This window comes from Schistocerca serialis, chromosome 2, assembly GCF_023864345.2.
Source record: "Schistocerca serialis cubense isolate TAMUIC-IGC-003099 chromosome 2, iqSchSeri2.2, whole genome shotgun sequence".
NCBI classification, from domain to species: Eukaryota; Metazoa; Arthropoda; class Insecta; order Orthoptera; family Acrididae; genus Schistocerca; species Schistocerca serialis.
Window position 1 is genome coordinate 853,615,460 of NC_064639.1, and position 144,179 is coordinate 853,759,638.

The window sequence follows — 144,179 nt, forward strand, 5'->3', positions numbered from 1 at the left end:
TTTTTGTACTTAAACATTTATTTTTAAAGATTTTTCAATTACAAAGATACAAAGATGGTTTTCTATGATACATTTCATTACATTGCTGTAATCTGTATCACCTGAGGGTATAATTACATTAATCTTCAGGGGGTACATGCCTACTTTGTGTACCAAGCACGTGGCAAGCGCTAGTAGTCCTAGCTAATATGGTACTTGCTTAAACAACTTTACAGATCAGTACCATATTTCTCTACCACAGAATTACGCAGCTATCTGATCATTTAACTGAGAGAGACAAACTTTTTTTTACTATGTCAGTGACAGATGTTTATGCAGTTACGCAGCTGGATAACTTCACACTTATGAAATTGTATTTTGTCTGTACTTTGTGAACCATTGTTATTATATGTTAGCTTTGAATGAATGATGTATTTGGTATGGGATCATGATTTTTGAAGTACGTTTGAGGTAGATTACTTTATTGAAACGAGAAGAGAGCTATTTTTTTAAGGTTTTGAAGTTATTGAAGAAAGCTATGACATTTTTGAGATTTGACTGAGGTGTTATGATGTTATTATTGTACATCTGTAACATAAATTTTCAACCTGTGAAATTTTTATATGAGACTGTCACTGTAGCAGAAACTGCTGTCGTAAATATTTCGGTAAGGAAGGTAAATGGCCTTGATGTAATGAATTGTGGGCACCCAACTGTGTGAGAGTCACCTGGAAAAAAGCCATTAAGTGGAGAAAAAACAGACCATTAACCTCGCTATTCACATTTCTTTGTAGAAAGCATTGCAAATACGACACGCTCATACTTCAAGGCATATAATTACACTTTGGAGCTCATAATTGCTGATGTTTACTGAAATGCCATACAGTTAGTGAATGATGCTTCATGCTTTGGATTATATATATATTTGCTCATTTTGTTTCTAGTTGCACTGCAGCATTGGTTAAAATAAAATTTAATAGATGCACTAATATCACTATTTTCCATTTACAGATGGATTAAAGAATAATTTTATGATCTACTTTCTTTTAAAAAAGGGAGCACAAATAGACATTTCCCTTCACAGGAATTGCATACATAAATTTTTCAACGATTTGGTAACTTGTTTGGTAGAGTAAGTTATCATGATGCATCACTCTAGTATTAAGATGTGAAATAGGTATTAGAAAAATTCCTGTCTTTACTGTAATATTTTTTCTGTTTGAGCTTTATCGTGTTTAGGTATGAGTTATTGCATTTGTCAGGCATTGTCCTACTGAGTTTTACATTGTATTAAGCCAGTTTTACTACTGATCTATTTTTCTTATTGCTGCACATTGGCACATATTATTTGTAACGTTGTATTTGCTTTGCTAATTTAGATATACTGCTGCTCGCTTTGCCAATTTGCATTTTTTTGTCATTGCTGTTTGTGTTAATTATTTTGTGCTGCTGCATTGCCTCATTCTCTAGTATATATATCTGAGCTCAGTAGATTTAAGTTAGCTTAAGAAGGGGTAGGTTATATAAGAGAATGATCTGTGATGAATTGGAAGAAATGCATTGAGAAGCTGCAAGAAAAAGGTTTGGCCAAACAAGTAGTGTACAATGAAGAATTATTATTTTGAAAGTGGATATGAACAAAAAAGTAGGGTTTAGGGACAACAGGTTTATGTAGGATTTTCTTGGAAACAAATGATGAACTAAGGGAGATCTCTGAGAAGTAAAGAAAATTTTGTTTGCAAATGAAATACTATAAATATTGCAGTACCAAATATTACACTGAAAACTAATCTTGTCCTTTCCTTTTGTGTTATTCCGTTATGAGTTTGTGTACCCTTGTGTATTTGTGTTCTTCCTGTCTTTATGTGTTTAGCTGATAAGAGTTATGTTGTAGAATTTTTCTGATACTAAGCTACATTCATTATGATGAGGAATACTGTTATCCTCAAATATAATTTGCATTAATAATATGTTATTTACTTTGTGAAGATGTTTAAACAGTATTTATTCTGTTCTGTTGTAATGCTCATGTGTGAAGTAAATGTTTCGAAGACTATTCTCATTATTTTATTTATTTACTTATGTCATAACTTCTTTAAACTGATGTGTATGTTTATTTCTATTCTTTTGTAAAGCCTGTATTACTAAAAATCTGTGTTATTATTTTCTTTAATGATGTATTTCATACCTTTGTAATTGTATTCTCATGTCATAAATTTGTAGTTGTATAGACACCACTTCTGCAAATTAAGTATTTTCATTTCACTGCACACATTTCTGTTTGTCATAGTATATGCACAATATGTGAGAAAAAAAGGACTCTTAGTGCTCGCACATGTGGTGATAATTCAGCAAGGGACTGGTTAACAGCATTGCTGGTGCTAAGGACGTTCCGAAAAGTTTTGTGATCGCACAAGTATTGTATCATGGACTTGTTATATTATCCGCAAGACTTTTCAATGGTGATTGTGCAGCCGCATTGCCCTAACAGATGGCTGCTGGCCATCTCTACAAGGACTACCATGGGCCTGCACCTTTGGTGGCCCACCAATACCATTATCTCTACAAGGACTGCATTGGTTCTGCACCTTAGATGGCCCACCAATACCATCACCTCTACAAGGACTACATTGGGTCTGCACTTTTGATGGCCCACCAATACTATTATCTCTACAAGGGCTACAGTAGGTCTTCACCTTTGGTGGCCCATCAGTACCATAATCTCTACCAGGACTACAGGGCTCTGCTCTGTGATGACCTACCTACCAATATTCTTCAAAATTTCGACTGATTCTGCTGTGGGATTGCTCTGTTGTGGCCCAGTACCTGTCTGCATATCAAGAGTTAGCACTGTCTTTCCGTTGGAAGGACAACACTATTCCTTCAAGACTGCATCGAAATCTACTAGTCCCATGTGCATTTTCTTTTACTGATCAGACTTTGTGCAATGTAATTACTACTGTGATGAATGATCAGGGCTGTATGTATGAGAACAATTTTTGCTTTTGACTAACATTGTATCGATAATTGTGTGCATTTGATATATTTACTAGCGTTAATATAAAAAATAGCAAATTTGTCTTGGCCATTGCCCAAAACAATTTGTAAAATTTTTTTGTGGGGAGCATGGGGGCTATGTAAGTAGGCTGTTTACGTTTTTATGTTGGTAACGCCACATAGAGCTCTGTATAAAAATCAGTGACTATGTTGTGTGCAGTCTGTGGCTGGTTGGACTCATTCTTGGAATATTCGCTTGTATACTGTTGGGCTGTTGGATGTGAACAGCACATAGCGTTGTGCAGCTGGAGGCGAGCCGCCAGCAGTGGTGGATGTGGAGAGAGAGATGCCAGAGTTTTGAGTGGACAATCTGGATGTGTGTCCATCAGAAAAATGAAATTTGTTTAATTGGATATCACTAAATTGTATATATATATATATGATGACTTTTGAATGCTATTGTGTAAATACATTGTTTGTTCTCTATCAAACTCTTTCATTTGCTAACTGTGCCTAGCAGTAGTTAGCGCCTCCAGTAGTTAGAATCTTTTATTTTGCTGGCAGTATTGGCGCTGGCTGTATTGCAGTAGTTCGAGTAACGAAGAATTTTGTGAGGTAAGTGATTCATAAAAGTTAAAGGTTATTGTTAGTCAGGGCCATTCTTTTGTAGGGATTATTGAAAATCAGATTGTGTTGCGCTGAAATATTGTGTGTCAGTTTAGTTATGATCAGAATAAGTAAAGATAAAACTGAGTTCGCTGAGGTCTGCTCAGCTGTTTGTAAATCAAATAACGTAAGAGGTTTATCAGCACAGTAATTCATTAGTTATTCTGAGGGGACGTTTCACCATTTATTGTCACATCCACTGTTACTGCAAAGTAGTGCAATGGTAGACTTAGTTTAATTGGTATTTCTGTGTGACTAAACCTTTCATAAGCCATTAGGTATTGATCCGTGACAGTAGCATTGGACTCAACAGCTTATGTGTTGCATTTTGTATGCATTCGTGTAACTCTGTCACCAGTAAGAATGTTGTGGGTTGGTTTCCAGCCCGCACAGCCCGTTGTCTCCTGCTACAGGTGAGGTTGATGGAAGGAGTCACCACGCATTCCCCCTCTCGAGAGGAAAACACCAGTGTCAACTGCAAAGAGCGATGTTTGAAGCTGACTGACAATGCTTGCTGGAGGATATGCTTGGGTTGTCGCTGCTGTGCTTGATCTTGTTCTGTGGCTTCCAGTGAGAGGAGGGACTTGGGCCACTCCTGCACATGCTGCTGGGAGCATGTGAAGTAGCATTGCTGCTCTAGTGGTGCAAGTGCTAGCGGCGGTGGTGACAATTTTGGGAGTGGCAGGTGCCTATGGGGCAGGGCACTGTCTGCCTTGGCTGGCAGCTGTGAACTCGGTAGTGGAACTGAGGCAGCATCAGCTGGTAGTGAGTCAGACATGGCGTTGGCCAGTGGCATGTCGGGGACAGCAGAGAGGACACTGTTGGCCTGTGTCGTATTGGCTGCAGTGCTGATAGCACTGTGGCTGGATCTGGTGGTAGATGGGGGCAACTCCACCTCTATGGTACTTGCTCTTTGGCTGGAGGAAGCTCTACGGTGTAGGCCAGATTGAGCCTGTCCATGGAGATGGTTGTCGCAATCCCGTTCAGACAATTGGAGAACATCTTGTCCCCATGTCACAACACCAGGTGCACACCTGAATACTGAGGGCAGAGTGGTGGTTAGTAGACATCCACCTGAAGCTTGCCGTGAGGTCATGGTGGATGATGTTGCGGAGGTGTTGGTCACAGTTGGAAGCTGTTTATCGAAACATAGGACAGTGCTGTGAGTGGCTGTCCATGTACCAGCTTGGCAGCAGAAGTTCCCAGTTCAGTTTTGTGTGCAATCTGCTGGCCTAGAAGTACCAGGGGTCAGGCAGCAGACCATTCAGAAGAATAACATGTAAGGACAGCTCGAAGTTTGTGGTTAGCACCTTCATCACGCTATTAACTGCAGTGTGGTACCTGATGGTATGGTGGAAACTGGATGCACAGTTGGTTGTTAGAGATTGGAAGAGGACCAAGGTGAACTGCCACCCACAATCGGTATTGATGTTGTGCAGGCAACCGAAGCAGGACACCCATGTCTGAACAAAGGCTGCAGCCTCACTTTTGATGATATTTCAAGGGTTGTGTGGCCTTTGGCCAGCGAGTAAATCTGCAATAATTGTCAGCAGCTATTGGAGGGTAGTGGACCAACAATGCCAAGGTGAAGGTCAATGAACTGGTGGTGCGAGAAGGGAAAGTCAACCTCAGGTGAGTGATATGCCATGCAACCTTGGTATCCTGGCACACCACGCAGGACTGGGCCCAATTGCAAACATCCTATATGCTGTCAGCTAGTGACTTTAAATTGAATTTAAATCATTGCATCTACTGGGTCCAATGAAACCAATCGATCCTGTATTGCCCCTAGGTTCTGGCCCAAGGTGTCAGCCATTGACTTCACAAATTCGTTTAGTTCTGTCGTCAACTTCTGCAATGCACATGTTGTTTAACACACCCTTCTCCAAGTTTGAGAAATGCATGTAATTCTGTCAGCAGTTTGTTATCATTCATAGACTCCCTTATTTGTACCTTAGTTATCTTAATATTACTTTCCGCTCTGCATCTCAGTGTAACTCTGAAAACACCTCTTCTGACTTCCACATCTCATGCCTCATTTCTCACATATTATATGGCAGCCTTAGCATCCATCAGTGAGCGGTGAGAATAACATCCTCTTGCCTGGTGAATAACACTCCAAATTTTAGTTGCTGGTCCCACATTGTTCCTACTCCATTCTCAGTAAAGCGGTTTAGCACTGCCTGGAATATGAAAACCCTGGCCCCCATTTATGATGAGCAACCTGAGAAAGGAAAGATGTAATTACTCTCTCTCCACATTTCGAAAAATCCAAGATCCCCAAAAGCACTTTCTTGGGTGAAAATACTAAACCCTCTGAAAGTGAAAATAATTACAGCAACAATTGTTATTCCCCCTGATTCTTATACCAATAAAATTACATTGTGATACACTTACCACTTTTCCTCCCTACCCATACAACAATAACACTTTAACTAATGTTACAACCCAAAATACTCAGATACACCTCCTATATTAAAACACAACAAAATAATACTCAGTGGTCTCCTTTATTACTTTCGCAACCCATACAGTATCTCACATGCAGATGGCACAAGATTCTTGTTCTCTCCACTCTTCCTTTTTTTCTCCCTTTTTTTAGTTGACAGCACCGATACTTGGGACAATGAATCCAGAGTACCTCGAAATGGTCGTAGACATTCAATGTGAACTGTAGTTGCTTGTATTGGCTATTCTAGCTTGAGATCTACTGGTGATATCATTTCAATCACCTGGTATGGCCCCTGATACTGTGTAATAAACTTTTTTGTCTTACCTTCAGAGTGAACATACTCAATAGAATCACCCCTTGACTTACTATATACTCTGACTACTTCCTGATAAGCTTCCCTACCTTTCCTGACTCTCAAAAACTTTTGTGCTTGCCCTTTGTACAAGTTTCCATACTTCTTCCAATGTCCTTGAGAAGTTCCACATGGGCTCTCCATTCCACCCAATTTTCAGTTTGGCTACATCAAATGGCAAAAGCATGTTCCTTCCATAACTACCTTATGTGGAGAAAACCCAGTACTGGTATGCATTTTGAAATTGTATTCTGTCACTATATGTGGCACATAAATATCCTAATCATTATGGTTACTGTTGACATAGTAACTCAACATCCTACAGACAGTACAATGAATTCATTCTGTTCTTCCATGTAGATGAAATAGGTTAGACCATAGCTTTTGAACCCATAATAAGTGATATAACTCCCTCATAAAATTTTAAATGTAGTACCTTGACCTGTGATTATCATCTGAGGGCCACCAAATTTCATCAGTCAATTATTCAGCATGTTTTAAGATTTAGATTAGATTAGATTAATTATTCATTGCATAGAACCACAAAATTGGGTATCCTCCTGTGTGTGTAACATGTCAGATAAACACATTACAAAAATGTAATTAGAAAAACTTGAGTTTCATTAATTTTAATGATCCTCAGTCAATAAACAATAAAATTATGTACATGAATTAAAATTAAACTTCTAATATTTACAGGTTTAATACTTACATCTGCTTTCATTAAATCCATCATTCATACAGTAGCTAGTTACTTGGCTATTACAACCAAGTATTGTCAAAAATTAAAGTAAATTATTCATTTCAATAATCCTCAGTTAAGAACAGTAAAATTATGTACAAGATTTAAAATTAAACTTCCACTATTTGTAGACTTCAGACTTACATCTGCTTTCGATACATCCATCATTCACACAGTAGATAGTTACTTCACTGTTACAACCAAGTATTGTCAAAAATTAAAGTATAATAAATTTTCATTAAAATTGTCTATTGCGCTTGTTGAGAAGTTCATGGATGGAATAGAAGGAGTTGGCCACCAAAAATTCTTTTAAATTATGTTTAAATTGTGCCTTGTCTGAAACTAAACTCTTAATGGTTGCTGGTAACTTACTGAAAATATGCATTGCTAAATACTGGACTCCTTTCTGGGTAAGATTAAGTGATTTTAAATCTTTATGTATATTGTTCCTATTCCTAGTATTGATACTGTGTACTAAACAGTTAGTTGGAAAAAGAGATGTATTATTTACAACAAACTTCATTAAGGAATAAATATACTGTGAATCTGTGATTAGTATGCCCACTTCTTTGAATAGGTTTCAACATAATGTTCTTGGATTTACACTGTACATTACTCATATTATACGCTTCTGTACTCTAAAAAATTTTCTTGGTTTGTGGAGTTACCCCAAAATATGATATCATATGACATAATGGAGTGAAAATAAGCAAAATATGCCAGTTTTTTATATCTCCTATGTCTGACATCATTCGCATTGCAAACACAGACTTTAGCAGTTCGTTAGTATGTTGCTCCCAACTGAATTTATTATCAAGTTGTAATCTCAAGAATTTTACATTCTCTGCTTCTCCTATTTTCATGTCATCATATTTTATACACACACTAGAAGGAAATCTCTTGAAAGTTCTGAACTGCATATAGTGGGTCTTTTCAAAGCTTAATGACAGTGAACTGGCTATGAATCACTTATTAATGTCAGTAAAAATTTGATTAACTCCCCTTTCTAAAGTTATGTTTGATTTACTATTTATTACAGTGTTTGTATCATATGGAAATAAGACAAACTTGGTATCTGGTAATGTAACAGATGACAGGTCATTAATATACCCAAGAAAAAATAATGGGCCTAGTATGGAACCTTAGGGAACACCACATGTAATTTCTTCCCAGGCAGATGATTGCCTACTGCTGAAGTTTTATGTAATGACACCCTTTGTTTTCTATTAGTAAGATATGACTGAATCCACTTTGCACCACTACAAGTGACGCCATAATGTTTTAAGTTACTTACAAGAATGCTGTGAATCACACAGTCGAAAGCCTTTGATAGGTCACAGAATATGCCAGTTGCCTCTAATTTATTGTCTAACGAATTAAGGACATATTCATTGTAAGTGTAAGTAGCCTTGACAATATCAGAATCCTTAAGAAACCCAAACTGTGACTTTTACAGTATGTTATTTTCACTAAGGTGCTTAAGTAGACGCTTGAACATAACTTTTTCAAAGATTTTTTAAAAAGCTGGCAAAAGTGAGATTGGTCGGTAATTTGATGGCATTTTTTTGTCCCCTATCTTGTGGAGAGTTATAACTTCAGCAAATTTAAGCCAGTCTGGGAATGTTCCTGTGATAAGTGATTGATTACACAAATAACTTGCAATATGACTAGACTCACATGAACACTCATTTATTAACTTTGTTGATATGTTATCATAGCCACTAGAATGCTTTGATTTCTAGGACTTCATGATGGATTCTATTTCTTTGGGTGAAGTAAGTGTCAGTTCCATTTTACTGAGATTGCTTGTGCGCACTTGTCTCAGATATTCCATTGCATTATTTACTGAACCTGACGACCTCATGCTATCAGTAACAGAGACAAAATACTTGTTTAAATGGTTTCCAAGACAACATGCGTTTCTTACCAGGGTTTCATTTATTTTTAGAGCTATTTTTTCCTCATCATTTCTGGTACTACCTGTCTCTGAGTTAACTATATCCTATATTGTTTTTATTTTATTGCTGGATGTATTTATCTTCTTCTCATAATGCAAGTGTTTAGATTTCTGGATAACCTTCATCAATATTGTGCAGTAATTTTTGTAATGAGCTATAATGCTAGTATCAAAGGTGTCCCTACATATCAGATAGAGTTTCCGTTTTGTCTCATGTGATATCTTTATTCCATGGTTTCTTATTAGACTTCTGCTAAAATTGAGTTAGGGGAAAACAATTTTCAAATAAGGTACTAACTTTTTTAATGAATGTTTTGTATTTTTCAATTAATTTCTTTGAGCAATCTCCTAAATTTATGAGTTTTTGACTGTTTTATTGGCCTTCTGTACTCAATTCTGATAGATGTTTTACCCTGACAATTTTCAAAATTTAATGTTAGATGCTGCATGTCATGGTCAGATAACCCATTTACTACTGGTTTTGTAATGCGTCTTAGTTGCCTAGAATTGTCTATAAACATATTATCAATGGCAGTCTTAGAACATTTGTATACCCTAGTTGGGAAATTTACAGTAGAAATTAAATTGAATGACAATGTAACTGATTTTAGTAACTGTTCGCTGACAGTGTTTTTCAGGACATCTATATTAAAATCACCAGCAGCCACTAGTTCTTTTGTTTTTTAATTTTAGATGAGATAATAAATCTTCAAGACCGTTTATAAACATGTTGAAATTTCCTGAAGGTGCTCTGCTCCTACATTCTCCATATTTAGTCTATAAAAGTAAGAGGCTAACTTAAATTCTGTAAGGTTTAACATATCTATACCAGCAGTCACATGATATTCAGAGAGGCAGATTATATCAACTGGATTCGATGACTCTTATTCTTCATTGCAGTTAAGTAGTTCATTAATTTTACTTCTGAGCCCTCGAATATTTTGTTGCACTAAAGATAGTTGGCATTCCACATTTACCAAGATGAAATCAGGTGGAAATAAAATTTCTGCTGATTGCTGTAAATTTTTAACCAACAGCTGTGTTCACTGATCCAATGTGCTAGGATTATGCTGTTTGATTTCTTTCTAAAACTGAAGGTTTGCTTCAATCTTTACTTCTTCCAGAACTTGACTTCCTTCTGTCCTACCTATCCTAAAAAAGTGCTGCTCCAACACCTATGACCACTGGTATATTACCACTCATGACAGTGCCTCCCCCCTTACATTTCCTTCTATTAGCCCAGTCAGTTTACCCTTCCCTTTCTTGTTGAGGTGTAGATCATGTCTAGTATAATCCCACCTACTGAGAGAATCAAAATGGCTCTGAGCACTATGGGACTTAACATCTATGATCATCAGTCCCCTAGAACTTAGAACTACTTAAACCTAACTAACCTAAGGACAGCACACAACACCCAGTCATCACGAGGCAGAGAAAATCCCTGACCCCACGGGAATCGAACCCGGGCGTAGGAAGCGAGAACGCTACCGCACGACCAAGAGCTGCGGACACTGAGAGAATCAACAGGAACCAAACCAATCTGTGACACGACCCAAGTAGCCATTCCAAATCCAAATTAACTCTCATGACAGAAGAGTTTAAATGAATTCGGTCATGGCGTCTCAGAACCGACATAATCTCAGCACTGGTATGTCTCGTTGCTGATGCAATCTTTGCCAGGTCACACTCTATATTGTACCCAGGATCTCTGTCAAACTACTGCCCACCCCACTGTAGTTTCTTACTGATTCGGAATGGCGATTATTGCAATGTATGGTGAGAAATGATCAATAATAGTCAGAACATAATGGTTTCCCACTGATGTCAGACTAAAAGGTCCTAAAACATACATTCCCATGATCTCAAAGGGTTTGGTGGCTCCAGTAACATCTGTAGCAGTACTTGCTGATGGCATAGATCTGCCTATCATCCACATGGTTCACAATTCCTTACATACTAGTCTACATCCCTTTTCCTTGTCCTCCACCCTTAATGCTGTGCTACCCGTTGACCTGTTGGCCTACAACTTCCATGCCCAGATACCACATGATTGAGTGTTTCCTTCAATACCTCTTCTTTCACCTCAGCAAATACTACTATGCACAGGCCCAGGTTAGTTGACCTACTTAACAAACTGTCATGCACAATGCACCATGGCAGCTTAGAGTCTGTGTCAGTAGCTTGCACTATCTGATGCTCTGAAAGCCTGCGACCTAGTGCTTGTACTACTGTAACCTTGTTGCTAAGATCATCTGTGTTCCCATACTTCTTGCCTGGTTTATGAATCACTGCAAAGTCAAACTCATTTAGTCTCAAAGCCCACCTCATAGGTCGACTTGAAGGATACTTCAACCCCAACAATCAGTTTAATGCTATGTGAGCAGTTATTACCCTGAACTTTTTGCCATATAGGTAGCGGCTAAAGTTTGTTACCCCATTCATAAAGTTCAATATCTCCCTCTCATTTGTTGCAAAGTGTAAGCCATTGGATATTTCTCACCAGGTATTACGTGACTCAGAATGAGTGTTCAACTTAGAAAATAAAATAATGTCACAGAAATACACAAATTAAAATTTACATTTGTGTAAAATATGAAAAGTTTGTGCAAAATTCTGCCAGTAGAAAATGTTATAAATTATGTGATTAATGAGGGTTTTAAAAATGAAATATCTGTTCATTGATTTGAAACTAACAGTAATCAGCTAAATGAAATTTTATTATTTTTTTAAATTAATTTTTCAGGTATAGATCCTCACATTCCATATAATATCTGCATTACAGTAAACTGTCAGTACTGATTTGCGTATTTTGCATTACATTGTACCACATCACATCAGAATATGTTGATTTTTATGCATATTGCACACACTAAATGCCTTTTCAAAATCAAACTCACTGCAAGATGCTTCTTCATTATTAATCATCACTTTACTAACTCTTTCCATAGAAAGACTGTTTCTGATTTCTGTTTTTATATTTTTCACGCAATTAAACCCTCATTTTCAGTAACATATGTGGAGGGGAATACTAGTGGCGCATTGTATAATTAACTCCATAAGAGGGAATTATTCACTCATCTTATTAACATAAGTGAACTCTATCAGCTCTTTGAAATTCATTTTATTGTACCTACTGTTCAACACCTTCTTAAACAATACCCATTCCACTTACAGATCATTTAAATTTATTGATGTGGCAGAATTAATTAGTGCATGTATAATCATCGTCCTTTCTTTAGTTTTTAGTATAGAATATATTAAATACGACTAAATTATCTAAATCCCCTAGTTTCTCATTTTGTATGCGCAGTTTTAGTTTCACTGGGACTAGAACTTCACTCCCTTTTTTTCCTTAAAACTAATTTATCCATCAGTTCTTAAAATGCACATATACATGCACGTGCATTTGACAAGAGTAAGTGAACCACACAGACCCAATCAGCAATGAGATGCACTAGCTGAGAGGAAAAGTTTCATATAACTTGTTTGAGTAACATATTGTTATGGCCTGTTGAAAAGTGAAAGGTTGTGTTTTTAGACTCTATTGTTTGCTTCTGTGGCAGATTATGTCGCATTTTGCGAGGGAGGCAGCACTTCATTTATTTCTGTGACAGATTGTTAAGGTTTGTTTGTGCTTATAGCCTAATTGGGATCCCCTGGCCCCAGTGCCAGCTTTCACAGGAGGATGCTAAGTTCACCGGACTTGGATACGATGTGACGTCATTATGACGTATACACGTTACATCGAAAACGATAGAAACCGTATATCGACTATTCGACTTTTGTGAACTTTCGAGAGGTTGTGACAGGGTAGCGCTGTGCTCTGCGCCATTCGCTTGTGAACAGTAGACTCCAAAGCTGAACTGAGTATATGTTGACCAAACACACTGGTTCTCCGAGTAAGAGACCTTTACTGGTGCCATCTTCTGCAAGCTGCATCCAGCAAAAGTAACGAGACTTCTGCATAGTTTAAGGTATCCGCTCATGTTGTGATGCAATTCGTATTTTGCATAATCTTGTCTTAGCAAATTATACTGCTGACATGAACCACATTGACATGGCCAGGTACATGCTAAAACTATTGTGGTTGTAGACATGACATAATATACAGTACGTCTGGTTTATCATACCACCATGGAATGCTTTGACAGTGCATTCAATCATTTCATACGTCAATCAGTACTAGACACTGACCTTTGGTTAAGATTACAATGAGAAATCCACTTCCCCTCCTATTTCATCTCCGGTCGACGATTTTCCTTCAACAATGCCTCATATTTTTCTTTTTAAGTTCGAAATTCAATCATTCTACACACCAGTCATTACTGGGCACTAAGGTACCCGTCTCTGCGGTCCGAGTGTAAAACTACTTGGAGTTATGGTTGATAAAAGACTATCTTGGGATGGACATATAAATTACTTAGCTAACGAACTTGCACGAGTTCTCTTTCAGCTATATAAATTAAGAAAAAAAAGTCAGCAAGAGTATGCTGCTACAATCTAATATGTACTGACAAGACCAATTGTATGAAACCATACTAAAATGTTGATGATAAATAAATATTATTTTCGGCGTAAGCATTCAATACAACAATCACACAATCTATTCTGGTCGGGACATAAGAAGACTTCACTTTTTTACGAAACGTGTTGTCCGTGGTGTTTTCAAGGCCACGGTCGGGAATATTTCTATTAATATCCAGCTCTTTTACTTTTATTTTGGAGAAATACGAAATACATATACGCTGCCACACTGAGCTGTTTTCAGAATCGCACGTGCCAAAACAAACAACTAGCTGACGACAGTTTAGAATCTCGAAAGTTCGTAAAAGTCGATATGTGTGTTAATCGACTAAAGCGTATATACGTCATAATGACGTCACATCATAACCAGGTTGGGTGAACTTAGCATCCTCCGCTTTCACAGGGCTCAAAACAACGAAGTTTTATGTGCGTCTGCTCTCTCCTCTTGGTGAGGCAATGAATAGTGAGATAACAGTCGTTTGTTTCTTTGGTAGAATGTTGCTGCATTTTGGGAATGCTATATTAAAGTTCATCATATTTTTTGACTTCGAGTAGGAAAAGGCGACAGAAGCGACTATGACTTACACCCCCGTGTCTGGTTGGGAGTGCACATGACAGCACAAACTAAATTTCATAATTCAGAAAGATCTACACTGAACTTGACGTCAAAGCCTCTTTCAGGTTCTCAAATGTGGGTTGGCAATCTGCTGCCACTGGGATTTTGTACTCTTCTTCAGTAACTGTGTAAGTGATCATGCAATATCCGCAAACCCCTTCACAAATAATTCGTCAACCCCAAGAATGATTGCAATGACTTAGTCATCTGCAGAGTCAGAAAACCTTGCACTGCCTGTATCGATCTGGGATCTGTCTTTACCCCCTCTTGACTAATTACATGTCCTAAATAATCAACTTCCTTTCTCCATACTTGATATAAGATGCATAGAACATGACCAATTAAAAACTTCCCTTAACTGCTATACATGTTCTTTCACATACATTGGAAGCATAACATCGAGATACACTACACATTGTCACAGTTACAGTCCCCTTAATACCCCATCCAACAATCGTTGAAACATGGTCGGTACATTCTTCTAACCAAGCTGCATTCCTCAATATTGTTAATGATGCCAGGGGACTAAAAATGCAATTTTAGACCGATTCTACAGAACTATCTCCAGTTGATGGTACCCACTCCTCAAAAATATTGTAGAGAAGTATCGGCACTGCTCCACATTATCAAGGGTTTCCATAATGTTGGTTTTGGGTATACTGCTATTATTGTTTTACTTTATTTAGATATCGATAGCCACAGCAAAATCTATGCTTTTCTGTTCCATGAGTCAATTTCTTCATTATGATAGCTGCTCCCCAAGCGCTAGTGCTCGCCTCTATTATGTCGTTCTTTAGTTCTTTGCCAACGAATTCTCCATAATTGACTGTAAATTCCGAGGTATATAGTACAGATTTTTGTATATATGTGCTGCGTTTCCTTTCGGAATTTTATGCTTTATTAAGGGCAGTGAGGGTCAAAGTGATCCTAGATTTCCAGTAACAATTCATCCATTTTTACCCTCTCCATTCCCTTCAAATGCTCTGCCTTCATAAGAAATACATCTTTAATGGCGATCTGTGTATGGCTTGGCCATATGTGACATGTACATATCACCTTCATCCAAAACTTCTACATTCGCAACTGGCAATCTTTCGGTTAGCTTCACCTCATCAGCTCCAAATTTATCTAAATTGATGAGTATCACTCTCCCATTGCCTCTTTCTTGTATGGGCACAACACTCCTCCATATAAAACATCACGATGCACCCAACACGTCATCCGCCTCTAGTGGCTCTCTCACACATAACATGCCTCTTAGTACGTCTTTGTAACATTGAAATTACTGGGGACATCACCCAGCAGTCTTTGAGCTCCCGTTTGTGTTAAACGACCGATTATGTCGCCCTTGTCCATTCCATCCCTCACTTTTACAACCCCTATGCTGGTCAACCACACTGCACTTCTCATGTTGAGGTTGACAACATTCTGTGGATGTGACCCAAACGTCCATACCTACAACACCTTCTGTCAGCAGAGAGAATGCTTCACGATTGTGAATCCATGTATCGCAATACGTGTTTCCTCCAGATCTGTTGCTATCCTGATCGACGGGATAGGATTTTCGTGGTACCTGCCCAAACCCTCATAGACATGTCAGGTGGTAGGCCCCTCAGGAAGGCATCTAGTGCTCTATGTTCAACTTCCTGGAGGATAAACTTGTTCACCTCTTTGTTCTCCATCAGTTCTTAAGTATGTACAATGGTTTTTATTATCCTATCGATGAAACTCGCCATTGACTCATTCTGTTTTTGTGATATCTCACTCAACTGCTCATGGAAAAATCTCGCACTATTCAGCTTCTTATAGTTGCTCAAATATCAGTGCATTCCTCAAATATTTATGATATCTAACAAACGCTTTCACTTTCCCTGTCAAGCATAGCTTAGCAGTTTCCATTATCTAGTCATCCATTCAAAACTCAACCCTTGCCATTGCTACCAGATGATTCAGGAAAGACAACTCATCCTCAACTGATTTGCCAAAAAAGGAAGTGATCAAACTAGCAGCAGCAGTTTCGTTCAGCAACAGAGCAGTCAAACTGGATAATGCAGTATCCTCCCTCATAGAAATCATTTTCCTATGCATCTTTGTGTTATCTGCCGACTGTTGCACTATTTGATTTGTTAATGACTGAACCACCTTCTTTCCAGTAACACCTTGCGTCTTGGGCTCTGCCATTCTGGTACCCTATCCACTAATCTACAGTACACAATCAAGTTTAACTCAGAACTAAAATACTGGGATAAAATAATGGCTCAAATACTTTATGGCATAGAAAACTAATGTAAACAATACACCTAATCATATGCCACACAGTAAATTCCTTATCAGTGAGGCTCTAATAATGATATGTGAAACACTTTGCCGACTGTCACCTAACAGGTTGCACTGCATACAGCTTATTGACTGCAAATAGTGTTCACCAGTATTGTTACAAAGCTGTACCAATCAGCCAGTTCCTCTGACTTCACGAATGTTACTTTCAAATTTCAGTGATAATCCCACCTTGTACCCATGCCCATTCACACGAAAGTTGAAGGACAGAAAAAAAAACAGTTCTTCATCTTGGTAGTGGTTGATGGTGCTGTGCACTCTCCTGTCACCAAATGTAGAGACCCAGGCGGATGACTGCTACAGAGGCAGGGTTGAACTGAGATAGGGGGTTGTTTTCAGAACGATGACTAATGGTTCCTCAGAGACACATCGTTACTGGTCAGACATTTCATTGAAGAACAGACTACAGTACTTAGTGATGCTGTGTGATGGTAACATCCCCAGTGCGTTTGATGAAGGCAGTGACTGGGTAAACGCCGACGCAACAGGCAGCCATGGCCTGTTGTTATATCATAGGCTCAGCGGGAACACTGATGTGTGGAGTATGGTGCAGCACTTGTGCCATCTGGACACAGCTTGCAGTCCAGGGCAGGACCTACCAGAAGTCGTGGTATCCCACTATTGTCCATATAAAGGAAGACAGCCCTTAGCAGTAGCACCCGCCAAAGCGAGAAGGAGCGTATTGCGATAGTGAGGTGGTTGAACTGTATCACGCTCTGGTCACGAAAGGCTGCCCACCAGGGCAGGAGGCTGGCTGCAGCTAAAGTGAGCCTGATGGTGACCCTCCAGTTGGAAATCACGCAGCCCACAGCATTCGACTTAGAGCCAGCAGTAGGTCTGCAGTCAGTGGAGGCTAACTCTTGCGATGGCTGCTTTTAGAACCATGTCACCTTGTAGTTCAGCACGGACCTCTACTCGTAGATCGTGGCTGCCAAATTGCGATTCCTTTGGCTAAAATGACGAGTATTTATTCCATACTTTTACCAAGGTATTGTTATCTGACAACCAAGAAGTAATTGCTGCTCTTCCAGTTCCTTGCTTGACGCAAGCAGAGCCTGAAGAAATGTTTACTTCTATTGCAGCAGTAGAAGTAGAGGTGGAAGCAGCAATTGTACCTACACACATAACAAATGCTGCAGCAGCAATACCTACCACACTTCATCAACAGGATTCAACAGCAGCAGAAGATGAAGCAACATCCAAATCTCCACTGTCACCAGTTGCCACAACAATGCCTACAGCAGCAGCAGCAGCAGCAGTACCTATCACACTTCACCAGCAAGATTCAACAGCAGGAGAAGAAGAAGCAACCACCTTATCTCCTCAGTCACCAGGTGCCACAACAGTGCCTCCAGACACCATAACAGCAGTTACATCAACTCCTCTAGTAGCAGCTTCATCTACAATATCATCACAAGGAGGGAAGAGTAGGTATACAACAATAGATGTGCTACCACTCCAAGTGAACAATTTTTTAGTAAAAGGCAACAAGAGGCAGAAATCCAAAAGATAAGCCCTGAAAAACGTTTGAAAACCAATCACCATAGTGTTCAGTGTGTTAGCAATAAGAGCATGGATCTTAAAATATGTTACCTTAACGTTCAAGGACTGAAAGATAAAGAACTTATCATAAATGAGTTTGGACTTGATAACCAGTTTGATATTTTTTGTCTGAGTGAACACTGGGCTAATGAGAATGAACTTGCAGTTGCCAAATTTGACAATTTTAGTATAGTAAATAGCTACTGTAGGAAAAAGCACATTAGAGGTGGTGTGGCAATTTATTCCAACCAGTCACTCAATTGTACAATAACCAAACTAGACCTAAATTCCTTGTGTGATGAACAGCACTTTGAAGTTACGGGTATAATCATTAATAGTCATAAGCTAATAGTAGTATCCATGTACAGATCACCAAAGGGAAGCATTAATATATTTTTAGAAAAAATGGACATGCTATTGAGTGAATTAAGTAATATTAAATGGCTACATTATGATATTGCAATAGGAGGTGATTTGAATGCTGATTTTGATGTTACTAAATGTAAGGGTAGTGTTGCAGATCTGGAAAACTTGCTAAGACAATACAATTTACATCATGTTAATAACAGGCCAACAAGAAACAAAGCATGTTTAGATAACATCTTTGTAAACTTCAAGACCACTGAAAACACATGCGAAGTTGTAGTGTTCCCATTCTCTGACCATGACTCTGTATCTCTAAATTATGCAAGTAAAATTCCCCTCAATAGGTGCAATGCAAACAGACCTGTCCCAACAGTTGTGATTACCAGACCCATAACTGAGGATAAAATTAAAACATTTCGTAATTCCCTTGCTGACAGAGACTGGTTTGGCCATTGTAGTGTCGATGGACATTACACATCAAGTAATGATCTGCCAGCCAAAATAATATTTGATAGATTTTTTAATGCATTCTTGACCCTATTTAATCATAGTATTCCCATAAAGAAAATAAAAATAATGGACAGCAGCCACAAATCCAGATCTCAAAACAGACAAAATATATGGTACACTAAACAGCTGACAGATCTAAAGAAACAAGTTTTGTTACTGTACAACATATACAATAGTATGAAGTCTGACTGTGCCAAATCAGCCTATGTGGAATGCAGGAATGAATACAAAAAAGCCAAAAAAACCTACAATGCCAACAGCATACATAATTCCACCAATAAATGCAAAACTGCGTGGAAAGTAATTAACAGTGCTGCCAGAGATACTAAAAAAGACAAAATTAATATCCCACCACAAACACTCAATGAGTTTTTTATTAATTCAGTGAAAGAAATAGGAGACGCAATTATCAAACCAGACATTAGTCCATCAGAGTTACTCTCCCAAAATTGGGGTAGACAGTCACTAAATACAAGCATGGTAACCTTCTCCGAAGTATCGCCTAGATATGTACAAGGGGTCATAAAACAACTGAAATCATCTGATAGCTTAGATATATATGGCATATCATCCAACCTGCTAAAAAAAGTGTGTGACTGCATTCTCTACCCCTTAACCCATTGTATAAACAAGTGCTTACTTGAGGGATATTTTCTTGATGAGTTAAAACTGTCTAGGATCGTCCCAGTATACAAAAAGGGAGATAAAGACTCTCCATCTAGCTACAGGCCTATTTCAATAGTACCCACATTCTCCAAGGTAATAGAATGCATCATGTACCAACAATTATCATCTCACTTTGAGAATCTAGGAATAATTAATGCTACACAATATGGGTTTAGGAAGAATCTGTCGACCATTGATGCAATCAACACGGTAGTCAGTTACATCCTCAAAGTTTTTGAGAACAAAGGCTTTGCTCAGGTCTCATTCTGTGACCTAAGCAAGGCCTTCGACTGTGTTGAGCACATGCCACTACTAGAGAAACTAGAATTCTACGGCATCAAAGAAAACAGTCTCAGACTATTAAAAGCTTATCTCAACAACTGTAAACAGGTAGTTTGTGTTGGTAAGGAAATGTCAAACATAGAAAATGTTAGAGTAGGTGTGCCTCAGGGATCTGTACTGGGGCCCTTCCTGTTTCTGATAATGATCAATGACCTCCCCTCGTTTATTAGATCCACCACTGTATTGTATGCAGATGATACGACTTTTTTCCATAGCAATAACAGTCTTAATGATCTTAAAACCTGTGCTGAAAATACACTCACTCATGCAGCATATTGGTTCAGAGCAAATAGTTTCCTGCTAAATGAAAATAAAACTCAGCAGATAATCTTCACTCTAAGAGACAAGCCACTATCTGATGACCCTAGTTCTGTTAAATTCCTGGGAGTTTATTTAGACGAAAAGTTATCCTGGGGCCAACATGTAAACTATATTAGTAGTAAACTATCTAGAGTAATTTATTTATTAAGACAACTCAGAAATTGTGTACCTGAAACATACATCAGATCATCTTATTTTGCATTTTTCCAGAGTATAATATCCTATGGCATTATCTTGTGGGGTAACTGTAGTCATATACATGACATCCTATTATTGCAGAAGAAAGCCATTAGGATAATTACAAATTCTTCACATAAGGCTCACTGCAAACCCTTATTTACTAAACAAAAAATTATGACTGTAATAAACCTCTGTATATACAATGTCTTAATCTTTACGAAGAAGAACCTACAAGATGTGAAACGTAGAGAAAATGTACATTGTTACAACACAAGAAGCATCAAACACATATACACGCCTTACCACAGACTATCAAAATCAATAAATAGCTTTGAAGTCACAGGGCACAAGCTATTTAATAAGCTGCCACATGCCATACAGGATCTTCCTGAACATACATTCAAAGAAAGACTGCATGAATGGTTTATTGCCCACCCATTCTATGATATCAATGAATTCTTCAACTGTAAAATGCAGTAATCTAACAGATGACCCACTGTACATTGATTGTAATATAAGCTAAAATATTTCAGTAGTCAATACCTTATCACACTGTATTATAAATTGTAACTTCATTTGACGTTGTCAATTGCTGTAATGGCCTAAAGACAATAAAATCTTTATTATTATTATTATTATTATTATTATTATTATTATTATTATCACGTAGGCTATAAGGAGCCCGTGGCTTGGATGTGTAGTAACCAGCCTACCGAAACCGCAGTAGTTCTGCCTTTCTTCTGTGTCGTAGTTGTTCAGATGGCGGCCCCTTGCCTAGCCTGCAGTGTGATAATCGGCTGATGGTGTTTAAGCACCTGACGCAACAAGGTTTGGTCGGTTCCGAGTTCATCTGCTCATATGGTCTTTTGCAATAGTAGTAGCAACGTCGCTATTTTACGCAGTACCGGTAACGCCGAATAATAGATTTGGCGCCACGTTTAGCTCGTATTTTAATGATAGCTGCTGAGGGTTATGTCTCACTGACTTTGCATGTACTTGTAATAGCCACTCTCTTGGCTGCAAAGACGAAATCGGGAAGGACACTTGAATCCAATCCAAACTAATGAGTGATACACAAGGAAGGTTATAATGTCCACGACAGCGCTGGCTGTGGTGTGTACTTTTCCCTGTGTCACCACATGTCGTGGACAGTTTTTATCACTTCTAAATAGTTTTGTAGCACCAGTATCTCTGAAACACTATTATGTCCGTGGAATAATAGATGTGCTTCTGCTCTCCGCTTTCACCAGTATATCGATAGACCTTTCTTATCTACTGTCAAGATTACTGATCATGTCTGTGTGGATATTCTTTGCGTGTTTACAAATGATGTCGCTACATGAGTATTAAGCGGTTTGTTGGTCGAAAGTGCAGTGAAAATACAGTAATGTTTTTTCGGTGTAATAATATTCCGTTACTTTTTTGTGTGTCAGAAACCGTATAACTTTCGTGTAGCTTCAGTCAGTATTTCAAGAAATGGCAGATGATTCAGGGAATGAAGATCAGTGGTTGTACGGGGATTCGAATCAAGATGCCCCAGAAAGGGATAATAAAACTGATCCTAAAGACGTACCGGACGCAGTTCATAATACTGATTCTCAGATCGACACTTTGGAAGATCTCGGCGATCAGGCACGTATTATGAGAAACGCATCTATTGACAGCCGGCATGTTTTACCAAATATCTGTTTATGCGTACTTCCCCTTTTTGGTTTTTAAGTAACAACAGTAATACGTTAACTCTAATCAATAAGTTACTTTCGAAACCACGAGTTACTTTTTTATTACAATACGACAAGTAGGCCTATTCTTGAATATGTAATGTTTTGTATTGCCCTGTCCCGGTGTATCAGACTTGAAAAATACTCCAAAAGTCAAATTATACATTAGTTTTGACATCAGAAAGTGACAGTCATGTAATATTAGACTATCGAGCCTGTATAAGGACTAACCACAACTAGAGTTGAGATTAGATACTCACATTCAAGAATGCAAGTTACATTGATCAAGTTTGTTTCTCTTCAGTCCAGAGCATCGTACTGGTCCCTCTAATTTGATATTTCCAGTTTTAAAAGAAATACATAGAAATGTTGTTGTTGCCTTCAGTCTGAAAACTGGTTTGATGCAGCTCTCCAAGCTGCTCTATCCTGTGCAAGCCTCATCATCTCTGAACAACTACCGCAGCCTCATCCTACTGAATCTGCTTCCTGCATTCATCTCTTCTTTTCCCTCTATGAATATATTACACATTAGAACTATGGCTCTTAAGAAAAGGCCATGAAAAGTATCAAATTTTGCTGAAGATTTTTTAGTGATCTAGTTAAGAGTGTAAAAAGCTCCTTGTAAATAGGGAAAGGAAGCATCACTAAATTCGAAGATTAACTGGAGAATCATATTAAGAAGAGACTACCACATTTTATTCAGTAGGGTCAGTGCTTCCATTGAGGCAAGAATTAGGACCAGTAGTTTTATATTAAGAACTTATTTACTGTCTTGCATACAGTGATTAAAGTTCCACGTATTGGGAGAAGGTATTCTGGCATGAAAGATGCTGTGATTTGGTGAAAATGTTACTTAATGGACATTGGCTGTGCACCTCTTCCTACCAAACAATTTATATATTGAGGCAGTCCCTTGATTTGGAGGTAAGACTCAGTTCACACAAGTCCAAAATTATTCACATGAGTTTGTTTTGTGACACGAGTCTCATAGAGTACCTCTAAGCAGAAAGTGGCATGTCATCAGAGTGATACTAACCTCATTCGTAGCAGACTACTACATGATCGGGCATCAGCAATGGACGCGTGCTGAAGTAGTACATAAGTTTTCAGTCATTTGGCAAAATGGCGTGTTGGTTCTCCACCTGCATGGGTTGGCTATCAGCTGGAGTTGGCACAGTTGTTAGACACTGGACTTGTATTTGTTGGATTTGGGGTAAAATCCTCGTTTGACAATCCAGGTAATCTTTTTGTTGTTTTACTAAATCATTTAAGGCGCAACCTGGGACATTTGAAAAGGACATTCCGGTTTCCGTACTTCTCCAGCTCAAGTTTTTGCTCAGAAATAGTGAAGAATTGATACAGTCCTTCAGCTTGGACCAGTGATGCTATCAGACACAACTACTCCTCATCACAATACGTAATCAGAGTGGTGATAAAGATGTGATAAAAGGTGTCTCATTTTAACAACTTAGGTATTGACAGATTGAGAAATAGGAGTTTTTAATGAGAATGTAAGTATAACATCAGATTGTGCACTGTATCTATTCAGGGTGTCTCAGAAACAATGCAGCAAACTTCTATGGGAGGTGGGGCACATCATAAGGATTAAGAATTGCATAGAAACCCAAGGCTGCCAATGGCATCGTATGTCACTAGGTGTTGGCGCTGTACATGGGAGTACTGGAGGGGAACGTGAGGATTTCCTCATCCGAGTGCTAGCCAGCATCCAAGAAGCACAGGAAGGTGTACAGACAGTGAGCTCGCAGGCATGCGCTTGATGTATGGTATAAGTGATTGCAGTGGACAAGCCGTTGTATGCATAATTCCAGAGAGACATTGACCAAATGACTGCATCAAAGTTTGTGCGAGTATGGGTCATTAAGAAGTAGCAGGGCTAGTGAGGGTAGGTCTCAATTGACATGTTCATTCATTAGGGAAAAAAGTGTGTTCGATGCCATGGAGACTAATCTAGAACCAGCGTAAGTGCTGTTGCCTTGGAGTTAAGCATGTGTTATACCAGTGTTCAGCGTGTTTTCAAGACCAGGTCCTTATTGCAGACATTTCATTTCCACAGGGTGCAGTTATTACACCCTAATGAGCATTCTGCACCTGTGTGTTTCACAATGTGGTTTCTGTAACGAAGTAACCCAGCTTTCGTTTCCCTGGTAAGGACATTTTCACCAGGCATGGCATATTCAATGACAGCAATGAGCATTTATGGGCACCAGAAAATGCTCCACAATGTGTGGCACCATGCGGCACAACGTCGCATCACAGTTAATGTGTGGGCGGGTTTTGTCAGCAACAGCTTTTAGTCAGGCCACTTCTTTTACCGTCCCACTTGACTGCAGCAGATTATCGTACCTTCTGGAACAGATTCTTCCCAGCTTGCTTGAAGATGATCTAGCAAATTTGAGGTGCAGTGTGGGGTTCCGGCACAGTAGGGCACCTGCTTATTTTTTACTAGGTGTTTTTAGGCATTTGAACAAGTTATTCCTGCATCAATGGATTGGGTGTGTTGGACTGATTATCTGGCCTCCATGCTCACCGGATTTATCGAGCCTTGATTATTTCTTTGGGGAGGCATGAAATCTCTTGCGTTTCCCGTTCCTGTGGAGCCTGAAATAAATCTCGTTGCAAGACTCATCTGCACAGCTGTTACAATCAAAGAAACTCCTAATGTCTTAGAATGTGTCCGGCAGTCAACGTTCAGGTGTCAGATGTGCTTGGCATCTGATGGTGTGAACTTCAAGCATCAGTTGTAACTTTAGAGCTGCATTAATATCATACCCCATGTGCACTCATTATGTCCAATAAATGTCTCAAATAAATCAGTCTTTTTTTTCCTTTCCTGTTTTCGACTTCTGCTATCACTCTCCCCTGACGTGCACAGCCATGGGTAGCTAAGCAATTCTCAACCCTTAGGTCATATTTGTTAGCATTGCCAACTCGCAATGGAACTACGACAATTGCCAATCATTTGTCAGAACAACCTTCATTTTTTTAAAATATTGTGTTTTTGTGTTCATAGGTTTGAAAAAATCACAATCAAACTCGTCGTCTTCCAACCCAACGTGGAACCCAGGCTATATTAGATATCAGTCTGTCGTGACAACCTTCATTTCAAAGAACAATGCCGACGTTGATGTCTGTGGCTCAAGCAGAATGGCTGTATTACAGATATTAGTACACCTATTTTGCTCACTCTCTAATGACTTAGGATGCATATTCTCACAGGATGGCAACATAGTGAAAGAACTGGAAGCGAGGTGTAGCAAAGCTAATGCAGTGAGCGCTCAGCTACGAGCTACTCTCTTCTGCAAGAAGGAAGTCAGTACCAAGACTAAGTTATCTGTGCACCGTTCAATCTTTCGACCAACTTTGTTGTATGGGAGTGAAAGCTGGGTGGATTCAGGTCACCTTATCAACAAGGTTGAGGTTACGGATATGAAAGTAGCTAGGATGATTGCAGGTACTAGTAGATGGGAACAATGGCAGGAGGGTGTCCACAATGAGGAAATTAAAGAAAAACTGGGAATGAACTCTGTAGATGTAGCAGTCAGGGCGAACAGGCTTAGATGATGGGGTCATGTTACACGCATGGGAGAAGCAAGGTTACCCAAGAGACTCATGGGTTCAGCAGTAGAGGGTAGGAGGAGTTGGAGCAGACCAAGGAGAAGGTACCTGGATTCGGTTAAGAATGATTTTGAAATAATAGGTTTAACATCAGAAGAGGCACCAATGTTAGCACTGAATAGGGGATCATGGAGGAATTTTGTAAGGGGGGCTATGCTCCAGACTGAACGCTGAAAGGCATAATCAGTCTTAAATGATGATGATGATCATCATCATCTAATGACCACATTATTGGCACAATGTGAGTAATCTTGTTATTGACAAAATATTAATAACTTGCCTTCCTTTATCAACTGGAAGACAATATCAATACATGTTTTGTTGAAATCACGCTACATTGACTGCACAAAGATAAATTAGTTTAAACAATATCAGATATACCCTTCTGTCCATCATGAAAGTGGCCTGCAACAAATATTGAATTGGCATGAATGGCTATATCACTCACAGTGCTTGGAGATGCCCCAATATGATTTTCAGTGCAGCCTGACATGCCACCATTCTGGAAATTGATCTCAACCTCTCTGATTGCCTCTTAAAAATTTCTAAACAATTTACAGAGGTTTCACAGACACACACACTACTGGTACCCTCCAGGCCAGTCCACTGAAAGATCTCTCCTGTCATATCCTTGTGTGCACCTGATTCTCAAAGTACATCCCTTATTACTGAATATCACCGAACCTGGAAAAATTTAACGCCTTCCAATAGAGCATTGACCACCTTCCATCGAGCGCTCAACTTCTGAACATCCTTCGCATCTTTTCTAGAATGATATTCCACTGCTCACCTGATCTACAAAATATCATCCTAATGACATCCTTATTCTCAAGTTTTTACCACATGGATCGCATCTGTGTGAATGACCCAGGTGCAGATCTATCCAATGCATTCATACAGCACATCCTACTCCAGTGTCATCACAGTCATGCCCTGTCAGAGGCAGGGAACCTGGAAAAGCTTTCATCCCATATATCAGTTAAGAGCAAAAATGTGCTTTCAGTGTACTATGGCATTTTCATTGTGTGCTGCTGTTGGTAACTATTTGTGTGATGAATAATGAGAAGTGAAGTGAACATTACAGATTGTGAATTGGTTCTTGGTAGCCAATCATCATGCTGCTTCATAATTTCCTGCCATCCATAAATGAAGTTAACTGGTATTTTGTTCTATTAGATTAGAATTTAACCACATTGTTGAAATTTTCAGTGAATTGGAAATAGGATCTACAAGTAGGTTGTTGCAGTGACAAATGTATATCACAGGCTGTGCTACACATTAATCTATAATGACATTCATATGGACATTTGTCAGCTTTGCCATCTCACAACCAATTGTTACCCTCCAGCCTAACCTAGGTCTCGGGCTTCACTACAGATCAGTCTTTCAAAATGTCAAGTTTTCTTCCATTCACATTAGTTGGCTTCTCCAACTCGCAACAAAATTGTCACATTCCAACCCAACATAGACCTTGGACTTCAATACAAGTTATTCTGTCAGCTTATTTAATTTTCCTCCAGGCCTCAATATTGAAAACAAATCTATTCTCATTGGCTACTGTACACTGTCACCTGATCGTCTATGACAACAGTAACAAGGACACACTGGAAGAGCTTTGTACACCATAAGTACATTTCGTCTAACTCTGCTGTGACGTCAGCGCAGCTTTTTACATGTGCTCGACTACCAGCCAGCTGTCTACCTGAACGAGTGGTCATTGCTAAGCTGTTGCTTATAGCAAAGTTGACCACCCAGTGGCAAAATGTGCTGCTCAGTATAACATGCCATGACTTCAGTGACTGCTTCACAAGTCATACCGTCTAGATCTTCTTTCTAGATCTCTGGATTGCATAGATTGGAATCGTTCTAAAACAATCTTTCTCTCATCAGTCACTGTGCTAATCTCAACCCCTCCCCCCAATCCAATTGGATCAACTTATCGTAAAAGCTACAATCGTGCTGCTTAATTCATGACATGCCATGACTTCAGTGACTGCTTCACAAGTCATACTGTCTAGATCTTCTTTCTAAATCTCTGGATTGCATAGATTGGAATCATTCTAACACAATCTGTCTCTCGTCAATCTCTGTGCTAACCTCAACCCCTCCCCCCCCCCAGTCCAATTGGATCAATTTATTGCAAAAGCTACACTCATGCTGCTTAATCCATGATATCCCTTCCCCTCTGTATATGTTAGAATTACTTTTTGCATTTCCTCGCCGATCTGTTTTTCCCCTTATGGTTTCTTCTGTAGTGGTCTTCTACAAATGTAAATAGTATGTGGTATACAGTACAGTATTTTCGCAGTTTCATGTCTCAGTGGAAGATAAGATATATATGTGTGCATTACACAGGGTGCACATTAATAAAATCGACAAACTGCAGGGACATATTCCTGACTAGAAATGGAGGGAAAAAGATCCTATGAACGCGTGTCTGGAAATGGATGGTGTGCATGCAGCTACAACAAATGGTCACGGAACACAGTACTGGGCTGCATTGCATCCATGTCACAATAGATGTTCAGAGTGGCCACCATGGGATTGCAGGTACTAGGGAGAGTGGCAGTTGGCATGCAGGATGCACATGATCATACTTTGGCTTACACAATGTTGACGGGCCACTTGCTGGAGCATGCACTAGAGGTCATCTCAATATCCTATAGAACCTGGTCCTCCAAAGCTGGAATAGGCACAATCCGCCACCTCCCTGCATGTTAGTCTGTTTGACAGAAACCATGATCACACAAATGCCCAAAAAGCTCTTGACACATTGTGTGATGTGGTTGGTGAGTTGAAAGTACTTTTTTTTGGTATAGCTGTGCTGCCTCTTGACCGTCTCCATCTGCTTGACTGTACACAAATACCATCTCAGCTTGTTTCTGACAATACCAGACCATTCTGCTGCATAACAGTACACTGTGTTAAACACTCAAGGCACGTGGTCAGAGGAACTTTCATTTGTCAGCGCCATGTACAGTGGCAACAATGCTTATCTGGATACGTGTTCAGAGGACATTTTCTCCCCAATTTCCAGTCAGGAATCCATCCCTGCAGTTCGTTGGTTTTATTAATATCCACCCTGTATACATTCCACAGAGGGAAAACAACATAGAAAAGTTTTTCACTGCCTGTCATAGCATGTTATTTGAGTGAACGCTTCAGGGAGCACTGTCTTCATTGACTGAGTGTGGGTTTGGGACCTCTGGTTCCTGAACAAGCGTCTGGTTAGTGCTGCCAGTCTTCTGTAACCATAAGCTCTGTGCAGGTTTCAGTGGGCACCATACACCAAGATTGTGAGTGACTGTGTATCACAGGGAATGGGAATCTTAGCTTTACCACCCAGATCATGGGGATGGTACAAACACTATTAAAAATTTCAACATCTAGGTGCATCACGTGCCAAAAGTGTGTGTAGCTATTGAGGTGAAACAGTTATCTAACTCCTGCCCAAGCAATTGAAAATCTGTCTGGGTGGACCCGTAGTTGCTCATGAAATGTCAGTGGATCCTATAACAAGCATAAACACACATGACAAGGTGTATGAAATCCCCCTCCCCAAAAGAAAAGGAAGATGGTGGAGGGAACATTTAAAAAACTTAAAGTTTTAGGTGGGTTATTAGTGTCCTAAAATCTGTGAACTAACTTTAAAATAGTAACTTGCTTGGAAACTAATAGAGAAGGGAAGGTGGAATTATTAAGAAAGTCATTAAAAGTCCGTGAATTCAATATAGCAGTTGGCATCTGTTACTTTCTCAACTGTAGAAAGAGTGTAGCTGTAGCCACATTAGATGGCGTGATCTAATGGAAATGGATATCCTGGAAATTAAGCAAGAATAGACGTGAGCTGGAATAGTCAACATAACACAAAATAATGGAGAACTAATGGAGACTTCCACTTTCATTGCAACTTTTAGTACTCTGTTGTGACCTGAATATATCATTGCAAACTTGCTCACCTGTAAGGTTAGTCAGTCTTTACCTTGCTAACCTAATGAGCTGTTTAAAGTGTCAACATTTTGAGCATACAGCAGTGAGTTCTAAAGGAGAAGCTACACATGGAAAAGCACCCTTTGAACATGGCACTGACTATCTGGTTCCACCTGTATGCATCAAATCTTTCTAGGAGACCGTCAGTATGTAGCCAAGGCTGCCGAGAGGAAAAAAATTAATTAAAGTAACAAAATGTATCTTCTAAGCTGAACCCAAAAAGCAGTTTTAAGATTAAACCTCCAACCTTTGTCATCCATACTTCTTAACCCAGAATCTAAAGTAGAAGTTTCGATGCAGACAACATCCATGAAAACAAGAAGCAACAGCAGCACATGTACCTGCAATTTTACCTGCTAAAGCTAGCAGTAACATAGGTAGCCATAAAACAGGACAGAAGAAGGCTATTTTAAACCTAAATGTGGATTAAGTAGTCCAAAAATAGGGTGCCTACCCTTCCTCCATCACACATGAAGGGTAAAGAAGCAAGGAAAGGGCCACAAAATGTTTTTAACAGAATGTGAGGGAAAAGAGACAAGGAAAGGACCACAAAATGTTGTCAACAGGATGTGCCAGGTGTTATCATGTGTGTACTGCTGGCACAACTGACTGATGAGACTAACATCATGGACCTAGAAGCTTCAAGACAAGGATGGGCAAGCCCCTGGTCAAATGGTGGCTCAGCACTGTGACATGAAGCCAGGAGGAAATTAAAATCATAGCTTTGAAACAGCTCTCTTACTTCAGTGGCATATTAATGGATTCAGAACACCATGCAGGAATTTAGACTCCTTTCATAGTGAAGGCCCCATGCTTTTGCCTGCAGCAGATATGTTTTAAACATACTGCCTTTCCTGTAATTGGTGGCTATATCCTCCACAGAAAAGGGTGACCTTACTGTGGTCACAGGCCAAAGGATGAGGTGGCATTGTTTATCGTGGGGACATACCACTCCTCATCTGTGGTCTTAACTACAACGCAACTGGCAGCGGTCACAGTTCATGTGCATAATAATAGGTACGAAAGAAGTGCAGGTTAACTTTAGAACTGGTGGATGCAGGGAGGCATGTATGCCAGGTGACATTTTTTAAAATAAGTTTTATGTAATCCTAAATTGACCACCACATTTTATTGATATCTACATTGATGGCCCGAAGTGGGGGTCTTAATTGACTGCTCAGTCATGTGTCTCCTCCCCGCCCCCCCTCCCCACCCTACGCACCACCCCCAAATATGTCCTCTGATAGGGCTCCCGCAGCAAAGTTCTCTCCGTTATATGGTATTTTTTGCTATCCTGTGGGCACTGGACCATATGACATTATGACAGTTATATTCTAGTTCTAAAAATTCCCCTCATGCCATTGAACAGATCACTGAGCAGACAGAATGGTTCAGGACATCAGCTCACACTACTACTCTTGCAGGAGGAGAAGAAAGAGATAATTTTCTCCTGTATGTCAGAGCATGCAGGGACCTGGGGAAATGATCATGCTTATAGGGCTAACATGGAGAGTTATTCTCTCCAACCAGCACCTTTTCTGTCTCCCTCTGAACAGCTACCACATATGTGACGAGGAGGGCAGTGTGTTGGTGGGAGTCTCAGTGGCAGGAAATTACGGGCTAAAAGCTACAGTTAGTGAAATTTGCAGTGTATTGGTTGCTTACCTTCTTCCAGTCATCATGAACAGACATAGTACTTAATGAGCTAAGGATGGGACATTGTTTCCAAATGCACGGTTTTCTCCTACAACAGGAGGACCCACCAATGTTTGAAACATGCAGAACACGGGTGTTGAGACACAATATTTTAACTGAGTGCATTTTATTTGCTGGCCTGAGAGGAAGTCAGTGTCGTCTGTAGGACCTGCCCATTGTTTGAAATGTGATATGGATCTAAGTTTTTGTTTGTTATCTAATTTCCTTTACAAAACATTGGGAAGGAAATTTTTGTATATTACAAGACCACATTTGTTGCTCTTGTAATGGGTTTAGAAGTTATTGTTGTTTTAATTGATTTTAATAACAGTCTTCTCTTTATGTTTTATGTATGGACAGTGAAGACCTTACTGTTTAGTGACCTAAAATAATAGTAATTATGTTAAAAATCACAGTCACCTTCATTTGAATAACACATTAATGAAGAAGGGAGGGCGTACATACCAAAGTAATGGGAATGTTCATTTATGTTCTGTTTAGAATTCTGTAAGAGAAGACATACCCACATCCCATCCTCTTAAAATGCCACCTTTTTGCAGTTTCTTGAGTTTTAATCTACAGTTCATAACCAATAAATTGTGATCAGAGTCCACTTCTGCCCCTAGATGTGTCTTAGAATTTAAAACCTGGTTCCTAAATCTCTGTGTAACCATTATATAATGTATCTGAAATCTTCCACTGTCTCCAGGCCTCTTCCACATATACAACCTTCTGTCATGATTCTTAAACTAGTGTTAGCTATGATTAAATTATGCTCTGTGCAAAATTCTGCCAGGCTGCTTCCTCTTTTATTCCTTACTCCCATTCCATATTCACCTACTAGTTTTTCTTCTCTTCCTTTTCCTACTATTGAATTCCAGTCCCCCATGACTACTAAATTTTCATCTCCCTTCACTATCTGGATAATTTCTTTTATCGCATCATAGATTTCTTCAATCTCTTCATCATCTGCGGAGCTAATTGGCATATAAACTTGTACTACTGTGGTAGGTGTGGGTGTAGTATCTATCTTGGCTACAATAATGTTTTCACTATGCTGTTCGTAGTAGCTTACCCGTGCTCCTATTTTTTTTATTCATTATTATACCTACTCCTGCATTACCCCTGTTCGATTTTATATTTACAACCCTGTATTCACCTGACCAAAAGTCTTGTTCCTCCTGAAACCGAACTTCACTAATTCCCACTATATCTACCTTTAACCTATCCATTTCCCTTTTTAAATTATTTAACCTACCTGCCCAATTAAGGGATCTGACATTCCACGCTCCAATCCATAGAACACCAGTTTTCTTTCTCCTGGTAATGACGTCCTCCTGAGAAGTCCCACTGGAGATCTGAATGGGGGACTATTTTACCTCCGGAATATTTTACCCAAGAGGATGGCATCATCATTTAACCATACAGTAAAATTGCATGTCCTCGGGAAAAATTACGGCTGTAGTTTCCCCTTGGTTTCAGCTGTTTGCAGTACCAGCACAGCAAGGTCGTTTTGGTTAATGTTACAAGACCAGATCAGTCAATAATCCAGACTGTTACCCCTGCAACTACTGAAAAGGCTGCTGCCCCTCTTAAGGAACCACACATTTGTCTGGCCTCATAACTGATACCCCACCATTGTGGTTACACCTACGGTATGGCTATCTGTATCGCTGAGACAAGCAAACCTCCCCACCAACGGCAAGGTCCATGGTTCATTGGGGGGGGGGGGGGGGTGAAAAGACGAGGGCTACCAGAAATCCTTGGGTAACAGAAGAGATATTGAATTTAATTGATGAAAGGAAAAATATAAAAATGTAGTAAATGAATCAGGTGCAAAGGAATACAAGCGTCTCAAAAATGAGATCAACAGGAAGTGGAAAATGGTTAAGCAGGGATGGCTACAGGTCAAACGTAAGGATGTAGAGGCACATATCACTAGGGGTAAGATAGATACAGCCCACAGGAAAATTAAAAGAGACCTTTGGAGAAAAGAGAACTACCTGTATGAATATCAAGAGCTCATGTGGAAAACCCGTTCTAAGCAAAGAAGGGAAAGCAGAAAGATGGACAGAGTGTATAGAGGGTCTATGCCAGGGTGATTTACTTGAGGGTAAATTATGGACATGGAAGAGGATATAGATAATGATGATGAAATGGGAGATATGATACTGTGTGAAGAATTTGACAGAGAACTGAAAGATCTAAGTCGAAACAAGGCCCCGGGAGTAGACAACATTCCAATAGAACTACTGATAGCCTTGGGAGAGCCAAGCACGACAAAACTCTTATCATCTGGTGAGCAACATTTATGAGACAGGTGAAATACCCTCAGACTTCAAGAATACTCTAATAATTGCAACCCCAAAGAATGCAGGTGTGAAAATTACCAAACCTTCAGTTTAATAAGTCACGGCTGCAAAAACTGTCACGAATTCTGTACAGACAAATGGAAAAACTGGTAGAAGCCGATCTTGGGGAAGATCAGTTTGGATTCCGTAGAAATTTTTGAATATGCGAGACAATACTGACCCTACTACTTATTTCAGAAGATAGATTAAGGAAAGACAAACCTACTTTTCTTGCATTTGTAGACTTAGAGAAAGCTTTTGACAAATTTCTGAAGGTGGCAGGGGTCAAATACAGGGAGTGAAAGGCTATTTACAATTTGTACAGAAACTAGGTGGTAGTTATAAGAGTCAAGGGGCATAAAAGGGAAGCAGTGGTTGGGAAGGGATTAAGACAGGGTTGTAGCCTCTCCCCAATGCTATTCAATCTGTATATTGAGAAAGCAGTGAAGGAAACAAAAGAAAAATTCGGAGTAGGAATTAAAATCTGTGGAGAAGAAATAAAGACTTTGTGGTTCGCCGATGACATTGTAATTCTGTCAGAGACAGCAAAGGACTTGGAAGAGCAGTTGAACGGAATGGACAGTGTCTTGAAAGGAGGATATAAGATGAACATCAACAAAAGCAAAACAAGGATCATGGAATGTAGTCGAATTAAGTCGGGTGATGCTGAGGGAATTAGATTAGGAAATGAGACACTTAAAGTAGTAAAGGAGTTTTGCTATTTGGGGAGCAAAATAACTGATGATGGTCGAAGTAGAGAGGATATAAAATGTAGACTGGCAATGACAAGGAAAACATTTCTGAAGAAGAGAAGTTTGTTAACATCGAGTATAGATAAATTTAAGTGTCAAGAAGTTGTCTCTGAAAGTATTTGTATGGAGTGTAGCCATGTATGGAAGTGAAACTTGGGCCTTAAATCGCTTAGACAAGAAGAGAATAGAAGCTTTCAAAATGCGGTACTACAGAAGAGTGCTGAAGATTAGATGGGTAGATCACGTAACTAATGAGGAGGTATTGAAGAGAATTGGGGAGAAGAGGAATTTGTGGCACAACTTGACTAGAAGAAGGGATCGGTTGGTAGGACATGTTCTGAGGCATCAAGAAATCACCAATTTAGTATTAGAGGGAAGCGTGGAGGGTAAAAATCGTAGGGGGAGACCAAGGGATGAATACACTAAGCAGTTTCAGAAGGATGTTGGTTGCAGTAGTTACTCAGAGATTAAGAAGCTTGCACAAGTTAGGGTAGCATGGAGAGCTGCATCAAACTAGTCTCTGGACTGAAGACCATAACAACAAGAATAAGAAAAGGCGGTAGTTGTAATTTTTTGCCTTCTTTGTTACATATTTGTAAGTACTGTATCTGTCTTTTTCTCGTGATTAGTTGTTCCATGAATGAAGAAACAATTTGTGTTGTGCATGTTGACAGGTTTTCTCTTTATACTGTGCTCATATTATGAGTTGTTACTGTCCTACCAATCAGTGTTCAGATTGCTTTTGTTGTATCTCAGGTCTTACATTTTCAATAAATCTGTATTCATTTGTTCAGCCTTTGCCGGCACCAGAACCTCCCACCATAGCACCACCAGAGATTAAAGATGGTGAAGAGGATTCGGAACTGAATATAGCTGAGGGTGAGGGTGCACAGATTTCAAGAGAACAAGGGGAGGTGGATGCTGAAGGAGGTTAGATTTGAAGTAATTTATAGAATATGCTAGATATAAATTTAATTTACATAAATTTATGTGTAAAGTAGGTTTAATTCGTTTAACATATATTTCTGTAGGAGATTATTGTTGCATTGGTTTGTAGCTTTTTCCTTGACAAGAATAATGTCTTATAAGCGGTTGCCTTTGGAGGTGTGCTACAATTTTCACAAGGTATTAAAACAAATGTTTTCTGTATCTCCTTCAATACATTGGTCAGTGGTACTGTTCTATGCTGAGCGTAGTAATTTCTACGCATTTTACTGTTGTGACATATCTCATATTATGTTGTGGGCATGGCTGGTGCTGTGAAACATACCAACCACATTTGAAGGGTTGTATCCTGCTGGCTGCTGTGTTTTCTTGATGACTGGTTTTGCCTAGTCTATTTTCACTGTTAATTTTATATGTGGTCTATTATTGAATAACATGTTATCAAACATTTCATTTCTGCACATCGTATTTTATGGAAGATGCCAAGGATGCACTACAGTAAGGCAGTAGACCAGGTTGATCTGGTATGAGGTGTATGGATTTGGCATGCAGTTTCACATCTCTCATGGCCAGGCCGAAGAGCAGGATGATCGCGCTGGCATCCAATGTCGGCAGTGTAGAGGAACTGAGGCATCTGAAACATCCAGTGGCCGTGTCCGTAGACTGGGATCCAGGCCCCACCGTGAGGCTAGCTTGGTCAGACGAGAAACGGTTGGCAAGACTGGCAGCAGCTGAGGAGCGAACTGTCTGATCAAGTCTGTAAAGAGAGCAAACATAGGAATTGACACATGGAACAGGATAGCTGAAAGTGGTGCAAAAGCGCTCTGAAAAGCATATGAACGAATTGCACCTATAGGCAGGAAGTGAGGGTGAGCTTAGAAGGCAGAAATGAGTACAAGAGTACATGAAATGTTAACCTGGTGGGCCCAGAAGGCATAAATGAGTGTGGAAGCACTGGAAATGGAAATGATGGTACTGGGAGGGTAGAGTTGGGTGCAGTAGCACATGGGATGTAAAATCTGTAAAAAATTTTATCTGGATGGCAGAAGATTGTGCTGGCAGGAAGAGGTGTGTGTGGAAGCATAGTTGACTGCAGAAACACTGTAAAAATAACAAATCAAGTGCAGTTATGGTGCCTGGAACAAAGTCAAGAAACGTGCTCAGATTAGAAACAGAAGACTGGATCAGACATTTCGGGCATGGATGAGGCATGGAATGTGCCAGACATGAGGGAAGAGTCTCAGCTACAGAGGTGTGCTGGTAAGAGACATTGGAAGGACTACATGTGATGGTGGATGTGGACACAGGCTTAGGTGCCAGGAAAGAAGGAAACTGCTGCAGTGCTGTCTGACAGCGGATAACCATGGAGGAGTGTCAGGATGGGCCGGCCAGGGTGGCCGAGCGGTTCTAGGTGCTACAGTCTGGAACCACGCGACCGCTACGGTCGCAGGTTCGAATCCTGCTTCGGGCATGGATGTGTGTGAAGTCCTTAGGTTCATTAGGTTTAAGTAGTTCTAAGTTCTAGGGGACTGGTGACCTCAGAAGTTGAGTCCCATAGTGCTCAGAGCCATTTGAACCATTTTTTGTCGGGATGGGGGTGAGATCATCCAGAGCTGGGATGACACTGGATGAGGGTTTGGGTGCTGCACCAGAAGCAAGAAGCTGTGGTGAATGTGTGTGAAGTTGGTAGAAGCTGAATAAGTGTCTGTGATGGTGGCTGGGTCCACCTGGTGTCTTGGAGGTGCTGGTGAGCTTGTTTATAAGGTGTCTCTGCTGCATCTTCTGTATGTTGGAGAACAAAGATATGACTTCAGGCATCTATTCCACATTGAAGATGAACAACTCAGAATGGGAGACATTGGTGCAGGAAGTCATTATCAAAGTCTATGCAACATAAAAGTCAGATGTGCACAGGCCTTGTCTACCACGGGCAGAGAATATGTGTGAAAGATTAAGTTCACCACTTGATATGGGACAAAACTCGGCAGCAGAAGTGATTGAGGCACAGGGCCTGAAAAATCCTCATTGCCAAATGAAGTGTCATCTCTGATGCAGAGACCAAGTCCTGGTGATGGGAAGGCAGACAATGGCTGCTCCCTTGGTTGACGGTGGCTGTTTCACCATGGCTTCATATATAGCAAAGGTTCTGAGCAATACTGTAACTGAACAACTGCAAATACAGTTGGTGGCTGGCCGAGAGCTTGATGGAAGACTGCCATGGAGTTGCATTGTGTGGCACTAAATATCCGACTGTTTAGAGATACTATAGGAGTCATTTGTTATCATGTGGCCTGCAAAAGCAAACAGGTCCACAGGGGCATTGACATCTAGTGGCACTTGTGCTGCCACCTGCTGGCCTAGTCAGTGTGCATGATTGGAAGTTCTGTTGTCTGCTGATGTAACCACTTTCAGGCTACGCCACCTGTGTACCACAATTGTGGAGGGGTTGTGGGTCTGTGGGCTAGCAACCCGTACACCACACGAAAGGTGCCACAATAGTACCAAATCAGACTTCTGCTACACTTAGATCTTTGTTACTGCGTCATCCAATTTGACATTCACAATAGCTGAAGGATGATATTGTTCCCAAATTATGTTCTCTCAGTAAATTTGTTTCAGACTCAGTTCTCACCCGAAAAAGTCATAACTATAATATTAAGGCATCCTCTGCAAAAAGTAAAATATTGAAACTACTACCTTTTAATATTTTATTTCATTTTTTGTGTGTGTCCCCCAATTTGGTAGAATGGCTTTAACATAGATACTAGGAAGGGTAAGTAGTGTAGGACATGCTTGTCATTTTTCCTTATTTTTAAAGTTTCTTCAGTCTTTGTATTACTTTTATTTATTATAATCTTTTATTTCCTGTACAAGGTTCCTGTGGTTTGTATAAATGTGCTGGAGTAGCCATTATTTGTTGTTAACACTTGGAGCTTTTTCAATGTCTACAAATGCTGTGTGTGTTTACAAGTAGAATTCTAATCTTTTCACTATCACTTGCAGAAAAAAAGTCCATTGTCTATAGTTGGTCTTCCTTTTCTAAATCCATTCTGCTCTCCATCTATGAGAATTTCAGAAATTATTGCAAGTCTTATATTTATTTTTCTTGCAGTTAACAAACACACCAAGTTAAAAAGAATTACATCTCAATTAATTTTTCTTCTCTAGTGATTTTCTATTCTCTGCAGGAACAGTAGATATGTAGTGCTCTGCACGCTGTGTGTTCATTTTTACTGTATCCTTCTCATTCTTTTTGATTTGTTTCAGAATTTTATAGTGGAGTTCTGTTTACCATGACTACCATTTTCTGATGAGATTCAGATTATTATTTATTATTATTATTATTATTATTATTATTAGTAGTAGTAGTAGTAGTAGTAGTAGTAGTATTTTATACATCATCGGCAAATGCAGGGTGTATAATCCCCGGGACAACTGGGAAATTATGGAAAAATTCGGGAATTTCGTAATCTGGGAGAAAACTGGGGATAAACTCAGAATTTTTTAGAATTCCGAGAATTTTTCATTGTTTCCATTTTCAGTTAAATTTTTGTGATTTTGACTGGAAGAACTGATACTCTAACAAAGAATTGTACTGTATACTGCAGGAATAAAATGTAAACAAGAGAAAAAAATAAATAGAACTTAAGTTGCAAAGAAAATGTGCAGTTTACAACAACAAAAAAACAGTGCATATATAAGTGTCTGCCAACAGCAAAATTTGTCAATGGCTTTAGGATGGAGACTATGCAATACTTAATAGCGACAAACTGCTTCAAGTGAGTGTGATGTCACAATTGTTTACATTAGGTTCATTTGAGCAGTTGCCAGTTCTCTCATACACATGCGCAGTTGAGTCACATATGAGCAGCACCTTCTCCCGCTTCTGGCTTTTACGTGTTTCAGCAGTAGCAACAAGCAGCCAGATGCTACCTGGAGAATTTTTTCTGGCGTGCCCAAGCTGTCAGTTTAGTTTAGATTAGATAAGATTAAATTCAGTTTTTGTTCCATAGACCCAAAAATGAGATGATTCTCGTGTGTGTGGAATATGTCAGAAAGTATAACATAAAAAACATAACTTTTGAATGGAACACTGACTACCCTGATCATGTGTCAGGAGATTGTCAAAATAGGTGAATACATTACAGTTAACTGGACTTCTAATATTTACAGAATCAATACACTGTCAGAATGACAGTGCATATGCAGAGCAGTCTAAGTTGTGGTGGGGAGGGGGTAGTCTTGACGTGACCCGTGTTTATATCCAGTGGTTTTGCTGTTTTCTCTTTGTTAACAGTTCTCACGTCAAATGGAAGCAAAACGGATTTCTGTGATGAGCAGATATCAAGTGAATTAAAATACATTCAAGTAGTTATGGAAGGCTAAAATATGTTATTAGTTTCAGTGTATTGATTTTACTGGCACATTTTCGGCAGTCTAGCATTAATCATGTTGCAGAACAATGAAGCTACTTTTGTCGGTCTGTAAAAGAAATTTTTCGCAAAGGCAATCAGTTCATCTGAAACAGTGTGTTTCACTCCACACTGTTGTCTTGTTTCAACTGTTTGCTTAATTTCAAGTGCACGTTTTCATCTTCTGTATAATAAAGAGCTGGGCGGATCGTGCTATAGTTAAAACTAAGTGCGATCCGCTGAGAAAAATACCGGATGTGGGCGCCATGTTGGATTATCAGCGCGCTACTTCCTGCCACGCCCAGCTTATCACTGTGAACTTCCGCAGTACAGGCAGCTGCACACTCATTTGACTCGAGGCAGCCGCACGAAGCACACAGCCATGCCGTACAGGAGGAGAAGATATTCTAGAAGATCAAGAATGCCTGTGTACAAGACTGTGGATACATTTAGTCTTACTCCTAATAATGTAGCACAAGAAGAGCTACTAAATGGACCTATAACTTTTGTAGGATCTAAGATTAATTTCTCTTGTACAACTACAGAGGTTGTAACTGGTAATAGTTGGTTGACTATTGCTATTGTAAGGGGCAGTGATAAGCCTCAGTTAGGCTTGGAGTCCTATTATGATAGAGACATTATTTGTTATCGTACCTGTTCAATTGGAGTTCAGGGCGACAGAAATTATGGTACAGCTGTTGTATTTACTGATAAGTCATACACAGTATTGGTACTCCAAGAAAATTTGCATCCTGAAAACCACAACAAAAAGTTTAATATTAGGTTGGGGCCTGTTCCATTGTGAATCTGGACATACAAATGTGCACTTTAAGTCGAATTATGCATTTTTGTATGGTTTACAAAATCCCAATGCTCATGGAGTGTCCTCCGATGTCCTGTTTCTTTTATGACTTTATGTAAGATTTATTAAGGCTGTACATGTACAAACATAGGGGCTTCCTACAACACCGTAACTCACCCTGCGGGTCCAGGGGTAAGAATGGGCCCAAGGTATTCCTGCCTGTCATAATAGGCGACTAAAAGGAGTTTCACACATTTTGGCCTTTATGTGATGGTCTCCTGTATGGTTTGACCTCCATTCTTCAAAATTTTCCCAAAGAGTTAGCCAATTGGGGAAGGGCACCTTACATGGTGCATCGTGTCCGTTGCGCATTGAGATCTTTAGCCCACTTTCTCGTCGTCGCATCTCAGTCCCGCTCGTTCTCCATCTCTTGGGCGAGGACACCTCTCTCGGTGCATTTTCCACAATGCACTGTGCAGTGTCACTTTCTGCGTCGACGATGACCATGGACTTCTTTGCACCTGATATACAGCACGGCAGCCAGTATGTTGTGGTGGGGCCACCATGTACCCTGTTGGATGTAGCCCCCTGACCACACAGGGATCGTTCTGCTGATGCCTGCGCCGTTAACTCTCGACGTATGCCAAGGGGCTCCCGGCAATAGCCATCCTGTCAAGTGGCCTTTGCTGCGGCTAGGTGGTGCCCATGTGGAGGGCCCCTGGTTGGAGTGGATGGCATCAGGGCAGATGACACGCAGTGAAGCGTAGTCCACCATCTCGTGCTGGTGGTGAAACACCAGCAGTCTCTAAGTGTCCACGAGCTCATTTCAGTGCACAGAAATATGACCCCAAATTGTTCCCCTCCCTGGCCACACGATGGGAGGAATGTCAGCCTAAGGATGGCAGCGGATCTTATTCGCCCCTGTACCTTGTATGTTCAAGAGCTGTGAGCTCTATCTGCAAGAGCATTGAAGCACTATGCCTCGTCGATGGGTGTATCGTCATCGTCGCCACTGCATGCCAGTTTATAAACACATAATTAGTCTTGAAAATAAACTGGGAGGAAATGGGACTGCACAATCTGTTATTCTTAATAATTGTAATACAAAGTAATATGACCAGTTACAGTTACATTCTCAGCAAGTACACCAAGTCCTTTCATCCATACTTGTATTTTCTCATCATTAGAAACTTTTATACATGAGCGGGTATACAAAGTAAAAGGCATATTACTATAAACTTGTCTGTTCAAGAGCTGATGGGGAATCTTTCATGACGATGAAGCCTCAGTTTTTTGTTGAGCATTTAGAGGACAAATTTGGGGAAGTGGAGGGATTGACCAAAATGAGATCTGGGTCAGTCTTGATCAAAACAGCATCCTCTGCCCAGTCACGGACATTACTCGCTTATGACAAGCTGGGGAGTATTTCTGTAACCATAACGCCCCATAAGAGCTTAAATATGGTCTAGGGTATCACATTTCACAGGGACCTTCTTTTGTAGTCTGATGATGAGCTGCACGCCAGTTTAGAGCAGCGAGGTGTACATTTTGTCCAGCATGTGCACCGGTGTCCGAGGGTTAATCAGGTTGCCACCAGAACCTTCATCTTGGCCTTCAAGGGTGATACATTGCCGGAGAAGGTCAAGTTGTTCGTCTACCACTGTGATGTAAAGCCCTATATCCCTCCCCCGATGTGGTGCTTTAAGTTCTGGAAGTTCAGCCAAATATATTCCTGCTGCACTTACAGCATCATATGTCGAGATTTCGGATGCCCATCACATCCCAATACTCCATGTCTCGCCCCCCCCCCCCCCTCCCTCCCCATCTGTGTCAACTGCGGAGAGCACCAATGCCTTTCTCGCCAGACTTCAGGATTCTCCAGAAAGAAAGGAAAATCATGGAGCACAAGAACCTGGACTGACTGACTTAAACTGAGGCTAAGAGAAAATTTGAACACCTGCATCATGTACGTATGACATCGTCGTACGCCGCCGCTACAACAGTTCTGGCACCATCAGCTCTGTTAACCCGTCACCTCTCAGAGCCAGAACACTCCACCTGCTTCCTTGACGGTGGGAGGGCATTTCCCTATCTGTTCCTCCTGCACCACCTACTTCGGAAGCAACACCCCCCACCCTCCAAATCACTGGAGACGTCCGTCCCCACTTCTAAGTTGGAGAAGCGGAAGTCTTCTTCAGCTTCTCTCACTAGGAAGGTATCCCTTGGGTCTCTCCCTTCCCAGGTTTCTGCTAGTGGGAAAGATGACACCCACCAGTGGTTGAAGAGTTCAAAAGCAGCTGGTCGTATGGCTTCACGCTCAACCTCAGTCCCGGAGACTGAGCCAATGAAGTTCTCCCAGCCAGGGAAACCCAAGGAGTAGCGTGAGAAATCCAAAAAGAAGACCCCTAAGACCAGGGAAATTGTGGTGGCACCCACACCACTGCTACCTACGAGCTCTGCGTCTTGAGGATGGGGTGGAGATTCTGGCATCCGCTGAGGTCCTTGATCTCGCCAGACCCTCAGACACTGGATATAGACTGCTCAGGCAATAAGTCAGTGGCAGCAGGTGACTCTGAGGTTTAAACTACCTCATTGAATGTTCCATGCCTTCCCAGTCTCACAATGGCATCATCCTCCAGTGGAATTGCAGCGGTTTTTTCACCACCTGACGAAGCTATGGCAACTGTTAAGCTTAACACCTGCTTTTTGCATTGCCCTCCAGAAAAACCTGGTTCCCGGCAATGCAGACCCCTGCCCTCTGCAGCTATAAGGGATATTACAGGAACCGTAGTGACTATAATCGAGTGTCAGGTGGAGTTTGCGTTTATGTCCTAAACTCAGTCTGTAGTGACACTGTGCCCCTTCAGAACCCTCTTGAAGCTGTGGCTGTCAGAATAAGGATGACACAGGAAATAACTGTCTCAGTGTATATCATTCTCCAGATGGTGCAGTACACCTGAATGTATTAGCTGCACTGATTGATCAACTCCCTAAACCTTTCCTACTTTTGGGAGATTTTAACACCCATTTCCCCTTGTGGGGTGGCACCATGCTTACTGGCCGAGGCAGAGATGTCGAAACTTTACTGTCTCATTTCGACCTCTGCCTCTTAAATACTGGGGCCGCCACATATTTCAGTATGGCTCATGTTAGTTACTTGGCCATTGATTTATCAATCTGCAGCCCAGGACTTCTCCCATGTATCCACTGGAGAGCACATGATGACCTGTGTGGTAGTGACCACTTCCCTATCTTCCTGTCACTGCCCCGGCGTCAGGCCCACGGACGCCTCCCCAGATGGGCTTTGAACAAAGCGGACTGGGAAACTTTCACCTCTGCTGTCACCGTTGAATCTCTCCCACACGGTAACATCGATGTGATGGTTGATCAGGTGACTACAACAATTGTTTCTGCGGCAGAAAATGCGATCCCTCGCTCTTTAGGGTGCCCCCCCCCCCCCCCCCCAGCTTAAGGCAGTCCCTTGGTGGTCACCAGAAGTTGGTGAAGCAATTAAGGAGAGTCAGCAAGGTCTACAGCAGTATAAGCAGCACCCTTCCCTGTAGCACCTCACAGCCTTTAAACGGCTCCACACCCGTGTTCGCCAACTTATCAAAGGATGGAAGCAGTGTTGGGAGAGATACGTCTCGACCATTGGGTGCCATACGTCACCTTCCCAAGTCTGGGCAAAGATCAAACAACTTTTCGGGTATCAGATCGCAATAGGTGTTTCCGGCGTTACCATAAATGGCGTGTTATCTACCGATGCAAATGTGATTGCCGAGCACTTTGCTCGACTCTCTGCGTCGGAGAATTACCCCAGCCTTTCGCACTCTCAAACGTTGGCTGGAAGGGAAAGTCCTCTCATTCACTACGCGCTACATTGAATCTTATAACACCCCATTTACAGAGTGGAAGCTCCTCAGTGCCCTTGCACATTGCCCCGACACAGCTCCTGGGCCTGATCAGATCGACAGCCAGGTGATTAAACATCTCTCAACTGACTACAAGCGATATATCCTTGTCATCTTCAACCGGATCTGGTGCGATGGCATCTTTCCATCGCAATGGCAGTAGAGCACCAATCATTCTGATGCTCAAACCCAGTAAAAACTCACATTATGTGGATAGTTATTGGCCAATCAGCCTCACCAACGTTCTTTGTAAGCTGCTGGAACGTATGTATGGTGTGTCGGTGGTTGGTGTAGCCTACTGGCTTCATGTTAGGACAGCTTCCACCAGGGTCGCTCTACCACTGATAATCTTGTGACCATCAAGTCTGCCATCCGAACAGCCTTTTCCAGACGGCACACCTGATTGCCGTGTTTTTTGACTTACGTAAAGCATACGACACGACTTGGCGACATCATATCCTTGCCACATTGTATGAGTGGGGCCTCCGGGGCCTGCTTCCAATTCTTATCCAAAACTTCGTGTCACTCCGTACTTTCCGTGTCCAAGTTGGTGACTCCCATAGTTCCATCCATATCCTGGAGAAAGGAGTCCCGCAGTACTCTGTATTATCACTCTATTATTAGTGGCCGTTAACAGTCTATCAGCAGCTGTCAGGCCCTCCGTCTCACCTTCTCTGTATGCAGACAACTTCTGCATTTGATACTGCTGCTGCATTACTAGTGTTGCTGAGCATTACCTACAACGAGCCATCCACAAGGTGCAGTCACGGGCTCTAGCCCGTGGTTTCCGGTTTTCAGCCATGAAGGCGTGTCATGCATTTCTGTCATTGATGTACCGTTCACCTGGAACCAGCACTTTACCTTAATGGTGGTCCACTCACTGTAGTGGAGACATATCGATTCTTAGATCTGGTTTTTGATGCTCATTTGACTAGGCCTCCCCATCTTCGTCAGCTTAAACGGAAGTGTTGGCAGCACCTCAATGCCCTCCACTGCCTGAGCTACACCAACTGGGGTGCAGATGGCTCCACACTGCTGCAGCTCTACAGAGCCCTTGTTCAATCCCGCCTTGACTATGGGAGTGTGATTTATGGTTCGGCAGCGCCCTCAGCATTACGTTTGCTTGACCCATTGCACCATTGCAGAATTCGACTAGTGACAGGAGCTTTTAGGATGAGTCCAGCGACAAGCGTATTGGTGGAGGCTGGGGCCCCACCATTGAAGATCAGACGTGCACAACTGCTTGCCAGTTATGCTGCACACATTCTTAGCTCTCCTGAACATCCTGATTGCCATCTTCTTTTTCCAACCATGGTGGTTCACCTCCCACATAGATGGCCCAGGTACGGGCTAACGATTGCGATTTACGTGCAATCGCTTCTGTCTGAACAGGAGTCCTTCCCTTCACCACCTCTCCCAGAGTTCCATTCACGCACTCCTCCGTGGTGTAGCTGTAGGCCGAAGCTTCGCCTGGACCTTTTGCGTGGCACTAAGGACTCTGTTAACCCTGCGGCTCTCCACTGTCACTTCCTCTTGATTCTTGAAGTGTTCCAGGGCTCTGAAGTGGTTTACACAGACGGCTCAATGACTAATGGTAATGTTGGCTTCGCCTTTGTCCACAGAGGCCATATTGAACAGCATTCCTTGCCTGATGGCTGCAGTGTATTCACTGCAGAGCTGGTGGCCATATCTTGTGCACTACAGTATATCTGTTCATGCCCGGAGGAACCGTTTCTTCTCTGTACTGATTCCTTGAGCAGTCTACAAGCTATCGACCAGTGCTACCCTCGCCTTCCTTTGGTGGCGTCCATCCAGGAAACCATCTACGCCCTGAACCGGTCCCATCATTCAGTGGTGTTTATGTGGACCCCAGGACACGTTGGCATCCCAAGCAACGAACTTGCTGACAGGGTATGTGGAAACCACTTCTGGGGATGGGCATCTCTGAACCTGACCTGCGTTCTGACTTAGACGGAATGGCATAACAGTACGCATAACAAACTGCATCTCATTATGGAGACTACAAGTGTGTGGAAGTCTTCCATACGGGCCTCTCACAGGGAATCAGTTGTCCTCTGCTGGCTTTGCATTGGCCACGCTTGGGCGACCCATGGTTACCTATTGCGCCGTGAAGACGCGCCTCAGTGTCGGTGCGGCACCTGGTTGACAGTGGCCCATATTCTGGTGCACTGTCCCACTTTGACTGCCCAGCGACGAAGTCTTGGGTTACCGGACTCGTTGCTGCTCATTTTATCTGACAATGCCTCATTGGCTGATTTAGTTTTATGTTTTATTCGTGAGGGTGGCTTTTATCATTTGATCTACGTTTTAGCACATGTCCTTTGTCCCTGTGTGTCCTCCACTCTAGTTCTTTTAGGGTGGAGGTTTTAATGTGTTGCAGAGTTGCTGGCTTTTCCTTTTTATTCTGGTGGTCAGCCAGCCACTGTAATCTGCTTTCTTGTTTTACTCTCTTCTGTTTCTAGCACTTCTCTGTTGTTTTCATGTCCTCTTTTGTTCCTTTTAGTGTTTGTTGCCTTTCCTTCATTCTTGTGGTTTTTCCTTTCTTTCCGTTTTGTGTTATATGTCTCATCTGTTTTATTCTCACACTTGGGGCATTGTTTTATTAGGAACAAGGGACCAATGACCTTGTAGTTTGGTCCCTTCCCCCCTCTTTTAAACCAACCAACCAACACCATAACTGCGCATGTGCAATAATGCCTGTTTTCTGGCACACACTGTTAAGTGCTGAAAAGAACCGATTTTAACATGTTTTAAAAGTGTTACTTTCAAAGTAAATTTCCTTTTATCCAAGATGAATTTTGCTGTGTGTGAGAAAGTGCAATGAATTTCTTAAATTACAAAGCATTTGACTCTCAGTTAAAACGTTAACACTTTGAGGGTCAGCCTTTTAGAAGAATTTCGAGCCCAGAAATTAAAAATTTTGCTGGCACATTTGTGTGGTGTATCTTAAACAGTAATACCCACAATAAAAGACCAGAAGCTTATCTTTTCTTGCAACTGCACTATGTGCACTAATTTAAACCATTAACTCTTTCTATTCATGTGTTCGGACTACTTAACAGTGATGTTGGTATTGGCTAACTACATAATGTGTCCTATGTTCTGAATATCTGCTGTCATCAGCAGGTCAGTTCATGTGACACGAGCTATGATCGACTTACAAAAGCACATCACAATCTCAATTTCATCACTTCAAAAAATAACGTGCTGTGTTTGGTGAAATTTGAATTTATGATTTTGTAATATGAAAATATGCAGTGTATTGTAGTGTGAGAAGATAGAGCGTACATGTTGCTGCACATCAAAGACTTTTTTTTTTGGTGAAGTCCAGGGATGTTCTACGCTGATTTATAAAACCTTAACCGTTCACAGGATTTACAGTTCTGGTGTCACATGGAAAAAATGTATTTTCACCTGGGGAAAAAAATGTGTTTTTAATCTGGAAATCCCAGAAAAACCCAGGAATTTTTTTCCTTATCCACGTATACACCCTGATATGATGAAATAATAAGCACCCAATTGCATAAGAGGTGCACCTTATTGTTGATACTCGCAAATAATGCAATAGATGTAAACCTCTGAAGAAGGGCGCCAAGTGCTCAAAACCAGTAAAGAAATTAAATTTCTTTTATGCAACTGGTTGCCTTTTATTTCATTATATTATTTATTATTGTTGGTGCTATTATTATTATTTCCCCTGTTGTTATTTTCTGGATGTAGATCCTTTTTCTCTTTATATGCTATATGTAAGAAAAACGTGTTTACAGCTTCTTTAATTCGTTCACTCCACATCTTTGGGCAACTCCTGCTTGTTTCTTTGTTAATTCTTTTAAAGCTTTTGTGAAATAATCGACAGAAAAATATGTGAATTTTTTTACGTTGCATGAATACCATCTTATCTTTTTATTTTATGTATTTTAAGTTTGTATCATTGCAACAAAAGCAAAACTATTGTATTTCTGTTAGTATTAGGCATTTGTAGAAAACCCAATTTATTTCTATTTAAATCAGTTTGAGTTCTTTCTCTTTTGTTTTCTGCTTTTTATAATACCATATTCATTTTCAATAGCTGTAGATGGTAAAGAAACTGAAAATGGCATTATTGGTGGTGTAGATGATGATGATGAAGATGAAGATAGTGATGATGATGTGCAGGTTGTCATTGGAGATATTAAAACTAGTCCAACATATACAAGTCTTAATATAAAACGAGGTGGTCTTCTTACATCAGCAGTTGGTGGAGAGAAACTGAAGGTAGTATAATCCACTTTTTAAACAAAATGTTTGGATCAGTCATACAAAGTGAATCACAGCTGACTACAGTAGTTTCAGCAGCAACCATACCATTCCATACAGAATACATACACAGGTACCTGTTATGGTTCTGAGTTAACCTTGTGTAGCCTTAGCACTTTTCTACTTGCATCCAGCATTCTGTTGCATCAAATAAAGGTGGCTTAAAGAAAAACAAAATTCTCTGTGAAAATGAATCACAAGAGTTGAGCTTTCAACCGCTATTGTAATCTGCAACTGAGGTAACTAGCACCTGAGGTGGCAGGACAATATGGCATTGGTGAACAGAACAGAAAAAAATGATCAAGCTCATTCTCTGATTGCTTGTTGCTATGACTAAAGTCTTGTTAACACGTAGCTGTCAGTCACTTTGTTATTGATCCGTGTGTGTGTGTACTGTTGTATCTTCTGTGAACCGTATTTTTTTTAAAGAGTCTCCTTGAAAAAAAAATTATTTGTAACATATTTTGACTAATCAGAATTACAGACTGTTTTCTTGACATTAAGTATATGCCTAAAATGTTGTAACACTGAAAACAATCAGTTATTGACAAGATAATTTGATTAGTTGTATACTTACAACTACTACTTCACTTTTGAGGGGCAGATATACAAACAGACCAGGGGTACGGCCATGGGAACCAGGATGGCTCCTTCCTATGCCAGCCATTTCATGGGTCCGCTTGGAGGGCACTTTCCTGGGATCCATAGGTCTTCAGCCCCTGGTTTGGTTTAGATACATTGATGGCATCTTTACTATATGGACTCATTGTGAGGCTGACCTAATAAAATTTCTGTAATCTCTGAAGACCTTCTCCCAATTAAATTTCACATGGTCCTATTCCTAATCCCATGCCACTTTTCCATGATGTTGATCTTGTCCTCACCGAAGGCCAGCTACACACTTCCATCCACATTAAACCTACCAACAAACAACAGTACTTACATTTTGACAGTTGTCATCCATTCCATGTCAAACGTTCCCTCCCACACAGCTTTGACATCCAAGGCAAGCATATTTGTTCGGATGCAGACTCTTTACAGCAATACACCATCATTCTCACCTCAGCCTTTACTGAAAATAATTGCCCCACCAGCCTAGTTAAAAAAAACAGATTTCTCGGGCCATCACACCCATCCTGGCACTGCTGATCCCTCCAAAAAACACCTTCGGAGCACACCACTGGTGACTCAGTATTATCCTGGTCTGGAACATGTTCATCAGCTACTTCGACAGGACCATGACTTCCTAAACCATGCCCTGAAATAAGATCTATTCTGTGTGAAATTTCGCCCACCACACCTTGAATAGTTTTTGTTACCTTCCAATCTCCACAATATTCTTATCAGATCCTATACTCCTTCTGCACCCATCTTCCTACCCCATGGCTCCTATCCGTATGACCGTCCCCACTGTAAGACGTGCCCTATGCACCCTCCTACCACCACCTGTAGCAGCACTGTAAGTGGCAAAACATACACTATCAAAGGGAGAGCCACCTATGGAACAACACGTCATATAGCACCTGCTCTGTAAACACTGTTCGGCCTTCTACATCAGCATGACGACCACCAAATTCTCCATTAGGATGTATGGGTGTAGGCAGAGGGTGCATACTGGCAACTCGCAATATCCTGTTCCAGAGCATGCTCTACAATCATTACCTTGGCACTTGTTTCACCGCATTTGCCATCTGGATTCTTCCCCTAGACACCAGTATCTCAGAACTCTGCAGATGGGAACTAGCACTACAACATGTTCTTGGTTCTTGCCGCCCACCTAGCCTTAATTTACGTTAATTTCTTTCATTTCAGCATTTCTTCACAGTAACTACTCTTCGCTTCATTTCGTTTTAGTTTTCTACATCTTTCATTGTCTTACCCGTCTATTTTTCATTGACCCCCTCCCACCTCTGTTACGTACAATGCACTTAGCTTTGCACTCTTATTAACTCATGCACAATGTTTAAGCAGTAATCTTTCTCTGCATATTACCCTGTCATTTACCTTTTAAGTTCTCAGGTTCTCAAATCTCATCTGATGCAGTCGCCAACAATCAGTCTTTCCTTCTCATCCCATGCGGTAAGTCTCCCCTGACCTATGGTTCTGGATGACTTTCCCAAAATCTACCCATTTTCTTAGACCTCTCCAGTCCTTTTCCTTCACTCCTCCTCCTTCCCCTTGAACCCTTCTGCCTGAAGAAGTAGCCACTGGCTCTGAATACTTGCCAATTACAACCGTCTTTTATGTGTGTGTTCTGCCGCCATGTGCCTAAATCGTTAGCATTAGACCAGTTTTGAACCTAAGCCATATATTGATTGTCTACATTTTACAAACCCAAAATGAAAAAAAGAGAAACAGTTTACATTAATTTTTATCTTCATTACTTTTTTCTGCTTACTAAGCCTGTCATCGGGGTATCACTATTTGTAATCGTCACCATAATCCAAATAACACAGTTGTGAAATGTATGTCTTTGTTGTCACAAATATTTTGCTGTTTCTCCGGAATAGGTTGCAATATCTGAGATTGTGGTTATGGTGGAACCTGAGAATGAAGCTGTTTTTTGCAAAATACATATTGAATTTTGCTTCTATACTGACATGGGAACGTTACAATGTTTCTTACTTCCAAAGGTATTGTCTGCCCACCTTTCACTCATTGGCTGCACAGAACCAGCAGATGACACACCCTCTTTCATTCCTGTGTACCTCACAGTGAGCATCCCCTATCTAGACTTCTATTGTCTCCTGTAGAAATGATACTATTCTTTTATATTTGTCCAATTTTAAGTCAATCCAGGTGGATTCAGGCAGACTGCAGCAGTGTAGGATCCCATGGTTGGCAGCACACCATACTTTGCTGCCCGTTCCCTACTCCCCACGCTGCACCCATGCTAGTTCTCAGCCACGCCAGTATCACTGTTCCCCCAACCCTTCCATAATTCTGTGATGAGCAATTATGAAACCTGGACTGCAATATCTTCTAGGCTGCAGGTCATATGTAACAACTCCAACAAATACATAATTAAAAGATTGCATGATGATTCAATAAAATTATAAAGTTTTCACTCATCGTGTGATCTACTGAAGTTGTCGGTACTACCTCCATGACGGGTCTTGCCACTGTAATTTATTCTTGTGATAACAATTGTAGTCAGTTTAATGTGATTTATTTTGTTTTTTAGACAGTTAATTCTGGATAAACCTTCTTGTTCATGTGAATGTCACCATCTCGTTCTAAAGCCAATTAAAAGGTGATAATGTTTTTACCCGATATTCTAATATGTGAACAACAACTGAATTGCTCATTTGCAACACACTTGGTAAATCATTACAGCATTTTGTAATCAAATAAAATACTGACTTCCATTCAGAATCAAGTAATTTTTAGTCAGGGGCAACATTTTCGCCTTTCCAAGCACCACAAATGTTTGTGTGTGATATCCATACGTCTGTGAAAACTTTTGTTGCAAAACTATTCAGATACAGCAAGAGTTTCTAAGATGATAGCATTAAATTCTATGTCATCCTATGATTTAAAAAATGTCAAATTTTAAGCAGAGCAATAAACTGTTGAAGTGGCTAGCTCATAGTTTCTCATGTATCCCTTGGACCAACACCACCCGAGACAAATGTCATGTGATTGTTCAAAAAAAGGTTGATACTTACCTTTCTGAATTCTTCAAAGTAAATCTGCACATGACCTCAGTAGCCCATTATTCATCAGTAAATATGACCCCTATATCAATCTATTAACCAATGTAAAAATATATCTAAAAACAAAGATGATGAGACTTACCAAACAAAAGCGCTGGCAGGTCGATAGACACACAAACAAACACAAACATATACACAAAATTCAAGCTTTCGCAACAAACGGTTGCTTCATCAAGAAAGAGGGAAGGAGAGGGAAAGACGAAAGGATGTGGGTTTTAAGGGAGAGGGTAAGGAGTCATTGCAATCCCGGGAGCGGAAAGACTTACCGGGGAAAAAAGGACAGGTATACACTCGCGCGCGCACACACACACATATCCATCCGCACACACACAGACACAAGCAGACATTTGTAAAGGCAAAGAGTTTGGGCAGAGATGTCAGTCGAGGCAGAAGTAAAGAGGCAAAGATGTTGTTGAAAGACAGGTGAGGTATGAGTGGCAGCAACTTGAAATTAGCGGAGGTTGAGGCCTGGTGGGTAACGAGAAGAGAGTATATACTGAAGGGCAAGTTCCCATCTCCAGAGTTCTGACGGGTTGGTGTTAGTGGGAAGTATCCAGATAACCCGGACGGTGTAACACTGTGCCAAGATGTGCTGGCCGCGCACCAAGGCATGTTTAGCCACAGGGTGATCCTCATTACCAACAAACAATGTCTGCCTGTGTCCATTCATGCAAATGGACAGTTTGCTGCTGGTCATTCCCACATAGAAAGCTTCACAGTGTAGGCAGATCAGTTGGTAAATCGCGTGGGTGCTTTCACACGTGGCTCTGCCTTTGATCGTGTACACCTTCCGGGTTACAGGACTGGAGTAGGTGGTGGTGGGAGGGTGCATGGGACAGGTTTTACACCAGGGGCAGTTACAAGGGTAGGAGCCAGAGGGTAGGGAAGGTGGTTTGGGGATTTCATAGGGATGAACTAAGAGGTTACGAAGGTTAGGTGGACAGTGGAAAGACACTCTTGTGGAGTGGGGAGGATTTAATGAAGGATGGATCTCATTTCAGGGCAGGATTTGAGGAAGTCATATCCCTGCTGGAGAGCCACATTCAGAGTCTGATCCAGTCCCGGAAAGTATCCTGTCACAAGTGGGGCACTTTTGGGATTCTTCTGTGGGAGGTTCTGGGTTTGAAGGGATGAGGAAGTGGCTCTGGTTATTTGCTTCTGTGCCAGGTCGGGAGGGTAGTTGCGGGATGCGAAAGCTGTTTTCAGGTTGTTGGTGTAATGGTTCAGGGATTCTGGACTGGAGCAGATTCGTTTGCCACGAAGACCTAGGCTGTAGGAAAGGGACCGTTTGATGTGGAATGGGTGGCAGCTGTCATAATGGAGGTACTGTTGCTTGTTGGTGGGTTTGATGTGGACAGACGTGTGAAGCTGGCCATTGGACAGATGGAGGTCAACGTCAAGGAAAGTGGCATGGGATTTAGAGTAGGACCAGGTGAATCTGATGGAACCAAAGGAGTTGAGGTTGGAGAGGAAATTCTGGAGTTCTTCTTCACTGTTAATTTGAACCCAACAATTACGTTTGTTATTGTCACTGTTGCATTTTGAAATCTTTTCTGTCGTCTTATTTTCTCTTTCTGTTTTTGCCAGTAGTTTCACTTTGTATTCACCTTCTCCCTTTTACAGTAATGTACTATACAATTTTATCCCGCCGATATATACTCAATAATACGTAATACGTAACCCACTTCCAAACCATAACCAAAAAAATTTTTTTTTCCGCTTTCAACATTACCGCTGCTATGAAATCCACCGTTTCTAGTTCACAAACAGATCCTTTCACCTATTAAACAACCATTTCGGCTAGTTCTAATAACTTTTGCTTTATTTCCATTACCGTTTTTCTCACATCACTGATCATTTTTAGCCGCTTCCCACAGGTTTTAACGTCATTATTTCTTTGTCAGACAATTGTTAGCCTCATTTTCATAATCTGCCACCACAAAACCACTCCTTTTAATACATTTACACTTAGTTTTTTCGAAATTTTCCCGAATTTCTCCACCCTTTAACCTTTTTTTTGGCGGCAATACAACCACCTAACCTTTATGCACATCATTGTCTACCTACACAAGTTCACCACAGGATCAACATAACCCAGCTCTAACCAACACTTTTTCACCTTTTTTCACACCAGATCTCCAGTTGCTTTCTAGTTCACCTTTATCTCTCCCCATATATTTTTATTTTCATCTTCATTTCAGCTGCATGTTACACTTTCCACCTTCTAATACCATGTCACCCTCACAACAACCCCACAACGACCTCATTAAGTTTTATTTACATTCCCTCCGCAAACATGCCTTTGCCCTAGCCAGATTATGTTCCCATATTTTATTTTCTCAGGCTTGTCTGACATTTGGCAATACCCCCAAAGGCCTCACACTTAAAGTTCCCATCTCTGGCTGCAACCCTTCCTTCCATCAGTCCCTATACCAGTTCCAAACTGAACAATCCATTGCCCTCGCCCACCTAATCCTTCACCTACACATCAACTCAGCCAATGAACACACCCATCAACTCCTATCCTTAATAAAAGTCCTCAATCTTTCCTCTCCCACATCCACACCAGCTGTTCAGAGCATCCTCCTACAGGCCAACCGCAAATTAGAACAGCATGCCACCCTCCACCTTAAAAAACTATCCAATCTCCTGGTTTCCCACCTCCGGAAAGGCAACTCACTCACCCTTCACAACCTCCTCTCATTGCACACAAACCTAGTCTCTCCCATCTACTCAATCTCCCACTTCCAGCTCCACTCCCTCCAAAACCTCAAAATTCCAATCAACACAATCTGGAACCACAACACCCTAATTCAGTAGTTAACCTTCCCTCCAAACATTTCTCCCAATCCGAAACCTCTGTCCTATCCAAAGGCCTCACCTTCAGCCCCACTCCCAGATTCAACCAAACAGCCCTCGTCAAAGATTTACTGTCCTACACTCGTACTCTCTGCTGGAAATATCACTTTGCCACGAAGAAAAATGATCCTAATCCTACTCCTAATGATCTAGCTCCCCAAGACACTATCCAAATTGAACCCTGCCTGGAACAGTTCCGTCCTCCGTCACAGCGGGACCCACCTCTTCTCCCTCAAAATCACCCCCTCCAAACCTTCCAGGAATTTCTGACTTCCAGCCTTGCCTCTCAATCCTTCATAAAAAACCTTAATCCTACTCCCAACATCAGCACTGCTGAAGCCCAAGCTATCCGTGATCTGAAGGCTGACCGTTCCATCGTCATTCTTCCGGCGGACAAGGGTTCCACGACAGTGGTACTTGATCGTCGGGAGTATGTGGCTGAGGGACTGCGTCAGCTTTCAGACAACACCACATACAAAGTTTGCCAATGTAATCCCATTCCTGATGTCCAGGTGGAGCTTCAAGGAATCCTCAGAACCTTAGGCCCCCTACAAAACCTTTCACCTGACTCCATCAACCTCCTGACCCCACCAACACCCCACAACCCTACCTTCTACCTTCTTCCTAAAATTCACAAACCCAATCATCCCGGCCGCCCCATTGTAGCTGGTTATCAAGCCCCCACAGAACGTATCTCTGCCTACGTAGATCAACACCTTCAACCCATTACATGCAGTCTCCCATCCTTCATCAAAGACACCAACCACTTTCTCGAACGCCTGGAATCCTTACCCAGTCTGTTACCCCCGGAAACCATCCTTGTAACCATTGATGCCACTTCCTTATACACAAATATTCCGCACGTCCAGGGCCTCGATGGAGCACTTCCTTTCACGCCGATCACCTGCCACCCTACCTAAAACCTCTTTCCTCATTACCTTAGCCAGCTTCATCCTGACCCACAACTTCTTCGGTTTTGAAGGCCAGACATACCAACAATTAAAGGGAACAGCCATGGGTACCAGGATGGCCCCCTCGTATGCCAACCTATTCATGGGTTGCTTAGAGGAAGCCTTCTTGGTTACCCAGGCCTGGAAACCCAAAGTTTGGTACAGATTTATTGATGGCATCTTCATGATCTGGACTCACAGTGAAGAAGAACTCCAGAATTTCTTCTCCAACCTCAACTCCTTTGGTTCCATCAGATTCACCTGGTCCTACTCTAAATCCCATGCCACTTTCCTTGACGTTGACCTCCATTTGTCCAATGGCCAGCTTCACACGTCCGTCCACATCAAACCCACCAACAAGCAACAGTACCTCCATTATGACAGCTGCCACCCATTCCACATCAAATGGTCCCTTCCCTACAGCCTAGGTCTTCGTGGCAAACGAATCTGCTCCAGTCCAGAATCCCTGAACCATTACACCAACAACCTGAAAACAGCTTTCGTATTCCGCAACTACCCTCCCGACCTGGTACAGAAGCAAATTACCAGAGCCACTTCCTCATCCCTTCAAACCCAGAACCTCCCACAGAAGAACCCCAAAAGTGCCCCACTTGTGACAGGATACTTTCCGGGACTGGATCAGACTCTGAATGTGGCTCTCCAGCAGGGATACGACTTCCTCAAATCCTGCCCTGAAATGAGATCCATCCTTCATGGAATCCTCCCCACTCCACCGAGAGTGTCTTTCCGCCGTCCACCTGACCTTCGTAACCTCTTAGTTCATCCCTATGAAATCCCCAAACCACCTTCCCTACCCTCTGGCTCCTACCCTTGTAACCGCCCCGGTGTAAAACCTGTCCCATGCACCCTCCCACCACCACCTACTCCAGTCCTGTAACCCGGAAGGTGTACACGATCAAAGGCAGAGCCACGTGTGAAAGCACCCACGCGATTTACCAACTGATCTGCCTACACTGTGAAGCTTTCTATGTGGGAATGACCAGCAGCAAACTGTCCATTTGCATGAATGGACACAGGCAGACAGTGTTTGTTGGTAATGAGGATCACCATGTGGCTAAACATGCCTTGGTGCACGGCCAGCACATCTTGGCACAGTGTTACACCGTCTGGGTTATCTGGATACTTCCCACTAACACCAACCTGTCAGAACTCCGGAGATGGGAACTTGCCCTTCAGTATATCCCCTCTTCTCGTTATCCGCCAGGCCTCAACCTCCGCTAATTTCAAGTTGCCGCCACTCATACCTCACCTGTCATTCAATAACATCTTTGCCTCTTTACTTCCGCCTCGATTGACATCTCTGCCCAAACTCTTTGCCTTTACAAATGTCTGCTTGTCTCTGTGTGTGTGCGGATGGATATGTGTGTGTGTGCGCGCGAGTGTATACCTGTCCTTTTTTCCCCGGTAAGTCTTTCCGCTCCCGGGATTGGAATGACTCCTTACCCTCTCCCTTAAAACCCACATCCTTTCGTCTTTCCCTCTCCTTCCCTCTTTCCTGATGAAGCAACCATTTGTTGCGAAAGCTTGAATTTTGTGTGTGTGTTTGTGTTTGTTTGTGTGTCTATCGACTTGCCAGCGCTTTTGTTTGGTAAGTCTCATCATCTTTGTTTTTAGATATATTTTTCCCACGTGGAAGTTTTCCTCTATTATAAACAATGTAAAAACATTTATCTGAGCTGCAATAGTTTTAACATGTGTATATAAGACCATCTTGTAGTGTTTGAATGATGAATTTGGGAAAAACCTTGTCTTGTAATAGAGTAAATACTGTATTCAGCCATATTCTTTTACCTTTATATATTATACTCCTTGGAAAGAAAAGCTGTCTTTATTCATACCTTTCATCTACTCTTTCAGTTACATTTGCACTTAATACTCTATATTTTCTATTGTGGTTACTAGCTGAAAAAGAACCACTTTGCTTGGTCTTCTTTAAAAAATTGGTGAATTGACCACTTAGGACCAAGCTAAAACTTCATTTTGTCCTACTTGTCTGGAGTTTCTACTGTTTGTGATACTCCTTCATATGGTCACTCTGTGTTGTGTTTGGTCTTTGTAAACCGTTTCAAACTTTTTATTCTGTCTTAAACCATATACTGTTCTAACATGAAGGCTCCCCATGATGTTGGACCTCCCAAGATCCTTCCAAGCTTCCTTAGTTCATGTTGTGGTGGTCTTCTTTTTCCAGAAGTAATCAAATATTTGTTTGGATAGTACAGGTGCCCAAGAAATATCACCCACCTTTTCCTCATAGTCTCTGAGATTGTCTCCACATTCTGGTAGACTTTTTTGTTGCTCCAAAGTTTCAGCTGGCCTCAGTCTGGATTTTGCACCCTTTCTGTGGTGTCCTCCATTCCAAGATCTCTAGCATGTACTTCATCAAGAGGCATTCACTGGCTACAGTAATAGTATTTCATGTTCAGAAATACTCTTTAAGTACTCTTAAATTCACTGAAGTATTCCACAATAGCCTAATTTTAAATAAAGCACTTTGTCACTTACTTATTCATCTCTTAACACAATGTCGAGGACATTGCAAAACAATCAAGAACATTCAAAAATGTTAAAGAACTCCAGAATAATCTAGAACATTTGAAAATGTTGTTAACATCCAAGAATATTCCCAAAAGCTCAAGAACATTATGTATAAATCTTGAATTTTGAAAAACACAATGATGCAAAGGATAGCGAAGGTGACGTAATGACCACACAACCTCTTCAAACTCTCATCTCTACAGCCACAGCCACAACAGATACCATCGCAAAGCTACTATAGTGCACAACAGGGGAACCAAGGGTAGCAGCAAACACAAAATCAAGTGATTGGTGGTGATTGGTTTTGAAGATATCGTAAACATCTCCCACAAACTCTTCAATTTCATACATGGATATATACAAGATGTCCCAGGAAGTGTGGTCAATAGTCATGGATATGACAGGAATGAACATTTGAAGCAAAAAAGCTTCATAAAAACCCAAGTTCTATTCCAAATGATTTCAGACATATAACACGTTTAATGTATATTTTTATTTATTTTCTGTATTATTCAATATATTGTCAAAAATGAAGATGCTGTAACTTACCAAACAAAAGCTCTGGTATGTTGATAGGAAACAATAAAAAACACACAAATTTCAAGCTTTCGCAACCCACCGTTGCTTCATCAGGAAAGAGGGAAGGAGAGGGAAAGACGAAAGGATGTGGGTTTTAAAGGAGAGGGTAAGGAGTCATTCCAATCCCGGGAGCGGAAAGACTTGCCTCAGAGGGAAAAAAGGACAGGTATACACTCGCGCATACACACACATATCCATCCGCACATACACACACAGGCAGACATATATATGTGTGTGGGCAAGTGTATACCTGCCCTTTTTTCCCCCTAAGGTAAGTCTTTCCGCTCCCGGGATTGGAATGACTCCTTACCCTCTCCCTTAAAACCCACATCCTATCGTCTTTCCCACCCCTTCCCTCTTTCCTGATGAAGCAACCTTGGGTTGCAAAAGCTTGTTGGCAACAGTACCTCCATTATGACAGCTGCCACCCATTCCACATCAAACGGTCCCTTCCCTACAGCCTTGGTCTTCGTGGCAAACGAATCTGCTCCAGTCCAGAATCCCTGAACCATTACACCAACAACCCGAAAACAGCGTTCGCATCCCGCAACCACCCTCCCGACCTGGTACAGAAGCAAATTACCAGAGCCATTTCCTCATCCCCTCAAACCCAGAACCTCCCACAGAAGAATCCCAAAAGTGCCCCACTTGTGACAGGATACTTTCCGAGACTGGATCAGACTCTGAATGTGGCTCTCCAGCAGGGATACGACTTCCTCAAATCCTGCCCTGAAATGAGATCCATCCTTCATGAAATCCTCCCCACTCCACCAAGAGTGTCTTTCCGCCGCCCACCTAACCTTCGTAACCTCTTGGTTCATCCCTATGAAATCCCCAAACCACCTTCCCTACCCTCTGGCTCCTACCCTTGTAACCGCCCCGGTGTAAAACCTGTCCCATGCACCCTCCCACCACCACCTACTCCAGTCCTGTAACCCGGAAGGTGTACACGATCAAAGGCAGAGCCACGTGTGAAAGCACCCACGCGATTTACCAACTGATCTGCCTACACTGTGAAGCTTTCTATGTGGGAATGACCAGCAACAAACTGTCCATTTGCATGAATGGACACAGGCAGACATTGTTTGTTGGTAATGAGGATCACCCTGTGGCTAAACACGCCTTGGTGCGCGGCCAGCACATCTTGGCACAGTGTTACACCGTCCGGGTTATCTGGATACTTCCCACTAACACCAACCCGTCAGAACTCTGGAGATGGGAACTTGCCCTTCAGTATATCCCCTCTTCTCGTTACCCACCAGGCCTCAACCTCCGCTAATTTCAAGTTGCCTTCGCTCATACCTCACCTGTCATTCAACAACATCTTTGCCTCTGTACTTCCGGCTCGACTGACATCTCTGCCCAACCTCTTTGCCTTTACAAATGTCTGCTTGTGTGTGGATGGATATATGTGTGTGTGTGCGCGAGTGTATACCTGTCCTTTTTTCCCCCTAAGGTATGTCTTTCCACTCCCGGGATTGGAATGACTCCTTACCCTCTCCCTTAAAACCCACATCCTTTCGTCTTTCCCTCTCCTTCTCTCTTTCCTGACGAAGCAACCGTTTGTTGCGAAAGCTTGAATTTTGTGTGTATGTTTGTGTTTGTTTGTGTGTCTATCAACGTGTGTGTGTGTGTGTGTGTGTGGTATAAGGTCTGGCAATCTTGGTGGCCAGTTAATTGCATCTCCATAACCAATCCAATGATTAGACTAAATGTGATTGAGATATTCCCTCCCACATCGGGTAAATGTGGAGGGGCTCTACCACGCTTGAACTACATTGCAGTCCAGGTGACCAAAGGAGTGTTCTCAAGGTGTTTAACAAACAATTTTCCAAAAAATGCAAGTAATTCTGTCCTATCATTTCTAAAACAACTGGACCTATCATCATGTTACTGATCATACCAACCAAAATTGATACATAAACAGCAACAACTTGGATGTTGGTTTCCACCGTAGCATGTGTATTTTCCTGCGACTATTTATGATTATTGTGTGTTGTTGATTCCATTATGTGTAAATGGGCATCGTCAGAGAATACTATTAACAGAAGCAAATGACAAAAATCGTTTAACCAGTGACAAAATTCAAGTAGTTGTAGGACGTTGATGCAAGCAGAAAGTAGCTGTGTGCTGGTAGTGGAACTACTCTGTACCATTTCAACAATGTTTTGCTGTCACTGCACAGATTGATGAACTACACATTAAGAAGGAAAATGGGAACCATGAAGAATACCTGTTTCATGCAATGTGCTGACAACTCTGGTAAACACTCTACAATCTGGAATTCAACATGTCGGATAGAGGCAACAGTACTCTTTGACAGAGGCAGGAGCACTACCATTGCACCAGATGTAAACCTACACTGTATCTGCATATTCTTCCTTAGTGTAGATGTGTGACATTTTAGCCAGTCTGTACAAACACAGTTAACCAACCGATGCTTCTCACAGATGCACTCTCAATCACTCGCACTCTTTCACTCACAAAACACCATGGGCAACGGCGCATTCAGTGGGCTGTTTTAATGGAAGAAAGACATACCAAGCAAAGGGCTTTAAAGCAACAAGGCAAGTAGGGCTAGAATAAAACAACAAAGAGGTTTTGTGGACAAGACACATATGTTCATGCCACTAGCCTAAGGCCGAATGTATATTGTGTTCTATCTAGGAAACCATTCAGAAGGGGGCATGTGTTCACATAAAGCTCCCCCCCCCCCCCCCCACCACCACCACCACTACCACCACCACCAAATGAGTGTGTCATGTTCCAGAATACTGACCATTCCTTATGGGACACCATGTTCTAACGGATGTGCCTTCACACAGAGCCAGCCATCTCTTGTTGAATGTAAATGGGAAGTGAATCTTTGTATACAGATATTACAAAGTGAGACTAAATCATCATATTTTCAGTACTAGTTGCATTACGGTTGGAGGAAGAAAACCTTGCTTTGTTTTCACTTTCTTTTGCACTTATGCTTAATTACCTTATTCTATTACAATACTTGCTTATGGACTAATGTATTTACCAGACTATAAGATGAACTCCTTTTTCTTTTTAATTGGCTTCTTGAGAAATTTTTATCTTTATCATATTCTGACTAATCAAAATTACAAACTTTTATTGATATAAGGTATATGCATAAAAAATTGACTTTATATCTGTTCTAAACTTATGCTATTTATTAATTGGCTATGTTTTGGTATTAAAAGTACAATAAAATAAAGAAAATTGTCTTCCCTTCCTTAGCTTTCCTTAACTATCTAAATCAGTCATCTGTAGTATCACTACTTTTAATCATCATCATCATCAATCACGGCATATCAAAGTAAACAGGTGTTTGATTGGTGTTGCCCATATGGCTAGCAAATAGTTGTACTGTTTCATTAGATTACAAAGCTGTTATACAAGTAATTTTTCTTCAAATACTGCGAGAAATCACTTAGCTAGTGTTGTTCTTCTTTGTTATGTAAGCCCCACTCTCTCTATCATCCTCACACACCAGCCACTACTTGCTTTGGATTGTACAATGCATGCAGTCGTAAAATCCCTCTTTATCTCCAGTGCCTTAATTCCAATACTTTCTCAAGTAATTGGGGAGCCTTCATTGTGTTTCTTAAGCACGTACTGAACATCCTGCTGCTGTGATTCATGAAGCTTGCTCTGCTTCTGTCACCTGAAAGTTTGACATGTAGAACTTGGCTTCTTTAATTTGTTGTTTATGTGACACCACCTACAAGCATTCACTTCTGTTCACCAAATTTTCTTCCTGCTGCACTTGTTTGTGGCCTCTGCTTCAGTCATGTTGTCTGCATGAACCAGTTGTGAACAATGAACTCATAAATCTGTTTTTCAATAGAATCACGGCTGTAATTTGCATCCATTATTGTTTGCTACAATTTACAGACCTTACAGCACTGACAATATAAACAAAACTGAATGACAACAAACCTTGTTCTCTTGGATCCTGACAGCTGAATCTGTACTTTGGATTAACACTATAGCCAACTTCGAAATTCAACTGTGCTGTACAGCAATAGCAGCTTTAGTGACATTGTTGAAGCTCATTTTTCATTTGTTGTGCCGCATTTCAGGTGCTTTGTGTGAACATATTTTTAGGATTCATTTGTCTCCTGTAGAAGCATATATTGTTGCTGAGTGATTGTCCAGTTTTAAAGTCATTCCAGTTCCAACTGATGATAGATTCAGGCAAAGTGCAGCTTAAACAGGGTTATGTTCATAAAGAGCAAAGGCAGGCAGTTCACCATCCCATGGGTGGCAAGATTACAAAATTTGTTGCCAACTCACTACTCCCCTCCTCTGACCACATTTGTCCTAGTGCTCAGCCAAGCTGGTGTCACTGTGTCCCCTCCAGCCCGTCCAGATTCTTCAATTTAAATCTGCTTGTGGCCTCAGTTACCAAAACTTCATCTATAAATGTGAGATGAACTCTATATCAATTTATTACACAACGTAAACACATTGACCTCAGTGGGACTAGTTCAGTTTGTGAATGTAAGACAACCATGTATTTTTCAAATGATGCATTTCAGAAAAAATCTTTTCTTCTATTTGGTAAAGTATGGTCATTTCTCTTTTTATTATTTAGTGAATAGGTATATAAATTATTTGTATTTCTCATTCTACATCTAACTGATCATAAGAAAAGTATGATTCTTTTAAATTAAACTACAATACTGTAACACTTGTCCTTGCCTCTTATTTATGATGATAGTGACTGCTACTCTTACTAGATGTTCCAGTCTTTTGAATTCAAATGGTAGTTGAGCAGATATGACCAGAATCCTTTGAATAAATACTGTTTCTCCTTTATCTTTTCGTTTTATAATTTTTGCTTTAATTGTATTGTTTGATAACTGTCTCACAGTCATTCTGGTTCCATTATATAGTATTTGTAAATCTAAATGTCTCAACAGTATAAGTGGTGATCCTGTTTTAATCTTAATATGTGAAAGGCTTTCTTAGTGTTTGCACCTAATTCAAAAATTCAGTGGGAAAATAAAACACTTTCATTTGAAATAACCATTGAATGAGTTGATTTATATGTTCTTTCCTTGCTGGGAATGTTGTTTCCAATTTTTTAAATTAATATTTTCAACTGTTTCATTTCTTACTGCGAAAATGGCTATTTCAAATAATCATTTTGAATTTGCAAAATCAAACAGTGGAAAATCCAGTATGGAATGTAACAATATTATGAAAGGGATAGTTGCTACTCACCATATAATGGAGATGCTGAGTTGGAGATAGGCACCAACAAAAAGACTGTCACAAAATAAGCTTTTTGACCAACAAGGCCTTCGTCAAAAATAGATGATTCTCTCTCTCTCTCTCTCTCTCTCTCTCTCTCTCTCTTTCACACACACACACACACACACACACACACACACACACACACACACACACACGGCCGCAGTTTGTGGCAGCTGAAGCCACGCTACGAGCAGCAGTAGCAGTGCATGATGGAAGAGACAGCTGGGTGGGGGTAAGGAGGAGGCTGGGGTGAGGAAGGGGAGGGGTAGCAGGGTAGGGGTGGGTGACAGTTAAGTACTGCCGGAGAGCTTGCAGGGATGAGGTGGAGGTATGGTGGGCAGCTAAGTGCAGACAGGAGGGTGAGGGAAAATTGGTGGGGGCAGGGGTTAGCGGAAAAGAAGTCAAATAAAAAGACTGGGTGTGTAGGTGGAATAGAAGGCTGTGTAGTGCTGGTATGGGAACAGGGAACAGGCTGGATGGGTGAGGACATTGACCAACAAAGTTTGAGGCCAGGAGGGGTACGGGAATGTAGGATATATTGCAGGATGAGTTCCCACCTGTGCAGTTCGGAAAAGCTGGTGTTGCTGGGAAGGAGCCATATGGCACAGCTGTGAAGCAGTCATCGAAATGAAGGATGTCATGTTTGGCAGTGTGCTCACCAACAGGTTGGTCAACTTGTTTTTTGGCCACAGTTTGTCAGTGGCCATTCATGCGGACAGGCAGCTTGCTGGTTGTCATGCCCACATAGAATGCAGCACAGTGCTTGCAGCTTAGCTTATAGATCACATGACTGGTTTCATAGGTAGCCCTGTCTTTGATGGTATAGGTGATGTGTGTGACTGGACTGGAGTAGGTGGTAGTGGAAGGATGTATGGGACAGGTCGTGCATATAGGTCTTATTACAGTGATATGAGCCATGAGGTAAGGGGTTGGGAGCAGGGGATGTGTAGGGAGGGACGAGTATACTGTGTAGGTTGGGTGGACAGCAGAATACCTTTGTGGGAGGGGTGGGCAGGATAGTGGGCAGGACATTTCTCATCTCAGGACATGACGAAAGGTAGTAGAAATTGTGGCAGAGAATGTAATTCAGTTGCTCCAGTCCTTGGTGGTACTGAGTTATGAGAGTGATGCTCCTCTGTGGCTGGACAGTGAGACTTTGAGAGGTGATGGGTGACTGGAAAGATAAGGTATGAGAGATTTGTTTTTGTACTGGAAGGATAATTATGGTCTGTAAAAGCCTCAGTGAGATCGTTGGTATATTTCAAGAGGGACCGCTTGTCACTGCAGATGGTATGAGCACGGGTGTCCATGCTGTGTGGAAGGATCTTCTTGGTATGAAATGGGTGACAACTGTCAAAGTGGAGGTATTGCTAGAGGTTAGTAGGTTTGATATGGACAGAGGTATTGATGTAGCCATCTTTGAGGTGGAGGTCAACATCTAGGAAGTTGGCTTGTCGAGTTGAATAGGACCAGGTGAAGCGAATGAGGCAGAAGCTGTTGAGTTTCTGGAGGAATGTGGAGAGGGTGTCCTCACTCTCAATCCAGATCATAAAGATGTCATCAATGAATCTGAACCAGGTGAGGGGTTAAGGATTCTGGGTTTTTGGGAAGGATTACTCTAGATGGCCCATGAATAGGTTGGCGTAGGATGGTGCCATGTGGGTGCCCATAGCCACCCCTGGATTTGTTTGTAAGTAATGCCTTCAAAGGAGAAGTAATTGTGAGTGAGGATATAGTTGGTCATGTCAACTGGGAAGTAGGTTGCTTTTAGCATGAGTGACATAAAGTAGATATCTTAGGTGTTGCGAAACAAATCACTTAAGAAAGACAAGTCTTCCGGTCCAGATGGTATACCAATCAGGTTCCTTTCAGAGTATGCAGACACAATAGTGTGTTTTTTAGCAATCATATACAACTGCTCACTTGACAAAAGGTCTGTTCCTAAAGACTGGAAAGTAGCACAGGTCACACCAATATTCAAGAAAGGAAATAGGAGTAACCCATTGAATTATAGACCCATATCACTGACCTCAATTTCCTGTAAGATTTTGGAGCATATACTGTACTCTAACATTATGAATCACCTTGAAGAAAATGACTTATTGATACATAACCAACACAGATTCAGAAAATATAGTTCTTGTGCAACACAGCTAGCTCTTTATTCTCATGAAGTAATGAGTGCTGTCCACAAGGGATCTCAGACCGATTCTGTATTCCTAGATTTCCAGAAGGCTTTTAATACCGTTCCTCACAAGCAACTTTTAATCAAATTGCGTGCATATGGAGTATCGTCTCAGTTGTGTGACTGGATTCGTTATTTCCTCTCAGAGAGGTCACAGTTCCTAATGATAGATGGTAAATGATCGAGTAGAACAGAAGTGATATCTGGCGTTCCGCAAGGTAGTGTCGTAGGCCCTCTGCTGTTCCTGATTTACATAAATGATCTAGGTGATAATCTGAGCAGCCCCCTTAGATTGTTTGCAGATGATGCTGTAATTTACCATCTAGTAAAATTATCAGACAATTAATTCCAATTACAAAATGATCTAGAGAAAATTTGTGTATGGTGCGAAAAGTGGCAATTAGCACTAAACAAAGAAAAGTGTGAGGTCATCCACATGGGCACTAAAAGAAATCTGATAAATTTTGGGTATACGATAAATCGCACAAATCTAAGGGTTGTCAATTCGACTAAATACCTAGGAATTACAATTACGAGCAACTTAAATTGGAAAGACCACATAGACAATATTGTGGGGAAGGGAAAACAAAGACTGCACTTTGTTGGCAGAACACTTAAAAGATGGGTTCACTAAAGCGACACAATGGGGCATCCTGGGTGGTTGGGTTTATGAATTTTAGGAAGCATGTAGAAGGTAGGAATGTGGGAAGAGGTAGGGATGAGAAGAGAGATGGACTCATGGGAGAGGTTCTGGGATGGGCTTAAGGATTTGAGGAGAGACTGGAGATCCTTCTGGATTTCTGAAATGGGGTCACTGTGGAAAGGTTTGTAGGTAGATGTACGACAGCTGGCAGAGTCCTTCTGCCAGATAATCCTTGTGATTCAAACCAGCAGTGGTGGAGCCTTTGTCTGCAGGCAGGATTGTAAGGCCAGGATCAGCTTTTAGATGGTGGACTGCAGTTCTTTCTGCGGTGTAAGGTTGGTTTGCACTTTGAGGAAAGGTTCGGTGTTAAGAAATTCTAGAACATTAACAGGAGGTGATTTGGGGGCAGTGGGGGTGGATCACGGTTGGATGGAGGACTAAACTGAGTCAGGCATGGCTCAGCATTGGTCATTGGGTGAGTCTGATTGGTAGGATTGGTGGCGAAAAAGTGTTTCCACTGTAGGGACCGGGAGAAGGAGGGAAGGTCTTTAACAAGTCCAGCATGATTGAATTTGAGTGTGGGGCAAAAGGCAAGACCTTTGGAAAGGACTGATATTTCCGCGGGGCTAAGGCTTTTGGAGGAAAGATTCATGACTGTGTTTAGGTTGTGGATTCTGTGTGGTGGTGGGTCTCTCTGGCAGCGCTTAACCGTCCCCCAACCCTACCTGCTATCCCTCCCCCTCCCTGCCCCAGCCTCCTCATTACCCCCACCCAGTTGCCTGTCCCATCATGAACTGTTGCTGCTGCTTAGCTTCCACAGGCTGTAGTCATGTGTGTGTGTGTGTGTGTGTGTGTGTGTGTGTGTGTCTGGTCTTTTTTTTGACAAAAGCCTTGTTGGCTGAAAGCTTATTTTGTGACAATCTTTTTGTTCTGCCTATCTGCGACTCAGCATCTCCATTTTGAATTTGTGTAATTTTGAACAATGTTTTGATGAACTTTATCTATGAATTCATTTGGACTGTTGTCTGTGTTATGTAAATCATTTGTAAGTTCAGTTTGACCAGTTGCACACTCAGTTGAGTGCCTTCACAAGTTTTTCAGCAAACTGCCTTGCCCCTTCATCATTGGAAATATGAACTGTCATATTTGTTCTTAACCCTTAACTCATGAGGTGACTTTCGGTATTGTGTACTACAAGGTGGGGTCTCTGGGACCCATCTGTTTAAACGGAGAGTTAAGGCATAAATCGTTTGAAAATTGTAGTGTAAGTTATATAACATTTATTTTTACAAATGGTGTCATTGATTTTACTGCAATATGCTGGGGTCTACATTTTTCTTTAGCACCACTCAGGACACATTTCATTTTAACCAACACTTGCATCCACCAACTAACAATTTCATCAAACTTATAATCATTAAAACAGACACATTCCTGTGAACATATTTTGTACTTCTCTGGGGGGGGGGGGGGGGGGGGGGAAACAACAAGTCCGTAGTTCATGAGTCACAGTCTCAGGGACTCCAGCATATGTCAGTAATGTGACAACAAAAAACAAAGAAGGTGACAACCAAACATTGTAGGGTTGGCGAGTTAAGGAGGGTAGGGAGCGTATAGAAACATTCCGCCATAACTGACCTCTGAGAATGACTTCTGAATTTTCGTGCAGTCTGAGGGACCACACCTAGTAAAGGGTTAATTGTACTTTGTTCACGCCAAAGAAATGATTTCTTCAAACATGCATTGATTATATCTGCTGGAGATGATTGTGGAATAACTGGAAATGTATGCCGCAAATCTTCAGAAAGTATAACCAATGCACCGCCAATTAATTTTGAATTACCTTGGAGATCTTGCTGCATTCTGTTTGATGCTTTGAATGGCTTTTTGTGCACCATTGTACATTGTCAGAGATGATTACTTCATGCTGTTTTAGAAGTTGACCTTGTCCGGATGCTCTTAATACGTCACAGGCTAGAAGTTATTGTTCAGCAAGATTTAATGGCAGTTTCAAAGCAGAATGAGCAGTTCTTCCTCCTTGTATTAATGGTACCACAATTTCAGAAGATGCCTATGCAAGCACTCTCTCAATTTTGGTGCGTATTTCAACCATTAACAAACTAGTCAAAAATGTCTTTCCAGTACCTCCTAATGCCTCCAAATAGATTACTTCGCCAGTAGCTCTGTGTATGTGATTCGTAATGAAATCATAACCTTGCTTTCGATTTTGTAATAACAGTGGTTTGTTTTGAGTGATGTATTGCAATAATTCATCAACACTGTAACTTTTCTATTTCATTGTTTTGGAATTCAATGTGTCTATTCCATCTCTTAATGAGATGTGCATTCCAAGTTCAACTAAATGTTGTTTGCTTTTTGTTTAGTATTAGTCTTCCAAATAAATAAGTGTTTAGCAAAAAAATCTCTTGATTGATTTTAATTCTGGATAAATGTGTCCCACCTGATGCAATACATCATTGCTCATATTTTCTTTGAATTTCTTCCATAATCTATTTAGATTCAATGGGCTTCACATTGTCAGTACTGCTGGTAATAGATGTCGCACTAGGCCTGCAGTTTGTGTCAGTGCAGCTTCTTGAAGTGCCAACTCCCAATAGTTATTATTTTCCAGTAATCCTAAACACGGGAATGTTTCTCCATATGTTTCACATATGGATGTGAAAATTACCGAACTATCAGTTTAATAAGTCACGGCTGCAAAATACTAATGCGAATTCCTTACAGACGAATGGAAAATCTGTTAGAAGCCGTCCTCGGGGAAGATCAGTTTGGATTCCGTAGAAATATGGGAACACGTGAGGCAATACTGACCCTACGACTTATTTTAGAAGCTAGATTAAGAAAAGGCAAACCTACGTTTCTAGAATTTGTAGACTTGGAGAAAGCTTTTGACAATGTTGACTGGAATACTCTCTTTCAAATTCTGAAGGTGGCAGGTGTAAAATACAGGGAGCGAAAGGCTATTTACAATTTGTACAGAAACCAGATGGCAGTTATAATAGTTGAGGGACATGAAAGGGAAGCAGTGGTTGGGAAGGGAGTGAGACAGGGTCGTAGCCTCTCCCCGATATTGTTCAATCTGTATATTGAGCAAGCAGTAAAAGAAACAAAAGAAAAATTCGGAGTAGGTATTAAAATCCATGGAGAAGAAATAAAAACTTTGAGGTTTGCCGATGACATTGTAATTCTGTCAGAGACAGCAAAGGACTTGGTAGAGCAGTTGAACGGAATGGACAGTGTCTTGAAAGGAGGATATAAGATGAACTTCAACAAAAGCAAAACGAGGATAATGGAATATAGTCAAATTAAATCAGGTGATGCTGAAGGAAATAGATTAGGAAATGAGACACTTAAAGTAGTAAAGGAGTTTTGCTATTTGTGGAGCAAAATAACTGATGATGGTCGAAATAGAGAGGATATAAAATGTAGACTGGCAACGGCAAGGAAAGCGTTTCTGAAGAAGAGAAATTTGTTAACATCAAGTATAGATTTAAGTGTCAGGAAGTCGTTTCTGAAAGTATTTGTATGGAGTGTAGCCATGTACGGAAGTGAAACATGGACGATAAATAGTTTGGACAAGAAGAGAATAGAAGCTTTTGAAATGTGGTGCTACAGAAGAATGCTGAAGATTAGATGGATAGATCACATAACTAATGAGGAGGTATTTAATAGAATTGGGGAGAAGAGGAATTTGTGGCACAACTTGACTAGAAGAAGGGATCGGTTGGTAGGACACGTTCTGAGGCATCAAGGGATCGCCAATTTAGTATTGGAGGGCAGAGTGGAGGGTAAAAATCGTAGAGGGAGGCCAAGAGATGAATACACTAAGCAGATTCAGAAGGATGTAGGTTGAAGTACGTACTGGGAGATGAAGAAGCTTGCACAGGATAGAGTAGCATGGAGAGCTGCATCAAACCAGTCTCAGGACTGAAGACCACAACAACAACATGTTTCACATACATATCCATCAATGTTTTTAAAATCTATGAAAATTGTTTTTCTACGTATTCCATGTAGTAGATGTAGTGGTATTTGGAGATAGAAGCAGTCAGCATTTTTTGGACGTGCTGTGTCCACTCATCTCAATGCATCACTTTTATAGATTCCTTCCTGGTCCTTGACTGGATTTTCTTACTTCCTTTGTTGAAATATTTGTCTTGTTACATTCTGTGTATAGTATGCTTGTACATGGGCAACAGCAATTTTCTTGCAAGTGGATCACATGAAGAAAGTTGGAAAATTGTATTTAATGTGTTTACTTGTCCCAGTGTGCCACTTGTGAAAATTCCTTCATAACCTTTGACTGGAGTTTTTTACTTCCTTCATTGAAAGTTTTGTCTTGTTGCATCCTCTCTGTGGTTTATTTTATAAAATATACTCGTTGACCATTTTTGAAATACACTGCCAAATAAACAACTGCTGGTTTTTGATCATGTGTTGGAAAGCCCAAAAATTGCCAAGCCATTTCATTACAATTTCTATATCTGTCCCTTTGTTGTCTCACATTTATTTTTTCCCATTGAAACAATCATTTTCTGGAAATCGTCTTCTCTATTTAGGATATTCATCTTCTCCTGTTGTGTCTCGTTTAAATATGGTCTAAGCTATCTCTTTGTAACTTGCCTCCATTATACATGGTGACTCAATTTTAATTCTTCACATGGAGCATGAATTATGTTTTTTCACTGTTATGCAATAATTCTGTGTCCTCGTTTGGATTCAGTAATTTATCTTAGGTTACATGTAAAAATTAAATGGAACGTGTAACCTAAGATAAATTACTGAATCCAAAAGTGGACACAGAACTGAAGTGGGAACCATGTAAAATACGAGTGTTTGCTCTTTCCAACAGTACATTGTTCATCCAAATATCTCAAATAACATAATAGTTCTGATTTTTTAAAAATAGGATTCTTCTTTTTGATACACCCTGTACTTGTGTGAAATCTTCTGCAGTTCTTCAACGAGTTCTTGACTCACACCACTTACATTTGCACAATGTTGATTGACTTCCAGGTGCTTGTCACCAATAAAATACACTTGCAAAAATTTATAATATTTGTTTGACAATGGTAACAAAGATTCTGTCTGTGGTAGCCTTGTCCTTTTAATCAAAACCATAGGACCGAATTTATGTTCTTCACTGCTCATCAAAATAGCACAAAATGATGTAATTTGAAAACAAGCACTGTACACTTTCACATTTTTGATTCCGGAGTTTCTCAAGTCGTTTAATGATATAATTCTGGTGGAGGCACTTTCAGTGGTGTTAGTCAAATTTTTGTACTTATGCAACATATTCCTGATGTTGTTAAATTTCTTGGTATCACAGAACTAACACACTTGCATTATTTTGCCAATGACAGTGCTTTTCAGTGAGATAATACTTTAATCTCTACTTCTGCCTTGCATTCTTGTACACTATTATTTTCTTCATGCACTTGAGATAGTTGTCTTCCACGAACTTCACTCACGGTAACTCTTTGTAGTTCATTTCATGATCTTGTTTCTTCACAGTTTCTTTCTCCCTGCTGGCTCAGTGTCACTCATTTCTCATGTCTACTTTCATCTCATTGGTCATCTGTTAAGTTTTCTCTTAATCTATTTATTCTCATCCATTGTGAAGCTAAATGTGCTTCTTGGTCCTCGTCTGTTGCATTTCTTCCTCATTCTTCATTTCCTTCTTTTCTATTCGCTGCTGGCAAGATCTCCTCCTCTTTCACATTTTGGCATCCTGTTAAATTTTGATATTATAAGTGGCATTTCTGTGTGAGTGCGTTGCTGCCACATATATTCAACGTAGTGCAACTCGGCTGCGAGTAAATAAACACTGACCTGTAAGCAAGGGATTAGTGTGGCATTTGTATGTCTCTGATGTGCATGCAGTAAGTGCGAAAACATGAACTATGTTGATGTTATTACCAGTTGTGTCCAAACAGGACCAATGTGCTGTTATTCATGTCTTGGCTGCCAAAGGACAAACACCAATAGACATCATTCGTAGAATGAAGAATGAGTATGGGGCAGCATATCTGTCGAAAACCATCACTGTGGAATAGTGCGCCAAGGGATACTACTGCTTCATGATAATGCTCATTCCTGTATTGCAGATTTTATAAGCAGAAGTTATGCCAGCTCAAATGGGCGACAGAGGTGTTACCTGCTCTATAGTCCTGATCTCCGCCAATATGATTATCATGCTTTTGGTCCCTTAAAGACATTGAAGGGTCAGTGATTCCTGTTGGGTGAGTATGTGCAGTAGGCAGTTAAAAATTTCTTCACACAGCAGGAATGTTTTACCAAACATATCTTCAACCTGGTATATTAGTGGGATGATTGCCTCAATGCTTACAGCAATTTTATCTGATTCGTGTACCAGTTCTGGACCGTACAGCCTTTGGATGGTAAGTTTTTGATCTCCCCTTATACTTAACACACTGAAATTCTTTTTAGTACACTGTTCACTACCTGAAGCAATTCACTTTCACTTAAATTTATTTTACGTGGTGTCACTTTTGTTTTTTCCTGCTCCAGTCTAAACATTTCCAAAATTATACTGATGTAGGCATCTCACTTGTTCATATGTACCTTTCTGAGCTGGAACGTATCCCACCAGAACAGGATAATGGAACATTCTGGAAAATTTTAGAACACACTTGGAGATTCTGTAACATAATGGGGCATTCTTGAACCTTCTGGAAATCTCTGGGACATTATACAGTGTTCTAGAAGGAACGTTATGGCCAGCCTCTGTCACTTTGACACTCCTTTCCCAACTGCCCATAAGGAGTCCATTGGCGCATAGCTTCTTTTACCCCATCTCTCTGAAGTCAACCTCTGCAGTTCCAAAACAAAATCAACATGGATGGGGGATGGAGGGCTACCATACCATATAACCCACATGGGGCTGTGTAGGTGGACTGCAGAACTACAGAAGCATACGTGGACAAATCACTCTTCACATATGTACTTGAGTAAAAGTTGACCTTGAATATAAGACACCCCCCCCCCCCCCCAATTGTTTAAGCGACTCCTTGAGAAAAAGTACCTACCAAAAAGTTAACATTATACCTATTCCAAACTTATAGCATTTATTGATTGTCTAAATTTTGATAATACTAGGAGAAATAAAATAAACCAAAAGGAAATGGTTTACATTAATTTTTGATATGTTTCCTCTTCTAGCTTTCTGGTCACTGTTTTTAATAGCCGTCGTCACCACCACCATATCTTCATTGTCCCAATATACTACAATCCTATAAGTAATGCTCTCATAGGAACAACAAAAACAAGATCACCACACATACAAGTGCATTGATGTAGACATTCCTTCCACGTTGCATATGTGAATGGAATGGAAAGATACTCTAATTTGTGGTGCAGTGAGAATTTTCACAGTGGTTAACGGAGTACAGCTGTCGTCATAGACACAGAAAAGATTTGCAGTAACCAGTGCTTACACTGAATCCTTCACACTTTATAATCTGTCAGTTCTAATTTCGTATGTGTACTGTGATTCAGGGAATACAATAATACAAATAAGCAACTGTTTAAATATTGTTAGATACTTTACTGTATAAAGTTTATTTTGAGTAGTATACTAAAGGAGTTAAAGCAGCGGCTGGAGGGACAATGCACTTCTCACACTGGTGTTGTCAATATTAGCCTTCAGTCATGAACAATTGCAAGTCCTTGCCTGCACATTTTGAGCCAAACCCACCACACGAACAATGTTCTGGACACCACTGTCCGACATCTGTTTGAGATGGTCATGGAACAATGCGTTACAGGATGCTTGCTTGAAAATGACGTGTTAAGTCACAATTGGCTGATAGCGCACTGAGCAAAAAATTTTGCATCCAAAAGTGTATAATGACTCATTTAAAAATTTATGTTGGTTGTAGAACCATGCCTCAAGAAAACGTTTTATAATACTGCAGAGAAATAGCAACATTTACTCCATTGTGGATCCTTTTCACGTTTAGTGTATTTTCATTTGAATATCAGTGTGTACAATTATGAAATGATAGATTGCTACTCACCGTAAAGATGACATGTTGAGTTGCAGACAGGCACAACAGAAAGACTGTTACAACTACACTTTTTGGCAAAGCCTTCTTCAGAAAAGAAAGGAAAACACTTAGCACATTCACACAAGTGGACACACCTCACAAATGACATGACCAGTATCTCTGACCACTCTGGGGACCAAGATAAGTGTATAATCATTAGTGCTAACATGCCTCGAAGACTTATTGTATTGGTGTTATATGTATAACAATGTCATGGATACAGTAGTTGCATATACAGGGAGTCCTAAGAGGAATGGTCAATATTTAGGGATGTAACAGGAACCATCATTCAAAGCAAAAAAGTCTAGTAAACATGGACTCTTAAAACACATACCTTAACAGCTATGAGCCCTTCTTCATCTCTGGTTCTGTGTAACAAATCTCTTCTGCTGCAAGCTCATTGCTTTCCAGATTTTGGGACGAGATAATGTATAGATCAAAAGAAGAAAAAAATGTCTAGTAAACATGGGCTGTAAAATGCACATTTTAAGAGCACTTGGCACTTTTTCAGTAGAAGATTAAGGACTGCTCATAGCTCTTAAGGTATTCATTTTAGAGTCCATGTTTACCAGACTTTTTTGCTTTGAATGGTCATTCTCGTCATATTCCTGAATATTGATCATTCCTCCTGGGACAACCTGTATATACGAGATAGCATGTATTTATCTCCGTAGTCTGCTTCCAGGCTGGTCACTCATTGTTACATTCTCCTGATTTCCACTTATTACATTTTAACATTTTTCTGAACTTTCATATTGTTTGATATAATCTTAAAAGATTTCCTGAATGTGTGGTTGCTTTTTTCATTGTTTTTCTGGATTTTTAACTTTTTATAATTTTTGTTCTTTAGATTTCATTTTTACCTCTCTTTACACCACCTTCGAGAACATTTTTGCTTATATTGTTACCTTTGGCCCAGGTTTGGAACCTTCGAACTAATGCAATATGTTGCAAACGATTAAAATTTTTGGAAGCTTAACAGGTTCTGTAAAATAACATAAAAAATTTGTGTCTTTATTTAGCGTATCTCAAAGAAGCACTATTCTGTTTTGTTTGTTCTCGTTTCTTCGCAATTTCTTGTTCATTCAGATAAACAATAACCAATATCCCCTCAGAATCAGTTCATTGTACTAGATGATGTGTTGTTACAAAAGTTAAGACTTACCACATACATGATATTTCATAACACATCTCTACACCACAAAATTACATACTTGGCACAGCTAAGTAAAATCAAGACATTGCCCTTGGGTACTGCAAGAAGCCAAAGAAATGGGCCAAGCCAACCAATGAAGTTACTCAGTCTGCATGCCGATGAAGTGAAAGCTACTGTGTATGCATGTAGGCAGTTACTTCCCATTGTCACCAGGCCGGGCGACCAGAGGCCCCAAAGTACCAACACAGAAGAAAGACAGAATGATCACAGTGCATGTGGCCCAATTACCTCATGCCAAGGTCATGGTTGTATTACGATTTAGTGCTGTAGCATAACAAGCATGGGCCAGGATCATATAAATCTTCTTTATTTTCCGTTAGAGGTAGCTCAGTCTGCCGGCTTCTACGTATGAGGAGGGATCCATGACAGTCCTCAGTCTTCGCGTCTGCCGATCTGCGATTACCATAGGACTGCTTATCTTCTCCTGTGGACTTAGATTCTGCTAACTGTGGCACTGTGCTCACGCAGAGGCCATTGCTGACGACTTAGTACTCTGGAACCAGTGGGCCTCCTCGTGGCCTCTAGTTCATGACTGAGGATATGCTGCCACTCATCCACTTCCCCTTAGTGCTCCATAGCTGCAACCTCTGGGCACCTTTTAGTGACTACAATGTGGCACAACAGTAGTGTGTTGTTTGTCACAGACTGGATTAACTGCTAAAATTTATTTGAAAAGCAGAAAAAAAGTCAGTTTCAGGGTGCCGATAATTTGGATGTGAAGTGAAAGTCATGAACAAGTAACATCTGGGACACATCCGCACCCCACTTGGGCTTGTCCACATGACATGGGATTCTTACTGCAGCAAGAATCAATCTTTATTTCCATAGCAGAGGAACCGAAAAGAAGCCATTAATTCAGAACAGTGGTTTGAATTGTCCTATGGGCAGTACTCATGTCAGTTCCCAGCAGAGCACCCAGGTGAGTAGCCATCTCAACCAGGCATCGTAAAAAGTGAAAACAGTGTATTTTAACAGGACACGTATTTATTCTTATTATTTGGTTGGAAGGTTTGTTTAAAGTGTCTCTCATCTCACCATCCCAAGCCATGATGGTGTAGCTGGGTCCCTAAAATCCTTTACGGGACTCACCGTGACACACCTTATGTATAGAAATAAAGGCATCACGCAAGCTACTAATCCCCCCGCCCTCCCCTTGTGGAGTATCCCATTGTAGCAAAAGTGTACTACACCATTAATTATTGTAAAAGTATGCTGATATGTAGCGTCACTATGCACATACCTGTAAACACTGTGGAGCTTCAGAAGGAATTTGCCAGGTGAAGCAAGTGAATGAAATATAAAACAATGTGATGGGTAACTGGTATTTTGGGAAATACGACTACATTTATATTGATTTATGATAAAATTTCAGATTTCCTGTAAAAACATGGCCTTTTGTCTTTCCAAATCGGTCATTTGACAAGCTGAGAAATATAACAACAATTGTCAACAGTAAGCATCCCACTCTTCACATTGTTTATTGAATGGTGGTAAAGCTGTAAACACAAGTGACGCAGGAGATACTCCTGCTACATTTGCAAACCATTGTAATGCCTGTAATGTAGCTCTTGCTAGCTCCTGATAAACCTTCATTGTTTTGTGTTAATAGTTGTAAGTGTTCCATTTTTGAAAAACCTGCACCTCTCACGTAGTTACAAAAGTTTTCAAATTTCGATTTGCAAGTGTTGTGAGCCCCGAGTTGTTGCCACGTTTGTAAAGGCGAATGACACCTGAGCTAGTGGGGACCTACCCCAGTTTATTTACAAGAGATTTAAATTAAATGCTCTTGGAAACAGCTCAAGCTAAAACCATACCCCAAAGCAAAGGTCAGCCCATGCCATATCAAAGTTCCGCCTGTGGCAAACAGAGTCCATGCGATGAGCTCCTGAGACAAACCAGTAGCACTGCACTCCACAGATCACACTTTAACTGATGTAGACCAGTCCTGTGCTTGCTTATATGCTGGATTCGAGGCATGGTCTTGTCAGAGGGTCCTCCTAATGATTAGTGTACTCTGGGTAATGGTGACAACACAGCTGGCAACAGTAATGTTACACCAGTTACATTGTTTCCATAATAGCATCAGATGGCATAATTACAAATGACATTTTATTTTATTGTGAAGCTGTGAAAAATGTTTCACTGAATTGCAAGAGATATGTTGGCAAGTCAGAAAAAGCCTCCACATTCTTCTTTACAAATGTGAATTTTTCCAGTTTTAGAGAAACCTTTACTTTTATTAGTGCTGTAAAAATAGTACAACCTCACATTATTTCCAGATGGGCATCTGTACCTCTGACAAAATTTACCACAATATGTCTTTTGAAATGCTAGGACCCTTGACTCATTAACGAGTGGGTGTTGTTGCCTACACCTAGTCAGCTTAACTATTTATAAATGATCAGGCTACATACGAGGGGAAGTCAATTATTATCCAGCAAAGTAGTTATAAAATTTTATTGTAATCAAATAGGAAACTTACAAGAACATCATATTTAGACATAGTCTCCTTGCATTTCAACACACTTGGTCCATCACTGTACAAGCTTCCTGATGCCCTCATAAAAGAAGGTTCTCAGTTGAGCTGCGAACCAGGAATGCAACGCTTCTTTACTGCTTCACCCAAGGCAAATCAACGGCTGCATAATGCCTGTTTGAGTGGACCAAACAAGTGACAGTCAGAAGGGGCAAGATCGGGACTGTATGGAGGATGATCCAGTACTTCAAATTTGGGTTTCTGGAGCGTTTCGACAGTGTGGGCAGCAGTATGCAAACAGGCACTGTCGTGCAACAACACAACACATTTTGACAGCAATCCTCGGCATTTGCTTCGAATTGCAGGCTTTAGCCTGGCAGTAAGCATCTCACTGTAATGTACACTGTTTATTGTTGCGCCCCTTTCCCCATAATGTTCCAGTACTGGACCTTGTGCATCCCAATAAGCCGTCAGCATCAGTTTTCCTGCAGACAGTTGGGTTCTTAACTTTTTCTTACACTTCAAATTTTGACGTTTCCATTCCATACTCTGCCGTTTACTCTCCAGCTCGTAATGACAGATCCATGTTTCGTCACCAGTAATGATCCTGTCTAAGAAGCTGTCCCCCTTTGTTACTGTAGTGATCCAAATGTTTTTTGCAGATGTCCAAGTGCATTTGTTTATGCAACTGTGTGAGTTGTTTTGGGACCCGTCTTGCACAAATTTTATGAAACCCAAGTCTGTTGTGGATGATTTCGTAGGCAGAACTGCGACTAATTTGCAGAGGATGTGCCACCTCGTCAATAGTTAATCGTTGTCTAAGAGAATCATTTCACGTGAACGATCAATCGTTTCTTTATTTATGGCAGTAAACGGTCGTCCAGCTCCTTCATCGTGCGTAACACTTGTGTGACCATTTCAGAATTTTTCAATCCATTCGTAGACACTCCATTGTGGCAAAACACTGTTGCTGTACTATACTGAAAGTCTTTGATGAATTTCAGCCCCTAATACGCCTTTCGACCACAAAAAATGGATCAATGAACATTGCTCTTCTTTGGTGCAAATAGACAGCGGAGCAGTCATGATTAACAGCACTGCAGCAATAACAGAACTAACCTAGTAGCTTGAAAATTGCAAAGATATAACAACAAATAAGCAAAGCAAGTGTCATCAACGTAAAACGACAGTACTTCCAAAATAAACAAAAATCTAACTAAGTTGCAGATAATAATTGACTTACCCTCGCAGTTTCAAGTTAATAGGTGGACACAGAATTGATATCACCAGATGCGTACATACATGTTAAACTGAATTGAAATACAGTAATTTAATTCTTTCAATTCCATAGCAACCAGGAAAATTTTCCATTGAGGAATTTGAAGCTATAGGCACCATTAATGGAGTGCCTGCACATGAATTTAATCTTGATTCATTGGAAGACAAACCATGGAGAAAGCCTGGTGCTGATATTACAGGTAACAGTAGAAGCTTTTCTGAATAGTCTGTGTTATGTTATCTCATGATATAATTTTATGTCATCATGTATGTGTCTCCCTTATTCAGTTTCATTTATATGAAAACAAAAATAGTCTTTTATTTAAACTTCCTACTGTTTGATAAAAATGTTCCTCTTCACTTTAGAAGTGAAACCTATTGTTGCGTGGTGTAAGTGTGCCTGTTCCAGTTCAAACTTCATGAGAAGATTTTTACCACAATTAAAAAATTCACATTTTGAACAGAGTATAAAGACATAAAAATTTTAAAAAAATATATTGATTAAGTTATAAATGGTTTTTGTAAGACTGTCACCATATCCAGGATGCAAATGATAACTCTTTACAGTGTATACAGTGATAAGAAGTCTAGACAAATGGTTTTATACAGGACATTTTGGCTCTGCCTGGACAGAAATCTACCTCAAATTGGCCTACAAAAACCACTTGCACTGAAGTGAATGTACATCACGTAAGATTTTTAATATTGTCTTCCTCTCTTTGTGCAAATTATTAGTCGTAGAGACCATTTTTGTGGGAAATTTAATGTAGTTTAATTTTGTACTAGGCTAAACAGTTTCCCTAGAGGATGCGGTTTTTGAGTTATTCAAGGCACCCCCACACTCAACGCCCACCGATCAGGATTTTAGGTATGTTGCTCATGGTACTCCGGCCTACCACTCTACAAAAATTTGAGACTCCATGAATTATAGCCCACATAGGAGGTTTCTTGGTCTTCATTGACTCGGCTATTATGCCACCAGCTAGTCATACATTTACAAATAGTAAAATTGACGTGTGTGTAAATTTTACCATACAGTTTGGTGAATTTTAACAGTATAAAATTAACAGCTAAATCTTTTTGTTTGCCTGGCTTTCTTAAAATGAAAGTGCTATGCTTTCAAAGCTAAACATATTATCTTTTGCATAACACATTGCCCTGTCATTACCTTTACAGGAAAATTTCAGTCCAAAATTCAGCCCCTGTACATTTTTGTTCACAAAAATCAAAAAGTTGCCGATTGACTGCTTTGAAATTTGATGCAACATTACATGTGATTACATGAGTGTTTTTATATACCACTTTCATTCATATATACATATGTAAATAAGTGTGTAATACGTAATGGGGAATCTTGCTAAGTTCTTGACTGATTGACTTCAGATTTTTGCACAATACTCTAATGAACCTTCAGACAAACAGTATGATATGAGGGTGTTACCAAAAGTCTCAAAAAGTACTTGATCTATTTACTTCATAGTTTCACACGTACAGATGACGTGCTGTACTTGCTTTCTTCCTCCCCTGATGGTTTGCACAGAAAACAATAAAATTGTATTTCTGGGTTATCATAAGAATACTGTTACAGAATCTGAATTTGCAATAACAGTATATAAGGCTCAAGGTTGAGGGGGAGGGTGTGAGTAAAGGGACATAGAGAGCAGATAGACAGAGTGATAGGGCAGTAGGAGATGGGGAGAGAGGGGTGGAGAGAAGATGGACAAGAGGAGGAAGGAAGTGATGGATAGAGAGGGGGGAAGGAGGAGGAGATGAAAAAATAGGGGGAGGAGGAGGTGGAATGAGGTGGGGGAAAAGGAGATAAGGACGTACAGGGTGATCCATCTGAAGTTTCGGATGAGATTATCTCGAAACCTATACATCAGGTAAAAATAGTGGGTAAGACAAGTTCGTAAGCTCAAAGGGGGACAGGAAATGATACTACATGTAACCTCCAGCCCCTGCCCACTTGGGTGGGCTGGGGGACAACTTTTAAATCTTAAATGGAAACCCCCATTTTTTATTGCAGATTCGGATTCTCCATAAAAAAGTAATCAAGTTTTGTCTGAAACATTTTTTTAAGCCATTGACAGGTGGCGCTGAAATTGAGAAAAATTAAAATTGGGGATGAACTCAGATTTATTTAGAATGATCTGAGGAGGCCGCATTTAATCGATACAAAATGTGCACCAATTCTTTCATTATGCCAAATTAAGCTATTTTTTTTTACACACAATGTATCCTACCCGCCACAGTTTTTGGTGGCAGGAGGCGGAATGGTATTAAAACCTCATTAGGGAACTCATCACAATTGCATTACTCACCCACCTGTTGCGCTACCGTGGCCAAACTGTGAACTATGGCTCAGTGTAAAGGTCATTGCGATGCAATCAGATGTCACTTCACTTTCAGGTTGTGAACCGTAAACATCAACTGACAAAAGTAAATTATTCTTTAGCAAAACATGGCTCACTATCCTCCTACAGAGATTGTTGATGTGATGTTAATTTTAGGTGAATGCCATAACAATTATGCTGCAGCACTGCAATTGTATGCGGATCGTTTCCCAAAGAGACGACATCCAAGCGAAAACATTATTCAAAACTGCAGTCAACATTCTTTAAATGGATACATGCACCATACACCTTGACATCGCGAATACAATGAAAATGATGCTCGTACCCTTACTGTCCTCGCCTGTGTTCACCTGGATTCCGAAATTAGTAGTCGTGCGATTCAGAGACAAACTGGAATACCGAAATCAATTGTTTTGAAGATTTTGAAGGCACATAAATATCGTGCATATCGTATCACACTGACACAGGCATTAACACCGAAAGATATGCAAATAGGCGTGCATTTCTGCCAATGGGCCTTGGAAATGATAAGATTTTTTTTAGATACGTTATGTTCACTGATGAAGCCACATTCAAAAACAATGGTAAATTAAATCATCATGATTGTCATTATTGGTCCCCTGTCTATCCACACTGGCACAGACCCATTGACAATCAACACAAATGGTCGTTAATGGTCTGACATGGAATTTTAAACGGTTACTTGATAGGACTGTAATTTTTTGACCAAAATGTTACTGGGGAATCTCATTTACAACTCCTCTGCCATGATTTGTTGGAGCTAATGGAAGATGTTGATTAGAAACTAGGCAACAAATGTGGTTCCAACAGGACAGAGCAGCTCCCCATTACGCTAAAAATGTGCGGAATGTTTTAAATTTAAAGTATCTTGGTCAGTGGATAGGATGCGGTGGACCAATTCAGTGGCCTCCACGTTCACCAGGCCTAACATCTCCTGATTTTTTTCTTGTGGGGTTATTTAAAAAATATTGTTTATGAAAGACAGTCCACAACCAGAAACAATATGGAGCAAGGCATTTGAAGAGTGTGTGCTGCCATACCACGGTATGTGCTGCTCAAAACTGTGGGCAACTTTCGCAAACGATTGACTTTATGCATTGAAGCAAATGGGGGTAATTTTGAAAAATTTCTTCATGTCTAATTTCATTAATTAAGCACCCTAAATTGGGAGAGGCAAGGGGACTCTCACTACTGAAGCACCCCAACATGTGAAGCACCCCAGGGGAACATCATTCTACTACGTCCATGTCATTGTTCCTGGGTAACACTAAAAGTAAGATACAGTACATTTTGTACAAAAATAGCTTAATTTGGCTTAATGAAATAATTGGTGCACATTTTTTATCGATTTGAATCGTCTTTCACGGATAATTCAAAATAAATCAGAGTTCTTCCACAATTTTAATTTTTTCTTGATTTCAGTGCCATCTGCCAATGGTTTAAAAAAACGTTTAAGACAAAACTTGATTCCTTTTTTATGGAGAATCCGAATCTGCAATAAAAAATAGGGGTTTCCATTTAAGTTTTAAAAGTTTCCCCCCGCCCCACCCAAGGGGGCAGGGGCTGGAGGTTACGTGTAGTATCATTTGATGTCCCCCTTTGAGCTTACGAACTTGTCTTACCCACTATTTTTACCCGATGTATAGTTTTCGAGATAATCTCATCCAAAACTTCAGATGGACCACCCTCTATATCTAGTTCCTGTACATATTAGAAACATGTGCTTTCTCTTTTCTTTGTTTTCCATTTAACCAGACTGAGGCACAGAAATGTGTAGAGGGCGTTAGCACACAGGGAATGAACTTAATCAGACTGAGCTAGAGTCATTTGCAGTGATGAGTCTAAGATTAGCACCTTTGGAAGTGATGGAGTTAAGTGCTGATCTAAGAAGGGGAAAACAGCTGAAGATGTGAATTGAAGTTCATGTTGGGGAGAGCGCTGGACTACGGTAGTCCGTACAGCTACATTGATTATAGTGCTGTGGTGGTGTGATGGCTAGCATACCTCCCTCATAAGCAAGGAGACCCAAGTTCAAGTCTCGGCCATGGCAAAAATTTTAATTCATTTCTTCAGCTTCCATCATTATGATGGGGTCAAGTTCATTTGTCATTGACCAGGTGAAGACTTATTGCTTTGGTGCATGACTGCCACTATGAAACATCCCATTTGTGTCATGATGTGTGGCTGCATGGCAGGTCATGGTATTGGACGTCTGGCATTGTTAAAGGGCAACTTTACCACAAAAAGTACCAAGATGAAGTCTTAGTGTTGGAATTGCTGCCTGTATCCACTATATTTTTGAAGCTAACTGCCATCAGTACATCTTTCAGCAAGATGGTGTGCCATGTCATACCATGAAAATCAATAACAATAGGTCCAGTAACCATGAAATTAATGTGCTGCCCTGGTCTGGCAACAGTAACAACCTAAACCCAATTGAGAACTTGTGGTCAAGGCTTAAAATCATGGTTTCATGATGAAATCCCAGTAACATCCCAGTAACAGAGGCCATCATCAGTTCGTGGTTCAGAATGATCGAACCAGAAAATCTTCGATGTTTGCTGGACTTCAAGCTGCGAAGAGTCTAGGCAGTGTTCAAATCAAAAAGATCTCCCATAAAACGCTAAGAAACATTACCATAATTTTTGTGCCAAGTAATTTTGTAACTTTCTGAAATTGTTGAGTTGTAAGTATTTTGTTTGATTTTTTAATTAAATTTTTATATTTGAACTTTTATTTTCAAATAATATATGTTAAGGCATGTTTTCTGAAAATTTGTCGAGAATTATATGGTATAATTCAGCTAAAATAAATTCCTGAATGCAATATTTAATGAATCTCTACAAAGAGTCCAGAATTAATACTGCTACTTTAGTTGAATAAGCCATTGGCATAATAGACCAAAAAAGGTTGAGTATGAGAAATAAGTCAGTTGGCTACAGATTTTTGTACAGTGTGAAGAGGGAGGGCCATGAACAATACACTAAAAATGCTGACCAGTGGGGACTAATTGTGAAATTGTGATGCATTTGAAGGTCACTTTAGGATGTTTTCCTTGAATAATGTGAAAATCATGGTCTCTAGCAGAACTGTATCCCAGTACAAAATTAAAGTACATTAAATTTTCAACACAAAAGGCAATATTAATTTTTTCTCTTGGACTATAGTTTGCATGAATAGAACAATACAATTTTGAAAATTATGCATAATATGCATGAGCTGTAGCTTAGGTGGTTTTTCTTGGCCAGTTTCAGATTGTTTCCTGACTTGATGGACCACAAGTCTCCTATTCGAAATTGCTCATCTCTACTTCCTCCACACCACTGTCGTACATTGTAAACAATTATCGTTTGCACCCTGTGTGAATGAAAGGTGCTTGTGAATTAGTACAAAATCACAGGGAAAATCCAATGGCTTTATAATTACTTTGTGGGACAATGTTTTCACAAACTAAAAGATCACTTCTGCACTTCTTCAGAAACTATCACAATGTTTGCTTAGCTTAGTTGCAGCGTAATGGAAGAAAAAAATCTTTGTTGCAGATTATTTCAATTATGGCTTCAATGAAGAGACATGGCGTGCTTATTGTGAACGTCAGAAACGTATTCGAATACACGAGTCTGGTGTGGGCTTAGCACAGATTGGAAGCACCACTGCTGGTCGTGGAGCCATACCTGTTGCAATCACCAATGACAATTCTAAATATTCAGGTTTTATGGGACCAAAGAAAGCAGGCCCACCTCCAGGAAGAAAAATGGGTGGTACTATTGACGTAATAGGTGGTGGTGGGTTGGCCTCACGAAGAAATTTGGAGAAAGGCACACCACCAAAGGAGAATGTCATTCAGGTACATCCTGATAGAACTGTCACGTATGATGCTTTAAAATTCTGTTAAGTGACATTTCATCCTGTGTAATTTTATTAAGTAACTTTCCATTTTGTGTTGTGTTATTACATTTTTTTTCAATGCTAGTCATAGATATTTTGTTGATAATAGGGAACTGTCCATGGGAATTTACTTGTGTTTTACTGTTGAATAAATCTACAAAATAAAATAATTATATGTACACCCCTCTGCGTGCGCGCGCGCACACACACACACACACACACACACACACACACACACACACACACACACACACACAGTTGAAAATACCTTTATTTACCAAATAGAACAAACAGAACTGAACATATGTGCCATTTTTCTAAGGGTTCCTGAATAAAAATGACATTGGTGAATGCACATTCGTGGATCAGATTCAAAATGTAATGAGTAAACAAGGTAAAGGATGTTTGCAGTGTCACCTTCATATCTAAGTATACACATATATTGTGTCAGTTTCATTTCTTCTTGAGATAATAACAATGATAGTAGTCAAAAGTGAAGAAATGTCAAGTATTCCATATTACATCCTATTGCATGATGTAGGAGAACAGAAGACTGTAAAATATGAAAACAGCAAAATCTTGACAATAATGAGTGTCCAACACAGAAGTGCTGTATGCAGAAACAAAATCCAAAATGCCAACAATTAAAACTGCCAAATAACATCTGGTACAAACTTTGTGAAATATAGACTGTGAGCACAAATTTGACAACAGAGTTTGCTATCTCACTAACCATTTTAAAGATCCACTAGGATTCGATGTGCCACAACACAAGACTAGCAGTGTACAGCGTGCATGTAGGGACCCATTGCAAAAATGACGTAACTTGATTGTACTGTTTTGTAACCTATTTCCGTAGCTTAGTTTGGGGTTGGGTTGATTTGGTGGAAGAGACCAAACAGTGAGGTCATTGGTCTCATCAGATTATGGAAGGATGGGGAAGGAAGTCGGCCAAGTCATTTCAAAGGAACCGTCTCGGCATTTGCCTGAAGCGATTTAGGGACGTCACAGAAAACCTGAATCGGGATGGCCAGGTGCGGAATTGAACCATCGTCCTCCTGAAAGTGAGTCCAGTGTGCTAACCATTGCGCTACCTCGCTCGGTCATAGCTTAGTGGTAAGCTTGGCTGACTACCATTTGGAGGATTGGGATTCGATTCTGGTACTGCCAGGAATTTTTTCATTGGTGGGAGATGCTATGGGAAGCACTCAGCCTCATGAGGCCAACTGAGAAGCTACTCAACCGATTAGTAGTAGTTCCAAGGTCAAGAAACCAGACAAAAACATGGATAGTGGTGTGCTGGCCACATACCACTCAATACCACATCCAGTGATGCCATTGGCAGAGGATTAACAAAGGTGGTCATTGGGTCCAATTCGCATGTCTAAGACCAGAATGTGGAACTTTGCTAACTTATTGCACTATTTTGTTGATATGGAATACATCAGCTTACCATTTACGTGTAGTTGTGTATATTAGATATGGAGAACTAGATAGGTGAAGTAGAGAGATTCTTGCCCCAGTAAGTTATCAGTGAACTACACAATTCAGTGTATAAGAAGCAGAAGTATCCAATAGGTAGATAATACATGGCAAGTAAATTTATTGTAACATAGCTCGCATTTTATTTGTTGATTCAGTAATTTCCACTTTAAAATGTGTTTAAACTAAAGTCCCAGATGGCTGTTTGGCTAAAAAGACAACACTGGCCAAACACATCTATTATTTCAGTGAATGATAAGAGTGTGTCCAATGCACTCTTTATATTCAAACAACTGGAGGGGTCCTAGATGTTTGCCAAATGAGAGCACCACTATGCAATTCGTAGTGTATCTTCAGAAAAGATAAAAAATTATCAATATTTGGAAGGATTTTTTTCTATCAGCAGTTTTCATACATAAGTTTTCCTCACGTTTGTTGTGCGTAGATGCTTGAATCTTTACTACTAAGAGTTATCACATTGTAACCAAACAGTAATAATGAGAAAATAGTAGTTGGAAGTATCATAGTAAAGAGCACGTGAATAACCTGAGTTTTGCCAGGTCACCAGAGTTGCATTCTTCACTATGAAAAAGTTGGGATGTAAAAGAGAGTGAATGGTTTATTGGCATACAGACAAAGAACAAAGAAGCTGCTCTAAGGGATACCAAGAATCTGATTTGAATAACTAATGGGAACTATGGAATAAATGCTTGATGAACTTTCTGAAGAGATCGGAATAACAAAATAAAGAATGTTATGATTGCACATGTAGTAGATGAACAAGAAATCAGTGATAACCATTAGATCAAAAAGAAATGGAAGATGGTACTTGAATATTATGGTGAAAAAGATGATCCTTCATTAAGAAATAGGCCAAAAATAAAAATCAGATATGTAAAGATGGGATGACACAAGGGCCAAAATAATGAAGAAACAGGAAGCTAGTACAAATAAACTCAAGCAGAGAAGATGGGTTTCATTTATGTGTGTAACTGCTATGTATATATTTCTACTGTGCAGAGAGCAGATATCCTATAAGGGATTGTTGTGACCCTCCAGTATAGAAATTATGCTTTCATGATTGTTGGTAATTGGCACATGTGCATTCAAAATATGAAGTTTCGTTAAATGAACATAAATTTCTGAAACTGATGGTATGGTATGGTATATATAGTTCACAGAAGATTTTTACCTGAACTACCTGATCATCAGTAATCCAAATGTGATAGCATCATAAAATAATTTTCTGGAATATTGTTGTTTAATATTTTGAGATTTTGGTAATGTTTGTGTATTTTCAACAAAGAAACAAATGAAAACGTAGTCACTTAGGACATTTTTCTTGAATTCATGTTCTTATCAAGAAAATATCTTAAGTTATTGGATTTAATGGGAGAAAAGATTCATGTCAGAATGTGTATCTTGAGCACTTTATTATTAGTAATTGATATTGGGGAGCTTATAAGTGAAAACAGATCCATTTAACAACTCTTTCTCTACCTCTAAAGCAAAGATAAAGTAATTGGCTTCTGAAGGGTGGGTAATATTTCATAACACATTAAAACTCCATACGACCAGTACAGCTATTAGTGTCATCTGGTAGTTGATCATCCCCCATAAGGAAGAAATCAAAATAAATTCATAGTTTACTCTTGCAAACAGCACACCTTATTCTGTATAGAATTTTCATGCACTTGTTGCATCAGACAAAGCTGTTATTTTTATCTTTTTTCCTTGGGATAAATATGTGAGAAATACTATCACTGAATAATTTCCTTTACGTTGATTTGCATTGCAGGTTATGACAGCAGATCGACGGGAATATAGTAGAAAACCACCATTTCCAGACATGACTGTACCACCACCAACTACAATTCCGCCAGCTTTTGAACTGCCTCCTCCTCCACATGGCGTAATACCTCCAGTACCAACATCATTTCCTCCACCTCCCCCACCTCACATTGAGCCATATGGAAGTGAATTCTACACGCCAGAGGCAGATCCTTACTATCAGTCTTACGAACCAACTCAGGACTCTCAGTGGAATGATCCTGTAAGTATCATTTAATTATTTCTTGTTTTTATTTTTTCTAGATAAGGTGTAAAGTAAAGATAATGACTTACCATATGTGAGGGGTGAACATAAAATTTTAATTGTAGCCTTGAAAAAATAAAACTTCAATTATGAAATTTGGTGTGATGTTAATCCTCCTCTACGTATTGAACCTCCATTGTGACACTTTTTCCGTGTTGGTAGATGACTTGGCAGAGACCTTGATTGAAGGAGTCTGCGTTTTTCTGTTTGCAGACTCCTGTAACCTCGTTAGGCAATATTTGTAGTATGCTTATGTGACAGTTTGCTCCTTACAGCCGAAATCTTTCAGCATGACACCATGGCATTCCCAAAACATGGTCAAGTCACCTTGCTTCATGATAGTTGAGTATTTGCCTCTATAAATGGCAATGAATCTACTTTTTCACTGCTTTCTTTGCTCTTTCACCGTGGGGGTCATAGCACTTGGGGGCATAGCTCTCATCAGTGGTGGTAGGCAGCTAAATAAGTCATCTGGCTTGATCCGACTCAGCTGCAACATTTGTGCTGCTGCCTCAGTTCAGCAGACTCTTTGAGTGGGGGTGAGCAGTTGTGAAACTAAGTGGACAGCAAACTTCGTCATTTCCAGAGTGCCGTGCAAGACTTGCTTGACTTTTCACATTTCTCAGTATCACCTCAATTTGTATACACACCAGAGCACCAGAAAGTCTTTCTATTGCCAGCTCTTCACCTAGGGATTGTCTCCCACTTTGTTCTTTGTCATTCAGACTAATTTGACCACACTAGAAGTGCCTGGGCCACCTAACCACTGCATTATGTGAGAGCCTGGTAAATGCCACACAGGGTAGCCTCACAGTCTGAGGCGTCTTGTCGCAGTGCGCGCGGCTCCCTGCATCGGAGGTTCGAATCCTCCCTCGGGCAGAAGTGTTTGTGTTGTCCTTAGCGTAAGTGAGTCTAAGTTAGATTAAGCAGTATGTAAACCTAGGGACCGATGACCTCAGCAGTTTGGTCCCATAGGAACTTACCATAAATTTCCAAAATTTCCTGGTAAATGTTGTGTGTTGAGCCCCCTTCCATTTTTTACAAGTGAAGTACGGCTTATATATATTTAACATGCACAAAAATGATTGGAAGAGTTTTCTCTATCGCATTAAACAACATTTCTCAAATGATCTTTCACTTTTGTTAATTTATGAGGAAAAGTATCTTAAATATGCATGGAGTGTTGGCAGTGGCAGATAATTTCAGAAATTGAAAATGGTTCAGCCAGCGGGAAACTTGTTCTTGTAACGGCATCAGTGGCAACGAGAAGGGGGAAAACTCATTCAACTCAAATTTCCCAACTTACCTGATGAATTAGCACCCATATTGTCACATCAACAGTAGACCATTGTGTTTACCAAGAAAGAGAGAAATTGTGAAAAGTAGCATTATACAGTGATTCTGCTGTCCACAAAGACTGTAGTTATGGGAGGAAAGGAAGTGTTGGAAAAACTGTCTTAAGTAAGAATTTTCAAATCATAAAGGTATTTGGATTCCATATGACAAACTAACAATAAATCATGATTTTTGAAAGCTGTATAAGTCCAGCAATGACATTACATTATGTGACTAGTTTTGGAAATAAATATCCTGTGAATTGGAAGGAACCTAGAAAAGTGTGTACTAAAATGTGTTTTAGAGAACGTGAAATGCATGGCAGGGAGTACATAATAGCAGAAATAGGAATGTAAATCGTCGAAGAGAAAATGGTTAGTGGGAGTTGGCTATTCTGCTAAGTTAGAAAGATACTTTTGGACATTTCATGTTGTACACATAGAGGCAATGGAACACTAATACAATAAACAAAAAGAATGAGCTATAAGGGATAATTCCACTACATGATTGTTTCAGTTTGTGTAGGTACAAAAATCCAAGTACTTCACCATAAATCATGACTAACTTTCAATGAAACAAATACTAGAGCAAATAGAAATGTGGTACAGGAAATGAGGTTTGCTGTTAAAAGGTACTTCTGTAACACAAATGTAAGTGAAAACTGGATGATAGTAATTTTTTTTGAGTATGTATTTAGCAAACTGTAGGCTTTTAAAAGATGTATATGTTACCAAAATGGTGTCCAAAAGAACACACACCATTTTGATCCTGTGGTTATTATGAATCAAGACAAGGGAATGAATGACATTTACCTGCTAGTGGCTCATGATTTACATCAATGGGGAAAGTGAAAGATTGTGCCATTCCGAAATTCAAACCCCAGGTCTCCTGCTAACTAGGCAGATGTTTCTCCACTAAGCCATCCAGACCTAGTGATCATCACAGCTTCACAGACAACCCTGGCATGCCACCCGTGAGACCCAATTTATCCACTAATTCACATACTACTGACTTAGTGCCCATGCCCATTATTCTCATTACTCACAACGTTTCACCGATTCCTGTAAGGATTAGTGTGAGGTGTGCACCTGCACTAAAGGGATCATTGGCCACCATCGCCTTGATTGTATACATGTTGTCTGTTTTTTCAGACATGCCCACAAGAAGCCAAATGTCATTAATTCCTCTGTGTGTTGATTCATAATGGCTGCAGGATCAAAATGACATCTGTTCTTCCAGACATGTGCAGTAGAGCGGACACCACATATATAATTAAGGAGGGGCTAGTCAGTGATCACTTCAGTGCAGATGTCCATCACAAAACTTTTACGGGAATGGGCTAAAAGCAGTGAGTAGTGAGGATAATAGACAGGTGTATTACACCAGTAGTGTTTGAATTAGCTGAAAATTTTGTCTGTGGGAGGCATGCTAGGGTAGTCAATGCAGATGCAATGATCACTGTGTCTGTATGACTTAGTAGTCAGAGCGTCTTCCTAGTGAGCAGGAGAGCTGGGTTTGAATCCCAATCTGGTACAAATTTTCAACTTTCCCCACATCATGCACTACTAGTGTAAGCAAGGGTCGAGGTCCACAAGAAAGTTGTCCATGAGGAAACCCTGATTAGATAAAAAGCACTGCCCCACAAGGGGTGAAAGTTATTCAAATCACCAAGTAGGTGAAAGGGAGGGAGGGGGAAGCTGCTGAAAGAGGGCAGTTAGGGCAGGTGGCCTGTCGGGAGGAAGATGGAGACTGCAAACCGTGACTGCAGAGTACAAGTCCACCTGGGCAGCAGTTGTTTCCAATGTGGTATGAAGGGGGATCCATGCACAAACAATGTCAACAAGCACCAATGTGCAAACACCACTGGAAGCCCTCAAAGAGCCAACCTGGTTCTGACAAAGCGAGGAACCACTAAGGCCCGGTGAGTGAGTACAAGTAAAATGACATACAATCTGCGGGGTAAAAGGAAATAACTGCAACTTCGGAAGGCAATAGTAGCATCCATTACAATTCCACTGAATAAGCACGAAATGGGGATCCAAATGGGAAATGAGTAGGCGGAAGCCAGTCATGCTGCTGGGTCACCATCCATCACCAACAAGGTGTGGCCATTGCTTCCACTGATGTCGAATAAATTCTTTTCCTCCTTCTGTCAGGTTGCACACCAAAAGAACCAGTATTTTTGAATTTCTGAATCATTTTCTCCAGACCCACAGCAGTTATCGGATGAAGGCTTTTTCTTTTCTTCTTTTTTTTTCTCTCTTTTTTTCAAACTCTTTAGTGTCCGGAATTTCTGCAGAGTGACATGTGCACACTCATCATTCTTGTAATGCAGCTTTACAAGCAGAGCGCGATCCTCCATCATATAAAATATGATTTACTGACTCTTCTGTTGCTTTCTCTAAAATGGGATTTGTAGCAACAATAGTATTGTTTGCAAAAGATACCAGTTTTGCTTTATGACTCAACTGTCCCTTCCACACTGCTCCTCTTGGATCCAGTGGAGATATCTGTTTTGCCCTCTGTCAGTAGTCTTGTTGTTGACTCTGCCCCCCCCCCCCCCTCCACCCTTTGGTTGGTTGGTCCCAGCTCCTGCTTTCCTATGCCATAGCTATGGTTAGTAAATCGTATTTTCCAAAGAATAATTAAGAGGTTCTCTGAAAACGGACTCTCCCTAAATTTTCAAAAAACACACTACATTCGCTTCTGTATAACACATAGAGCCATACCATCAATTGAAGTAGCGCATGATAAGGAGTCAGTAAGTAGGGTAGAATGCTCCAAATTTTTTGGTGTGCATATTGATAAAACATAAACTGGAAGAATAATATTATTGATCTCCTCAAATAATTAAGTTCAGCTACTTTTGCTCTCTGTATAATTGCTAATCTTGAAAACAAATATATCAACCTCCTGACATATTTTGCGTATTTCCACGCAATAATATCGCACTGAATAATTTTCAGTATCATAAATAGTCCGTCACAATTTGAGACAAATAGTGACATGCGTACGTACAACACTACAGGAAAAAATGACCTTTATAACCCAGTGTTAAAGGTGTTAGTTGCTCAGATGGAGTTTGATATATAACAACAATTTTTGATCATTTGTCCAATAACATAAAATGTCTGACAGGTAGTGAAGCAAGTTTTAAATCTAATTTAAAACCATTCCTGAAAAGCTTTTTGTCAAATGGTAGACCCAAGAAATGGAAATGGGGCACCAGTCAGGTGCTTGGCATTGAGACTGAGCTCTGGACTGTAATGGACAGTAGTAAGGCAACAGGAATTCACTACCTGCGATTTAAGGGGGCAGAATCAAAAAACCATGAGTCCAGGCAGAATTGCAGTTGATGGCATGCTGGAGCTGTTATTCCACAGAGGTCACGAAGTGGGAACTAGCCCAGATATAGAACTCATCCACATACAGAACAGGAATGACCAATGGTTCAACAGAGTCCACAAGCCCATTAACGCAATGAGGAAAAGAAGGATACATAATACAGAGCCCTGTGGAACACCATACTCTTGGGCCTGTGGGGAGCTGATTGTGGAATGACAGGAACTGGTGAATAAAAATGAAGAGGGAGATCCAAAGACCACGCTCGATCAGTGTAAGATGTGATGGCGCCAAGTCCCAAGTTGTCTCATAGGCCTTAGGAAGATTGAAGAAATTTGTGACAAGGTGGCAGTGCTGACAAAAGGTTATCAAACTGCGGTTTCCAATTGAGGCAGATGATCAATCGGAGACTGTTCCACCCAAAAGCTACTCTGGTAGGGGCAACAAAAGGTCCTGAGATTCGAAGAGCCAACAAACGACGACCCATTCAAATAACCTGCAGGGGACACTGGTGAGACTGATCGGATGGTAACTACAGAGGATCAACGGATCGTTACTGGGCTTAATGACAGGAACAACAATACAGTCCTTCCACTGAGAGGGAAAACATGTTGGAGCAAAATAAGGTTAAATATCTGGAGAAGATATTGTTGTTGTGGATGATTGAGGTGTTGAAGCAATTGTTTATGGATCGAATCGAGGCCAAGGGCTGAATAGTGGGAAGAGGGAAGGGGCAGAAGGAGTTCCCATTCAGTCAAAAGTTCACTGTGGGATTCTGCTTGACAAGGGCTAAAACATACAGGGTGATTATAATTAAAGTTAAACTTTCAAAACGCTGTAGAAATAACACCACTGGTCAGAATGCTGTCAAATTGCAACAGAATATTGTCAAACATGAGGAGAAACGTATGGCAGAAGAAAAAAAGTGTGAAAATTGATCAATAGATGGCGCTGTATGTGTCAGGATACGTAAATGAAAACACCTGTCCTGCACACAACCCACTGAAGTTCGTATAAACACACTGGGTACATGGCTTTTCCTCCTTTTGTGTCTGTGACATTCATCATGATTGTCTCAATGGAGGATCACACTCTGCTTGTAAAGCTGCATTACAAGAATGATGACTGTGCACATGTCACTCTGCAGAAGTTCCAGACGCTAAAGAGTTTGGAAAAAAAAAGAAAACGCCTTCATCCGACGACTTCGTGGGTCTGGTGGAAATGATTCAGAAATTCAGAAAGACTGGTTCTTTTGGTGCGCAACCTGGCAGAGGGAGGACATGAATTTATTCGACATCAGTGGAAGCAACAGCCACAGCAATGCAGGAGGAGATGATTGGTGGTGCACAAACGTGTAGCGCACAAAGAATTGCCCGAACATTGGACATAGCCGTGAGCACGGTGCGTAAAATCCTACGAAACATCCTTCTTTGCTATCCATTCAAAATAACCCATTTGCACGAGTTGCTTCCTGTTGACCTGCCAGCAAGAGAGACCTTTGCTTTAGAATTTCTTGCTCGCATGGAAGTGGACAATGATTGGCCATGGAAGATTTTGTGGACAGACGAAGCCGACTTCCATCTGACAGGATATGTCAATACACAGAATTGTCGAATATGGGCAACAGAAAATCCACACACAAATCAACGAGTACCACTTCATCCTGAAAAGGTCACTGTGTGATGCAGGTTTACGACATCGTTTATCATAGGGCCATATTTTTTCGAAGAGAAAGCTGTTTCTGGTCCCGTTACCTGTACCGTCACTGGTAAGCACTATGAGTGTCTTTAGCCCAACCACGTCATTCCAGCTCTCCAACAGCGTGGATGGGATCATTTTTATGCCAGGTGGCGCACTTCAGCACATTGCAAATCCAGTTAAGCAGCTGCCAAAGTGCCATTTCAGAAATGCTAGTATCATCAACCACCATTTCCCTTCAGCCTGGCCATCCCGATCACCTGATCTTAATCTGTGTGACTTCTGGTTGTGGGGCTATCTGAAAAATGTTGTGTCCAGTGTTCTGATTGGAAACTTAGCTGCATTGAAGGTACACATTGTGCAACACATTCTGAATGTGATCCCGGAAACACTTTGGTCACTTCTGGAACATGCTGTTTCTCAATTTCAACTAGTTTCAGAAAACGGTGGACAGCATACTGAACGTTTTGCACCAGTCACATGGAAATTAGTAATCTGATCTAATTTTGATTGATGCTTTTTATGCAACTTTTGGCCTCAGGGTAATTAAAAACCAATTTATCCCATCTGATCCGATATGGCCTTGCTTACGTAACTAACAGTATCACACCTGTACACCTATGCACAATGAGTAGTACAGCTTGTTCAAATGTACGCTTTAGGCATTGTTGTATGATTCATTTGTCATTTCTCGTCAACCACTATAAAATTATGATGCTTACAGAGCTATCTATTGCTACATTTTGTAACTATTTATTTTTCTTCTGCCATACATTTTTTCCCTTCTCCGATCATATTCCATTGCAATTTGATGTCATTCTGACCAGTGGTGTTATTTCTACAGCGGTTTGAAAGTTTAACTTTAATTATAATCACCCTGTATGTGGGAAGCATCAGCCCACAGTTTATGGAGGAGGAAGGCACGTGGATAGGAATCTGCTGTCATTGCAAGGTGTTCTGCAAGAACTGATGGACCCATACAAAGGCCACCCAGTAGGGCAGGGCCCATGATGGCAAATGAACATTGGTTAATATAGGAGGATGCAGAGTGTAACACACACCTGTGATGATAGGAAAGAAGAACCTAAGGAGGAGACAAAGCATTCCCAACATACCCACTTGCTCGGTTTCTTTAAGTAATGAGCTTTGGTGTGAAGGTGTTTAAAGGTAATAAGAATGGCAGAGGATGCATGCCACTTAAGGTATTGCAAGGCTCAGTGGCGATAATGGATGGTGATGTGAATAGCTGGGTTCTACTTTAGGACTGCCTGGGGACAAAAGGGACCCATTGAGAAGGGGGCAGCAATGCCGGTGGCGCAAACAATTGTGTCAGATGGGTCACAGAAAACTTCATCAGCACAACTTGACATGTTCTGATAGATATATAGAGGCCAACCAATGTGATGGAAAGCCCAGCAGGATAACCTGACCATTGGATGGTGGGATGGGGATGAGAGAATCAATGGCAAGTGGTCGCTATTGCAGAGGTCATCATGCACAACTAGTGTACGCAAGGGTCGGGGTCCACAAGAAAATTGTCCATGAGGAAACCCTGATTATACTATAAAGCACTGCCCACAAGGGGTGAAAGGTATTCAAATCAGCAAGGAGGTGAAAGGGAATGAGGGAGAGAGGGGGAAGCTGCTGAAGAAGGGCAGTTAGGGCAGGTGGCCTGTTGGGAGGAAGATGGAGACTGCAAACCGTGACTGCAGCGTACAAGTCCACCTGGACAGCAATTGTTTCCAATGTGGTATGTACAAACAATGTGCAAACACCACTGGAAGGCCTCAAAGGCCCAACCTGGTTCTGACATAGCGAGGAACCACTAAGGCCCGGTGAGTGAGTACAAGTAAAATGACATTCTTGGATAACAATACAATCTGCAACTTCGGAAGGCAATAGTAGCATCCATTACAATTCCACTGAATAAGCACGAAATGGGGATCCAAATGGGAAATGAGTAGGCAGAAGCCAGTCATGCTGCTGGGTCACCATCCATCACCAACAAGGACAGGGTGACACCCATAAATAAAGAGGTCAGACTTAGGCCATGAGGGGGCAGGGGGGCTTGTTGTGGGATATATGTTTCTTCTTCTTCTCCTCATCTTCTTTAATAGATTGAGGGGACAGGGCCCAGTGAAAGACAGAGAGAGCATAGGCAACCTTGAGGTGCACATACTGTGGGTCCTGTGGCCGACTTTTTGTGGCAGCAAGGGCTCAAGGTGGGGCTCCATCTGTGGAAGGTGGCAACAGAGAAAGGGGACACTTCTCTGGATGGGTACGGAGAGTGGCACCTGGAGAGGAAGGTGTCGGAACTGCAGGGGAGTGGGAGAGGAGAGGGTTGAGATAAGAGGGAAGAAGGGGGGGGGGGGGGGGGGGAAGGTACGTAACAGTGACAAAGTTAGAAGTCACAGGCACAGGGTAGGACTGTCATACTTCCAATAAGTCTCAGCGTAGGATGAGTGATCAATGGACTTATAATCCTCTATCTTCTTTCTGTTCTTATAAACCGGGTAATCCAGTGAGGGTGCAGGGTGATGGTCTTGATAATTAATGCAGGTGGGCGGCAGAAGAAAGGGGCTCTACTCATGGAGTAGCTGTCCACTTGCATCACATCGAGGGCCCACTGTACAGTGGGAGGACATGTGCCCAAAACATTAACACCAAAAAAACCTCATGAGTGCTGGGAAGGACAGCTTTACATCACACCGATAAACCATAGCCCTTACCTTCTCTGGGAGGGTCTAGAGAAAGGTGCTGGTATCAATGTGACTGCCCTCACAGCATTTCTGAACACGCTGAACAAAATTAATGCTCCACCATTCCAGATTGGCCTGTAGCTCCTTATGAGTTTGAAGGATGCCTCCCTGAACCTTATTCAAAGACTGGTGAGGAGTACTGGACAATGGGATGTTGCCAAGATGGTCACAGGCACAAAGGGCTATAGACTCGATGGTGGAAGTAGTTTTGATCAACAGCAAGCCCGATTGCCCCATACTCGGAGAGTATACTTCACCAAAATTGACTTTGATAGTTTCCGCAAAAAACAATGGCTTTGTGGTGGCAAAAGTGACCCTTCAGTCCTGTTGTAGATCAGGCAGTGGCCCTCCTCCCAAGGGGTAGTCAGGGAAGGGAATGTCACAGGGTCATAAGAAGCAGCACTGAAATTCCATTGTCAACTAGAGAGATGGCAAGAGAAGAATGGCCAGCTTTTTGAAGCTTAATGTGTTTCATACACAAAGCGCACATCCTGATACCACCTACTCCAATCTGCGGTCTCCCCCTTGGCACCACACAACCGCAGCAAGGGCCGTCTGGCATGATGGCGGCGGCTGCTGCTGCTGCTGCTGCTGCTGCTGCTGCTGCGAGTTCCAATGCTAGAGAGTGACAAGTAACCGCTCTTAGACATACACGGGAAGTTAACAGATCAGATATCAGAAGTGTAATCCCTGTGTCGTTAGGGCGATCAACCAAAAGGGTACATAACAACCACAACACACAGGTTGGCTACTATGCTGTTTATAAACTGTTAAAGGACAACGGCATCAAGAAAAAGATGGAATACGTGGTAAGGCCACTCACTGAAGATGCTATGTAAGGTGGTGTTCTCCAGTTGGCTCACACTACAGGGACAAAATTTAGAAGGGGAGATCAAACCCCAAAGGGGGGCCAAAGGAAAGGTGAAGAGAAAACAAGAGGAACAAAACCACAGGAGATAGCAGAAACCAGAAAGACAGCCAGGCTGATGTATGCAACAACACCATGAGAAGGGAAGGCAGGAGCAGAGGGGAAGGAGTGAGGACAGGGGGATAGGGGTAAAGGAAAGGGAACACAGCCCAGGAAGAAAGCGAGGGCCACAAAAGCTTGGGGCCAGGAGTGCATCACGCACAAACTCACAGAAGAGCCATGAGTTCCCTGGAGGCAAGAATCCGTACATGGGGGAAGAAAATTTGGGAGAAGAAATAGTGCAACATGACTGTGGGTATTTGGTGCTATTGAAAGTGCCACGGATAAGTGTTTACTATGTTTTGTCAAAGAAAACTCAATGGAGGTACTTTTGGACATGATATGAGAAAATATCTTACCTGGGACAATTATAGTGTCTAAATGTTTTGGTTCATACAAGTGCCTAAATGATGGATTCCAAGCACTTCTCCACAAACCACAGCCTCCATATCAAAATCCCAACTACAGGAGCACAGACAAACAGCACTGAAGAAACATGGGCTGCTATTAAAAAAATATTACAAGGACCAAAGCTGTGCAAAGAGTTGTTTGACTTATTTATTTGAATATACATGGAGAAGGCAAAATAAAGCTGAAAAGCATTTATTCATGTATTTTATGAATTGTGTAGCTCATCTGTATAATGGTAACTCGTAAGTGGTACAACTTGCAGATGTACCATTGATAAAACACACAAATAAATCTTTTGATACTCACAAAGGAATTAATGACAGTTAGCTGCTAGTGGGCACTGATATACATCAGTGGGGAAAGTTGAAAATTTGTACCAGATCGGGATTCAAACCCAGCTCTCCTGCTCACTAGGAAGACGCTCTGACTACTAAGTCATACAGACACAGTGATCATTGCATCTGCATTGACTACCCTAGCATACCTCCCACAGACAAAATTTCAACTAATTCAAACACTACTGGTGTAATACAGAGGATCCCATGCTAATAGGAATATTTAAGGATTGGTTGAACAGTACTTTCGGAGGTTGTCTCCTTTGAAGTTGACTTTCATTTGCTTAAAACTCTCCCAGTGAATCTCAGTCAGGAAGCTACCTTCACTGCACGTGGTTGTATATAGTCATTTCACTTTAAATTACACAAACTGCACAATATTTAAGGCAGGTGCTCGTGGTCTTCAACTGCAACTGAAAATGACAAACTCAAGGATTAAAAGCAGCTGCTTCAGAATACTGCGTAGTTTCCACAATATTGTCTGCTGTTACATTTGAGAACCATTCAAGCAAAACAGTTACTGTTTTAATCTAAGCCAGTTGCAAATGACTTACGAATAATTTTAAGCAACTGCAGCTAATTTCTTAATGTTGTGAGGTTCTTAATGTTGAAATCCATACTGGTGGCATGGGTGGGGGACTATCAAATGACCCCAGATGCAGATCATGCGTCAGAAGTGTGCAGCTGCAGTAATGAATGTCATAAATGAGTCAGGGAGCGATGTTAGTGTTAGAACTCATATTGGAGAGGCTGTCATAAAGGTCTGATAAGGCGCAACATCATGCGCGCGCGCATTTGTGTGTGTGTGTGTGTGTGTGTGTGTGTGTGTGTGTGTGTGTGTGTGTGTGTTTTCCTTTTATATTTTATTTAATCTTGCTGGTTATTATTATTCTAACTTTTCTATTGATTTTACTTTAGAAACTGGATGTTTCATTGGACCTCACAGTTCCATCTTTCTAGAAAATAATTTCATTCATGTCCTTTGGCTGCCAAATACATTCATGGAGATTCAGTAACAGCATGGAAAAATTTCAAAACAGAAATAACGATTTACCTGTAGCAAGGCTACTTTGCTTGACAGACATGGCAGCCAACACCTGTACCTGTTGCCTCTGATGTGAAGGTGCTCACTCCATCGCCGATGGTCAGCCACTTGCCTCCAGTCATCTCCGCATCATCTGGTGGACTGCCTCCGGAAACAGCCAGCCAGGATTCCCGCAGTTCTTTGAGAGACCATGGTGACGACAACGCATCTGTGGCAGGTGGCAGAGCTGAATCTATTACAAAAGATTCTTCTGAGAAGGAGCCCAGAGAGAGGACCAGAGACAAAGACAGGGACAAATCTGAAAGGCATCGAGACAGGTATAGGTACATGATCCAGGATTTTACTAACATTATTTTGCAATTTGTTCTGCTTTGTTAAAAGTGAACTTCAGTAAAAAGTTTAGAGTAAGAGTAAGTGACACTGTTTCACTAAGGCAGTAAAACACACACACACACACTCCCTTTAATGTTTAGTGAGTGGTTTCACACACATCTATATTGTAAACTTGATAGAAAAGTAATGTATGTATATTGTTGCTGTAGTTGATTGTGAGTCTCTATTTTAATTAGGTGTCACGTAATCAAGATATCGGTACCATATTGCCATTTTTGAGATTCATTTTAACCAACATCTCCATATTCTTTTAATTTAGACAGAAGATGTCATTGTTATTGCCAGACTCCTCACATCAGGCCATTCAAAATTTAGAGTCAATGTCTATCAAGTAGTTTTAGCATTTGAAAATTCACAAAGTATAAAATCAAACTGAATTGGCAACATTTACTTGGAAACTGAATATGATGTGTTTTTAAAATTAATTATGTTGTTGGACTTTGCCTCAGTGAGCACTTGTACTAGTGCAGAACTGGCTCACAAGATGATGAAACTGATGCAGTTTCTGTTATGTCTTTAATGTTCTCATGTTTGTACAAGGGTTGTACCAAAAGTAAGGTTCCCATATATTTTACAAATAGAAAACATTGTTTATTGTTATTAATTTATACATCGTTTAAAAGCTTACACTTTTGTAAATTTTTCAACATTGTCTCCATTTTTTTCTAAACACTTTTGAAGACAGTGCTCCAGCATTTGTATTCCTAAGTCAAAGAAGTCTCCCACCAACCTGCTGAGGAAGCATGTGACCTCTGCTCGGACTTCGTCACCACTCTTGACACGTTAGCCACCTAAGTGTTCCTTTAGCTTAGGGAAGAGGTGATAATCGCTGGGGGCTAAGTCTGGGCTATATGGGGGATGGGGCATAACAGTCCTTCCAAATTTCTTCAAAAGCTCCTGTGTTTGACGAGCGACGTGGGGTTGAGCATTGTCGTGAAGAAGCACTACTCCCTTCTTCAGTCGTCCTCTCTGGCAATTCTGGATTGCTCGGCAGAGTTTGGTCAATGTTTCACAATATCTGTCTGAGTTTTATGTCGTCCCAGGTTGCATGAAATTGATGAGAACCCCCTTCCAATTCCAAAATGCAGTTGCCATAACCTTTCCTGCCGACCGTGTTGGTGGGGAACTGGAGTGGCGCCACTGATGAGATTGTTGTTTGGTTTCGGGAGTGTAATGAAACACCTACGTTTCGTCTCCTTTGATGATAGAGTCCAACAACTTCTCCTTGTTGCCTCCCCCATCACATTGTTGAAGAAACTTGCGAGCACAGTCAAGGCGTTACTCCTTGTGTCCGTCAGTCAGTATCTGGGGGACCCAGCAAGCACACACCTTGCAATAATCCAACGTTTCTGTTAAAGTTCTTTCAGTTGTGCCATGGGAAGCTTCAGGAATGGGTTCAACAAGTTCACAGACAGTGACCCTCCAATCTTTGAGCAGCTCACTGTTGATGTTCTGGGCAATTGCATCCGAAACTGGCGGTTTTCCACTCTGTTCTTCATCATGAACTTCTTTGCAACCCTCAGCAAACGTGAACGTGCTGAACGGACATGCACTCTTCACCATAAACTTCAGTCAATCGCCGATGAATCTCCACGGGTGGTAACTTCCTTGCGTGGAGAAACTGGATTAGTGCTCGAACCGCGCACTTGGCAGGAGCGGTGATAAACACTTCCATCTCTGACAGCTGCCAAGCCAACACTGAGCAATGTAGTGAATCGCAGACAGGAGGGCTCAAGAGTGGGGGAATCACTGCGCACGGCACTGTTGTCGGATTTAGCCTAGAACCTTCCCTCGAGGCTGTAGCTCTTTGGAAACCCTACAACCCTCATATTATTGACAAAGCCGCAGTGCAGAAATGTTTGCCATAAAACTTTTTACAAATTTATGACTCAAGTTTGTGCTTTTTGTTCATACATTGGTCAATATTAATGGATAACAACAGGCAAATTGCTGTAGAATATTATACAGGTAGATACTGAATAGACAAAATTACATCCCCACTCCTGTTAGATAACCAAGGGGTTTGAATTTTCAAAATAAGGTGATAACAAAGTTTCTGTGCCATGAGTACAAGTTTGACATATCACAGAACAGCACCATATGCTATGGATATACCAACACATGGGACCAGTGTTATAGTACATGGAAGATGTAGCTTCTGATCAAATAATATATACATGCAGAGCAGAAGACTTCCCAGGTAACATCTCTGATTATACAGACTCCATCTTGGGAAATGCAGGACAATATGCAATTGAATCCTGAAACATGAATTATGGCAGCAGAATTAACAGCAGTTTTAGTTGCACTTATGTATGCTTACCAAGCATTAATCTGAATACCTTAATGGCTGTATTATGCCAGCCATTAATGTGCCTTTAGATGACTGTGGCCTCTCCTTTTTGCTGAATTGTTACATTTACTCATTAAACTACTTAAATATTTGTGTCGGTGATGTCATTATAGACCTGCAAGTTGCTTGAGAAACTGATGGATGATGTACTCCTGGACTGTACCACTAAAGGTTGTGAAATCCTGGAATTTGTTTGTGAGTAAGTACACATTGTAATTCACCTTACCGCCAAGGGGGCTCGTGCTTCTTTCGTGAGTTCGTGCATAGTGCACATGGGTCCCCGAGCTATTGGAGCCCATTCTTCCTTCTCTGATTGCATTTCTGTCACTGTGCCCCTCCCTCCCTATCCTCGCGCCTTCCCTGCTAACCCCTACTGCCCCTCTCTGTGTTCTGATTTATGTCAACCTGGCTATCCTCCTAGTTCCCTGTACTGATTTCAGTTTTGTTCCTCCTGCCTGTTCGCTTTCATCTTTTTTATCGTTTAGGTCCCTGTGTGAAGTTTGACCTCCACTTCTAAATTTTCTGTGTGAGCCATTTGGGGAAGAACACCCTCCCTAGCATCTACATCCCCCTTCCTTCCCCTTCATCCCGCTAGATCACCAGCATGTGTAGCCAGTCCGTGTAGTGGAGCTGTTTTGTACCCATCTGGCTGAGCCTGCTGACAACACAGGAATTACACTACTGATACCTGAGCTGTTTCCTCCCCCCCCCCCCCCCCCATATTGCCAAGGAGTGGTTGCTTGTCTTCCTGGAGCATTGGAACTCCCAGCAAGGATGGCCCTTGCTGTGCTGGGTGGTGCCCACAGAGAGAGCCCCTATCGGAGTGGGTGGTATTAGGGCAGATGCTTGGTGCATGAATCGTATCAAGCTGCAAAAATCTGGCCATTCTTAAACAACGGTCTCTTCAAATGGTGAAGGATCATTCAATGCTGCTTCGTAAGCCCCAGTAGCCTTCCCTTCCTTGATTACACCCTGGAAGGAGCGCCAGGCACACCAGCTGGGGATGGAACACTTTCCTCGCTACCTCATCTGTACTAGGACAGACGGGGACACATTTACTGCCACAAAGCCATTGTCTTTTGTGGAGAATATAGAGGACAAGTTTGGTGAAGTGGAGTCTCTTAGCAAGATGTGGTCGGGCCCCCTGTTGACTAAATCTTCTTATGCCATCCAATCTGTAGCTCTTCGTGCGTGTGATCGTCTTGTCAATGTCCCAGTGTCTATTACCCCTCACCAGTCTCTGAATATGGTCCAGGGGGTGATTTTTCATAGGGACCTCATCCTGCAGACTGATGAGAATAACTGGGCTAATCTGGAGCGACACCACGTTCGTTTTGTTCGACATGTACCTCTTTGCAAGTGAGGTATGTCCCCCTTCTGATAACCACCCACAGGTGGGATTCCTGGTTGGAATGCATTTCACTTCCCTTTGTCGAGATCTCCATTTGCACACTGGAATGTGCCCCATTTATCCCCCCCCCCCCCCCCCCCCCCCCCCCGGATGGTTCGTAGACCACGGATTAGGACTAACCTATTCCAGGGTTCTAAGGTCTCTGTTGCCCTTATGGTCTCCTGGTGTCTTGTACATTCCATTCTTGCTGAGTTCCAGAGTGTACCATCTTCTACACTGATGGTTCTTAGACAATAGATAAGGTGGGATTCGCTTTCATGTTTTCTACTGGCTTAGAACACCATTTATTGCTGGGAACATGTAGTGTGTTCACAGCAGAGCTGCTAGCCATTAGCAGAGCACTCCATTTTCATACTCAGACCTCCCTCCACAGTGTTATAATATGTACATACTCAACAAGCAGCTTGCAGGCTATCGACCGATGCTGCTCTTGTCACCCTTTGGTCTCTGTTGTGCATACCTCCTCTCTCCCCTTGGCCGTGCCGCCTGCTCAGTTGTCTTTCTTTGGGTCCCAAGTCATGTGGGCATACCAGGGAATGAACTGACTGATGTTTGGCTAGAGAAGCAGTACTTAGCCCCCCTTTCCCTTTCATGATTCCAGCTGTGGATATGTGGATGGATCTACATCAAACACTCTTAGCCCAAAAGTGGAATGACATGGTGTGCTACTGCTCTCAGTAATCAAGTCCACACAAGCAAGGAGACCACTGTGGTTTGGCTCTCTTGCTTCCGCTCCTCTCAGTAGTAGTCCACGGTCTTATGCTGTCTATGCATTGGTCATACCAGGCTCACCCATTGTTTCCTCTTATGTAACGAACCACCCCCACAATGTGGTTGCAGAGTCAGACTGACGGCATCCCATATATTGCTGGAATGTCCCCTTTTTTTGACCCTTTGTACTAGGTATAGTCTTCCAGATTCCTTAATTTTAATATTAGCAGATGATTCATGGATGGTTGAAGTGGTCCTCTGTTTCCTCCATGAAAGTTGTTTTTATTTTCATATATAAGGTTTATATTTTCAAGTATAAGGTTTTGCTTTACTCCTGAAGCAGGGGCAGTGTGGTTGTGGTAGGGGTCGCTCTTCATGTTTTCTCAGACTGGAACCCATGACAACTCCCCCTGGAAAGATCTCTCTTTTATCCCTCTATTTTTCCAGTTTTTCGATTTGACCTACCATTTTACCGCATTTTATAGTTTGACTCCTCTGACTGGATGCGTCAACTTTTAGCGGATTCTCTCTCTTCTGTGAGTAACTTGGAATTGCAGGACTGATGACCTTGCTGTTTGGTCCCATAACCCCCCCCCCCCCCCCCCCCCCCCGCCTCCTCCCCCTGGTCCCATAACCCCCGCCTCCTTTCCCTCAATGAATCAATCAATCTAATTCACTTTGGGGTAAGCTCATGCTCTGTGGCCACGTGTGATGTATATGAAAGACTCTGAAAACTTAAGAATAAATTTAATAAGGATGCTAACTATATTAGAAGGGTAGATTGCAGCTCACAGTAAAAATGACACATGGAGTTGCAGACAGGCACAATGAAAAGACTGTTACATAATAAGTTTTTGTCCAAAGCCATCATCAGTAAAGAAAACAATAACCAACACGCAATCATACAAGCAAGCACGTCACACACATGACTATAATCACCAGCAGCTTGGGTGCCACTTTTAACCCTACACCCAAATTTAACCCTGTCAGACTTTTCAAAGACGTACTCTCCTTCTCCTGATCCCTGCAATCGAAACACTTACTTGCACCAATGCTTCCATCAGAAGCCAACCTAATCCCAACAAAGAACCTTGCCTGTCCCAGTCCATACCACCAACCAACTGTGATCCTCCCTTCCCACCACCTAATGACCCATTGCTTATCTCCCAGGAACTCCTTACTTCCAATGTGGCCTCACCATCCTTTTCCAGGTCCCTTCCTAAGAACAATCTTTCAGTAGAAAAAAGGGCAGCCATACACAGCCTCAAATAAATCTTCATCCACTCAACCTACCTGCAGACAAAAGTTCTACCACTATCATTATGAACTGCAGTGACTACCTGACTGAAGACTTGTGCCAATTTTGTGATTTCTCCACCTATATACTTTGCCTGAGTGATCCCATCCCGGAATTCATACATAACATCCAATCTTTGCTTAAAGCCTTAGTCCCTTCCTTAACCTCTCCCCTGAATCTCCTTATCTCCTCACCCTTATAACACCCCACCCACTCACCCACCCACCCACCTTCTATGTGCCCCCTAAAATCGATAATCACAGCAATCTTGAATGCCCCATTGTAGCTGGTTGTTATGCCCCCATGCAAAGGAATTTCGGTCCTCATTGACCAACACCTCCAACCGGTTACCCAAAATCTAACCTCCCACATCAAAGATACCAACCACTTTCTTCAACATCCCCACCCCTTTATCTCGTCACCATTGTTGCTGCTTCCCTATTCACCAGCATCCCTCATGCTCATGATCATGCCACTATTGAACACTACCTTTCCCAACATCCTTCAGACTTTAAACTCTCTACCTCAGTCCTCATACTCCTATACACACAAATCCACAGCACAGTCATGGGCACACACATGGCACCCTCCTGTACCATTTTGTTTATGGGCCATCTAGAGGAAACCTTCCTAGCATCCCAAAACCCCAAACCAGTGATCTGGTTTCTGTTCATTGATGACATCTTCATGATTTGGACTCAGGCCCTAGATATCCTATCCTCATTCCTTCATAACCTCAACACCACTTCACCCACTTGCTTCACCTGGTCTTCCTCAGTCTGCCACACACCTTCCTGGATGTTGACTTCCTCCTCTCTGATGGCTCCATCCACACCTCTGTCCACATTAAACCTACCAACCACCAATAGTACCCGCATTTTGACAGCTGCCATCCCTCCCACACCAATAAATCCTTCCCATACAGCCTGGCCACCTGGGGAAGGCGTATCTGCAGTGATGAGAACTCCCTTGTTCAGTATGCTGAAAGCCTCACCAAGGCTTGGACAAATAAGCACTATTCCACAAACCTAGTCTGCAAAAAGATCTTCTGTGTCATTTCCTCACACACGCCCAATCCTCCCACCACCTCCAAGAACCAGCTACAAAGGAGTGCCCCCTTCATCACCCAATATCGTCCTGGACTGGGACAACCCTACTACATCCTTCATCGGAGTGTTGATTACCTATCATCATGCTCTGAAATCAGGGATTTCCTCTCTAATATCCTTCCCACACCACTGAAAGTGGTGTTCTGTAACCCATCCAACCTCCACATCTTAGTCCATCCCTGTGCTGCTCCCAATACCAAACCCTTGCCACAGTGATTGTAACCCTATGGAAGACACCGGTGCTAGAGCTGCCCAGTCCACCCACAAAGTACTTCCTATTCCAGTCCTGCAACAGGTTTATCACAGGCCAGGCTACCTGTGAAAGCAGCTGTATCAGATATCAGCTCTGCTGCAGTCATTGCACAGCTTTTTATAGTGGTATGACTACCAACCAGCTGTCCACTATAATGGACAGCCACCGCCAAACTGTGGCCAAGAGCAATGTAAACCATGGCTCAACATGCAGCTGAATATAACATGCTTGATTTCAGTGGCTGCTTCACAACCCAGGCTGTCTGTATCCTCCCCTCCATCACCAGCTTTTCTGAACTGTGCAGGTGAGAGTTATACTTACAACAAATTCTCCACTCCCAAAATTATCCTGCTCCTAACCTACAGTTACCTGTTGTTCCCCCACCTTCCAGCCAACAGTCACCCCCGCCCTTTCCTATAACGCCCTCCCTATTCATGTCGACTCTTCCTTATTGTTTTTCACCCTGTGCCAGCATGCCCACCTGTTCCACCTGTCTTTCTCCTTCCCTGCTCCTCTCCGTTTCTGCTTCCTATTCCTGCCCACCTTCTTGCCTCACAGTCTCCCAACTCTGTGCCTAGCAACCTTGTCACTCCTCAATGTAGTCCCTGCATGCTCCACATGACAGCATTATTCTCTCCTCCCACCCATTTATTGCTGTCTGTCCATCACCCTTCTCCGACCCACTCCAGGTTGCTGGCTACTTATGTTTAATGTGACGGTTGGTCTGAGGTTCTGGTGGTGATCATTCGTGCGTGAGATGTGCTTACTTGTATGAATGTGTGTATGCTTTCTTTTCTGAGGAAGGCTTTGGTGAAAAACTAAATGTGTAACAATCTTTTTGTTGTGCCTGTGTGCAACTCATCTGGTCATCTTTACTGTGAGTAGAAATCTATACTTTTTGTAATATTGTTGATATTCCATCCTGGAGTTCCGCTTGTTCTGTTTAGGATACTTTGAGCATTCATTGCTGTAGTCAAAGGCGTAGTGCAGACTGTGAAACTTGGTAATGTAATGTAGACTATGGTGATCCATATATATTCTGTCACAGTACAAAAATTTTTGCAACATGTAGCAGCAGAGAATTGGGACGTAGGTTACCACCAAACATTTCATGGCATAGTTGGGAAAAATTTATTATTGTTTCGCTGTCATTTGGAATGAAATCGTGCTTTTTATCAGAATACAAGCAGGAGCAAATGTAGTGACTGAATGATTTAAATTGGATATAAGATTCAGCATTCCTGCCAGAAATAACAGTACATCTGATTATTTCAGTTTATGGCTGCACTGAAGAGTGCAGCTGATAGCTGAATGTTTATGAAAAAGCTAAATTTAATTGAAAGGCAACTGTTCGGTGCAGATTTAATATTTTTCAGTTTTCTCACTTTGTTAAGCTTTCTTGAATATACATGTTCCAATTATTAGTAATTTAAAATAAACTCATTTGTAGATTTGCTGGTTGATTTACAGCTTTTGTTAAAGTGGTGTGCATTAAGTCAAGAAACATTTCCAAGGCCATAGAAAAGTATGTAATATGTTGTTTGTTCACTTAATTCTAAATACTATTTCCGCAGCCATGGGAAGAATAAAAAACGAATGAATAATAGTGTGTTAGGTCCTAACAGTTCAGTGGATTGTGTGTTCCAGTGAAGCTAATGCTTTTGATACCTGATATTCACTGTTTTCCAGTAGAAAATTTCAGATTCCAGGATCCTTATAAACATACTAAATAGTGGTGATAGAACGGTGTTCATATTTCCTTTATTTCTTATTCCTTATTATATCATAACTCTGGATGTCTGATTGAATGGTGACTGTGTGCGACACATCTGCTGGCCTGTTACAATAGCTCTCAAGACAGCAGTATTTTGGCCCCTTTAACTGTTAATCATGAATAATAATGCAGTGTCATTTTAGCATTGAAAAAATAGGTACCCTTGCCAATTTCAGCTGTAATTTAGTGTAAACTTATTCCTATGTTACCTGTTTGTCTGACTCACTTTCTTTATTTTTCTTAATAGGACCTTTTAATGACAGTATTCTTATTGCTATTAATAACATAATCTTTAAGAAGCAAAAGTTTGTTACAGTGTGTGTCACAATGCCCAATATATATGACATATGGCCTATACTTTTTTTTACACAAAACTGGTTGAAAAACATTGGCTAACTGCCTCAGAGTACTTGGGGAGTGGAAAACTATTCATTTATTATGCACCATACAAACAAAAGTTATAAAAACACATTAATACTGGAGTTACACACAATATGCCTATGTAAGCTTTCAACACATCCCACATTATATTAGGTATTTTTTATGAATATGAGCCATGAAGCAAGCAGCAAACTTGCTAATTTTTTGCAATTTATTTTATGTCCAGATCTCATCGACACCGTTCAAGGAGCCGTAGTACAGAGAAACGTTCCAGGCGACATAAAAGTCGCAGTCGTAGCCCAGGTCATCGTAGTCATCGGAAGAAGAAGTCACGTCGTTCTGACCGTGAGAAGAGCAAAGAAGAAAGTGAATAATGTGCTCCAAATAAGATAAATACACATTGACAAAAACTTTAAAATGTGTAACATTAATTATCAAGCAGTAAATAATTTTTATTTCAATAAGCAAAAATGGGTTTTTGTTTCCTCAGCTCACACCTCCCTAAAAGTCGCTTACTCCAAAAGTGAAGGATATGTTTTGAGCATATATACCATATTGCAAGTGCTTACACTGTGAAACTTTTTAATTTGGAAACTAAACAGTGTACACAGTTAGTCATTTCATTTTATAAAATCTTCTTCCCAACTTTTCATTACTGTCCTGAGGCAATTCGTGAGTTACTGTATGACAGAAATATGATTTTCTATTATGAGTGAGAAAGAATTCATCGACGTACTGGTCATAAATGAACTTATTTTTTGACATGGCGCCATTTAGATCGATATAAAGGGTCCCTTAACTTTGACGTGTGTGGGTTCTAATTTTGTACTACAATTCTGGAATGTCTGCAAAATGCTCGTCTGTAGCTACTGTAGAATCTTGAATTATCACAAAAGCTATCCTAGCTGCAGATTTATTTTGATGCAGTTATGAAAAGAACTTGATGGGTACCAGACCTGATGTTTCTTCCTGCAGAGTTGGCACCTTTTTTGAAAATGGCACAAGTGTTACAATTAGTTCAGTTAGAGGGATAGTAACGGAATGTTTTTTGCAAAAATACGGTAGGAGTAAAGGAGACCACTCACTAAAAAGCAGAAATGTTGAGTCGTCGACATGTTAGCAGTCAGAGTAATCCTTTCTTGAGCTACAGTACAAATATACACACATTGTTTTTCAAGTAATTACTTAGTGGTTCTCTGTCAGTGGAATCCGTCTTAATTTAAGGGAAAAAATCCAGTATATTTAGTACTTTGCAGTAAATAGAGTAACAACAATTAGTCTTATCACATGAGGTCACTGAAAAACAAGCTGCTTTCAACTTTTGGATGTAAATATTTGATATAGAAGCTACATGATTTGAACTTCTCAAACAGCTAAGTTTAGCAACATTTACTCTTTGGAAATGTATCAACATCTTAATATATCTTGCATATTTCTACCCTACATACTTTGGACCTCAATGAGACTCTTTAGAATGTATAATATTAACTACCAAACAAACTTCTTATTGCAATAAACAAACATATTGCGTATCTTAACAGTGCAACCATAGGTTAGATTGGAAAGGAGAGGCCAAACTAATATATGGTTTCTGAAGAGATGCATAAACCTTTTCAATGGTTGCATGGGCGACAGTCTGGATAATTGACTGATCTGATTTTGTAACTTTAGCCAACATGACCTTGCTATGTTGATGCTTCCAGATGGCTGAAAGCAAGGGAAAATTACAGCTGTTATATTTCTTAAGGACATGTAGCTGTACTTTATGGTTTAATGATTATAGCATTCTTGTTATATTAATGGGTTAAATATTCTGGAGGTAAGACAATTCACTATGTGGATTCCCAGATGAGAGGAAGTAGTCTTCAGAAAACATAAATTTATCTTTCTGTGAGTTGGAGGGTGGAATATTAGATCCATTAATAGTGTGAGTAGGTAGAGAATTGAAGTGAGTATTTGATAGGTTAAAATTATTTAATGAATTATAGTGGCAGCAATACCAAGTCAAATGAATACAATACAACACCAAGAAGGGCTAAAGCTGGAGTATATCTAGTAATGAACAAGAAAATAAGTGTGCCATTGGCATCAACAGCTTAGTAAAAGGATTATCATAGCCAAGATAAGGACAAAGCTATGCCTCACCATAATAATACAAGTGTACATAACTGCTAGCTCCACAACTAAGGAAGAGAAGAAAAGAATGTATTGAGAGATTTTTAAAAAAATCAGTACATTAAGAGAGAAGAGAGATGGAAATTTAATTGTGACAGGACTGGAATCTGTAATCTGATAGTGGGAGAAAGAAGTGAAGAAAAACATGGACTGGTAAGGGGGGAGATGAATGCAGGGGTAAACCTGGTCATACGATTTTGTAGAGAGCATGATTTAACCAAACATTTGGTTTAAATGGTCTAACAGAAAGTGGCAGTCATCGAAGAGGCATACAGGTACTGGAAGTTGTTTAGAAATAAGAGACAGTTATTTAGAAACAAGGTTTTAAACTGCAAAACATTTCCAGGAGCGTATCTGGATTCAGTGCTATTTTTGGCCAATTTTGGTGTTGTTTTCTCTTTAACTTATTTTTTAAGTGTGTTCTTTATTTTTGTTGTAATTCATTGTTTTTTGGTATTGTACTACAATTGGAAATATATCTGTCGCTTACATTACATCTATTTACACCACACATTTAATTTACTTCCATTGTTGAAAAATTAAAACTATTAACTCCAGTTAATTAAAGAACAAATAAATCTGCAACTAAATAACATAGAATTTTTTCAAAAGAAAACATTATTCTCTTTCAAGACATAATGCTGCCAAACCATCAGATACTGTTAATGGCACAGAGGCTCTTGAATGCAGAATTAGGGCCGTTGTCCAAGACAATAACCTCCAGAAGATCTTTTAATGTGAATATGTAGGCTAACACCTGAGTAGCAGCTTCTGTTGAGTTGGAGGATCTTTGGACCATGTGAAGTTCAAGATTGCAACTGTGATTGCCATCCACATACTTCATTCAAATGGGCCTGCAAAGTCCACATGTAGGTGTTCCCAGATGCCTTGTGGTGGTGGTCAGGTCTGAAACTGCTGATCTATATGTACTTCTACATATATACATTGCAAGTCACTGTATAGTGCACAGCAAAAGTTTAATCGTATCAGTGTTGTTCACATAGTGGACGAGAGAAAAATGACTTTTTATATGCCACTGTGCGTTCCTAATGTCTCATACCTTAGTTCAATGATCTCAGTGGGGTGTATACAATGGTGGCAGAATAATGCTAGCAAGTCTATGTTTAACACAGGTTCTCTAAATTTACCTAAGAGCATTTCATGAGAACTCTGTCATTTTTTGTTGGAGGATTCTCATTTAATTTCTTGAGCATTACTGTGACTTTTCTTAAGGGTTACACCAACTTGTTACATTCCTAACAGCCGGCCGGTGTGGCCGTGCGGTTCTAGGCGCTTTAGTCTGGAACCGCAAGACTGCTACGGTCGCAGGTTCGAATCCTGCCTCGGGCTTGGATGTGTGTGATGTACTTAGGTTAGGTAGGTTTAAGTAGTTCTAAGTTCTAGGGGACTGATGACCTCAGAAGTTAAGTCCCATAGTGCTCAGAGCCATTTGAACCATTTTTGAACATTCCTAACATGTCTCTGAATTCTTTTGATGTCTGATGTCGTGCCTACTTGATAGTGTGCTTAACAACACACCATTTGGGTTCTTGGCAGATTACTTATGATGACACAATGGAGCAAAGAATGAACATTAAGTTATGCATTAAGTAAGCATGTGCAGGGGAAGCACTTTCAAGAAGTATTTTTGATTGGCACAAAACATTTCATGAAGGCTGAGATTCAGTGCAAGATTATCCCAGAGATGGTCTCCCATCTACAGCACATACCAATGCAAATGTAGAGCGTGTAAGGTGGTTATTGCCAGAATAGTCATGTAACTTGCATGTGATATTAGAAAAACTTAATGTGGATCATGATGTTTGTTTTAAGATTTTACATGAAGAATTAACCAAACAGAAACTTAATGCAAAACTCGTCCTTCACACACTAACAGATGAGCAGAAATAGGAAAGATGAAGAATTTCTGCTGAACTACTGGATAGAACGAGATATGGTCCCACATTTCTGTCAAAGATTATTGCTGGGGATGAAAGTTGGTGCTACCAGTATGACCCTAACATGAAGCTTCAAAGTGCTGAATGGCGAAGTCCTGGACCACAAGTACCAAAAAGTCAAATGACAACCATGAATATGTTCCTCCAGGTCAAACTGTTTACACTGAAGTCTTGAAATGTTCGTGGCAAGCAATTCGATATAACCATCCTGATTCATGGCATTGTGAGGATTGGTATGGCAATGCTGGACCCAGTACCGCTTTATCTTTTACCAAGTAGCTGGTAAGACATTCTGTTATTGTCGTCCCACATCCGCCATATTTGCCTGACCTGTCACCTTTCAGTTTTTTCTTGTTTCTTTGAGTGAAAGGAAAGCTTAACGAAGATATCACAGACATCCAACAGGCTGTGACAAATGAGCTTACAAGCATCACAGTTGAAAATTTCCCCTCCTGCTTCCAAGACCTTCAGAAACATTGGCACATGTGTGTAGATAGCCAAGGCAAATACTTCAGTAGGAGCTAGAATCATTATTTCCCTGTCCTGGAACTTTTCTAACAAAGGGAGTGTTTTCCGACAACTGTTCCAACAAATTTAAGCCTTCCATTAACCTTCCCTGATACTATTTTTATTTAATTGCCCCATTTCATAGCGCTTGTTAGTATTGCCCCGAAATATTTAAATGATGCAATGTGCTCAAAATATTCACCACTGATCTTGTAATCAGTTACTTTTGGGATGTTTCTGTTTGTTATAAACATTATCTCACATTCATCCACAATTAAATGTACCTGCTATTTATTACATTTTTTTTGCAATTCCTTACAGTTGTCAAGTGATATTTTCCTGTATACAGCAGCACTGTCAACAAAAATTCTTGTAATGCCACTGATCCTGTCTGATAAATTGTTGTACATATTGAGAATGGAGGTCCTACAATGCTTCCTGGGAGACACCCTATTTCGTTTCTGTAGAACATTGCAGCCCAATGTAATGTACTGGGTTATGTCAATCAAATATCCCTCGAGCAACCACATACACTGACAGAGAGAAAGGAGTTGGGAAAAAAAGCAACACCAAGGAGTTTATAAGTGTGTTTCTACATCTGAAAGATTATGTCTCATCAAATTAAATACCCGCTTTAATGATCGTGAGCGTTACTTGCCTTTGAGGTTGGACGTGGTGAGTTGATGTTAGTCAGGAATACCTTTAAGGCGACAGAGACTCCATTATCAGCACCTTACTGAGTTTGAACAAGATCCTGTAATAGTGCTACAAGAAGCAGGATGTTCATTCTGTGATATTGCAGAAAAACTTGCCAGTAATGTTGCCACAGTACGAGACTGCTGGTAGTGGTGGTCACGAGACTGTATGGTCGCAAGATGATCAGGCTCCTGATGGCCACATGGCACTGCCGAGAGAGATCAACATGTTCATTGTATGGCTCTGGTACATCATACTGCTTCTGCAGCAGCAATTTGAGCAGTAGTTGGCACCACAGTGACACAGCGGATTGTTATGAATTGGTTATTTCAAAGACAGCTCTGAGTCAGATGCCCTAGAGAGTGCATTCCACCGATCCCAGACCCCCACCATTGTTACCTCAGTAGTGTCAAGTGGGAGCTCATCAGAGGCAGGGTAGATGTCTGGTGTGTTTTCTCATGGAAGCTGGTTCCGCTTCCGTGGCTGTGAAGACCATGTGTTGGTTAGGAGGAGGCCAGTTGTGGGCCTGCAACCAACGTGTCTGCATGCTAGACACACTGGGCCTACACCTGATGTTATGGTCTGGTATGCAATTTTGTATGACAGCAGGAGCACTCTCATGGTTGTCCCATGTGCGCTGATTGCAAAATTGTGTGTGAGTCTTGTGATTTCACCTGTTGTGGTGTCATCCATGAACAGCATTCCACTGAGTGTTTTTCGGCAGGGTAACACTCGCCCACATACCTCTGTTGTAACTTGACGTGCTCTACAGGGTGTCAACATGTTCTCCTGACCTGCTCGATCATCAGTCTACACTGTGGTACAGTATCTTTCTGAAACCTTTGAAGATGTAATTTACCTGTGCATCTGCAACTGCTGTTTATGGGGTATTATGTATGCATAAAGCAAGTCATGTGTCATACAAGGGGTTTTTCCTGAATCTGAAATCATTCTTTGAGAGACGCTTGTTTTCCTCCAGAAATCTCAAAATGTTTGAACTTAAAACAGGATACTGCAGAAGACGGACACAAGTGATAGTGGTCTGTAATTCTGTATATCCAATGTTTTACTCTGTACACACACTGAGTGTGATGACACAGTGGTCACAACAGTGAACTCGTATTCAGTAGGACAATGATTCAAATCCTCATCTGACCATCCAGAGTTAGAGCTTCTGTGATTTCCCTAAATCCTTTCAGGCAAATGCCAGTATGGTTCCTTTAAAAGGCAAAGCCGATTTCATTTCTCGTCTTTCTCTAATCAGAGCTTGTGCTCCATCTCTAGTGACCTAGTTGTTGGGGGATGTTAAACTCCAGTCTGCTTCCCTTCCTTTTATTTGTAAGCTCTTTACCAGTGACAGAGACTATTATTCATTGAGCAATAGATTCTCAATAAATTAGAGCTAGGAAAGGAGCTAATTCCACATTATATTCAATGTGAAATCTAGCTGGGTTTCTCTCAGGGCCTAATGCCTTGTTCATTTTAAGTAACTTTAATTGTTTTTCAGTACCAATGTGCTCTCACTTGGGAGTGTTGCGATGGTCAAACTTTGGTATGATTGTATCCTTGTGCGTAAATACACTTTAAAATATCTGCTGCCTGTCTGCTGTCTTCAGTTCCAACACCAGACTGATACATGAGGGACTGAATGGAAGTTTTGGACTGGACCTTTTCATTGACTTTACTTACAACCAGAACTTTGCAGTATTTTTTGATAGGGTTTTCGTCTGGCTATCACTGTGAAAATTGTTGTAGGTTTCAAGCATTGCTCTTCTTATGAATGTATGACTTGCCACGAACTTCTCTCTATCAGGCTCCTTGCAGTTTCTTATGTAGCAACAGTGTAGTAGTTTCTGTTGTTAAAACATTCTCTGTATGACTGGTACCATTAAATCAACATGGCTCTTTGCTGTCTTTTATTTCTTTATTTGGAACATATTTATCCAAATCACAATTTACAACACCTTTCAGCATTCACTACAATTATTGTTCTTTATTTACCAGATCTGAACTAAATTTTTCTCATTTTGTTCTTAAATAAGTTGATAATGACATTCGATCAGTTTTGCCAAACACAAATTCTCTCCCAGCTTTCTTGATGACCATTTGTCTTTTGTGACAATTACTGCTTATCACAATCTAATACATGCCTGTTTGGTGACACTTCAAAAAGATAGAGTCTGTTGTTGTAATAAGAAGGTGTAAAATATATCTTTCGTGTATGGGTTGTTCAACTAGTTGACAGTCAGTGTTTTCAGTACTACTTCTGAAGACTTTTTTGTCCTTACTGCCAATAAAGTATACTAATCTAGTTTTTGCTACTCGATATGGAAAGATTAGAGTCACTACCAACTACACTGCACTGCAAAACTTAAGGATGAGTTAGGTAGAATAACCTAACATATTACCAATTTGGTGGAACCATATTGCCAGAGGTCTCCCAGTCATGCGCAGAAAGCTGGACATCACATGGCATAAGGTCAGCATGTCTATAGTTACTATACAAACTTGAGATTGTGTGTATCCACGTAGAAATGTATATCTTTGTTGTAAATAGTCATCTATAGTTCTCTGTCATCAGACTATAAATAAATAGCTTGATTATAGGGCCAAATGGGGCTTGCTCTGCAGTATGACGCAGTTGAAGGAAAGGGAGAAGACAGTCTGTGTTAATCAATGAGCAGTTATGTTGCAATGTGGTGGTGCTCTTCATTACAAAATGGCCCAGAGACAACATATTGATGACTTCACACGGGAAAGAATAATTGAGAAACTGAAAGGACAGAATATGATGAGTTCAGCTGAGGAGTTGGGTATTGCTCGCAGAATGCATGGAGAGCACTCCGAACCATGGCTGCTGCTAACCAAAGGAAAGGAGTTGGTCAACTATGGTGAACTACAGCAGCAGGTGACCGCTACATTGTGTAACAGGCAAGAATAGGTCCTTTTCAAACAGTAGGTGCAATTGTGACCACATTTAACAGGACTGCAAGGTGTGCAGTGTGACACCCACAGTGACACAGCAATTGCACGGGGGTGGTCTCTGACCCTAACAACCCATACATTATGTTATGTTGACAGCTGCACATTGGCAGCAGCAGTTGTGATTGTGCCTAGAACATAGGGGCTGGAACAGTGAGGAGTGGAGTCACGTGTTATTCTTGAATGAGAGCAGATTCAGTCTGAGTAGTTATTGTGGACTTATCCTTATATGGCAAGAGATGGGAACACGTAATGCATGAAGGAATGGAGGAACTCTCAGAATCAGAGGATCTCCAACAAATAGACTGGCCTGTCCGTTCCCCCAACTTAAATCCCATCGAGCACATGTGGGAAGCGTTGGGGAGATGTCTTGCAGCATATCCACATGCACTAACAACCAACTAGCTGTTGTCAGCCATTCAACTGTGCTGGTGCAGGAATGGAATGCCCTGCCTCATGAACTCTTTACAAAACTTGTGGCCAGGATGGGAGCATATTGCAGAGCATCCATTGCCGTCTGAGGTGATCACACTCCCTATTAAGAACCATGTTTCGCCTTTTGTTATCTCCAGGGACCATCATAAATCAAAGTGACTTAAGTGTCATTATCATCTTTGAATAAAAGTGTCATTTCTGTCTGCCTCTCTCAGACACCTCATGTACTATACTGTAACAGGTATTTTTATGTATAGTCCAACTTCCATCAAATTATGTTGTTTGTCGGTGACATCTCGCAAAAGCTTTTTTGCCCTCAACTTTTGCACACCATTGTATTATAGTATGCTCAGGCTATTTCGTTGCCATCAAGTTTAAGTTATTTTTAAATGTATAAATACTTCATGGAGTTCTTTCTGCATCATATTTGTCAGTCTCAAGCTTTCAATGAATTCGTCAATTTTAATTGTCAGCAGATATGTGATATGTCCACAAAGTAAGTTCCATTTGGTTATATAAAACAAATGTGTACAGATACAGAAAAAATATTTATTGAACAAAAATCTGCAACTGTTAAACTGCTTTTCTACACAGCTTCCAAAATTTTGTAGGTACTTGTCATAGCATGTCACAAGTTTTTGCATGCCCTGTTCATAGAAGGTTGCCGCCTGTGTATTCAACCACGTGGTAACATGTTCTTTCAGCTCATCATCATTGTTGAAGTGTTGACCACCAAGGGCAGATTTTAGGTGCAAGAAGAGATGAAAGTCGCTAGGAGTGAGGTTCAGGCTGTATGGAAGATGATCACATGCATCCCAGTGAAATTCCTGCAAGAGTTGTTTGGTCACATTCGCCGTGTGAGGGTGGGCATTATCATAGAAAAAAACACCACCTTCTGACTGTAATCCTCGGTGCTTGTTCTGTATTGTGCAGCACAATTTCTTAATGGTCTCGGAGTAACCATGTGCATTGATTGTTTGACCTCGTGGTAAGAAATCAATCAGTAAAATGCCTTTTCTGTCCCAAAAAATGGTGCACATGACTTTTTGAGGTGTCAAGATTTCCTTAGACTTAATCTTCATTGAGGATGAAGTGTGCCTCCATTCCATTGATTGCCGTTTTGTTTCAGGGGTGTCATACGATACCCAAGTTACATCCCATGTGACTATCCAAGAAAGAAAACCATCGCCTTCTTTATTGTATCGTGTCAAAAACTGAAGTGCACTGCCCATCCATTGTGTTTTGTATTGTTCAGTAAGAATTTTGGGTACCCAACATGAGAAAAGTTTTCGAAATTTCAGTTTTTCAGTAACAATTTCATGAATTAGTGATTGTGAGATTTGTGGAACTTCCATAGCAAGGGCACTAAGTGTAAACTTACGGTTGTGCCTAATGTTCTCTTCAGTTGTATGAACCACTCATAGCATTTTGTCCATAAACCTCACAGATTTGCCGATGAATTTCCTTTGGTTTAACTTTCTTTGCATTTAGAAAACGAGTCACAGATCCGATTTCACACGCGGCGGTATTTTGAATTACGGCTGACATTATAAAGAAGCACTACAAAGCACACGTCGGCAGCAGCAATCTGAAAATGGCATACATGTCTTCTCCTTGAGTTAGAATAACTGCTGTGCATGCTCGGAACTGCAATCGTAGCACTGCCGTGGATAGAAACGGAACTTTCTTTGTGGACAACCCTCGTATTTCAGTAGTTCATTAGGTACTTTTGTTGGCTGAATTACATCACAAAAACATCATGGGGTCAGGGAACTCTGTATGCTACCAGAGAGAATGTCAATGTGGCTGAAGAATATTGGCAGCAGTGTTGATTTTGTTAGATGGTGGGTGATTCAGCAGAGTTCTCTGTTGCCTTTCAGCATCAAGTGCCCGTTTCCATGCACTAGTAAGGGTGTAGCGACATTGACATTATCTATGGTAGCATAGACTCCATGACATTTTCATTATGTAATTCGGCCGACTAAAGTACCTAACAGCCTATTGACTCTGATGACGGAGGAAGTTATTGAAAGCTCGAGGCTGACAAACCTGGTGCACCAAGAACTTCACGAAGCATTGAGTTTACGACCAATGTGTCTGAATCTTGTAGTTGGTAGATGCTTTCAGTTATTAATCTAAGTCCATGGACCCCAATAACTCTTGCCCATACAAGTCCACTGTTGAATTCATTTTGGACCTCGCTAGGCCTAATGCTCCTGCTTATCACCACAAATCGTCTTCCTCCTGCAGAGCCTAATCTATCTTCTGACATTCATTCCATGTGTTGTCAAAAAACTGCCGTACTCTCTGCTTTGGGTTTCAACCAGCTCTTCAGTTTTTAGTATGATATGGGGACAACAGTTTTCTGGGAGAGATGGGACTCTGGGACGTTATAGCAAATATTCTGGCAGTTTTTAGATTCTTACTCTCCACATTTTCAATCTGTTCTGCTGAAATAATTGGTTTATGTGATTCTGGTTTTCCACTTGGGGTCTCAGAGTGTCGTCTGACCTAACAGGAAAAGGTTTATTCCACACACTTGGTTACAGACCAGGGGGGCCCATTCAGACTTTGGAATGATAGTACAAATCAACAGCTTTGAAGACATCTCATGATGAGTCTTGCTGCCTCCACTACTCCCCGCCAGTCACCAGAAAGAATTGATAATGGTCTTGCAACCCAAGTGACAAACTTCATTGGTGCTGATGTGAGTGAAGATCTGCAGCTGACTTAATCTGTGCTCTCAAATGTTCCCAGCATGATCTCTTCCACCTGGTGGCAATTTCTTCTGCGATACGCACCAAGTGCACATTTGGTTCACTTCCCTCTCATGATGCTGTTTCCCTAAGAGGGCCCACCACATGCCTGCCATTGGAATTAATTACCACTAATGATCCTTTCTTTCCCTCTGTGGGTACCCTGACCATAACAGAGGAGAGACCACTGCACGAGCAAGAAAGGCAAGGCCTTCTGGCTCCATCAGAGTATCAGCAGATGACAATACCTCAAAAACTGTTTGTTAGAGAAACCTTTCAGCCATTACCAACCTTAAACATTCCTCACTAAACAGCTCAAGATGCGGGCACATCCCATTAGTCACCATCAGATGACTGCTTGGTGCCAGACTGGAGTTCTCTGTGCACCATCTGTGATGGGGAGGGGGCTGGAATGAGCTACACACCTTGCACTGTGTGAATATCTTGGCAACGTACTTGTTCATACTGTGCCAGGACAAGTAATGGCTCACCAGCTGCTTGTCTTGCCAGTGCCCCATCGTTCCTGATGGAAGAGTATGAAGAAATTCGTTTGGAGCACCTGCGAAATTAAAACACTTCCTAGTGTGGCTGAAACAGGTGGCTGATGGAAGGAGAAAAGGCTTTTGACCTCAATTTGTATTGGTTGGAATCCTGTAGGTCAGCAATTGTAAGTATAGTCGCAAACATACTGTAGAAGTTGTTGTTGTTGACGATGATGATGATGATGATGATGATGGTGATGATTGAAAAGGGGCATAGCTATGAGTTTCAGTCCCTTTATTCAGTTTTAGTCTATGAAAGATATTACAAATAAGTTGTTGGATTGCTAATCATACCCAGCTTCTCATCTTGGTTGATATCTGACATGTTTCACTTTAACAAGATGGATTAAAACGAGAAGCAATACCCTCAGTCGTAATGGTGGAAGTTGTTAGATCTAGAAGGCAGAAGGGAATTTGTGTGCCAGTGTGAAGGTGGACACCTCTCTGTGCAGTGTATTATCTGTAACAAGAGGCATTTCCGTCCACGTTCAACCCCCCCCCCCCCCCCCAAACCTCCCATTTCCCCCCCCCCACCACCACCACTGACATCAGTACAAAAAATATGTAGAGGGATGTGCATAAATCATTATGATATATTAAAAGGGCCTTTTTGGATTTGGGATACCACCAAGTAGCACCATCTCCGCTCTCACTCCCTAAGCCAGTGCAATGAGTAACTACTTTAGATTTTATTTCAGTGCCTTCTGTCCCTCTCTCTTAAAAAAAATGAGAAATATCCTTAACAGTCACATCATCAGCTAGCATTTAAGCTGGAGGTGCATCTAATTTCAATTTACATCATAGGTCAGTTAGGATGACGCATTCTTTGAGTATATAAAGTAACATCAGTGGTTCTTAACATGTGCAAAAGTGGGAGGGAGATGATGTGTTTCCATTGTTGCAAGAGATATTCATGATCAAGATTGGTGTGAGTGACACGTAATTGGGGTAAGATAACTGCTGCTTTTGGAGTGAAGTTCCCATTCTTTAGTTGTGTCTTTAATCGGTTAGTGATTGTCGATATGCGCAGTATTTTGCCACTCCGTGTCCCATGCCTGCGGGATGTGGAGTCTTCGATGTGACTGAATGTCAGTGCCTAGGGCTCTCAGTTGTAATGTTGCTGTTTCAGTTGCATTCTTGGTGAGTCTGTCATTGAGTTCACTACATGGCATTTTCACGTGACTCAGTTGTCCAAAGAATCACAGAACAGGAAACATCTCTACTAAACTGAATGGAAAGGCTATAAATGATGAGTCGGAGATAACAAATACATTTAACTAGTCAACCCAGCAATGCTTTGCAATTGCTAAATATGCCTGGGAATTGGATACACTTCCTAATCTCCTTCTGCCCACTTTCTCTGGTCTTAACCTCTTCCCCCTATTTCTCTCCATTTCCTCCTCCCTTTCTCTCTGTCTGTGTCCTCCTTCCCATCTCTATATCCATTGCCTCCCCCCCTCCCCCCAATCCATCTCCTTTTTCTTTTTCTCTCTGATTTTGAGTCTTGTTTATTATTATTGCAAATGAAACCTTGATTTTCTTAAAATGAATGAGAAAATGGAAAATGATTGGTATAATTGGTATGTGGGATAAGAGAGAAACCTCTCCAGCTGCGTGGTCTGTAAGGATATCTTCAGTGACGGTATATTGTATAATTTTAATCTGCAGATGAGTAGGATTAAAATGTTCCAGATGATTCAGATTCTGTAGTAATATTCTAATCATAAGCCAATAATCCTTATTTTGTTTAAAAATAAACTGTGAGAAAGGGAAGAAAAGAGTGAATTGTTGTGTATACAATGTTTCTTTAAAATTGTATTTGAGGACAAAGAATATATTTGAGAGAACCTGTCTAACGATTTAAATACCCTGCTATTGTTGTTGAAACTGACATGAAAATGTTAGCAAAACTGCACATTTTCACAACACAGCATTTTCTTTCTTGCAGTTATTTTTAACAGAAAACATGGAAATTGTTGCTTGCAAAAATATATAGTCTTTGTCAGTATATGGAGTAAATCGGTCAAGCACATTTCAAAATTAGTACTACATTTATCATATATGTGGCTCATGTCCATTTGAATGTGAATTTGAGTATCACGTAAAATTTTCAAGTAAATCAGTCAAGAACTTTGGGATATTTGCTAACAACATTTCCCCTCTGTATATTATATATATATTAAAAAATATGTAGCCTACATATGCCCAAACACTTACTGAAGTATCGTGGAAAATTTGAATTAATCAGTGAAGAACTTTTCGAGATCTTTGCTAACAACCTTTACCCTTTAAATATCAAAATATGTAGCCAATGTCTGTCCAAATGTTGGTGTGAGTAATGTGTAAAAATTTGTCTAAGAATCTGAGGTAAATTGTTCAAGAACTTTTAGGAAGTATATAGACAGCAATGTGTTGAAAAAGCGACTCTTATAAAAGTCAGCCAAAAGAATGTATCATCCTTCTGCAATTAAGAAAATTATATATTCTCTCAAAAATAAAAGCTCATCTGATTTTGATGATGTTTCTAATAGACCACTAAAGATTTGTTCCCATGTAATAAGCCTGGGCTTGAAATATGTAATGCATCACTAACTTAATCCATTTTTCCAGAGAGACTGAGTTATGCTACTGTCAAACCACTATTTAAAAAAAAAGTGATGGGAGAGATATCAATAACTACCGAACTGTTTCACTGCTGGCATCAATACCCAAAATTTTTGAGAAGGTGACGTATTATAGAATAGTATCTCACCTGAGCAATATTATCCTCAGAAAATCACGGCCTGGATTTCAGAAGAGTTGTTTTACCAAGAAAGTCATTTACATATTCATTCACCAAATTTGACAATCATTAATTAATAAAATTGTGCCAGTTGATATTTTGTGTGACCTGTCCTAATGCATTTGACTGTGTGACTCACAGTAATCTCCTAGATAAATTGAAGATTTATGGGATTGTTGACCTAGGCAACTAATGGACAATGTCATATCTGACCAAAAGACTGTAGGAAGTTGTACTCGGTGAATCAACCAATGTATCCAGGGACATAATTCTGATGGGAGAAATCACTTATCGGATGCCCCAAGGTTCAATCACAGGTCACTATTGTCTTCGTATTTGTAAATGATCATCTGTCTAATACACAAGCGAAATTAGTTTATTCATTTTTTTTCCTGGATGACACTAGTATTGTAGTCAGTCCAAGCATGCATGCAGAAACAGAAGAAATGGCAACAAGTGTTCTTAAAAGTATCATTTACTGGTTTTCTGCAAATGGTCTCACCCTCAATTTTAAAAAGATACAACATATTCAGTTTTGTACATCTAGGCTAATACAGTAATGACAAGTGCAACCCATGATGAGGAAATAATAAATATGGTGGAAACTTCAAAATTCTTAGGCTTCCATACTGATGAGAATTTAACCCTTTAATTGGCAAAGTTGCTCTCAAGCAACATCAAACTTCCATCCTGTTTTACACAACATGTTTAAGGTTTCATCCTGGGATGGTCAGTAGTGCTTCCACACCACATTTAAGCTCTCATAAACAGCAATATTCTGTTGTCTCTGATGAAAAGTTTCTGAATATTGTGCATTTTTAGCAGACAGTATGCAAGTAATGTGAGCATCAGTTGCCAGCATAGCAGTTTCTTTCTAATTGGTGGTGCTGTTTTTTCTTGTGCAATGTAAACTGCTTCGAAACGAAAAGAGGAAGTCTATAAAGTGAGTTATTACACAAATAAAAAAACTAAACTCCACCCAAACAGGCCATGCAGGTTCTACAGTACTGACTGGCTGCCATGTCATCCTCAGACCACAAGCATCACTGGATGCGGATATGGAGGGGCATGTGGTCAGCGCACCACTCTCCTGGCCATGCGGTAGTTTACAAGACCGGAGCCACTACTTCTCAATCAAGTAGATCCTCAGTTTGCCTCACAAGGACTGAGTGCACCCTGCTTGCCAACAGTGTTCAACAGACCAGATGGTCACCCATCCAAGTGCTAGCGCAGCCCAACAGTGCTTACCACTGCGGCAAGTCTTATTACACAAATGTGTTAGCAAATTCTTTCCTAGGACATTGGAAATATGCTCATCTTTCCCAGGAAGAGGAAGCCTGGCATTGATTACTGGATGGACGCCAAGAACAGAAGAAGAGTAAAACAGTAGCTCCTGTGACAGTGAATGATGTACAGTATGACAGTTTTTATCATGTTCCAAAAGAATGCATGTAAAATTGTTCACATGATCATGAACATCTAATTCAAGTAACTTAATATTTGTTCATCATAATATTTCTGTATGTGCCAAATAAATGGTTAAACTGGAAAAAGCACATTTTGGAACTCCTAAAGCAATTTAGTTCAGCCACATTTGCATTTAGAATAATTGCAAATATCGGTGAGAGACAAATCAGTAAGTTGACATATTTTGCACATTGTCATTCAGTAATGTCATGTGAACTTTGTTATAGACAATTCACTGCAGTTCAAAAGGAACAATGATGTACATAATTGCAATACCAGAAAGAAAAACAATGTTCACTACTCCACACTGAAGTTGCCTTTAGCACAAAAAGGGGTGCACAGTGCTTCAACAAAAATTTTGACCACTTACTTAATGATATAAAATGTCTGACAGATATGAAAGTAAAATTTGAAAACAAACTGCAAAAGTTTCTTCTTGACAACTCCTTCCATTCCGTAGAAGAATTTCTATTATTGTAATGCGTGAAAGGCAGTGTGTAGAGTTTACTGATGTTCGGGATGTAGCACCGATATTTAGAAATTGATTTGTGATGTGAATGTAAAATGGCTGCTTCCGCATCATTATGATTCATCATGCAAAATGATCCATGAGGTTTCTGTTCTATTGAGGTCATAGATCAGGTAGTGAATGTTGTGGACCAACACATTTTGTTGATACCATTGGTCTACTAGTTGCACATGTGCTCAATGAGACACTGTATACAAGGAAATTAAGGTGTAGGCGACTTTGGATATGTTGGAGAGCTCTAAATTTAGCTTTCAGTTCTGCAGTAAATGTGCTGCAGATATTCGGCAGAAATCATTTCTCAGAACCTCCTGAATGTACATATGCATAATTGACACTGTCACGGACCTTAGAGCCACCAGTATATGTGACTTCGTGACGTGGATAATCATAACATACAGAGTTAAAAGTCCGCCAGTAAATGGTGAGATCTATAGTTCCATTGGTGCCCCAGTGCATATCCATCCATATTACTGAACATACCATGGAGTCGTTTGAGATGAGGTTCTTTGCATACAAATGGGTGGGACAGTTGAAGTTCTGTATATATGTCCTCAGCCATACCTCAGCTGGTTTGCCAGTTCAGCAGTGGTTTACATGCAACCAGATCCTTTCATTTTGAAACAGAATTGGGTAACAAGGGTTTTCCAGTTGCTGGTTGATAGTGATCACATAGTTGATCAGGAAGAGGTGGTCTTACTCTCAAAGTTGGGATGCTCACTTCCATAAGGGGCTATTGACTGGACTGATATGAAATGCTCCAGCTGTTAGTCTTACTCTGTTATGGTCTAATAACCTAACACAGATCATGCTGCTGAATCATAAGCAACACATTCATATTCTAAGCGAGATAAAACTAGAATATTATAAAATCTTAATAAAACCACACAATCTGTTCCCTAAGAAGTGTGGCTGGGGAAACAGATAGCACTTGGTCTTCTCATGCAAGCATCCTCGAGTCATCGGAATATGTGATGTCCATATTAGTTTATTATCGAATTATATTCCTAAAAAGTAGGTATGGTCAGATACTTCTAGTAGCTGGTCTCTTAAGTAAAGCTCTGTGTGAGGCTGTACGGACTGAAGTCTGTAAAAATACACGACAGAAGATTTCATGGATGAACAACTGTACCCGCACTTCTGGAGCCAGTCTCTTATGCTTCATATAGCATTTTGAAGTTGCTGGTCTGCAGTATGGAGAGATAGAGACCTGGAAATTACATGATGTGTTTCAGAAGGAATGGCCAACATGCACACATATGACAGGAATGATTATTCAAAGCAAAAAGGTCTAGTAAATATGGGCTCTAAAATGCGTACCTGAAGCTTAACCTCATGACATCTGGACTTGGTTTCGCCAAGTGCTGAAGCCACTCACCACAGCACTCCTTGAACACCCAACAAGTCATGCAGTTTCTGAAATGCTCTGTCGAGCCTTGAGGCCATCACAGTCTGCCCTTGGTCAAATTCAGCCGGATCATGCACCTTCCCCATTCTACCCTAGGACAGTATGCTCACTGATACTGCAATGCACCATGCGTGCATCTGACTGTCAGTCATTCCTCACCAGGTGGTGTCGCTATTGCCTGGAAGGGTTTATATTGATAGTGCGTCGGTGATCACAATGTTCTGGCTCATCAACCAATTATATTGCCCTGAGCACTTAATCTAAATATAAACTCTGACCTTGACAAACACAATACCAGAAACACAGATCAGTTTCATCTCATAAGACATCAAACTGCATTTTATCAGAGAAACGTACTATATGCAGGATTGAGGCTTGTCAGTTCATTACAGAGTTCAGTTGCATCACTTCCCACTGCAAAATTTAAAGCCAAACTAAAACGAATATTGATCACCAGTCCACATTATGCACTAGATGAGTGTCTCTGTTTTGCACAGAATAAAGCCAATTTTGTATGGGCTTCATTATGTACGTTTAGCATCACATAATATAAACACTTCATCGTCTGGTTTTAGTTTTAACTTATTTCTTAAATAGCTAATTTAAAATAGATCTTAGTTGAAATCAAACAATGGAAACTCCAGGTTGGAATGTCAACAATACAAGGAAAAGATAGATTGCTGCTCATGATAAAGATGACATGTTGATTTCCAGACAGGCCCAACGAAAAGATACTAAACATTACTCCAAAACCTTCTTCAGAAAATGAAAAACACACACACTCACTCACTCACTCATTCATTCACAATGTGTGTGTGGGAAGGGGGGGGGGGGGCGGGGGGGGGGTATTTTTTTCCAAAAATGGAAGGCTTTGGTTTAAAGTGTCTTTTCGTTATGCCTGGCCTGTCTGTAACTCAGTGTGTCTTATTTACAGTGATTAGCAATCCATCTTTTTTTTCTTATATTGTTGATGAAGATCTTAGCTGCTAAGGTGAAATGCTCTCTTCCTTAAAATCAAGCAACCACTTATAAGTAAATTACTTGTAGACCTGTGCCTTAATGTATCACAATTTGTTGTAAAAAAATTACGTATGTGTAGGATTTGTTATGAACTGACAAATTCAGCAAAATGATCCTTGTATCATACGATGTTGAGTAAAGAATTGTCATTATTATAATTATAAGCATTATTATTGAGGAGAACCAGTTGTCCACTGTCACATTTCTAAATGATGAAACCATTTTGAAAACTGCTGTAGGTTGTCTGTTTAATTATGCAAGATGCCTTTATTGCATTACTGCCCAATCTTTTGCCAGTTTCAAATGTATAATGTTGGTAATGTGTATGTCACAATCTGTAACCAGTTTCATGCCACATGGGTTCAACAACAAACAAGTTTACATACCACAGAAAATCTTACTTTCAGAATATCATGTCAAGTATTATCTATTGTAAAACTGGTGCTCAATTGACAGTGCTAGCCATTACAAACTTAGCTGTCATAATATGCCACTAGGTAGCATGATTGTAGGGGTGCTGCGATCTTGTGTCAAAGTTTGATGGGCAGTTGTTAACAAAATCAAATATCAACCACAAAATAACTGTAAACCATGGTAAAGGTTTTTTTTTTCCTTTATGAAAGCTAAGAATCATAAAAGTGTGAAGGATGGGATGGGAAGGAGAGGAAGACAAGAGAGACACAGTGGGAGGAGTACCAAATAATCTCAACTTTTATAAATGACAGACAACAATCACTAGCACTGGCAAACTTAAAATATGGAAGAGAGACCTGCTGTAACTCTATCAGTTGTTGCAAAAACACATAATAAGGTGAAAGTAAAATTTATTCACAGTGCATAAACATGTTATTAAATTATTACAGCTGTATATACATGAGCAGGGAACGTATTCCACATAATGTTATTTCCAATCGATGAGTAGTCGGGATAGGAAGAAGTGTGGGGGAATATGCACCGGAATGGTTAGGATTGTGGAGGAGCGTAGGGCACTCGAAAAATTTATCTTTATTAACTTATAATGCCACTGCACTAACAAAGTCACAGTACAGTAAAATATCTTAAATTTACAAACAAAAAGCAATGAAAGCAGCAATAGTGTTCACTAGGCCTTAGAAAAGATCATATATTCCAACATTAAACATAGGAAAATGACATACATTTAAATACACTACGAATAGCATTAAAATTACAGTGCTGTTTTTCATATCTAAGAAGAAATCATCTATTGTCAGTTACACACAATCACTCACCCCTGGTTAAAAAACCACATCAGTTTATTTTTACAATGATTATTTATGGGATACACAAGTGAGGGGAAGGGAGCAAGAAAAAAAGGTGGAGCTGATTGTGCATGATTAAATGGAAAGTGATCATGCATGATCAAAGGAAGACGTAAACAGAAAATAGACTAAAGCTGTGGGAGGAAGGGGGGGGGGGGGGGGGGATTGGGGCAGGGAGGCATATGAACCCAGGGTAGAAGGGAATGGTGCCTTTGTTTGATTGTGGAACGACAAGCAAAACAGACACCATTTTACTGTTTCTGGCACTGATGGCTGCAAATGCCAACATTAACAGTAAATGTAGATGTTATCTATCCTCCAAGACGGGGGTTGGTTGATAACCCCACACTGTAAAAATGACATATTAAAGAACCTCAACAAGGGCCTTGGATGATGGATGAGACACAAAAAACACGACCTTGGCAAAGAAAAAGGACAAAAGATTTGGTAATAGTAATATGGAATGTATGAACCATGTTGAAACCTGGAAAAATGAAAGAAATAGCTGACGAGATCATGAAGTTCAAGCACAACATTGTAGCGCTACAAGAAATAAAATGGCAAGGACAAGGACAGATAGATATGCCCCAGTATTCTCTGCTGTATAGTGGACCAGACAGAAGAGCAGGACAATCCAGAATGGGATAAATAATAACAAAGGAGGTTGGTAAAAGTGTTTTGGAATCTGAACCCATAAATGAAAGACTTAGCAGACTGAGAGTGAAAGGGAAATTCAGAAATATAACAATAATAACAGAATATGCACCAACAGAGGAAGCAAAATAAGAAACAAAGGAAATGTTTTAAGAAGATCTAGAAAGGGTATGCAGTAAAGTACAAAAGTATGATCTGTTCTTAGTTATGGGAGATTTTAATGCACAAGTTAGGCAAAGCAGATATGGAAGAGTATCTGGGAGATACACATTATATGAATAAAGTAATGAGAATGGAGAAATGTTATGTCAGTATGCTGCTAGAAATAGTCTAATCACCAGGAGCATGTCTCCCACGTTAAAGAATACATCTCAGAACGTGGAAATCAAATGCAAGTGGAGTAGTCAATCAAACAGACCATGTGTTAGTAAAGGCACGACATGCTACGTCAATTATGGATGTGATGAATTGTAGGGGCCCTAACTGTGACTGAGACCATTATGCTGTAAAAGCTGTAGTGAGAAACAAACTATTTGTAACACCTAAACCTGGAATGGAGAAAAATAGAAACTGGGACACAGAAAAACTGAATGATTCAGAAATTGTGGAAGCACACCAAACAAAAGTTAGAGATGCACTGACCCCCAGCGAGGAAACAATGGGAATCCAAGAGAGATGGAATAAGATCCAGAAAGCGGTGAAAGAGGCAGCAGAAGACATAGTTGGGATGAGAATAAATGCAAGAAATGAGTGGTTTGATGATGAAAGCAGGCTAGTAATAGAATGTAAAAATGCAGCAAGACTGAAAGACAAGACAGAGAGAAACAAAAAGAAACGTGGAGGTGTATAAAGAATTAAGATACAATGCCCAAAGAATATGCAAGAAAAAGGAATGGCTGAAATCAAAGTTTAAAGAGATAGAAGAATTAAAGGAATAGAATGAAACAAAGAAATTCTATCATGTCGTGGGAAAGAAGAGAAAAAATTTTCAACCCAAACAAAATGCATGCAAGAAACAAGAAACAGCAAGATAATAAGAGATGAACAAGAAATTTTTCAGCGGTGGGCAGAATATTTTGAAGATATGCTCAACAAAAACTCAGATCAGGCCCCAAGAGGTACACAGGAACAGGAAGAGAACACAGAGGCAAGAGAAATTGAAAGGGATGAGGCACAAAACCCAACAAAGCTGGAAGTGGAAACAGTGATAAATAAACTAAAAAGTAACCATGCACCCGGTGTAGATGGGATTGTGTCTGAACTAATAAAATCAGGGAGGCAATCTCTAAGACATGAAATATTTAAACTAATAAAGAACATATGGGAAAATGAAAGCATGCCAGAGGAGTGGAATACTGGAATAATATGCCCAATATATAAGAAAGGAGAAAAGCTCAATTGTGAAAAGTATAGGGGTGTAACCCTACTGAATATAGTATATAAGATTTTCTTTGGAGTGCTGAACGAAAAAATAAAGAAGTGCACCGAAAAGATACTTGGAGAATACCAATGTGGATTCCGACCAAACAGAGGTACATCTGACCAACTGTTTGTTGTTAGACAAACAATGGAAAAATTTTATGAATATGTTATAGCTTTCCACTTCCTGTTCATTGTCTTTAAACAAGTTTTCAATAGTACTAATAAACCGGCATTGTATAAAGGGCTGAAAGAACTGAGCATCTGTGGCAAACTGAGAAGGTTAATCGAGCTAACAATGAAGGATACAAAAGCAAAAGTAAAAGTGGAGAACAGAATGACCATGCAGTTTGACTTTGGTTTCAAGGTAAACTTCATGGAAATCACAAGAGAAAATGAAAATACAGGTAGCTGTATTGATAACATTTTAACAAATCATAAATTTGATGATGCAAAGAAGTTATGTGTGGAATAAGGACTCTCAGACACCTCTGCTCTGTTCATGGAAATAGGAAATGCAAATGAACCAAGCACTAAAAATACTTACAGCAAAAGACATTTTACTGCTGAAAATTTTAAACAGTTCTGCTTTAAATTGGAAGAGATGGAGTGGCAAGTTGAAAGTGATACTCCAGTCTCTGTACAATTTAACAGGTTTCTAGAAAGCTTCTTACATGTATTTAATGAAATATTTCCACTTATAGTATTCCATACAAAGGTGTCAAATAAGCTAAATTGGATCACCGCTGGAATAAAAATATCCAGTTGGAAGAAAAAGACAACTGCACAAGGAGTTGAAATACAACAAAGACCACGTTTTCATAAATTATGTCAAACGGTATAAAGGGTAGTGAAAGCTGCAAAAGAAATGGTAAATAATAAATACATCTTGGCTCATGAAAACAAATCAGACGCAGTCTGGTCTGTCATAAAATCAGAACTGGGGATGAGAACTAACAGCAAAGTTATCTCCAAAATTAAGGGGGGAAATAAAACTATAACAAATCCTGCTCTGATTTCAGAATCTTTTCACATTTTTCTTTATAAATGTATCAAAATCAGTTGCAGATGTAAATGGTTATACCGAAAAAGTACAATTAGGTCAGAAGGCGGAAGAACGCTTTAACAAATTTTAAAAAATTTCAGCCGAAGATGTAGAGAACACTATATTACTGCTCAAAAACAAAAATTCTGCAGGGTGAGATGGCATACCTACTAAAGTAGTTAAATCACCTGCCAGGATAATAGCTCACCCCCTTTGCTCAATAATTAATAAATCACTCGAAGAAGGCCACTTTCCAGACGCCCTGAAGCACGCAGAGGTAAAACCTTTGTTCAAAAAAAGCTCAAGAGAAGGTATGGAGAACTACCGCCCATTCTCTATTCTCCCAATTTTCTCAAAAATATTTGAAAAAGTGGTAGTAATGCAAATCAAAAAATTTATTAAAAAATCAAACTTATTATCAGATAATCAGTACGGCTTTCAGAATGGCAAAAACACAATAGACGCCGTAAATGAGTTTGTGAAAAAAATTTCTTCTACCTTAGACAAGTCTAGCAAAGTTGCAGGATTGTTCTGTGACCTCACAAAAGCATTTGATTGTGTAAACCATCAATGGCTCCTGTATAAAATGGGAAAATACGGAATTGGAGGTCGTGTTTTAGAGTGGTTCAGGTCATACCTCACAAAGAGAAAACAAAGAGTATTTATATCATCAAGCGAGGGAAATTTCTTCTCTGAATTGATGATTATTTCACAAGGTGTTCCACAAGGCTCAATTCTGGGTCCAATTTTATTCTTACTTTATATAAATGACTTACCACTAAACATAAATTCACGCTCAGTTTTATTCACTGATGATACATCTGCCCTCATCAAAAGCAATCACTCAGAACAAATTTCCTCAACTGTCACAAATCTACTAGACAGTTTAGAAAATACTGAATACTGGCAAAACACATTTACTACAGTTTAAAACTAAAAACTCTAAGATAAATGAAATTCATATTACCTGCAGAAACCAGGAACTGAAAGAATCAGATTGTGTTAATTTTTAAGAATACATTTGGACCAAAAATCTATCCTGGTCTTCACATATAGAATACTTAGTAAATAAGTTAAACAACCTGACCTTTTTATGAAGATTTTGTCATACTCAACTACCATGTAGATAACAAAAGTAGTTTGTCACAGCTATTTTGAAGGTGTTATAAGGTATGGCATTATCATTTGGGGTAATACAAACAAACTCATTAGAATATTAAAATTACAAAAATCAATTGTTAGAAATATGTGTAATGCAAGACCAAAAGAATATTGTGACCCACTGTTAAGAAATCTAAAAATATTAAGTGCCCCCTGTTTGTACATCTATGAATTGATTATTTTTGTACACAGTAACCCTTCGTTATTCACAGACAACAAGTTTAAGCATCAATACAGCACTAGGAATAAGACAAACTTCATGCTTCCTACTCACACATTAAAGTTATATGCACAAACCCTAGAATATATGAGCATAAAAATCTACAACAGACTAAAAAAGAAACAAATAAACAGCATGGAGCTAGGGCAACTGAAACCAAATCTGCACAAGTTATTAGTGCAGAAATGTTATTACTCCGTAGAAGAATTTATGAATGGTGATGTGGAAATCTGAGCAAGGAAATGTCACCTGTAAATTAAGCTTAGCAGTTTTGTGTCAAATAAATGAATGTAAAAATATGTTCACTATGTAAACACTGCTGTTATATATTACTGGAGTGTTGATATTTTTTTTTGTAGTACTGTATATACAAATTGTAAATATAATATAAATGTAATGTTGACAAGTCCCCAGTACATCAGATCTGTGATTTCACTTTATATGTTATGGGATAATAAAAATTCTGATTCTGATGGAGTGAAACAGGGTGATGGCCTCTCTTCACTCCTGTTTAACTTAGTGCTGCATAGTATCATGTAAACAGTAGGTAAAAGAGGAACAATAATGATGAAGTCCAGCCAGATATGCACATATGCAGATGATATTGCCATTGTGACAAGGGATATAACAATGCTTAAAGAAATATAGGGACAAATGGAAGCAGGAGGAACAAGAATTGGACTGCAAATGAAAGCAAGACAAAATATATGGTTATGTCCAATTGTGAAGGTAGAAGAACACCGCAGGGCCTGCAGATCACCGAGTGAGGTGGCGCAGTGGTTAGCACACTGGACTCGCATTCAGAAGGATGACGGTTCAATCCCACGTCCGGCCATCCTGATTTAGGTTTTCCGTGATTTCCCTAAATCGCTCCATGCAAATGCTGGGATGGTTCCTTTGAAAGGGCACGGCCGACTTCCTTCTCCATCCTTCCCTAACCCTATGAGACCGATAACCTCGCTGTTTGGTCTCTTCCCCCAAACAACCAACCAACCAACCAACCTGCAGATCTCTGATAAATGCTTCAAATTAGTTAGATGCTTCCATTATTTAGGCATGAAATACAAATACAAGCACAAATGTTTTATTCCACTGCTGAGCATTATTTACATGCAATTGGTGTTGTCAGTGTTTACATAACAATAATAATACTATAAACTTTGACATGACAAATGTTACTAACTGCAACATAATAATCCAGGATGGATGCAATACATATTTGTGCAATTGTAAATAACAACAGGAAGTTTCCTAATAGGTCAATTACAAGATAAATGAACTACATAGCTCAGTGGATGACAAATAAATACTCAAACAGATAATTAACCATAAGTACATGAAGTAGTAAAAAAAATTCTTGCACAGTATGGCATATGTATAGGTTTCAGTTAATTTATAGTTAAGTCTTGTAAGGAAAGTGGGTCATTTATCACACACTCAAGGAACTCTTGAGCAGAGTAAATTATTTTACTTTTGATCCACCTTGAAAGACTAGTTTTAAATTTATTTACTGGCACTGTGTAGGCATTTTCAGGTAATTTGTTGAAGTAGACAGGACCAAGACATTTGTAGCTGTTATGTGTCTTTGCGAGCCTAACCAATGATAATAGTATGAGACAATGCATTAGAGAAAGGATGCAAGCAGGAAACAAAGCCTATTATGCAAACCTAAAAATACTCAAGAATTCTCTAATTATGAGAACAACTAAATTGAGAGTATACTATTCCCTTTTGTGACTTGTTGCCACATACAGACCAGAAATGTGACAGAAACAGACAGTAACAGCCTAAGGGCATTTGAACGGAAAATCTTACGAAAAATCTATGGTCCAATGAGAGAGGCAGAAAGTTGGAGAGTGAGATACAACCATGAAATACAAGAGCTTATACAAGGGGAAGGTACAGTGAAATTTATCAAATCTCAAAGAATATGTTGGTTAGGACAAATGGAGAGGATGGCGGAAGACAGGATGCCCAAACGAATAATGAATGACAGACTGTATTCCAGCAGAAGGAAGGGCAGACCAAGAGCTAGATGGATGGACAATGTGCTGGCTGACCTAGCCAAGATGGGGATCTGTGGAAGGAAGAAAAAGGCTGAGAACAGAGAGAGGAGAAAGATTGTTGAGGAGGCCAAGGCCCACCAATGGCTGTAGTGCCAAAGAAGAGGAATTTAAACAACGCAACTATAATGCTGTATTTTGAACATTACACAACTGTGTTTCCTATCCATCTGCATTTCAAGATAGCAAATGGGAAGTTGTGGTACAGAAAATGGCCCAGAGATCACCAGTGTGTGTGTGTAGTAAACGAAGAGTTATGAAACAATGTGTGTATAGTGTGTGCAGTGACTGATAGTGGGATATGAGTGATCAGTGTGGCAGTACATTATTTAATAAGTTATCTGTAAAAAAAGGATTGTATACCAGGAGAAAATCCAATGATTGTCTCTAACTAGGAAGTCTGTAAATGTAAAAAAAAATGGTTCAAATGGCTCTGAGCACTATGGAACTCAACTGCTGTGGTCATCAGTCCCCTAGAACTTAGAACTACTTAAACCTAACTAACCTAAGGACATCACACACATCCATGCCCGAGGCAGGATTCGAACCTGCTACCGTAGCAGTCGCACAGTTCCGGACTGCGTGCCTAGAACCGTGAGACCACTGCGGCCGGCCTGTAAATGTATGTTTGCATGAATTAGCTTATTTTAAATTGGTCTAAACATGTAAATATTTTTACATGTCCTATATCCTTGTAAAAAGAGATCTATGGATGAATAAAGCTACTACTACTACTAAGACATTATGGGAAAGCAGAAAGATGGAAGGAGTATATAGAACGTCTACACAATGGCGATGTACTTGAGGTCAATATTATGGAAATTAATGGAAAGGATGTAGATGAAGATGAAATGGGAGATTAGATACTGCGAGAAGAATTTGACAGAGCACCGAAAGAAGGCAAAAAAAGGAATAGATAACATTCTACTAGAGCTACTGATAGCCCTGGGAGAGCCAGCCATGGCAAAACTCTACCATCTGATGATCCAGATGAATGAGACAGGCAAAATACCCTCAGATTTCAAGAAAAATATAATAATTCCACTCACAAAGAAAGCAAGTGTTGACAGGAATGAAAATCACCAAAATATCAGTTTAATAAGTCACAGCTGCAAAATACTAACACGAATGTTTTACAGATCAATGGAAAACTGGTAGAAGCCAAAATCGGGGAAGACCAGTTTCGATTGTTGGAACACGCGATGCAGTGCTGACCCTACAACTTATCTTAGAAGAAAGATTAAGGAAAGGCAAACCTACATTTCTAGCATTTGTAGACTTGGAGAAAGCTTTGGCAATGTTGACTGGAATACTCTCTTTCAAATTCTGAAGGTGGCAAGGGTAAAATACAGGGAGCGAAAGGCTATTTACAATTTGTACAGAAATCAGATGTCAGTAACAAGAGTAGATGGCTACTATGAAAGGAAAGAAGTGCTTGAGAAGGGAGTGAAACAGGGTTGTAGCCTATCCCCTGTGTTGTTCAATCTATATACTGAACAAGCACTAAAGGAAACAAAAGAAAAATTTGGAATGAATTACAATCCATGGAGAAGAAATAAAAACTTTGAGGTTTGCCAATGACATTGTAATTCTGCCAGAGATAGCAAAGGACCTGCTGTAGCTGAATGAAGTCAGGTGATGCTGAGGGAATTAGATTAGGAAATGAGACAAAGAAGTAGATGAGTTTTGCTATTTGGGGAGCAAAATAACTGATGATGGTCAAAGTAGAGAGGATATAAACTGTAGAGTGGCTAGGGCAAGGAGAAAACGTTTCTGAAGAAGAGAAATTTGCTAACATCAAGTACAGATTTAAGTGTCAGGAAGTCTTTTCTGAAAGTATTTGTATGGTGTGTAGCCAAGTACGGAAGTGAAACATGTACAATAAATAGTTTAGACAAGAAGAAAATAGAAACTTTCAAAATGTGGTGCTACAGAAAAATGCTTAAGATTAGATGAGTAGATCATGTAACTAATGAGGAGGTACTGAATAGAGTTGGGCAGAAGAGAAAATTGTGGCACAACCTGACAAGAAGAAAGGCCTGTTTTGTAGGACCATTCTGGGGCATCCAGGGAACACCAATTTAGTATTGGGGGGAATCGTGGAGGTTAAAAATTATAGAGGTAGACCAAGAGATGAATATAGTAACAGGGTGTATACGTGGACGGGGGAAAAAAATCGCGGATTTCCTTTCACCTGGATGGAGATACATTTTTTTCATGCTAAGTAACAGTATACTTTTCGTCGGGACTGTAAAACTTATCAATCCTTTCAACGGTTGTGGTTTCATACACCGGCGTAGAATATCCCCGCAATTTACTGACGAAACTCAGGGGAACAAAACATGTTTTGGGAAGATATCTGATGTGCAGCAACATGTACACTGCGTATTTTCATATGACGAAAGTATAAATTCGAATTCCACCAAACACCGCATGTTACTTTCCGAAGGATTGAAATCGAGATTTCGATGTGCTTTTGTAAGCCAGTCGTAGCTTATGTCAAGCGATCTCGCCAGCCGATGACAGCAGATATTCGGAGCATGAGACACGTGATGTAGTCAGCCTATAGCAACATCACTGTTAAGTAGCTCGAACACACAAATCGGAAAAGGTAATGGTTTAAATTAATAGACATTATGTTGCTACAAGAAAAGAAAAGCTTTCACGTATAATATTGGTCTCTAAGATTAACAAGCTGCAATACAAACTAAGCTTTCATGCATAGTGTTGATCTTTTTTGCGCATGTTACACTTCAAGATACACCACATAAATGTGCCAGTAAAATTTTTAACAACGACATAAATGTCTGATCTTCTGGGCTCGAAAATATTCTAAATGGTCGTCCTCAAAGGTATGATTTCTGAACGAGAGCTTCGACCATAGATATGGTCGAAGAACGAGAGTCAAACGCCCTGTAATTTAAGAAATTTGTGGGAGTGACAAGTCGATAGTCGACAAGACACTGAGAGATTCTCTTTACGAACGGGGTTCTTTGGAGGACAGGACGAGTGTTCGTTTTCCCGCGTTAACGTATGTATCAAGTGTGTTTGTGCGGTACAATAAAGGTGGTCGTTCACAATATAAATTCCACACAAGTGTTTTCCTTTATGTAGTGAAATTACCCCTACATAAGTGGTGACCCCGTAACTATGCAGTGTGACAGTAGGCAAGTTTCTTGAGATATTTTCCGCGACGTCTCGTATCGACATGTCGTCTGCACAGAACCTCTTCCGCGACATCGACGGCGTCATCCAAAACATCAAAAAGGAGCTCGACATGATGCAGCAAAACCCTCAGTTCACAGTGCCACGGACGCCTACATCTCAAACCGACTTCGCCCACGACGTTACGTTTCCAACCGCGCCGCGTGTGCCGGCGGGTCCCGCGCCGCCGCCACAGGACATTGCCTCGCACAACCAGCGCGCAGGACACGCCGATATCAGACCCAAAGTGCTCCCGTTTTCATCACCCGCGTCGGTACCGCTCCCACGAGTTTCGCACTTTCCGTTCACCAGTGATCGTGGGCCACCCGCGTCGCGGTTACAAATTCGACCCCCACCTTTCGTTCCCGAGCGGCCGGAAATTTGGTTCGCTATTATGGAGAACATTTTCGTGCAGCAACAAATAGTCAACGATTTTGAACAGTTCACGCTAGTGATATGCAACCTGGACCAACGTGCGTCGTGAGTGGTATCGGATATAATTATGCAACCCCCACCACAACAAGCCTACGCCACTCTCAATAGGGCTTTAATTTCGCGTTGTACAAAACCTGTGGATCAGCGGATATCACAGCTCCTGTACCACGAGAAACGCGGTGACAGGTCACCTTCAGACTTTTACCGGCATTTACGTGCTATGGTGGACCCTTCCGTGTTCTCAGACACATTACTTTTGCACATATGGCAACAGCAGTTACCTCCGCAGGTGGGCTTAACCTTAATTGCTTACGAGGGCCGGCCATTAAGCGAGTTGCTGCACATAGCCGATAGAGCGCACTCCCTGTTCGACTCGCGCGCCACAGTGGCCGCCGCCGCAACCACCTCGGCCAACGACACCAGCCGAGCAAGGCCGGAGCCGGTCGACGCGGCGCCTCCAGCTTGTGCTGCCACGACCGCACGACGAGCGCCGGACGTGACCGAAGATTTCCGATCTCTCCGCGCTGCCATCGATCAGCTGACCGCCCAGCTGCAGCGGCTAGAGCCACGCGACGTTGCGGCGGCTGACACACACACGCGTCGTCGCCAGCCGACGCGACCGCCGCGTCACTCAAACAACGGCACCGGTTATTGCTGGTTCCACCAGCGCTTCGGCGCGCAAGCTACGAAGTGTAAGACGCCGTGCTCACACCCAAACGCATCCCACGGCCTGCTTTAGGCGCAGCCGACCGTGACAACACGCAACTGCGCCTAAACTCACAGACGCATGGAAGGGGAACACCCCCATTTCAGCAAGAGCCTACGTTATGTGGATCGACTTCTCCCACATCTGTAAGGTACGCTGCTTCACAAAGACTTTTCGTTCCTGATCGCTCTACAGGATGGATGTTCTTGGTCGACACCGGCTCAGTTGTCAGCACTCAGCCTGAAAATTTCTTCCCTTCAGACAAACGCACTGAAGAGACCACTTTGAAAGCTGTCAACGACTCAGTCATCCACACATATGGACAGAAAACACTGCCAGTGGACATTGTGGCAGACTATTTCTCACGTATTAATGGGATAAGTCCAATGTTAGATTATTCCGAATTGGCAAGGGCTCA

The 144,179-nt window shown here is 40.6% G+C and overlaps 1 protein-coding gene across 4 annotated transcripts; it reads left to right on the forward strand.

Annotated features, from left to right (window-relative positions):
* The first annotated feature begins 21,839 nt into the window (after positions 1–21,839).
* On the forward strand, positions 21,840–112,791 carry LOC126458150 (pre-mRNA 3'-end-processing factor FIP1). Of its 4 annotated transcripts, none has more exons than XM_050095010.1 (8): positions 21,840–22,181; positions 35,489–35,624; positions 48,900–49,039; positions 80,980–81,106; positions 86,824–87,128; positions 90,450–90,704; positions 102,675–102,961; positions 112,547–112,791. In XM_050095010.1, exons 1-8 carry the CDS (start codon positions 22,026–22,028, stop codon positions 112,692–112,694), a joined length of 1,554 nt encoding a protein of 517 aa, XP_049950967.1. In that variant the 5' UTR covers positions 21,840–22,025; the 3' UTR covers positions 112,695–112,791. The 4 variants fall into 4 exon arrangements, with proteins under 4 accessions (XP_049950967.1, XP_049950964.1, XP_049950965.1 ...); XM_050095007.1 differs by having other exon boundaries at positions 21,841–22,181; positions 48,855–49,039; XM_050095008.1 differs by having other exon boundaries at positions 21,841–22,181; positions 48,855–49,039; positions 102,675–102,955.
* Positions 112,792–144,179: the final 31,388 nt, after the last annotated feature.

Bases quoted from the DNA above. Each gene is read 5' to 3' on its own strand.
- LOC126458150 (XM_050095007.1), top strand. From the start codon at position 22,026: ATGGCAGATGATTCAGGGAATGAAGATCAGTGGTTGTACGGGGATTCG. The intron at 22,182-35,488 runs GCACGTATTATG...TCATTTGTTCAG, and splicing joins TGGAAGATCTCGGCGATCAG to CCTTTGCCGGCACCAGAACC. The intron at 49,040-80,979 runs GTAGTATAATCC...TCAATTCCATAG, and splicing joins TTGGTGGAGAGAAACTGAAG to CAACCAGGAAAATTTTCCAT.